A 132103-nucleotide genomic window follows, 5' to 3' on the forward strand; every position below is an offset into this window, starting at 1 on the left:
AGCTTCTCTATTTGAAGATGGTTTAGAGAAAACTTTCACTACAGTTGGTGATACAAACTTTAAAGACACTAAATGGAATGGTGTTTTTGGATCTTCCTGAGTCTTTAAAATAGGAGATTCTGATGGCGATGATGATAATGTCTCTCGAATGGCTGAAGGTGATCCTGAATACAAAGGTAGTCTTATGGAGGATCTTGAAGAAATTGGATGATTACAGCTGATTAAAGAAATTTGACTTGTGTTAGCTGACATATCACTTAAAGAGGTACGTAGTGATGATCGTTTTGTACTAGCTCCTACAGCTTGTGTTGTTGTGACGAATGGCATTTTCTTCCCCGTTGACATATTTTTAAGTCCAAAGTATGAACTTGTTATGTTAACGTTTATCGGTATTGGAGATGAGTGTGGTGTAATTGTTAACATTTTTTCAATATTTGCATCATTTCGTGATGCAATTTTACTTGATACTACATTTATTGACGTGATATCTGACTTCATTTGTACTGTATTACTTAAAGTTGATGTCAGCAATTTCATAGTATTCAACTCGGATAAGATCAAAAACGGTGCTGAGTAGGTATTTGTCGAGATACTAATTTCAGGACCTGGAGTTCAGAGAATTAAAGCTGATTTCGAGGTATCAGTGTCATAAGCATTAGATAAGACAGCTGTAGTTAATGTTGATGAAGTCTGTGTCTCTGCTTGAGATTGACTCTCACCGGAATATACTGATGAATGTGAAGATTCCGTAGATTCCGTAGTTGTCGAATTTATAGCTGGCGTTGCTGTTAAAGATGATGAAGATGCAGTTGTCGATCGCATGGTTCTACTTGTTATAGGGCTTGAAAAAATTGAACTCACGACTGGTTGGCTAAACTTGATGACTGGTGATGTAGTTGCACTTGAAGTTGCAAATGCTGAAGCAGAGGCTGTGGTTGACCTCACGGGGCTACTAAATTTAATAACTGGACTGGCCGCAGACGAAGTTCCATAAACATTGGAACCTACCAATCCACTAAATTTTAATGCTGGAATAGCTGCTGGAGCAGTCCCATAAGTCGTCGGTGCATATTTAGGTGAACTTTCATATGTAAAGCCCCCTCTATATGGCGGCAAATAAGTGGGAGCAGGAGTAGAAAGTCTAGGAGGTGGTGAAGTAATAGGAGGTAGATAAGATAGCCTAGGACGTGGTGGAGGTGGTGGTGGTGGAGGTGGAGGTGGTCGTGGTGGTGGTGGAGGAGGTGGTGGTGGTAAGTATGAAGGAGGGGGTGGAGGAGGTGGTGGCGGTGGTGGTGGAGGTGGTGGTGGTGGCGGTGGCGGTGGAGGTGGCGGTGGAGGTGGTGGTGGAGGCGGTGGCGGTGGCGGTGGAGGTGGTGGTGGAGGTGGTGGCGGTGGAGGCGGTGGAGGAGGTGGCGGTGGTGGTGGTAAGTATGAAGGTGGAGGTGGAGGTGGCGGTGGCGGTGGTGGAGGCGGAGGTGGAGGCGGTGGTGGAGGTGGTGGTGGAGGTGGTGGTGGAGGTGGAGGTGGAGGTGGCGGAGATGGATAGTTATATGTTACTGGTGGTGGTGGAGGTGGGGGTGGTGGTGGTGGAGGAGGTGGTGGTGGAGGTGGAGGAGGTGGTGGTGGTGGAGGCGGAGGTGGGGGTGGTGGAGGTGGAGGAGGTGGTGGTGGTGGAGGCGGAGGTGGGGGTGGTGGAGGTGGAGGAGATGGATAGTTATATGTTACAGGCGGAGGTGGGGGTGGTGGAGGTGGAGGAGGTGGTGGAGGTGGAGGAGATGGATAGTTATATGTTACAGGTGGTGGTGGAGGTGGAGGTGGAGGTGGAGGAGGCGAAGGAGACGGATAGTTATATGTTATCGGTGATGGTGAAGGTGGCGGTGGAGGAGGCGAAGGAGATGGATAGTTGTATGTTACTGGTGATGGAGGAGGAGGAGAAGGATAGTTATATGTTGGAGGTGGTTTTGGAGGAGGAGGTTGTGGTGGTGGTCGAGTGGGCAATTGAAATGCCACTTGTGGTCTATCGTATGAATATCCAGCATTTTGTTGCCGATATTGTGAGAAGATTTCGTATGGGCAGCAATTTATAATGACCAGTACTAGAGCCTAAAATATAGAAAAAATATTTCGTTTTATCTCTATTATGCATATAGCAATGATTTATTGATATTAATTGTTTTAAATGCGTGGAATCGATTTTGGTTCTAAAGTCATGAAGAGCTCTTTTCACTATGAAAACTCGTGGTAAAATAAATCTATTTATACATACACAAATTATACTAGTAACAGAAATTTCAGTACGGAGTTGAATAGTATTCGTAGCAAAAAAGCTGTTCTTGTGCCATTAATTGTTTTTTCTTTTTTTTGATTTTAATAAAAAGGACTCTTTGTGTGCATTAATTTTTTTTTAGACCATTTTTAATGAGTTTTGTGAATGTTGAGTACCCTCAGTTAGAGAACTTGTGAGGTATCAAGTACGGGTTTTAGGAAGCCATGTTTTTGCATGTTAAAATTTATAGTGTACAAGAACTCCCAATAAAACTTCGATGGTAACTGATGGAGCGTAGATGGAAAATCTTAGAATTACTTCACATCTTTTAAAACATTAATTGAGTGCCAGTGAGGGCCGATAGTAATGAGGAATATATGGGAAAGCTTTGCTCAGAAGGTGCCAGGGCCACTCGGTTCTGACTTATGGATGTATTAGTGTATCCGTTTGAGTGTCTCATGCTAGATATAGAATTCGTCGATAACGTGCATTGTCGAGTTTATCAACATGGTCTCCCTACACACAGTAACAGACACTTACACGGATACACTAATGCATCCATAAATTTTTTTTTTTCAATTAAATTTATTGGCCTTGTATTTTGTTACATTTGCCAGGCATCCATAAAATGATTACCGAGTGGTGCCCTCTGGATTTAGTTTTCATCGGTTGAAAATTGATGCTTTTCACAGCTATTATACAGCATACAACGGAGTGATAATTTTTGTGATTAAAAGTTGCAAAATTAATTTTACGACTAACACAAATTTTTTTTCAGTTTTCGTAATAATTTTTACTATCAATAAGTCGATCGGCTATGAGAGTATGAGCCACTTGAAAAGTAACCTATGGGTTTTTTTTATGTAAAACTGTAAAATAAACCACAATATTTGAGTATAACTCTTACTTGTTTCGAAATTTAATTAGGTATTTATAAACCACATCAGTCTACTGTTAGCCATTTTTTTTTTTTTTTTCACATTTCAGAGCTATTTCTGAGAACAATGCCGAATAGGCTCAACATCGCTGTGTTACTCTGCATGTACATACTATCTTCATTGGCATATTAAAAAACCGCCTCAGATTTAATGTGATCAATCCCGTTACATAGCAATGGGGACCTTATTTTACATGGCTTCCGAACCATCGAACCATGGTTTTCAATAACGTGCATAAGAAATTGGTTTCTCAGAGGTGCGAGCCAAGTGTATACTGATTGAGTCTCGAACTTGGGAAGCTGTGTTACCAAAGCTTCCGAGCCATATAGAACCACGACCTGAACCACTGTGCTATCGTAGCTGCTTGGCCGTATTTGAAACACTCGTTTTTTCTCGTTAGTAATTTGCCGTGACGATTTTATGTGTTCGATGAATAATTCCATGCAAAGTCTTAAATTAACAAAAGTGTATTGGAAATTTTCGAAAAGCCAAACTTTTTAAATCATTTATTATTCCTACGTGACTTAAAAGTAAGTGTATAAAATATTAAGTCTCGACATATAACAGAAAAAATTCAAGAAGCTATTTAGTGGAAAGACATGTTGCCACTCGAAGTCTGACAAAAAACACGCATAAGAATTTGCATAGCGCGGTGTATCGTTTGCTTACGTATTTATTAATATCCTTGTTCAAAATGGACAATTTGAATATATTTTTTTAAATCTTTATCTTTTGCCAACCTTCACGTGATCAAAACTTTTTAAAAAAGGTTGGTGTTGTTTTAAAGATATCTCGAAAGATATTTACTGATATGTACGATTTTGAATGACTATTCCTGTATCTTCTATGATAAAAACTTGACTCTGAAATAGCTTTATTACAAAAAAACCAATGACATAAGAAATCTCAAAAAAATTAGAAATTTTCCTGACATCCTCCGGATAAATGATTGTAAGTTTCGTAACTTTTGTAAATAAAACCTCATTTCGAGGGAACCACTTTAACTGCCATAGTTATTGGTAGCTACGCGTAATCATTTTATGAGTTATACTTTCATGGCAGATGGCAACGCACGTATTCCACAACCTTTCAATGAACGAATAAGTGGCGTATTTTCCATATCCTTTCAAACAACTATTTGATAAAAATGTTGCACACAAGAGTTGAAGCAGGTATAACAATGAACCTCAATAATTATATCTCACCAAAATCAGTGATATACAATACTAAAGTCTTAGTAACTACGCGATTAAGTAATGTCATACGTACAAAAGGCCTTTCATATACCAATGACTGCCAGGATATTTCTTTCCAAAACTCAAAAAATATATTTTTTACTTTTTTACTTGAGTAAATTCATCTAAAAGTAGTATTTAAATCCGTACCCTGTACCACACAAGTTCTCCAAGTAAGATAAAACTATCAGTAATAATACATGTGCTGTCACTTAATACGAATTTTTGTGCACTACCTCACTAATTCTTTAAGTACTCACCCATCGTACTGACAGCATAATAGCATTAGACAAACTAACCCGCAACAGAGTACTCCTCACCTTTTTATAACGAAGCGATGTAGATGACACTATACAGTCCTTATAATAAGACTCTTACAAGATCATGCTGATATTTACACATTTTTTTCTCACTCAGAATAAAGTGGTTGACATTTTTGGGAACGTTTCATTCATATTCAATTATGTTGTTAGCTCATTTAAGCGTTTAGCCATCCCCTTCATGCAGCTCGAGACGTGGAAGTGTGTCAGTAAATTATTCGTCTGTAAACTATTGGTTTGATGAACGAGTAATTATATTTCTCGTACTTCCCTCACAATTTGAACCAACAATCACGCGTTTATGTAGAAACTACGAACACGCAAGTCTGACGAAATAGTAGAGACCACGTTTTTATGAAATTTTTTGCGCAAGTTGAGCTAGTGAAAATTCAGGCACTGCGCAAGGAGTGGAGAAACAATAGCAATGTCAAGTTTAGCAGTACTAAATACTTTTTTGTGAATTCGTATGATTGGAGGAATAATGTAATGGAATTTTTCAACAAAGTTTTTCACACTGTAAAATCTAACTAAATGTGTTGTTTCCAAATTCGTTTTTGAAGTAACGAACCCATTGATAAATTTGACGATGAAAGAATTATATGAAAGGTGTCTCGTGGAACCCCTGCGCAGTATGTGATCTTCATTTCGGCAAATGTATAGTGTTGCAGCATTATAGGGGCTTCAGCAACGCACAGAGATAGGCTTGTAGTCGGTGTAAAATAGGATTTCTTATAAATTTGCGTTGTTATATTCATCTATAAATTTTTGTACAATAACGGGTAACAACTTCAATAGATACATAAAGTTTGTAACAAAATGCTTATTTTAAAATATAGTGACGTAGTACTTTACAACAAAAAAATGACTAGAGACATTGAGATTTTTATCTTGAATTTGCCAACGCAACGGCTTTTATAGATTTTAATGACATCTTTTAAAACATATTAATTTTTAATTTAACTATTGCCTTAAACTTTAAAAAAGTTTTTGAACAGTAACTAGAAGTGAATCAAACTGATTATGTTGGAAAATTGATTTATAAAATACATTTTTTTCATGACTCATGGAAATCCTCGTATACGTTGGAACTGAAGAATCTTATCACTCCGTCAGCACAAACATCACCATAGAAGAAAAGTAATGAATAAACGCATTAAAATCCAGAACAGTATTCGCATCGCCGATTCTCGTAAGCATTGCGTACACGTCAGCAACAAGGATCTCTTCGAACTCGACCACCGTAAGCATAAGTATATAATTATATTATGAAGTACAAGCATATACGTCCAAAAGACAGGCCGGCTTGGACAACAGTTTGGCCAAAGCGTCTTTTTGACTAATTGGTTTGATTCGGATACAATGGCACTCGGCGAGGACACCAAGCCGACTTTTCTCGGAAAGCCCCGTCGCATCCACACGCTTTAGCTCACATGCCTCCTATTATACGGCGCGCACAATAGCTCGGACGAAGGGAGGAAGAGTTGAACGAGCGCTTTGGAAGATCGGCGCGTTAAACGCTCGAGCGCGCGGCTCACGTCGAGCCGACACTATTAGCTGGAATCGCTCGTTCGCTTCCTGCTTCTTCCACAAGGGCTTCCTCTCCTCCTCCTCTTTTTGCGCATCACCTCGAGCTAGCACAATTAGATTTTTTGTGCCCGCGTGCATGTCATCGTCATCTTTTCCTATACACACGTACATTGTACCCCAAGAGGTAAATAAGACTCCGTTTTTTGCCCATCCCGGCACAGGAGAATGCATCATGTGTTCCTCCTTGTTGTGTCTTGGGATATATTATAAGCTTACCCGGTACAAGGTAGGAATTGGAGTCTGGGAGCTGCCTGTGATCGTTCAATCTGGTGAGGAGAGCTTTTTCTCCGCCTAATATGACCATAGGGCTTTTTAAGATGCGATGAAAGTTGGGCGCATTATATTCCACCGATTGAACGGCATTTCCTTCGAAATCAAAGGGGTGGATGAATCCGAGTTCTCTTTGTTCTCATTGTGACGGTGAAAATTCTCGAAATATTTATCAGACGGTGAGTTGGAAAATCTGTCTTGCACGTCATTTCTCTCTTTCAACTACAAAGGGGTGCACGTACGCGACCATTCGTCACTGCTTCTCTAATTTTATGGTGTAATTTATCACAAAATGCCTATTGAATGTCGGATGATTGTAAATTACTCTCTCGAGAGTTGTAAGGTCCGATGCGCATCGACCACGTCTAAACGTAAAGTGTCGGTTATTCGATAATTTTCTCCGTCTTACAGTCCATCATACAAACTGATTCCCTAATTTAATTATGGGAAAGCAATGACTAGTCGAAGGTGATCCCCTAGAGGAGGAAGATCTCATTTTCACTCCACATCGAATGAATTTTCGTAGAATCGAAACATAACGCTATAGATAATCGGGATGGCTTTCTCATTGTTCGGAAATAAATTTATGTGTGCCCGTATAGAAGAATTTCGTTGAACAAAAAAAAAGTCAAATTAAGTGCACGAATAACTCGATCAAGCTACGTACGTGATTGAATTTCATTCAAACGCCAGTTGTGTCGTATACCAAAATTGACTATTTCGTACCCACGATACCGTGAAATTGCAACCAACACGAGAATCAGAGTACAAAAAAGAAAAAAAAAATTCTTTCGGACAACGGGAGCTTCTCTCGCACCGTGAGCCAATAACAAAAGCTCCGAAGGCTCGAGGCGCACTCAACGCCGAAACTATTGTCGAAGCTGCGAAAAGGTCGTCCGAAAAATAAGACAAAGGACCAGCGGAGCCCAAGGGATAAAAAAATATGGTCGAACGGCAGTTCTCCAAAGTGGTCGGCAAAAGTTGCACAAAAAGCGGGGATGGAGCACAAGAGGAAGAAAAAAATAAGAATCTCTTTGAGCGCGCATCTTTTGCGACGGTCATTAGCGTACACACGCGTAGTGTACATGATGAGTCGTGAAAAAGACCATCCTCGCTTACTCGAACGCGCGTCCACCATATGTCCCTCGGAAGTGAAATTAGTTGCGATTAAGACTGAGCTACATCGTCCCCGCACTTTCTCGCTTACGCGTGTCAAATTATACGTCGCGTCTGCATTGCCATCCGAGTTCAGATGATGGTAAGATTGTTCCTTTCAGGCGCAATATTACGCGCTAAAGCTCAAAGTACCCACCCGTCATTGTTTCCACGGTGCGAGATTGTGCAATTTTCGCGCTTTATTTTAATACGCGTTCCGTACACGGATGCAAGCTTTCCAAGCTACCTCGTTGTTTCAATTTAGTTGTTTTCTTTTTCTCGAAAATTCAAAGTGACAGCAGTTATTCCGTATGACTGATTTTTTCAAGAGCTTCGTTGCTTATCAGTATTTTTTGGTAGTGACGACTAAGAAACGAGAACGACCGTAAAAGTGTACCACATGTAGAATTTCACTTTGGGCATTATTTTTTTCTCATACGTAACTTTGAGATAAGATTGTTACCTAAATATGTTTCGAAAATTGAAACAGTTTCAAACAAAAAGTTCAAGAGGCATCGATAAAACATGTGATGAAGAAAAGATTTTGTTTGAGTAAAAATATCTAGACTATCGAAAAAAAAAAACAAAAAAAAAAAAAAACAAGAGATGAAGAAGAAACTTTTTCTCTTTCTTAAATGGTGACACTAAACACCACAATAACTATAGGCTCGTAATTATCGACTCCCTCGATCGGTCAGTTTTGTGAGGAGGAATTTTCTTCTCCGGTTAACAATAAAATTTTTCCGACACACATTTCTCGAGCCGAAAATCCGAGGCTCGGGCAAATAAGCAAACAAACGAAGTAACATCTGTAACCTCTCAGCATATTCGTATTTTTCGAAACCTCTCCAAAGCAAGACGGAGAGAGCCCAGTTGGTGCGAAAATCCAAAGCGAGACGAACAATCACAGTTCCTCCGTAGATTAAAGGCACACAGGCGAGAAGACACCTGTGGCACGACTCGACTTTGGAAGTAAAAAGGCTCCACGGAGGGACGGGCCATTATTGTTCTCCTCACCTCCCCCGAAAAAAAAAAAAAAGAAAGAAAAAGAAAAATAAGCAAACGTCGCTTGCCTGCAACCACCGAAAATTACTGCGGGGCGGACCCCACTTCTTGTCTCTCCCTCCAAAGTGTCGTCTTCCTCCGGAGGACAAGAGAAATTCCACGACTCGGCACGTGATCGCTTCGTTTTGAGGTTTGTCGAAAGGAACAGCCGGGGAAGAAAAAAAGAGGTGGTCACGCGCGAGCTCGAAATTAGTCGTCGTGCAGTTTGCGATGGCGCAAGCGTCGGTCCACGCCTGAGGCTTCCCAGTCCTAATATCCCGGGGGCCATCAATTTGCGCAGCCAAATAAGCCTCGGGCTCCCGCAAAATCAGCGCTTACATCAGAAGCTGTGGCGACAAACCCATCCGCGGATTAAATGACAGGGCCCTGGAAAAAAAAAGAAAAAAGGGGGGGTTACTGCAAGGATAAGAAAATCACCTCGCGGCCAATTAGCGTTGCGTCACGGCAGTGCTAAAAAGTACGATAAAAGGAGCGGTAGCGCGGCCGCGCCTCGGCAGATGTCTTTCTGACATCCTCTGCTATGGTTGGACACTTCGTCGGTAACAGGGCACGGTTGGGTCTAGGAGATGGCTGGAGCGGATTAAGGAACTGGTTTTTCGGTCCGCAACAGCAGCGGGTACGGCTGAGAGGGACGAAGAGAACGCGGTAATGGAAAATCTGCCTACTAACTGATCTTGCTTAAGGGACCATTTTTTAACCATTATCTCACTTTTTTTCGTCAGGGTTGTACGGACTTCCGCTTCTCGCTGCACCAGCTGGCTGACGCGCAGGTTATAAATTTTGCGTACAAGTTACTTGAGCAATTTTTCAGAGCAAATGAAATGGGATGGTAACTATGATAGTGATGATTTTATGAGGCTTCCTCATAAATGATGTTGCAGGCTGTTGTTGTACCGGAACATTACGTGATATACTCTTTTGTTTTCAAGCTTTTTGTGGTTGATAAAATTAGTGTTTTATGCAACAGTTAATGAGAGGATGCCTCCAAGGCTGGCTTTGTTTTGTAATAATTATTTGCAGTTCTCGAGGATAGGCTCTAGCCGATATGGAAATCTGTATCATTAGAGGTATGTATTCTGATTATTACCTCAGAAATTTTCGGTTACATCGATAAAAAAGTACTAACTGAAAACAAACCTAATCGAAACAGAATCATCGACCAAGTGGAAAGAGGTATCATTGTAGTTTTGAAGTTAAACAGGTAGTATGGAGATTTTTAAGGAGTGAAAATGTTTAGTGAAAAAATATCTTGAACTCAAAGAAAGTGTTTTCAAAACTAATTTTTATTACAAGAAATATCTAAATACTATAGAATTTCCCATTGAAAATCGATAAGCCACATTTAACCACTTAAAAACAGAGATAATTTATCCATGACGATCTAATCAGCACCATACCATGCAATGACGTTTTTACTTCAAGCCACGCAGTGGATAAAGTTCCATTTCTTGCCAATCAGTCATTAAACTTTTGTCACTGTAAATGTCCAGATGACTCCTAATTTAATAAATCAAGAGCCAAATTTTACTGTATCAGTAAGTAGATATTAATTTAAAAATTATTATACCCGAATGTGTGAGACTACTTGGCATGTATTTCGTTCGAAATAAGTTTAATAAGTAAGTTTAATAAGTAAAAAAAATAGTAATAACAACTAACGCAGCCTAAATAATGCTAGATCCAACTTTAATTTCTGCCACAAATTTCCATAAGAAAGCACCAATCCCTCTCGATTTACATCTTATCCAACGGAATCTCTCACAGCGAGTGACCACAGAGCCCACGCTAAAGGGGAGCACCCGTATGGCACCTTTAAACCACCAGGCACTTGTAACAACGCGCAGTCTCGCTCTTCATCTTCTGCCCCCGTCTCTTTCTCTCTCCAGAGAGCAATAAACAGGAGCAAGAAAAGAAATTATCCCAAGTTTCAGTTCACCGTCTCTCTATGCAGGTAGCAAACAACCAACTGCTACGCCCCAGTGTTCCGTTATCCTAATGGGCCGTTCGTTCTCGTTTTTCCCTCGGTTTTTCCGGAGCATGAAGCTCATACCGAGCTGTATAATTTTTCGCTTTGGAAAAATCGCGATCGATCGACTCTTGTTAATCGAGACATTTAATTTCATCCACAATGGATGAACTCGGTTCGAGGGACCATCATCATTTCCGGGCTTTTGTAATTTTTGGAAAAAAAGGTACTTTGGAGACATCAAGAAACGTAAATGATCTTAGATGACTTGAAATAGTTTTCTTCAATCGCCAAAGACTTCAAAAGTCCCTTTTCTCCCTGACTTTGAAGGTACCGGCAGCCCCTCGACTTGGCCAGCCGTTTTGGGAGACAAAGGGGCAGCATAACACTGCGGGCCGCTCTCTGGTCTCTCTATTGCAGGGATTATTCTCACTGCTCGGCACGAGACCGATTAATTTTTACAACCCCACTTTACTCCCTCTTTATCTGACGAGGCGTATATGAATGTTACATCATGGAGATGAAACACCTGCAGCAACGGTGATTGATACATTTATAGGTACACTCCCGTATCTGCAGCGCATCGTGCAACATTCGGCACTCCGGAAACACGCCATCTTCCCTTTCCGCTAACTCGAGCGTTGGTTTAGATTCGCGCGTTAGTTATCTGCTCCACATGTGTACAGCTTGGCTATAATTGCCGGCTGCGCCCACACACATTCTCATCAGAAAACTCGCAATGCATTGGCTTTCCATTCGTATGTGGTAAGTATATACTCACAGCTACGCAAACATGTACCTACAAGTGTAGAGCACACATTCCGGGTCACAGTTCTTCCGTAACGCCGTGTCGCACTCTCGGGCTTACGGAACAATTGATTTCCCTTTTTGGAAAAACTTTGTGGGCGCCACGCGTTTGCGAAGCCACGTAAGTATTACTTGTCTCATTTTAATGGTTCTGAATTTTTCTGATGGATGTTTGTGGGATTTTAGGGAACTGTTGTCTCGTGGAACAAAAGTAAATGTTCAAAACGAAATTTGGCCGGAGTTTTTTTCCGTCAGTTGATCGTATATACTGCTGACATATTGAAGTCTTGATGAGTGGAAATTAACAATAACACGTGCTCTAACGTATTGCAAAATCACTTGTGTTGAAACCATTCGATAACAACAAGGATGTCAAGCTTCCAATTTTGCAGATGTAAAAGTTGGTTCATCGGACGGGTAGTAAGCTAACCTATCTCTTTTTGTAAGCGAGTACAATAATACCGTTACTATTGGATTTCGAGCAGTTTCCTCCGGTGGGAGGATTTCAATGTTTGCCGATTTCATACTGGCTCTAGGTGCTACTTGTCAAATAAGTATGCTTCTCCCGATTATTTTGGCAATCACTATGTCATATGATTTCACTTGCATTTAAATATTTCATACCCCGTCAAAATTATTGGTGAACCGAAATTTGCATGATCCCGGTAATAATTATAATTATTATATCAGTGGTTGTTTGTACGAAAAACGTTTGAAGCACAAAAAATTTCTAGATTGAAATTGGAGCTGTAAAAGCAAGTTTTGAGCCCAAATTATAAAAGGTAGAACTATAGCACATATCCAGATAACAGCCCTGTTCACAGGGGCACATCTCACTGTCTTCATAACCACGTACCTAATTGCGAAGCTGTGCATGTGAAAGTGGCTGCTGTAATAAATAGAACTCTGCCTGCTGACGAGCATCCAGATATGCCACCTGCTCGTATTTTATGTCGGGAACTCGGAGATTTTCTGCGAGATAATTTATATTCCACGGTAACTTTAAGCAGAAAAATTAATCTCAGTCAGCTATACACTTTTTATTGTGAACCTATGGTAATTTTTACCCTGGATTGAGAGAAAGTACAAAGTCAAACTTGGATAGCTGGAATTTGATCTGGAAAGTAAATATTTATTCCATCACACACTTTATCCAAGCTTTGGATTGGCAGTCTTGCAAAGAAACAAGTACATTTAAAGAAAACGTATTTTTCTACCGCGGGGCGTTTTTCGTGATATTTGGGTATTAATAGCGTCCTCGGTAGAAAAAAATGGCATTCACCACACAATCGCCATCCAACCCGGGCTACCCTCGGATCGCACAAAATAGTCCCAATGATAATGGTGCTTGTATGACGGAAACTACTATTTCATATTTAGTATGTAAAATACAGGTGTAAGAATCTTCAATCACCAAATCCCGTAATACGATACTTACCGAATCATCTGTTAAAAAAATCTTTAATTTCGTTTGGATCCAAGTGTGGCAGTCATAAAGAATCACTGAAACAAGCTCAGCATCTGTTGTTTTTTGCATCAGACAAAACGTTTTGGCTATATAGCATTGTGGACAGCTGTAGGTTCGAAATCAATGTAAACGGTCTTTGGTTTGAATGGCAGCTACTACTGTCTACCACACTCGCTGTACGCAAAATCATCAGAATATTTTCGTCTAGGGTAGTAAAAAAGTCAATGGCACACAGAGGTACACTATTGTGATGACCACGAACTATAAATAATCGTGGAAAAACCTTCGGGACAACTGTATGTAGATAGTGCCGTTTATCTCACTTGAAATAACTATTGCACTTTTCATTTGAATGCTACGCATCATTGCACATCACACGTCTGCTTGTTGTTCCTCTTGTAGTGTTGTTGATTAATAAATAGATAATAATACGGTCTCAATGACAGACACGAGTTTAAAAAATCGCTCAACCATAACTCGAAATATTTCCTCTTTCAGCCCCAGTACGACATTTCTCTAAAGATATTTAATGACATTGTGTCGTCTTACTCATGCGATACCAGAAATCATACCTCAATAGATTGGTTGTCGCGTAACTAAAATTTTTTTTATTAATTTATCACGTGATTGGTTAATACAGCTCATGAGGTTTGCTTGGTAGGGTTTGTGTATTTGTTACTACTGTTAGTGGCATCAAAACGTAGCAATATAATATGAAAATGTTCTGAAGCAATAATGTCCATGTATCATTATGAAATAACCAATTAGACAGAACATTGTAGTCGATATCGATATCGAAATCAAATCTCGAGTAGGATTGTCTTTTTTAATTTTATTATGTTCCTGGGATACGACGCGTAACATGTTTCTACTTTGGGCATTTTTTTCCTTTGGACGTTTACTGCGCCCTTAATATAAGAAAAATAGAGTTTGCACCTGATGTTCGCCGTGGCGACATGTATCACCAGATACGAAAACTACTATCCCAAATCGAGTATTTAAATAATACATAAGTAGATAAAATGTACGTTTGCAAAGACATGTAAAAAAAGTTGTATTATGTTGCAGTAGTAAAGTATACTCACTGAATAATGATAAAGTCACATAACAGGTCGTATGAAATTTTCAACGAACACATTGTTATTTTTTAACAAGTGAATTTTATCATTTTTATTTTATTTATTCAAACCAGAGTGCATATTAGATATACGTACAACAAAAGCAAAGCAGACTATTGCAAATGCCATTGCAGTCCTGCACTGGTACGTTTGATTACCTTCCTACAGCTGGTACAAAAATACTAATTAAAAATGTAACGCATAAAGACTAAATATTCTTACAAACCAAATTACGTCTTATTTAAATTATAAAGTCAATTACCATACATATTATTACTCTGCTAATACATGACATTATTTCTGTGACAATTTACTTATACTTCAATCATATTTACATTTTTAGAATGTGAAACAGTAGGTGTAAATGAAAGTTACGAAATTACACTTGCTCTCACGAATGTTTTCAGCTCAACTGTAGTTCTGGTTGTTGATGTATCTACAGTATGGTTTCATATCTGTTGGTAGCGTATTATTTGGAAAAAAAAAATTGGCCTCAGAAACGCGCCCTACACTCCACGTAAACAATGTTCATTGTAAAATGAAACAGTGTATCCATGCACCGCTAACCTGTCAGTTGACCTGTACATTATTTTCTTCGAAAGCGAGGAAAGAGCCGGCCGATTGGAGCTGGTTTCCATAAATTAGCGGGATCGTTAATTAGCCGCGGTTGATAAACGACGGACGCTATATCTTAATGGAAGATTAAGCCGGAGTGTGTTCCGTTGCTTCGGTAAATTAATCGTGCACCTCAAAGCGGATGCCCCAATGGCCCTCCCGGAGCTTCCAGGTACGATGTCATATACATCGGCAATTAGCACCTAACACGTGTACAAAAGCGGAATAAAAGTCGGGAATGGGCCTTTCCGTGAGCGCAGCTTTCTTTTTACAACCACGCGCTTGGGACTCCCATCGTGGAAATTCGTTTATGCGGTTGAGCCGCTCGAGAGCCCTAAAAGTAGAGCTTATCTCGTCCCCCCTGCAGCTAATTGCAAATTAAATCTTTTTATTTTAAAATAATCAACGAGTATTTATTTTTGGTCACCGGATCGGAAGTTCAATGTGTCGGTAGAAACGACTCATGCGCACGTACAAGTGCGAAGGCCAAAGTGAAATCGTTGAAGGAAAAAATAGGTGGAGGGACCGCTCCGAGCACTCCCCTTTTGCTCGCCGTAGCGTCGCACCGGTTGATTTATACCTTCGGGACAAAACAGTCGAGTTTGTAAGGTACAAATATAGATCCCGAGCCCGTAACTGCACTCGCTCGGCTCGATCCTTCCGTGGGCCGTATATATATATGTATATACACATTTATACACGCTTTGGTATATAACTATATGGAGGTACCCGCGTATGTATACTTACACACAAAGAGCTCGGCATAACAACGCGTATACCACGGCACTTCTTTGTACATATATTATATATAGGTGGATCTCAAATGCGGAGCGTCGCCAGTAGCAGGTACACCCAACGTTGCAGGTGATATGTCGTTAAGATTCAGCCGAAGTAGGAAAAACGTCGTCGAAAGAAAATAAAAAGGAACACTGCGACGTCGCGTTGTCCATGTTGAGCAGCTCGGAGGAGCGCGTGTGTATCATACGTGTAGGTGCCCGCCTACGCCCTCGAGCTCGTCTCCCGGCTCTCACCGGAAATTCGTCCAGCCAAGAGGTTTTTTTTTTCTTTTCTTATTCTCGTCATCTGTTTCTTTTCTCTCGCCGTGTATACGCGCTGTTTCCTACAGAGAGCCCATACGGTCCATTGTGCCCGTGACGTCGCGTGGCGCCGAAAAATATCACGACCATAGGCCCCCGAGACTGGGGAAGGAGGTTTGCTGCTGTGATTGTTTCGTTGTTCGGATTTCTTGGATTTTATACCTTTTTTTCAGCAGTCCAGAACAGGTAGCTCCCCCCCCCCCCATCTGCAGCGCTGAGATTTCAATCTGGGCTCAGGGCTTGGGATGAGGAGGATCTGTAATGATCTTACGTAATGGGATTGGGAAAACGGGTTTGTTGCGTTTGATGGTTTTGTGTATACACGTTTCATTGTCAAGTGTATCTCAAAGAATTTCCATGGAAACACGGATACGTTGTTTCTTTTTCTTCAAGATGTTGAGGTAGGTCAGCACTCGTGAGTTATTCCCTTCAAAATACGTTTGATTCGACGTTTAGTTATCGGTTTACTCATGTTAGCATATACATGTATATACACCTCGGCGTGAAAAAAGTTATGGAAAACATTACATTAAATTTCAACTGAATGCCAAAAGTTGGGGAAAAGTTCATTTCACGTAGATTTATGGTACAGCAAACGGTAAATACGGTGATTAGTTTTCGCATTGCAATCGACAATGCCGCCAACAGGGTATTTCCAAATTAGTGGCCCATATGCAAGACGTATAGCGTTCAAATCTTGATGTACAACTTCAGCCACGCAAGTACGACAATAGGTATTGGTACGAGCATAATTTACTTTATGACGAGAAAGCAATTAAGCTCTTGTCCGGTCCATTGTTTCGAGCTAATGATAACATCATGCTAATGGCCATGTCGAGGGGTATGGGTAAATTTAAGCTGTTGACAGGTGAAGTTGGAGTAAAGTGGGCAATGAGAAATCCCCAAAGCCACCGGTCGCGCATTACATTAGAAAGTATCCCCCAATTCTCGGAGAGCCAATAAAACTCGGGACCCGGTCATTTGAAAATCACCACCGACGGGCACAATGGCCTTTGACGAAATTCATCTCCACGTGACCTCACACGCGAGTAATTGAAAGACATTTGTAAGGCTCTCCCAAACATATTTGCAGCATAACCACTTTGGTGGATTTTAACATCCAACTCAACAAAAAAAAAACAGACGCAATCATTTGGCAGATCGAGCCAAAAAAATACACCCACTGCCGAACAAAAACATTTTTCAGGCAAGTGAATATTCATCGCTCGAGGAGGCGCACCACAAAAAATCGTGCACCCATCGATCTCGTGATTCTCCGGTCGCGCGTGTGCCCTTATACTTGGCCCGGGCTTATTTTTAGGACCAGGCCTATATTTGCGAAGCGTCTCCTCTTCCACTCTGTTTTCTCCGCCTCCCTTTTTTTTCCCCAACGAACGAAGGAAAAAGAGAATTGCGGCGGTCATTAGACACGCCTCGCGCGCACGAGCCGACGAGTGAAAACTCTTGTGCATACGTATACGGTGCGCGCAAGTGATTTCGGCTTCCCTTGGGCTGCTCCGTTTCCGCGTGGCTTCTTTTCTCCTTTTGTATACGCGGCTCGAGCGATGCTCCTTTCCGGGGGATTGCGAAAAAGGCCCCGCTCCCGAGACATTTGCGTCGACCCATTTCTGCCTTTTTCGTTTTCCTTTCCGAGTGTGAGGTGCCTTTTTTTTTTTTAATCAACGAGATGACGGGCTTTTGAAAAAGGTGACGCATGGCTTACCTCCATCTCACAGATTTAATCATTCGTGTACGTGAAATGAGTTTCAAAAATCATGTGTCGAAGAGCCGTTTGTTTTAATTGGAAAGTATACCATCTCAAGTTTGCGTTTAAGGCGCGTTGAGAGATTGTAATTGGGCTATACTTTCTCGAATACGTGCACATTCATCATTTGCCGCCATTAGACCCGGGGGTTTCTCAATTTACTACGCACATTTGCATCTTTCATCGTGAGTTTTTTTTTTTTTTTTTTTTTTTTTTTTTTTTTTTTTTTTTTTTTTTTTTTTGAGAATTTATGGACCAGAGTGAAAGAAAGCGTTTTTTGGATTTTTCACGGTTATTAATACTCCGTGTTGTGTGTTAACATCGATTCCACTGTGCTTGTGAAATATGGTACGATTGGACCACCTGTACCATAGAGCCCGAAGCTTCTATTAATCTAGAGGTGGACAAACTATACGTACAAAACTACTCGGTTGCGGTAGGCACTGAATATAAGTTCAACTACTGTGTTTTGTGATCAAGTGGTGTGGATATGTTTAAACGTATGTTTACATCTTCGTAAGTAAATCGCGAAAACAAAAAATACAGTTTTAAAGAGTTCAGTAGTGAAATCGTTAGACAAACCATTTATTTGGTATGACAATGGCCAAATTGTTGTTTTATTTACTGATACACAAGTTGCAGAGGTAAACATCGTTTTCAACCAATTTTATGGATGGTCCAACTGATTTTTTTCCCCCGTCATCTATAGCAGTTGAGGTAGTCGTTACCCAATACATATGGGTCAATCACATGTATAGGTATTTACACAATATTAAAGTTATACGTAATCGATTCACGTAAGTGATGGTCGTAAAAAAGTTGAAGAGCCACTGAAATAACGAGATGCAAAACCAAAAGATTTTTATTTGCAATATGCGGGCCGTGAAAAAATCATCTGCCAAAATTCGTTGAATATTTTCTAAAACCTAACGAGGAACATTGTTCTTATGACTAGGGGTAAATGACCCAACTACTGCGCAGGCACCAATTACTGCGCACTCGATGGTAACTGAAAATAAGAAAAACAGACTGAAAAATTTGGGTGCTTGGATATTGTAACACGTACGGACATTAATAACGTTCAATCCAGAATCATACTTTACATCATGACATTTATAATTGTTTAACTGAGTGACTCCAAACGAATCTAACCTACAAAACTTTGTAGTCGTGCGTAGTGTTTGGTGCGCAGCAATTGGGTCTAGGGCTTCAGCATGAAAACCTTATGGGAGATACCCGTGCAGTAATTGGGGGCGCAGCGACTGGTGCTAATTTTATAACCGTGCACAGTAATACCAGCAAGTGATATCAGCACTAAAACAACAATTTAAAAAAAAAAAGTTACTTATTCGAAAAATGTTTGTCGTTTTAATCGCACAAGATGCTGCAGATAAAGATTAAGTAAAACTGGTTCAATTTACATCGAAAAACATTGAGAAATGAGAAATTTAGTCCCATCAAAAATTTCAGTGCGCAGTAATTGGGTCATTTACCCCTATTATTAAAAAACTATAGATGATAGAAAACTAAAAAAATATGCACACGTTTCTTCACTTCTAGAGGTAGTTTTTAACAGTTTTTCAATCATAGCTTAATGTGCGGTGACATACGAATAATAAAAATATTGTAATGCATGGCAAAATGAAATAGAATGGATTTTTTGATGATCACATTTAACCGGTTTGAAATATTTTGTACGCATATTCCTCGTTCACAAAAACGTACACAAACTGAAGTGAATACAAAATTATCCTCAAAAGGTTGCATATGGGCGATTTGCTATCGGCCAACTCAAGTATGGCTCTTTCCAGGATCAAAAATTTGGTGCCATATCACAGGTCTCAATCAAAGTCCACGCGCCAAGACGAAGAAAATAAGCTCTGTTACACCAAGTATGATTCATACATGTGACTTGACGATACAACGACGTAGAATAAAGTTTTTCCGAAAACGCTCACCCCAAGCGTCAAAATTGTCCAAGACCTCGCCACTTGTAAACAAAATAACATCCTACATTTGAGTTTCACACGTGTAAAATTTACATTAACGCGAATATATTCGTACAATACTGTCCACCCCCAAATGATAAATCACGAAATTTCCCGCGTACTCAAAGTCGCCGAGTAAAATTTTACGATTCACGAGCGCGGTGGCAAGGATTTACGACGATTTTTCACCAAACCCAATCGGTACGGCCTACAAGGTCCATCCAAGGAAGAAAGGTCCCATTGTCAGGGGCGAGGAAAATCCCCTACACGGGCCGTGAGAGAAAAGCAAGCCCCTACCGCGTCTTCGGGAAGGAGAACCGATCCCTCCGCGAGAAGCCCTCACACCCCAAAAACATCCGAAGAGCATTTTCGGTCCTCGACCTCTCCCCGACCTTTTGTCCTCGGTCCAAATCAACTCGCGCGCTCCGAGACCACGTCTGCGCCATTAACCAGCTGCACGGGTGTACACGCATTTGTACCACATATCAATGATACAAAAGCAATTAGGGACGCTTGCGTGCATAGTTTACGTTCGGCATCGCCTGAAACTTGGAGTGTGTGTATAACTTGGCGCGCGCTTATTAAATCCTTGCTGCTCCGTGTGTCTCTCGCAAGGGCTTGGTTTGATAACAAACATCTGGATCCTGCCATTGGTCAATCAAACATTTACTGTTTTTCGTGTATCTCTTGCTTTTTTTTTTTTTTTTTTTTTTTTAATTGGTATCATTTTACGGCGTGTACTTGCAACAAAAAATAGTTAAACTATATATGTCCGTGCGTGGTCTCAAGTGGTTTTTCTTTCACTTGAGGTATAATTGACGATTGGGTATGGCTGCTTGTACAAACACGTTAATTTTACACTCGTCGATGATGTACTGCCGACAAATTGAGACAAGTCGTATTTAAAACATCCATTTGAATTGTATTTGGACACATATTCAAGAAACGCCAACAGAACGGTCATTTAACAGCGAAAAACTGAGCGAAAACCTTCAAAATAGTAAATAAAGCAACAATTTTTTTTTCATTGTTGGACGACACAATTACTTTTACGGATGGAGAGACGTGAGAAATCCTCATGGTGTATAAAATAATACCATACGTTGCCGCTGATTACTCGACCCCAGAGTAAGTATTTTTCGATACAAACGCGCCAGCACGACGAAATGCCAAAACGCGCGCTCCTCGAAGGAGCCCCGTAACCCCATATAGAAACTATCTCTCCGTCCTTGTCCAAGAGAAGCCCGGAAGTGTGGGAGCCGAGAGACAATAAACTGCAACCATCACACCTCTCGTACATATATATATGAGCATGCGCATGTACTCCTCCCCCCAGGTGGTAAATCACCCTTGAAATTCCCTACGTGCTTTGGCACAAAGCCATGCACGCAGGGAGTCCCTGCCGCGACTGCCTATATGTGTATTCATTGTGTACCCCGAAATCCTCGGTTCGTTCGCACAGCCGATCCCTCGGAAATCTCGCACCACCCCGACGTGGCAAGTGCAAGTGTTTTGTTTTCGATTCAAGGAGTTTGGGCACTCGTCGCTGCTCCAAAGTCACCTTTTAAAACCTCTTTCTCCCGCGTCGTCCGCACCAAGTGTACATATATATATGTGCACTGTACGTGATCGAAAATAAAGAGCAGTAGAGTGCGGGGGTGGGGGGGTGTATTTATTAGTGGTAAAAGGCGCGCTTATCCAATAGGACGTAAGTATGGTATTCCGAGCGAAGCACCTTACGTAACGCGCCTCCTCACGCGTGTTCATCTCGCAAGTGTATGTAGGCACGAGTGGATCTATACACATTGGTTGTATGCCATATATATATATGCCTGTAAGTGAACTTACTTTTACACGCGAGCAATGAAAATAGCTGGCGAGCAACAAGTGTAACGCGCGAGCGCTCGTGTATAACAGCGCGACTTAAGTATATACAACCCGTGCATATCAAGGACTGGCTTGGGGAGTTGTGGTGAGTGATATATAGGGCTTCGGTGGGTACAGGTATGATGTACACCCGCCAAAGGACAATAGAAACATTTTGGCCTTTTGTGTGTGTATCCGTTTGTACTTGGTGAGAGAGAGAGAGAATAGAAAGCAACTGCTGTGATGTGTGTGCTCGAAAAATATAGTGTTGAAAGGATCAGTGCGCGATCGGTATAGACGTATATACATTACGTCCATGTGCCGGGCGAGTATATACTTCGGGATCGGAGAAAGCGAGGGAGAGCTCATATTGTCGATAGGCGCGTTAACAATGCGCGCGATATGTGTATAATGGCTTATGGAGCTGTAATGTAGACGTGATCGGGTGTTACCATGCCTGAAAATTGTCTGGAAAAAAAAAATGGATAAAAAATTTTTGGCTGTTTCTTTGCGGGACTGGTAGGTAAGTGTTGCTTCTGTTTGGTGGATCACGACATCAACGAGGAAAATACAGCACTATTCTTTTTGGAACTTTTCAAAACTTTACGACACTAAACTTGTCAAGAAGTTTTCAATGGTGCTTTTTTTCTTCCTTTTTGATTTGGACGCAAACTGGAAACATGCACTGTAAAATCCAAGTGTGTTTAAATACACGTTCAAGGCGTAAAATCAAAATTTTTGTTTTTTATAAATTTGTTTTATTGTGACGTATGTTGTACATAGGTAGGTAAGTTGAATTAATTGTCCATGACACGAAAATCGAAGGGAAACGCAAAATCGTTAAATAATATAAGTTCGCAATCCAAATATAGTCAGCTGAGAAAACGACGTGTAACAGTAAGCAAGTGATTACGTGTGGACGTTATGTCATTACACAAAATGAAAATACTGACGCAAAAAGTCAAACTATATGGGTACGTTCTTCGGAGCGATAGTAAACACCAAAATATATACTTATATTGATAACGTATAGTATTATACAAATGGTAATAATTTGTTGTCTAGGCAGATATTTGTTATATTTGGCTATTAAACATTCCAGATTTCGTTTACATACATTCAGACGTTCTTCCTTTTAGCTACCTTTTCGCTTAACCATCTCAACTTGTTTTATATGCCACACATGTTTATCTTTAAAAATTAGCGTTAAATGTCTCCTCTACTCTCAACAAAGATGAAATTTCCCCATGTTCTTCGTATGATTGCTTTTGAATTGTTCTTCTTTCACTAGAGTTCTAACGTAAGATAGTATCCACGTGACAGTTAAGAAGGGTTTCAGAGTTGAATTTTTTTTCAAACACTTACTAACTTGGTCTCAAGATTATACATTGAGGCATAAGAAAATATTGGCAGAGTAGGAAAAACCATTTTTGTACTCAATGTCTACTCAACGGTACTTTTTTTCAATTGAACTATGGATACATTATTTAACAAAGTTTTTTAAACATTTCCTTATCTCTTTTAACGCATTGCCACTGCAAAAGTAGGGGAGACTGGGTACAGTTGTGGCAAAGGACGGTATTCCAGTGGTCGTATTAGTGAAACTAGAAGAAATAATAGGGGGCAGAAAGGTAAGAAAGGAATAGCATGCTTGTCTGAATATAATATGTCACTGGAAATTTTAATTCAGTTCTTTACTTGCCACAACCGTCCCCAGGTACCGGCACAACCGCCCCTGGAGTGGGGTCGGTTGTGCCATTTTTTTTTTTCTCATCGGCATAAAATTTTCGCGAACACGTTTAGAGGAAACTCATTCTATCATATCTAGCAATTTTCATCCCACTATGCAGTATACTTACTTTCGAAGTAAAGGGTGGTTCAAGTGTACCCAGTATTCCCTATATTATACGTTTGACTATCAGACCATATAATCATGAGGGATCCTTACAAATTTTGACAGAAAATGTGCAGTGCTGTATTATAAAGTTGAAAAAATTGCACGTTCAATAATTTCTTTCTTACGTATCCGAACAGAGCTGTCTTTGTATTTGCCTTAGTTCATTGTAACGTTCTGAAAAAAAATTTTTTCATCGCCAAGTTTTGCAAGAACTAATTTTTCCGATGGTTTGAAATCTTGAACCCACTCCTCTTAGAAAGTATAATAATTCCTGCGAAGAAGGCAGTCACACCCCAAAAAGTACCATCGCAAAATCATTAGGGGAAAAAGTACCATGTTTATTGTTCATCACTGCCCTTGGGCTGAGGGTACCAAACAAAAACGTAGAGATTCAAGTACTCGGTGACCTTTTTTTATCTTCAATCAGACAAAACTGTTGGGATATCATCCGCTTTTTTCTGAAAAACACAACAAAACATCATAGAGCTCAATCATTTCCCAGGAGTCAATTTTGAAAGCACATAATCTTTCTTATACCCTAAACTTTGCATTATTTGTATTACTCAAAACTTGTAGTAAATAATAATACTCCTAAAGTGAACTTTACTGTAAACCCTTGAAAAACGGACTGTATTATCGCCAAGAGTCGACAAATCATTCAAATACCCATATGACAATTAACGTAAAAAACAGAGGCACCACACCGGGGGTGAGTAGTATACGAGGGCGGGTCAGGCCAGCGCGTGGAGAAAGAAGAAAACCGCCGAGCGTCGAGAAAGAGGGGACGCTCGGCGCGGCAAACGCTTCCCGGAGAGCCGGCGCGCTAGTCTGCGCACGAGCATCGATCGAGTCGGACGCGTGTCGCGGCATCGCCTCTTGTATATTATACCTTGCGACGCTCGTATATACACACACCCTCGCTCGCTCTCGTGCACCGCCGTCGCGTTCGATTTCGCAACAACAACTGTGCTTGCAGGCTTTTTTTATACCTACATAATCATACACAACGCACAACTCGCCGTCTAATTTCAAGTGACGATCCGTGATTCGCGAGTGACGGGGTGAAAAAAAAAAAAAAAAAAAAAAAAAGAAGTGGTGCACTGCTCGGAGTAAATCACGCCCATGCTACCCTATGACACTTGGTTGTTCGTCCTGTTCCTGGTGTTGTTCGTCCTGGTGAAAATCGGAGTCGATCTCCTGAAGAACGCCAGCGGGGTGTGAGAAGCACACACAACACAGCTGTCATCCAGCCGTGGTTGTATTTATGTACACAGTATAAACATGCTCGCAGTGGTGCAGGGTGTTGTACGCGATTGTGTTGTTTCCCGTCCGGTGATGCATTGATGTGTGCTCGATCGCCGACCGAGGACTGTTTTGGCGAGTCGACGTCGAGGCTCGCGTACATGGCTTCCAGAGCCAAAGTTGTGGAGCAGCAGTCGAGGACCTGAAACAAAATCAATTGGATCACCATATCGAGACGAAAGAAGAAGACGATACGCTAGAAAAAATAAACAGGTAAGCTTACATTCGTACACCGAGGATGAATGAAACTTTTGACGCTATGTTTTCTTTCTCTCTCGTTATGACGAAGCGACGGTTTTTTAAGGTTTCGGCGGAAAAGCTAGGGTATACGTGAGTTGTCGTGTTCCGCAGTGCCGGCTCTGATGTATATATACGCACGCTATATATAATGCATAGCCCAGTGGGGCGTTATACATTTATGCGGGTGGATGAATATAAACACACCTATGCGGTACTTTTCACCTCTGAGGAATTAGTTTTTTTTTTTTTATCAACGTGGGTATAATATCTCTCTGTTGAGTTGAAAAAAAAAAAAAAAAAACGAGAACCAAACTGTTGAATCTGCCCGAGTTTGAATTTAGAAAAAAAAAAGAAAATCCTCTTCCCTTATTATTAGAATTTCTCGGGTCATCAATGAAAAAGCCGATCGATGGACGATTACGACCGACCCGCTGACTCTGCTGGAGGTGTGTATAACATACGCAGCTTTTCCCGAGCGTTTTGAATGGGAAATGGTGCAATCGAGGGCTTCTTCTCATTTTAATATCTCCTTCTCGTGCTTTTTCGACGCCTTGCCGTAAAAATTGTTGACGTTAGGGTACCCTCACCCCCCTTCGCGATTATAATTGACCAGTGCCCGTAAACGCGGACATTGATTTTCGCGTCCGCTCAACAAAGCCATTGTATATACGAGCGAGTGTACGAGTTAACGGGAGCAAATGCAGTGTTGCGTGTACTTAGTTGGGTTGAAGAACAAAAACAAAGGTTTCGGTATAATATTTATTGGACATGCAGCTGGAGAGGGAAAGGGTGCAAGAAATACAGCCGTTACCTTGGCTTCGCGGGGTGTGGTGCGTATTACATATGTACGTGTATTCGCGCGTTAAATTGAGTGTTTCTGTGTACGTGGATATATATTAGTGCGAGACTCTATTACGGTGATGATGATAATAATGATAAAACCGGTGTGCTTATATTACGTGTTTTCGGCAACGATTTCACAGAGATTGTGATCGCACGTTTGTGATAGGGTATCACTAGAAGCTTCTTCACGCCAAATACGAATTTTCAATGGTTTTGATTTTATTTTTTCTCAATACTTGTTTTTGCATCCATATAATTAATTTTCTTTACGTGTACATATGTAATGTATGCCCTGGGAATCGCTCTGTGACAGATTCTTTTATAAAGTACATTTTAATTCATAAATAAGTTTGTATTTACATGGAGATTTGCCTAAAATATTTTATTTTTTTACGATTTTTGACGGAATATTTTGTTATAAATGCTACATTTTTCTGAAAACGTTTTATCAACAAGAAAAAAAAAAAATGAAATTACAACTGTATGAAAATTATACACATACTCTGTTGCAATTTTCATGGATGAAAGAAAAACAAGAATAAATTGCGGAACCACGAAGATGAAGGTTTTATAACGTTTACTTCACACCTCGCTTCGCACAGTCCAAATTCAAAACAGTCAATGTTTAATTTCATGTTTTCCTGTAATATTACATAAATAAACAGTAATGTTTTGAGCCGATGATATAGTTATCTATCTCTTACCTATATATATTTGTTAGTGTTCGGAAAATTTTCGATTAATTTAAATTGAGTACTAATCTATACCCACAGTCATCCAAATAAAGTTGAACAAACATCCTCGGCTTTGGCAAATGCTCAGTTTGACCGTATAACAAGGTGTAATTTCTCGTTTTTTTCTCCTTTAAACAAAGGCAAAGTACCAGCGCTACACACAGATACGTCCACTCGTTTCTCGATGTTGGATAGAAAAAAAAATTTTATCACATCAGTTACCGCCACTGACTCATTTTTTCTTTTCTTTTTTTTTTTTTTATTATCAGTAAACTTGTTGCATCCATCTACTTTTCACGGGTAACCAGATAAGGACACGCGTCTATAGAGCGAGTGTCAACATGCACAAAGTGATTACCGAGGAAGAAGCGCCGATAAGAAGCGGATAATATGGTCACTGTAGGTATATAATACATTAATCGCCGGACGCACCGCCGTGACTCCCGCGAGACGAGTTGGCTGCGCTAATATGACACGTGCAACGAACGCGTACAAGTGGTACATGAGTAAATCCACAAAAAATATCCCGTTTTTGTCCCCCGTTTTTTAATAAAAATTTTTTTTTTAAGCACGTCCTCGGGATGGGGCTCATTTTGTTTGCAATGTCACGGACTGTGAGGGGAAAGTCATGTAGTTATATCGTTTTCCATAATACACATTAAAATCCACTTTTCATCATTTTTCCGTAATTTACATGAACAAATTATATTTTCGTAATACATGGTATATTTGATAATAGTAATTATACTTAAAATTGAAAAAACAAGGGTGTCACTGCGACTGAAACTCGTGTGAGCACGACTTTTCCCTCATAGTCCGTGACATTGTAAACAAAACAAGGATGTGCTTCAATAAAAATTTTTTATGAAAAAACGGAATATTTTTTGTGGATTTCCTGGTGTACTCAACTTGTCCCGTTACCGAGCGAAAATTTAAGCGGCCGTGCATACATGTATATATAACTTACGAGCGGTGCTCTATACGCATAAGCATTGAGCTTTGGAGAAGACGGGCGCATAATCTCTCATCGGTAGGCTCCACTTACGGGATACTTTTGTTGTTTTTCTTTTTTCTTTTTTTTTTTTTTTGCTAACGAGGTATGCGTCACGCCCGGATTATGGTAACTACATGCATTTATGTATAATTATGTGTATGCAAGTACGTGGTCCATACGAAAAGATGACAATGCTCCAACCGTGTATACACATACATGTATTGTATGTTAACATACTTACGTCCACTTGCACAGTAAGTGCGTGACAAGAGCGTGGGGAGTAATTGAGGACCTCAAGTGCACCCACGAGGGTGTCTTCTTTTGTGACGAGAACTGCAGCAGACAGACCAAAGAGAAAACACAAGAAAAGGAGTTGTAGTAACGAGGGAGGGGGTGGGGACGTGTGCACACAGAACCGCGGCAAACAGTGGGCGCATATACTCGCGTGCGCGAATATAATGATCAAAGTGACTCGTTAAAGTGACAATAAAAGCCGTAAGAGGGAGAACGGGAAAAACGAGTTTACCGCAGTAAATAAAAGCGAGTTGCGCGGGATGTGAAATTTCGGCGCCCCGTCCTCCCGTACATGTACCTATATAATATTATATGATAATCGTCCCTTGATGTGTGCTGCACCGGAGTTTTTTTTCCCTTCTTCTTGGACTTTTTGTTTCTTCGGGATGCTTTTGTCCTTTGACTCGTTTTTTGTTATTGTCTTTTTTTTGGGCGGTTTCTGAACAAGTTTTTCACGAATTCTTTCCGGGAGAGGAGGGATGAAAGGTCATACATAATTTGCGTGGAAATTACACTAAAGTGTAAAAGGTATTGCATGATTTTTTAAATTTTTTGGCTTTTGAGTCATTCAGTCAGGCAGATATTATGACAAAGTCGTCGTCCAATCAACTAATCACGTTGACATTATATTTTTCACTATTTACACTTTTGGTCGAGTTTCCAGTTGTATGAGGATGAATCATGAGCAAGCTCAACCGCCAGAGGGCAGCAGGAGAAGATGCTACCTAGAGATATAGATATACTATTTAAACACGCGGACTTATCGGTTTATCTATCATGGCGTCTCACGAATACACTTTCACTGTTACTTGTATGTGAGAGAGCGAGAGATTTTAAATTTAAAGGATGAATGAGCAAATTTCCAAAGAGAACTATTATGGTACTTTAAATATAAGTCAATTTAAGAAACTGCTAAAAGCAACAATGTACATAATATTTATGAATTTTTTTATAAAACAATGTAAATATCGGTAAATATACCGTATTCAAATAATGTGTCTATATATCTCTTGGTAGCAGCTTGTCCTGCTGCCCTCTGGCGGTTGAGCTTGCTCATGATTCATCCTAATACCTATCCCGCAACTCTACAACGTATAATTAAAAGCTTGACTGGTTCGGAGGAGTTTTAAAACTCTTTTTTATGAGGGCTTTCGGTGTTTTTACTGCGCTAACGACAACATTTTATAACGAAGATTCGACGATTACTCGAGCGTTTTCTTATATCACCTGTAAAATTGGTTTTTTTATTTCAGTTTTTAATTTAAATGGTACGTATATATTACATCAGTTTCCTCAGTTGTGTTTGTAAACCCAAGTTCGTTGTATGCGTCTGAAATTGATAATTGCATCTGCACAAAGAAGCTAGCAAGTAAGATCCACAGTACATTTGAAAAAGTGGGTACGTGTATCAATACGGATACAGAGGTAAAACTTACGATTTTTACCCTTTGTTGACGTATAAATCAATTTCAGGGCCACAGAGAGAGAGATAGCTGCACGCAAGTATACCTATACCATCAAAGTGTACATGAGGGTGAAAATAAAAAAATCACGTTAGGAAACGCGTAAAGGATATTTTTTAAAACGGTGTTTCGTGGAACATGCGCGCTTCTTATGCGTATAGTACATGTATATTGTACGCGTAGCCACTTTTCGCCTCGCTTTTCGCCATGCTCGCGTGACTCGTGAAAATTATTTTACGAGACTATCCTTTGATCATTTCCTAATTTAATTCCAGCGCCGAACGTACACGGGCAAATGTATTTCTTGGATTTTTAAATTAATTTACGTTTAACAAACGGTTTTTAACACTGGAACTGTACACGATTATTGTGCAGCAGAAGATCTTAAATTTTTTTTCACCTAAAAATAGTAGTAGTAATTTTTGGTAATTAATTTTACACTTAAAAATTATTACGATTTTTTTCTTCCAGAATAAATCTGAGCTAGAGTTTTTGATATTGGACTTCTTGTATCTTAAGGTATTTAAAATAAGTTTAAAAAATCGTACACTCTAAATTGCATTTTGTGTTTATTGAAAATTTCACGTTTTTTATTTCAAACAGATCTTCGCGCATACGTATACAAAAAAAAAAAAAAAAAAAAAAAAATCAAATAAAAAAACAGCAGTGTATTTAGCTGGTCGTCCGTAAATTTTTTCTCCGTTGGGTCACCATTTTAATTCAAAGGTGTGTGTACAGTCCCGCGTCCTCTGCTAACTCATAACTCGATGTAATAATTGAAGCTCGTGAACGAAAATGTAAGCGGACCTCCCGGAATCGCTGACCCTCCTTATCTCTTCGGGCCTTTATTTCTCTCTCTCTTTCTGCTTCATCCTCCCCCAATTCGGACTTTCATGATAAAAAATGCCAAGAATTTTGCAGCTTACGTGTATTACCTTTTCCAGAGGACAAAGGGTAGGTGTTGTCGGTGTCGAACTGAGAAAATCGACGTAAATGATTTCTTGTTAAAAAAATTGCTAGAATTTAGTTAATTAACAAAAAATAAATAAATCAATGAAAAATCATTGAATAACATCATTAAAACAGTCCTCTAATTTTATTCTAGAAAAATTTTTAATTAAAATGAGTAAAAAAATAAAGCCTCGCTTGGAGTGTATATATAATTCCTTCTTTATTAAAAATTTTGGCCAATATTTCGACAAACAAGACAGCCTCTTTAAAACGAACAAAAGCCGACTTAACTTTTCTCGGTTCTGAAAAGCTTGTCTAGCATGGCAGAATATTTAAAATTTTTTTAATAAGGACAGAACTGTGCATTCTAAAAAAACCTCATTTTTTACTCATTATCATTTATGAATTTCATAGAAAGTCTACTTTTTAGATAAGGTATCCTTAGCTACACAAAAAATCAGGAAGTGAGCAAAAGTTGAATGTATTTCAATGATGTATATCTCCTGACAAAAAAATAAACATAATTTTAATTTAAAGCTTCTTACAAATGGCCCCCCAAACCCACAAGTTTTATCCTCTTCCTTTAGTTACGAGGCGCTAAGGCCAAACATCGCGTTTACTCCATCTGCATCATACTTAACTTTTTCCCGAATTTCATTAAAATTGTAATCCAAATCTCATAAGACCCATAATCATGTAAAAATCACCGTGACTGATCGAAATACTTATACTCACGACGAAAGTGAAGCTCTATCGCGTATATATATATACTTGACGTTCTTCCTGAGCACCACTTCAAGGTATTGAGGACCAAAAAAAAACCAAAGGGAGGCAGAAAAAAAAAGAGTAAAAGGCACCATCAGGAGCAGATCCGAAAACCGCCCCGATAAGTCGATCTCCTTGGAAGTACCTCTCTTAATTACGATAAATCAAACGCCAGGGTCGATTTGCGTACATCAACCGAGGGTAGGGAGGGGATGGGATCGAAAACGAAATACACACACACACACACGTGAGCGCACAGGTGCGAGAATCTCGCGATTCGCCGGAGGAGGAATGCAGCGCCCTCCTCTCTCCTCCTCCTTTTTTTCGGACGAGCCACATGCAGCTCTGGCCAAGGTTTCGAGTTTTCTCTCCCTCCCCCGGAGGAGTCCTTGACGCGACAGATTTATGCAGCCCCTCTCCTTCGCGTCGCACACTCATTCGTCATAATTACACGTCCCGGTAGTTTTCGAAAGAAAGTGCCATCCATACGGGCAAAGGTAGCTTCTTCTCCGAGAAAATAAAGCGCGAGGCTGCGTATACTTGATGCTCGAGGGAAGAGTCAATGACACCTGCGCAGATTTCTCGACCCACGCTCGCGTGTGCTTGTATGCATACCTATATATACACACTGGAATTAATATCCCTTTTTAGTGAGCGTGTTTTTGGTTCCTCTCGATATTCCCCGCTTGTTTCCCCTTCCGGGAGGTATACCGTGCAAGGGGGCATTTTTCGTTGCGTCACGCGTGCCGTGCTGTACTGCCTGGTGCAGCACACGCGTAACGGGTCTTTGCGGGTGGAGAAGATGTTCATTTTTTTCCGCGAAATCGATCGCGTTGGCGGAAGAACACCGGCTGTGCGTGACTTTTGAGGGAATTTTTGTGTATTGCGCTCGTGATGACTTCTATGGGAACGATTAACGCATTTTTTATACCGATCAAGACGTTTTTGTTGAAATTGTGCCGAGAAGTTTGCTCTGCTGCATTTTGTGTTTGGACAATAGTTACGGTTTTTCTTGGCCATTCGTTATTTATTTTTCCTTTGCTTATTTTGCTCGTTTAACTACTAAATACTTTAAACAAGATTATTGGGATGAAATCCAAAAATAGTTAAAAACTTGAATCAATACAGATTCTAATCAACGAGTGAAAAATAATTGATTGTGTTGATAGGCGTTTCGAAAGAAACGGTTCACCAATTATTTGCCAACTTTTTTATTAACAATTGTTGCTAGAAGGCTACAGGGTGCAAAAGATTTTTGTCATCGATTCAACACCCTTGCAGGCGCTCATTAGTCCTTGGACAGGATGTTTTGACATCCTTTGGCCTTCGTGAATCAATTATATTACTAAAAGAGCTGGGTTGAGCATTGAAAAGCAAATTAATTTGGTTATTTTTTAAATGCTTTTTTTGTTAATTTTTGCTATGACATACTTTATTTCATTGAAATAAAGACAAAATCTGCAGTGATTTTAATTGTCAAGTCAAAATATTAAAAGTTTTACGTGTCTTAAGGATTTCACCATGCATATACAAATACTTTCTCTTAAGAAAGTAAAAATAGCTTCGGGTATAATCACCTTGACAGTATACTTGATAATACATTCTTATCAATAATTCGGTTAATATAAAATCTTACGAACATCAAAACTCTCGTTTTTAAGATCCTTATTTTGCACTGATGCACATGTAGATGCGCGAGTTCTTGTTGTTTTTACGGGAAGATGCAAATTCGGCAAATACATCATTAAATCTTTTTTGGTATCAGCTTTGATTTTAAAGATATATACGCAATGGGACTGAAAACTGACGTTAGATCCATATCGAGTAAAGAAACGCGATGATTTAGTATTTTTACTGAAAGATCAGACAAATAGCTTGACATCACATGGTTACCGTAGACAAGCTATTTTTGTTGTATTTGTTGTGTCGGAGGATTTAAAATTTATAATTCACTGGATACATTAAATCACGACTGACCGACAATTAATGGGCTCCGGGTAAACATAGTCATTTGTATGTATCTCTTTGACATCGCAATATTTTTTGTCAAGGAAAAATAGTCTTCCCTGAGGCTTCACCAACTCGATGCAACGTATAACGGGTATCCGTGAAGTGTAAATATTACCCTCTAATGTTTCGTAGAAAGTGAATTAGCTAAGATAATTGCCCGTAAAAATACCTCTACGCGCACGTGCGCTGCATTTACATCTGTGTAAATATGCTTAAACTGTGTAAGGTTTTTTTTTCCTTTGTTTATTGACTTATTGATGATGCTTCAAGTACAACCGAGTCCAACTATTCAGATGTACATTATTTTATTGAAATAAGTTGTTCAATAACACCTTTTTCTATCGGTTCTCGAGAGTCCAGTTTAAATTTGAATGATACAATTTGCATTCGTTAAAAAACTCGTTGGTTTAATTTACTGTTAATATTCGAATAACGTGGTAACATCTGCTAAAATGCTGATCCAAGATTTGTTTTTTTTTTCCTCCAAAACGGTGGTGCTCAGATACATCTGACAGGATGAAGTCCATTTATTTTTGGCAATTTTCACACGATGATTCAAGGTCGCCTGAAAGTAATAAATTCCCGAAACTTTTGCCTAACATATGTATGCGATATAACTTGTACAATGAAAGTATAACGAAAAGTTCAAACGCTACCAAACGGCAGGCTTTGCCAAAAATTCATTGCTACGATAGACATATAGTTACCCAACAGCCTCGAAGCCCTAAGAAGGTCTCGGGCAGCACGGCGAGGATTCGAGTTAAATTTAGACAGTCCCATCTCGAGGCTAGTATAAGCTTAGCCAAGTAAAATATCAAGGCTATGTACTTTTACCAAATCGATATAGAATAAAGTACATATTCATGTGTAGCTCATATGTTTCTTTTAATGATTTGTATACCTTGATGTTGAGCAAAAATTTTGGAGTCTAAATAATAAAAATGACTTTGCGAATAATTTTTCAGTACGATTATCATGTTATGAAAATTTTGTATATAATATCTATTGGAACATAGATGTATGATTCTATGTTACTAAATTAGATAGTATAATGTCCAAGTTCAACTTGTTTCTTACCATGATGCACACTAATCACTTATCTTTGAGTTAAAATATGTGGACCACTAAAATATGTAATTGAGCTATACCTTGTAAATTCGTGTTGATTGACAATATCTGCATCTTTGGAGACAAAATTACTGTTTTCTGCAATAAATTAGTTTATAAACATTATGTTTATTTTCATGTTCCGTAACTATGAGGAACTTGTTTGACGAGTAGTGTGTAATTTTACCTCATCTTCTAATTGACTTTATCCTTTTGAAATGAATCATCATTTGTATATAATTTTGTTCGATCATCAAGTTTTTAATACAATAATATAAGCTAAAATTCAACTCGTAAATACCGAAAGTAATAAAAAGCAATTTAAAAAATGCCAGATTAAAATATCAGTTAACGATAAATAAGACCGAACGAAAAGTGCCATACTCTCCTGTACGCCGATCTCTTGGCGTTCGCGTGGAAAAAAAGGACAAATTTATCGCAAAACGAAGCGGATACCATCGCCACCTACACAATAAAGTATATATGTACATCTACCAGTCCAACGGCGCGTGCGTGTTTCCAAAATAGAAATAAATCTCTCGAGCGCCGGCAAAAATGGCCGATTGTAAATTTTACCGAGTAAGCACATACATTGCGTATAGGTACAGAGCGCGTGCACTCTCGGCTTCTGTAGACGAAAAAAAAAAAAAAAAAAAGGTTTCCCGGGCTAAAAAGCCCGACATCCGGTGCTGATGCTGCCACAGCGTGGATACCGGACAAAAAGAGCCCTTAAAATAATTAGAGCCAACGACCCGATAATGATAACTAACGAGAGGAAAGAGAAAGAGAGAGAGAGAGAGGAGGGGAACGCTAACGCGTTATTCCACGGAATGCACCTTGCGGCCTGTTTGACGAGTCCTTTTGCTTGCGCGAGAGTTTCTCTTCTTCCCTCCGCTCTATGTGCGCGTGTTTGTGCCATTAAAGCGAGGAAATAGAGAGATAGAGAGAGAAAGGGTAGCAGTGATTGTAGAGCTATCGCGTGTACGCAGGATGGAAGCCGATTGCCGATAAAACGCCCGATAACGAGAGATGCGAGTCCAGCTTTTGTACTCCCCAGTTACGTGTAGGTGTAATATCGATCGTGACTTTGCAAGGGAAGACCAATATTATTCCGCGTTATTTTTGCTTTGTTTGGAAATTACGTGGGATCACCTACTATGATTAAATCTAAAAAGAATTCTCCCGTGTGCGATGATTGACATATTTTACGTTGCAGCTATCAAAAACAATTTATTATTAATAAACTGTAGCGTCAATTCAAGAATAATTATGGAGCAATAGGTTTTCATGCGAAAATTCAAAATCGCATTTTGATATGAATACAATTTTTCAAGTGGTCTTTGAAGAATAGTTTAAAGAATACTATCAGACATTTGTGCGCCATCATTTAATTATTTTACGATAACTCAGCCAATTGTAATGTAAATACTTTTTTAATATATTCGTCGCATAACACATTACTCAACTTGAATGACTTATTAATTGATTTTACTGATTGCAGCACTATCAGACCCATTCGCAACGAACTTTTGGATAATTTTTTTGAAGCTTATTGAATCTTGAGTTTATTCGTTTAAAAATTTTTTACCGCAGATCATTACCTTCGTCATACAAACGCATTGCGTTCGCTTGAGACTTGAAACAAAGGCTTATGGTAAGTTGGATACCATAATGCATATTAATTCTGTTGCAACAAAAGCGTAAGTCGAGACTCATGCATTTTCACCATTGATCCAACAAATTCTCCTACACCCGATGAGTCCATAAATTCAAGCGGAGCTACCAGAGCCATACCTTTTCTTTCTGGCGCAGTTGTAAACTGTAAGCTTCAACGATCGAGCAACACACCCGATGCACCCCTACAAAATAAGCCCTCTCCTCTCGTCCCTCGAGTGCGGAATCGCTCTATTATGGACGAAATTCGCGCGGAACCTCAAGAAGCGCGGAGAGCCCCCGGTAAATTATACGGCCGACGTGAAAATCTCTCTTTTCTCTCCAAGACAAACTCGACCGGTGTCGTACATCACATTCACGGCCTCCCGGAAAAAAATCACCACGCAGAGGCCGTCTGTTTGTGCATTATACTCATTCTTTAAAAAAAAAGAATTTCCTCGCTCGGAAAAACGCGGTGCAAACAAAGAGGAAGAAGATGAAGAAGAAACCTCTGCCGGGCGCGTGTTATTTCCCCGACTGTCCTCCGAGCTCATCTGCGGTCTGTCGGTGCGTGCAGGAGACGCGGTTGAAGGGCCTCGGGAGAAAATTACGCTCAACCCTAAAATCGTAGATCTTGCGGGAAAAACCAGTTTTTGAGCTCTCGGACGCGAAAGAGAGAGATGGGGTGGGGGAGGGGGGCAAGATGGTGCGAGGATATGACGGAGAGTCAAGGAAGAAGAAGGGAAGAGTCGCTCTTACGTCAAGTCGGGCGCGGCGGCGACGGCGGAGCTCGGTTTACGGTCTTTTTTTTTCCTCCCCTCGGCGAAAGAGACGAGAGAAAAAGCGGTTAGGTTAGCCGGCAAACTAGGAGAGGAGATAACTAGTCTCTCGGTGGATACATATATATATATATATATATATACGTTGCCCCAGCGACACGGCATTCCAGGAGAGACGGAGATCGTGCCCGTGTGCGTATACGTATCTCTCTCTTTCTCTGTTTCTTTCTTTCTTTTTTCTCTCTCGCTGTTGCTGCACGGACGCGACTGGTGTCTTTCCCCTTTGGCGTATCTCGTACTATATAGTACGGTGAGTCCATACTCTAATTTCTTTCTCTTCCTTCGACTCTTATCTCTTCTTTCTATTAACATAACGATCGTGAATTGCCTTGCAACTGTATACACAATACTATAACGGTCTATGATATTATTATATCGTATTCTTTATTTGTACCATAAAAGTATACTTAAGACAGCTATCGTCTTGATTTTTTTGCACTTGCTCTTGATATGTAACAAGTAGATCGTTTCGAATGTTCGATTTAAATTTTCAAATATTGGGTTCCAAATGCGTATTTGTGTAACCAAGTATGCATTAAGAAAAACCGTATGATATTCCGACGAGGAACTTTGAAAAAATGCGCATCAAGAACGCATTCTGATGAAAAGCGCACCAGCCCGTGTTATACCTCCGCGACACTATCGTCAAAATCTACTTTTAATCACCGATGCAGGTACACGTAAGCAGCAGCATCGGCAGTAATGCAGTTTTAATGTTGGAATCCCTCCACACTCGGAGCCAAGGAGATACCGCGTTATTAAACCCCCCTTTTCCCCCCACCTGCTCTTATCGCGCGCCTATACCAATACTAGCTCGCTATATAAGACCCGGGAGCAATTAAAACGCACTCTCTCTCTCCACGGGAACAGATTTATCGGCACGATAAAGTATACACCACACCGATTAAAACTGTCCCCCCAAGAATTTTCGGATTAGTCGAGCCCCCCTTTCCCCCCCTTCGCTACCATACCTGATGTATACTTAGACACACGTATAGCTACTTAGGAACTTGATCCATATCGCTTTACGTTCTACGAGTTTATAGTTTAAAAATGTGAAGCACATACCCGCGGACACGCATATGAACAGTTAGACGCGAGAGTCTCACTTAACGAGAAAGATGGGTAGGGGGGAGGCGGGTCGATCTACTTTTCCTAAATGTTTCCTATCCCAAGAGTATAATAGCATCTTTATGAATATGTATATGCATGTGCCACTTTATCGGTCGTAATTCGATAAACATCTATGTACACGCGTGCTCGATTTGATGTATACTCCAGCCAAGTATAACTCTTGGGTGTATATAGGTGCCTACGATAGAAAATCATAATCCCATTTTTCATACACGCGTCTAATACACATGTGTGCGTATATTACAAGTGCACATTTATGCGCGATATATAACCGGTATACGCCTCTCGTTCTTATCTACAGTCAGCTCTAATCTCGCGAGAGAGAAATAGAGCGTATACCTGTACAAGGCACTAGTCCCTCCCGTCCGACTGGTTTCGTCCTCTCTTCTTGGTCCGTCAACGAGCGAAGGGCGATTCTCGGCTCTTCTATAGTCTATTATACCCATACGCTGCCTGAGGAACTGCTCGGGATCGGTAGCCCATGCTGTACATGTATACCTACCTGGGCTTTTTTCCCTTCTCGTTCCATTCTTGGGAAGGTTCTCTCTCTCTCTCGCCAGCTTGTCGAGATTAGTTAGGGACACGACTTTTTCATGTTTGTATGCTACTATTTGTGTACTCTTTGGCATCCCTCTCCCGTTTTTATACATTTCATCTTTTTTTTCTCTATACTCTCTTTGGTTATACTATTTACTCCTTTCTTCGACTTTGATAATGCACTGACCGTCGTGACCTCCTGTTTTTGAAGGATCGACTGACTTTAGATGTTTTATCAGAACTTCAAGAATGCCTACAGCTTAGAGTGATTAAGAAAAATTTCATAAGTCATTCAAGGTCTTTCAAAGACCTTACAAGTCTCAAAAAACTTCAGACGTTTTATCATAACTTCAAGAGGGCCTATAGCGTGAGGTCATTAAAAAAGACTTTATAACTCATTCAAGGTCTTTCAAAGACTTTACAAATCTCAAAAAACTTCAGACGTTTCATCATAACTTCAAGAGTGCCTATAGCGTGAGGTCATTACAAAAGACTTTATAACTCATTCAAGGTCTTTCAAAGACTTTACAAATCTCAAAAAACTTCAGACATTTCATCATAACTTCAAGAGGGCCTATAGCGTGAGGTCATTAAAAAAGACTTTATAACTCATTCAAGGTCTTTCAAGACCTTACAAGTCTCAAAAAACTTCAGACATTTCATCATAACTTCAAGAGTGCCTATAGCGTGAGGTCATTAAAAAAGACTTCATAACTCATTCAAGGTCTTTCAAAGACTTTACAAATCTCAAAAAACTTCAGACATTTCATCATAACTTTAAGAGTGCCTATAGCGTGAGGTCATTAAAAAAGACTTTATAACTCATTCAAGGTCTTTCAAGACCTTACAAGTCTCAAAAAACTTCAGACATTTCATCATAACTTCAAGAGTGCCTATAGCGTGAGGTCATTAAAAAAGACTTCATAACTCATTCAAGGTCTTTCAAAGACTTTACAAATCTCAAAAAACTTCAGACATTTCATCATAACTTCAAGAGGGCCTGTAGCTTGAGGTCATTAAAAAAGACTTTATAACTCATTCAAGGTCTTTCAAAGACTTGACGAGTCTCAAAATACTTTAAAGGGCGTAGCCCCTCGATTCACAGTCTAGGCATTGCACACAGTCCTACATAAGATATAATGTAAGTGTGAATGCAGCCTCCACTGCCGATGAGTGCGGAGAGAGCTTAATCAGAGAAAAGGAAGTGCGATGATGCTACCTATTGAGCAGAGTCAACTTGTCGCTAGCCCCGAAACGTCCCCATATTAGTGTATATACATATATATATATACGTCAGGCTACTGTGAGCTATATACTGCAGAGTGCACTTTTGCTCCTTACTCGTGGAGCTTATTTTTCTCATGCGCGGCACGTGGGGGGACAAAAAGTCGGAGTAACGAAGCGGAGGCGTTCCGCGAAAGCTGATTCGAAACGGCTTCCGGCTCTGTTGTCGCTTTTCGAGGTAATAATCGCTCGCAGTGTCCGGTAAGGGAATTTAGTCGGAGAAATCACCTGATGACCCATCGAGTGGGCGGATGGCCGTTTCGTTGTGTGAATTTTAATTTCGTTCCATAAGTTCTTTTTTTATTTATAATATAAAACTTCTTACAAAAAAGATAATACTGACTTCTCAAAATTTTAATTGAAAGTCATTCCACCAGATCTAGCACCAAAACAACTCTATCTCCTGAACATTAATAAATTAAATATCTTGTAATACACAAAACTGGAACACGCAGAAAAAAGTATTTTGAAAAAAGACTCGCTGTTCTCTTATTTTGGACTTTTCACGCCTGAAAACACCTGTGGCGTCTAATTTCCCTCGCCTCCTGCGGGTAGACACGAGGTAGGAGCATAGGACCCAACGATTACCAAAAACCACTCAACGAACAACCACAACAGCCCATTAAACCTCAGCAAAAAAAAGAGGAAGATCAAAGAGTCGCACGTCCCCCTCCACCTGACTCCCCGTCCATACAGCTTTAATTTCCCCGTGCACCTGGCGCCTCTGTATCCTCTATACCTTGCAATAACAACCGCAGCGCGCAGCCCAAAGCTCGAAATTACAAAGACCCCTCTCGCAACAGCCTCCAAAAAAAAAAAGAAACAAAAAGTTCTAGTCCTTAGATCTCCATTATGTAGCACACATGCATCGAGAACGTGTCGAGTGTGCGGTATCGTAGACGAGCATCGTGGCCACCGACCACCATCATCATCGCCGTCGTTCGGGCCAGTAGTCCCCAAGGGAGCCGGAAGCCCCCGGGGCTGGCGGTGAGCCTGCCCTTGATTGCCCGCCGCGAAGGAAGAGAGAGAGAGAAGACGAGGCTGATGATAGTTCTCGCTGGGGGGAGCTCCCGATATTACACCGCCCAGGGGTGATGTGTTCAGCACACGCCGGGCTAGCGAAAAACACGAGGGTCCCTCTCGCGCACGGCGTCGATATTGCAGGCCCCGTGAAACAGAAGCTGTAAAATATGAAAATGGATTCCCCGGGCGGCGTTGTGTATGTATACGGTTGGTCGGTGGCTACTTCTTCTTCGTCTTCTTTACGGTGCGCGCCGCTGAAAATTACCGATCTCGTGCATCACTCGCCAAATTGGGCCCTGTCGATGTTTAGATTAGAGACGGGGCCCTTTCTCTCCCTCCGCTCTTACCGAATTTCGATGGTGCGTATACCCCCGTCCTTGGCTCTTGGGTGTGTATTGGTTGTGCAGGGATTTGTTGTTGTTTTTTTTTTTTTTTTTTTTTCGGGGGCTCATTTTGGACTTGAACCGACTCGGAAATCCATTTGCAGGGTGCGTGTATGGTCATGCGATTCAGCCTCGAAACTAATTTTCAAGCCTATGTTTTTAATCGAGATTTTTTTTTTCTTTCAAGCTGTTTTGTATTTTTTCAATTAACGCGTCCTGTGCTCAAGTGACTCCGATTCATGAGATAAGGGTTTTTTTTTCAGAAAAATAAAACCGTGTCATTTAATAACATATGCAAAGTATGTGTCTGTCTTCGTGTTAACACTCCTAATGTTAATGTGCCTCATTTAGACCAAACACGAGATATTATACATGAATACTATACTTTATTTCATACAATAATATTTAGAATTTTATTTCATGCTGATTTTTAAAAAAACAGCTATTTACTTAACTGCTTGTATTAAGAGGACAAAGAAAAATCAAACAGTAGCACTTGAGATCATTTTTGTTTTCATTTAACTAGTTTAATATACATTGTTTTTACAGTTTAATGCAGTTGAGTTTTATAAAAAGCTGCAAAGTAAACCGTGTGATATATCTCAACCAATCACACGACAAATAAAAAGGCTTCAGTCACGTGACAACAAATATACATACAACAAACAAAATTTGTTTAACGGACGTACTCGGCCATCTGTTAAATTCGAAAAATAATAAAACACAGAGATCACAGTCTCAATCGTGAGTTTACCCTCAACAACCCAAGATTTGCAATTAACATTGTTTTTTTCTCGTCGATGCTGATAACATACAAAATTTACACCACCCATTAAATGACACACTTGTAATTTTCACGTATTGCAAACAATGGTTTTCATAGTTCTGCCTTAGTACGGCCCGCAAGGAATAATGGATAAGGACGGCACTTTGAAAATTCATTACTCAGCTCCTGGCGAACGGAGCGAATTGAAATTAAGTCAAATGATGGATACTTACGCAAAAAAAAAGTCTCACCGGTTTTCTCATAACTTTGCCCCGTTGAGGAAACAACTATCACCTGAGGGTTTGAAAGCACGCAAAAAACGTGGATCACCGCAACCGGCACGCGTCGATTCCATTATTCTCACAGTGCAATGGAACTCGAAACCGGCGCACAAAAGTCCATCCCTCACGCCCGTCCCGTCGAGGAACAAAACCACCTCGCTAGTTATATAGGGGCGGAGGGTAATAACGCAAACGCAAGGGATCAAGAAAAAAAAGAGAGAGAGAGGTGGGAGCGGGAGGGGCGATTGAAAACCCGAAAAACCCGTTTTTCGGCGCAGCCCGGCGGTGCACAATGATCGGCCGGACCCCTCGGATTTCGGCCTTTGTTCGATCGTAATCGTTCGGTAACGCGAGCTCCCCCTCTCTCTTACTCGCGCATTCCAAGCTCGATTCCTCCCACAGGGCACAGTCCTTTTTTTCATACCCGCGTACAAACACACTCCACCACCACCTCGAAGCAAAGAGAAAGGGAGAGAGAGAGAGAGAAATCACACGTGCTGCGTGATAGGATGATATACAGCCACACGCGTGCATTAGGGTGTATAAATGACAGTATATTATACACGGGAAAAGGTCCCTGTGCGCCCCGAGCCAAGTTGTAGGGGGACTTGTGCAAAATTGGAGGGAGAGAGACCGGCATGCCAGATTATGTTTGTTTGGGAATCGTAAACGGCATTCCTAAGGGTCCCGGCACTTCCTGCGCGCGCTCCGTCAACCCGTCGTCCTCCAGGCAGCCTTGCCCGACGGCCGAACCCAATGACGAACGGCGACCCATGCGTTGGCAGCCCCGTAGGATATGCACTTTTATTTTTCATTTTCTTTCTTCCCTCCTCTCTCCTTGTGTACACTCGGCAGCTCGTGCAAAAGGCTTCTCCCCCTCTCTCTCTCTCACTCCCTTTTACTTGCTTAGTCGTTGCGGTGTGCGTTGAGAATATTGTAAAGGTCGATGGCACATATATACATGTATATATAAATGCACATTGAATGGAATAACAAACGGTCAAGCCGAGAGTGTGGCAGATAATATTTGTATCCCATTCGGGAGGATATAACTTTCTTTCGGTGGAATTTTTCCGTGAGAGAGGGGTGACTTAGGACCGTTCCCGCTTATTCCCGCTGTCGCGTTCCCTAATCAAGAGTGTTTATGTGGACTGGCCCGAGAGATTCGGCGTTCCGGGTAAAACGATCTTAACGAAGGTGAATTATCGTATTGAAACATTTTCTCATTCCACGGGATTCCGACCATCGATGCAAATTAATTTTTTTCCTTTTTTTTTTCGGCTGCTCGTAAAAGTGCGCGCCGTGACCTTGCGGATTCGTCTCGGTGCTCCTTTCGACGGGCCGTATACGCGCGCGAGTGAGGCAGCAAAATGCCAGAGAGCTGGGGCCGCGATGATCTTTATTATTTATGCGGATCCGAGGCTCGTTTGTTTCTCGACTCGAGTGGACGCGCCACGTCGACTCGTGGTGATTTGCAAAATCTCTACTTGCAACCACGGTATACAAAGTCAGGGTTTTCAACGAGTGTATTTTATAACCACTTGGGTTTGAGAAATTGGCATGATTTTGTTTTTCCCACAAAAATTTAATAGAGATTGCGTGGTATAAAATCTCGTTGTGCTATGACGTGTAATTTGGCGAAATAGAAAATGATGGAGAGTCGTTGTTTTCTCCTGCTACAAATGTAGATCGAAAGAGAGACGGATGCATACATACAAGTTGAACATGACAACAAAGTTTTCCCAGCATCGTTCTCGTTAATTCCCAATTGTGTACGGATGGCAATTTTAAAACATCACAATTGCACGCGAAACACCCACCTTTGTGGTAAATACACGTATAGCGACCGACGATTCAGCTTCAACTAGACGTTTAGTATGTAGTCATGGAAATTGGATGATTGTCAATTATATCTATTGAAATTAATTTCAACTCGAATCTCTCTCTTGAATCCTTGACGAATTTACATCGGTGCAGAGGGAGAGGAAAAAGTGCCAACCACTTGATCATCTCCCCGTTGACTCTGACTCGACGTTTCTCTTTTTTCCCACGGGAATGTGAACAAAAAGAAAGAGAACCTCAGAAAAAGCCATCGATGACTCGCTTGTACTCGATTGTTGGCACCCGAAGCGAAAAATAAACGCTCACGCGCCTCGAATGCACAAGTTGAAGAAGAGGTAATCTCTTTCTCTCTTTCTACCAAGCAAATGTGCCTTTAAGGATCTCGTCATCGACGCGATAAATTTCGTCCACATTCTGGCCTGTCTTGGGAATTCAATAAAAAAGACACGTCTGGTCTTGTCGTTTCGTTTGCTCGCTGCCATCGTAAATTTCGAGCTTACGATTAGCAAAGGAGGAGGATAGCTCGAAAGGATGATATTTTTGTAGAAAAAGAGTTTTTTTTTTTACTCGCACTGGATGAACATTGACTGCGAGTTTACGAGGAATTATCCACTTTAAAGCCAGAGGCGATTGTTGGGCTCGAGGTTGCATCAATCTTTACCACCCTCTTACAGCCAAACTCAATTTTATGGTTACAGCAAAGGCAGGAGTTTAGCATAAATATATTTTTTCTTCTTTTATACGTAAGAACCATTTTTTCTTTTGTATATCTTTTCATTTTGAATGACAACATAGTTTGTAATTTTTCAGAATCCTCATTCTTGAATAAGATAATACAATTGAAATGCTAAACGAGGGAAACCTACCAAGTATCATGCGATTGAGTAATTCAGGCTTTGTGGGCTGATCCTATAATCCTTGGGATTACACAGTAAGCTTATCCAGAAAGAGGTTGGGTAATCAATCAAAAGTTTAAACGTATATTACAACAAAAATTTTTTTGCAATCACGCCAACGCTCGCTTATTCATTGGAAAACGTAACAAATATTTTATCCACTCGTAGTAAACTGGAGAGACACAAGTCTTTCTTGGATACGGAATTTTACATCCGACATAAATGTCTATACTATTGATACACACGAATGTTTCTCTGGTTTTGCACGGATTTTACGGTTTAATTCCATCGTTTTTGAGATAAAAACCTGCAAAACTTATTTATCGTCAATAAATTTAAGTGCTCAAGACTACACATCGCTTTTTTATTTTCTACTCGAAGTCATCTTTACTCAGACGCTATTTACTTTTGTGAGGATTAAAAAAATTAAGTATCCGTATTATACCATATTTGCATACAATTATGTTTCTTTTATTACGTCCATAAAGTGGATTTTTCATTTACATTTTTAAGCTTTCGAACGATCGTTGTGTGTGCTGTGATAATACTTTAATCTTCTAAATCTCCTCGATTCTTGTTGCTTAAAATTGTAGTATGTTGTCATAACTGTACAAATAAGTTTGTTATCCCAAACACATATGCAAATAACTGTCAAAAGTGTAAAAGCCAATGTGAATACCCATTCTCTTTTATCAATGAAATGTTACGACTGGCGATGGACGAAACATTTCGAGCTTAGCTCTCCCTTATTGCTATGTGATGGTCGATGCGATTCGGCGAGAAATGCGAGGAAAGACAGAATCGTATAGCTCTCGACGTGAGGTGGTAAAGCACGTGGGGGGGGGGAGTTGAACCACACCAACGACTATTGCAGAAACGGGGTAAGAGCAAACGTGAGCAGATCAATTTCACCTACAATGCTCTAGCTGGCGATAGATGAGCTGCCTTGGGGGATTGGACAAGTTTTTAACTCCTCAGAAAGAGTGAAAATTTCATTGTTAGCTCCTTTAAAGGAAAATTGACACATTTCGTCAGGTTTCATCATAGCTGGGTGATCACTTTTATCTTTTCAGTGATTACGATGCAAAACCTTTGGTCATATAATTCTTCTCTTACAGATTTCCATTTCTGGCTGAAGTTGTAGCTGATTGGCAAGGACCATGTCTATATTGGTTCCATACCAATTTTATCGACGTTTAATTCACCATCTAGTATCCTTCTATCTTTCTCCCTCAACTCCCTATTTAAGCCAATTAAACATTACAGTCATTGACACCATCTAGCTTAGATAACAGTGTTGATTGCAGATGGAGTACTTTTACCACTAGTGGGTGCTTTACTTTTTATTTCTAAAACCTTTGGGAATCTCAATTGTAGTACAGAATAGGAATCCCATCAAAATATAGGCTGTTTTAGAGGATCTAACTAATACAATCCTCTCAATCAATAGCGTCTGATAATGCCTTTAGATCCGAAGATCAGACCCAACAATGTTTATTTACAGAAGAATTTCTCTGAGCAGGTGGATTTGTAGCAGATTTCCGCACCACGTCTCACGTCCTTACAAACAAATACCTACTCCAGAGCCCAAGAAGATCAGCCGCCCCAAGTGAGACTGCGTGAGTTGGAACGTACGTAAAGCAGTGCCACTGTGATGACAGTATCCGTATAACGTTACGTACATAGTGTTTAGGCCACGGAATATTAAGCCGCACTCTAATCACAGTCGTTTGAATAACTAAAAGCTACCAACCACAATCCCTCTACTTGCTACAAAAGGTCTTCTAATAGAGAATGCATTATTGATTATACCATTGTAAATGTGGAATTACAGATGGTAGAGAGAAGCATATTCTAAATGATTCTTTAACGAGATACCACTTGGTTCGAATACAACAAATTCCTTTTACGAGGGAAAACATTGAGGCAAAGATGGCTGAGTCAGCAATCATGCACGTATTCCCAATTCCCACGGATAAGCAGTTACAACGTGTTCAATGGATAATTTGTAATCGCGCGTGTAACAGTTGGTCGCGTGTGTAATCGAAACAGCCTGCGTTAATATCAATGAAATCGTTGAAAGCTCATTCGCTACTTACACGCGAGAGAATGCTCAATCAAGTCCGATCGCTCGTGGTGTTAAAAACACATGCTCTTGAGGAGAAGCAGCTATCGTGTGTACAGTACACGCGCGTAAAAGCACATTCCCCGGCCTATGCCACCGTACACACGTGCAACACATACAAATTCCCCTCTCGGAAGGCGTGTAAATCCTCGCGGAGGCTCCCTTTCCGTCGCCCCCGAGGTTCTCCTCATCCTCCTCCTCCTCCTCCGACAACAATGACATCATTCTACACAGGAGCCCAGAGAAGCAGCTACCGAAGGCTTCTCTTTTTGCCCTCCTGTCCTCGTTTTTTGCCAGTACAACCGTCGACGCGCGGTTCGGTCCTTTTTTTCCTTCTTCTTCTTCGTTGCTCTCTTGCAAAGCCTTTTGGGCCACTATACATTCGGTGTACAAAACTTAGCCCACGGACTCTCGAATGCAGCTTTGTGGTTGCGATACCAGCCGCGTGAGTGAGTCGTTGTTCGAGGGATTTGCTTACGTGCATATATGCTCGGACTTTGGCCAAGGCAACATTTATTATCGTCAGTTATGAGAGTATTATGTACAGCGATTGAGTTTTTTTTTTTCTTTTGGGGTGGGATTTTTTGCGCGAGGGCTGCTCTGTGATTAAACATATACATACGAGAGGGACTCACAGTGGACATTAATCATCTGCAAAATTTATCGCATTTGCTTATTGCCAGCTCAAAAAAAAATTTTTTTCTTCAACCCACCACAATGGAACCAAGATGGTATTGTCACATCGGTGTCTGGGTCTATTTCAATGGAATTAAACGAAAAAACAAAGTTGAAATCGTTTTTCAGACCCAGCAAGGACTCGATGGTTCAATTAATAATCAAACCATCTCGAAGCAGCGTATATAATATGCAGCTGCTATGATACGGTATAGACGTTGAAACCCAAAATAGAAATCACCGTATAATCATCTGGTGAATGTACCATACACTCACTATCTCTCATCGAGAACGGTTTATTTATCTAATCAAATGATCCCTTTATGTATAGCGTATAGCCCAATAGTAAGCAGATACGTCGCATAAGCAAGCCGTGCCTGTACCCTCCTCCTCGAATCCTAAAAATAGCATCCTCGAGAACCAACGGCAAACGAAGAGGGAAAGAATAGTGTACACCATTTAGGTTTCCCATGCGTCGAGAGCAAGTGTACCTATACTTGTGAACAAAATTCCACTCCAATCCGGGCGAAAGAAGGAGACACATCCCAAAGCTCACTCTTTATTGGGCTTCTTTCCCTGCACGCGCGCCATACCGACCAAACAAATCGGTACGGAGACTACTTCTTAATATCTGCTTCAAAGAGGGAAGCAGCAACAACAGGACACCCACCTACGCGTACTTTTGACTTGCACCACACAAACTGATTCTGGGCGTTTGTGTGTATATACGTTCAATGCAGCAACAGTACAACGCACGCGACGATCGGCACTATTATATCCGAGCCACCGCGTGCGCGAGAGAAGCCGCGCAGTGTAGCAAGCGCGCAATAACGAACATCGTCATCGTCGTCGTTCCCGTTGACGAAGAATAATACGAGAGAAGTGCTTAAATAGCAGCCTGCACCAGTGCGGTGTGTACACAAGTACACGTGTAAGGAGGAAGAGGAGATAAACTAGATCACTAAGAGACGCGAGGAGCAACCTTGGCTTTCTTGCCAAGTTCACTGCACTGGTCACCCATGTAATATATACATAGGAGCTGTGCCCAGTTGCAGAGTAACACCAGCAGGCCCAACATAGTGATGGCTCATATAGGCCGGTGTTGGCCCTCACCACTCTCCAGCCAGCGTTTTTCTTTTTTTCTTACCCTTTGCATGCTTGTGCACATATAGATGGGCGTTTCTCTCCTCTCCTGTCTCTCACTCATGTGTCTCTTCTTCCACTTCGTTTACAACACGTGCCTGGCACTCTGGCCAGATTTTGCGTACACTAACACACACGTTACAATGTACTCAAATTAGTTGTTATAAGTATACGTGGATTTATATACATAGAAAAATAAAATAAAATAAAAGAGTACGCCACAGTACTCCCCACATGGGCCGAAGCACGCGTATCTTTGTCTATCTCCGCTCTCGTCACGCGATCGCTGGTATATACTTAAAAGTCGACGGGTGTGTGTATTGTGTGTCAAACGCACTCGGTCTCGTATCAAAAATGATTTTTCAACAGCCGACGATACGTATAATATGTATACACAAACGCAGCCGAACAAGAGAGCCCTTTCGGTTATATTCCAGAGCCAAGTTGTATTTTTAACCGAAGCTCGCCTGCAAGGGTGTACTCATACACGCGCGGCTCTCCCGCGTGGGCGGCAAACACTTTTTTCCCCCTCTCTCTCGCTCAAACTTTGGCTCCTCGTCTCCGGAATCTCTCCTTCTGTATATTAATTACTGCGTGTATTAAAAGACAGGCAGCTCTCGCTCCCATTTGGCAGGGAGAGAGATGATGATGATGATACAGCCTCGGAACTTTCACTGAAACGAGTTTCGTCGCTTACAACTATTATACCCTGCCGATCTACTCTCGTGGCGTTCCTTCGCGGGAGCGCATGTTAAACAGCTTCGGATTGATTTATGCGAGGCAGGGGCTTTTCAACGCCGCGCCAGTGCTATACACCTACCGGAGGAATTTCTGATTTTTTTCCGAGCGAAAAGTGCGGTGATTTTGCAAGATTACGCGCGGAGAGTGAAAATAATTGTTTATGCTGAGTTGATTGTGCAAGGGGTCTTCCCTTCGTTACGGAGTGACTTTGTCCTTGGCTCGTGCGCACAATGGGACTATATTTGCATGATCCGTGCTTTGAGGCTTTCCCCCTTTTTCCAACGCTATTTGCACGTGTAGGTGTGGTTTCGGAAATTATGTATAGGTGCCGTGCATAAATACCAACCGTTTCTTTTACTCTTGCGATCTATACCGAGGAATGCGAGTCGCGATGGAGCGAAGGGTGTCTCTTTACCCGAGTGCGTTTTTACAATCAACTTGTTTTGTACAAAATGTTGAAGTGGTTTGGCGTTTCAGTTGTTTCGATGTTTTAACACTTGAAAAAAAAAAAAAAAAAAAAATGCGTAGTCTACGAATTGGAGTGGAAATTTTTTAAAGAAAAATTCGTTTTAAGAGTTTCTCCAATAGGTCACATGTGCTCATCTCTATAGATACGAACTTGATTTGTACATTACAAGGAAATTACCTACTTTGTACACAATGGTTGCACATGAAGTGTCAAAAAAATAACGCGTACGCCACTCGTAAGCTCAACGGATAATGGTATACTCGTGCCTGAAACATTTAACACGACAAATGTCATATCTAAAAAAAATCGAGTGAAAGGCATAGGGGTATGATAAGAAAAAAAGCACACTCGATGTTTAAAGTTTGTGATATGTAATTTTTTTAATTTTATTTTTACTCAAATGAATAAAATTATGTAGTTCTGACTCAGTAACGTACCAACTGAAATTTTGCCAGCATTTCCAGATCACGTTATACCTTTTTATGATAAAAGAAAACAACTGTCCATGTAACAGTGAAATTGTAAAAAAAAAAAAAGAAAGAAAAAAAATTTCTTTTGATACGTCAGAAGTCAAAATTAAAAAGAAAGTCTTTGCTTAAAAACTCTTAAACCGTCGAGGAAACAGTTACCTTTGCAAAAGTCACGGCAGGGGAGCGCAAAAAACGCACCAGTCCAAGATCCCAAAATCGCCTCGACCTTTTCAATGGACGTGAACGAATAACATTGAAAAAAAAACCTCTCGGCTCAGCCAAACAGTTCAAAGCACCGATATAATGACACTTGCATAATTGCCCCCTCGTGCGAGAGCAAGTTTGTATATGTGTACGAGGTGTTGCGCAAAGCTGTTAAACCTGTTCGACTCTTGCACTTGTTAATGACGTGTGTATCGAATCAAGAGAAAAAAAAAATCACTGAAAGGACCCCCCAATCTCCCCTTACTCGTCCCGAAATGGGCCAAACCTTTTCAAGCAGGCAGTGTACTCCTCTTTATTATTCATACTTTTTTTCTCGATTCATACGGTTGCAGTCGATTTTTTTTACATACCCTACGTCTCAATTGATATCTCATGAGTTGAAGTAATATTTTTTTTTCAGCTTTAATTTTTATCTGCATCCAAAATTGTAATCTAGGTTTAACAGAGAAAAAAAACATAGTTTGATGACGTGCATTGCATAATTAAAAATATGTTACAGTATTTCGTGTGAGGCTAAAATTACATTACATTACCCAAACTAAATGAAATCCTTTGAGCACGTCAGGTGAATCATGAAAAAATTATCATTCATCCTTGACAAACAAAATTTGACGGACACGGATTACGCAATCAGTCAAAACGTAGGTGGGGTATACGACTCGAATTTAAGTTTATGAATATTTTAACTTTTTTTTTAACATAACAGCGCTTTCATCTTCGTAAGTTTTTGTGTACATGGGTGAAACGAAAAAAAAAGTATATTTCAACATATTTCGACAATCCAGCTAAATGACAAAATAGAAAAACAACCCCACCTGTTTGTTCATTACCTTTTCTACACTGACCATAAAAAAAACCTTCGAAAAGTTCCACCTACTTCTTTGGAATTTCATTGATTTTTTTTCATTTAATAGAGGGGTAGTTTTGTTACATCATTGTCCATCCCCTTCAACAATACTCCGCAAGGACGAAGCTATCTCGAGGCTATACTCAAGTATATAGGTAGCAGGTGTGTTTTCTCGCGCTATTTCGAGCGTCACTGATTTCATTGCTGTAGAGTGGACCGCGTTCCTGCGGGGCTATCGTTTTATTACCCTTTACCGCCACTGCTGTGCGGGTCTTTTCCTCCTTTTTCATGCAAATTTATTATTCAAGCGGACTGCATTGCATCGACCGGTTCGCGCAGTAGCGAAATTGTATACTGGTTCCACGGTTTGTCTAAACACTGATGGCCAAAGTTAACCATCACTGGTCCACCCTAAGTTTCGAGCGAATAATTACACAGATACGTCTCAAAGATGCTGCTTGCAATATGGTGACACAACGTGAATCGCTCAAATTGTTTTTTTTCTACACCCTGGTATGTACCTATGTATCAAGCAAACAAAAAAAGAAAGGCAATTACATGAATATCCAGTTTCAATACCGGCTCCTTTTTAGTTTTGTTTGCAGATACTTTACCCTCCTTTGACACTCCGTGATGCAGAAAGGATAAAAAACTCGCTCGATTTTCGTGAACCGCAGAGGGGCTGCTATGTACCAAAAATATTTCGTACGGAAAAGTTCTTCCATAAAAATTTTTCCTAGTCTCCCCACAACTGTACACACGGGAGCAGTGCAAACGCGCGAGCCAGTCGCTCAAGCTCGTCGTACACGTATACCTATTACACGCGCCTTTTTTGCCGGGACGTACGCGTCTCGTGACACGACCATCTAAGGCCTGCCTCCGATATATGGGCTTCTAAGCTCGGAGAGACCAGAGCTCTTTCGTATTATTTCCCCGTCCGTATGTTTCGAAGCTTTTGCGCGCAAGAAAACAAGGAGACGACGATCACGACGAGTTTTTTTCCCCTCGTACTCTGAGGGAGGGAGAGCACGTGTACCCCACAACTAGATCTTACCTCCACACACGCTTGAGGGATAGCCGAGCTATGTATGTGTACCCTAAACGTATAGGTATATATGCCCAGCACCCAGCTTTTTCTCTCCGTCTATATGTAATTCTCGCGTTCCCGAGCACACCGGTGTACGAGAGCGCAGGAGCGAGAGTTCGCGGAAAGCGATTTATCGGGCCATTAGCACACGCCTCTCGCTAAGCTCGCGCGTATTGTTATATATACGTGTGTATACGCATATAAGTTAATGGCTCGGGTCGCGGCTGAGCTATAGGGCTTTGGAGGAACATTTTTGAAAGGAATGAGAAAAATTGCTGCTGTTTGAAAGTTAAAGATTCCGTATCGAACACCAAAGTACAGATATACCTACGCCTCGTGCACGTGGATGTAGGTTTATAATACGCACATTCATTAAATCCAGGGAGTGGAGTAGGGACTGTTTTTTTTATTCCGGGGCTGTTTGCGCGGCTACTCTGTACATATATGTATATACGTGTGGGCACGGGTAGCTTTGGAATCGAGTTGTTTTTATCGCATGTGTTTCCACGCGTTTCGCGAGCACGAACCTTAATCATCGCACACGTTGCTGCATCAAAATATGCTTTTGCTACAAATGCATACGTATACTATTGAAACGGTTGATATTACCCCACGTACAGCTAACACGCGTGCGCGTAAACGTGCTCTCGCGTCTTCAATTTCGGAACGGAATTTCGTTCGTGAGCTCCATACGGACAGTGCTCGGAATGGATTAATTCATCGAAATCCGATGGTTTTCACTACCATCCGTGCCAAAGATCGCATTTTATAATACTTACCCCATGCGAACTGTACATCGCTCGAGTCCCGTTTTTCACTTGCTCAGCACTGCTATACACATTTATACATATACAGTTGTTCGTTGTCATACAGATCGAGGCTTATCAACTGTTTTTAAATTTCCTCCCGATCTCTTGTTTTTTATCCCCTCCAAAGAAAAAAAAGAAAAAACGTACCCACGTTGTATTTCATTGATATTCCCCCCCGCCCACGGCTCCGAAGCGTACCACGTGTCCGTATTTGTATATGTGTATACCCCGGAATGCGCCGCGTTAAACCCAATCGAGTGTGTACACGTATAATAACGGCAGCGTTTTAAATTGCAAATCTCGGTTTCTCTCCCCGCGCGTATACCTACACCACGTGTGTATATATATATATATGTATAGCCACGGGTAACGGCCGTGTCATTCATTAAACAAACCTCTAAAGCTGTCGTTACGCGCGTCGATTCGCTCCGATTTTCACGCTCGACCGGGAAAACGTATGTTATAGATGGCAAAACCCACGGGCGACGACGGCCAATTGTTCCTGAAATTTTTACCATGTGGATAAGGAGCGAGAGACAAGGAAAAACAGATAGCTCTCGCATTCTTTTCCCCTCGCCCGGACGGGCGCGCGTTGCGGTGCTCCTGACCGCACCTGCGTACAATTGTATATACGTGTGCCCTGTCCGTCTGTCCGCTCAAAAAAAAAAAAAAAACTCCTCTCGCGTTGTTGGGTAATACGGTAGTGGTTCTAGCGCATCCGCGTATGGACTAATGCGCCGTGACCGCTCCGCACTTGTCGAGCGTATTATAATATATAATTTGTGGTGCGTCGTTGAAGGAGAGAAGAAAAAAAAGGTAATATACTTACTCCGGCCAGTGGGTACGGGGTGATGGGCGCTTTTCCGCGGGCGTGAAATTATATCCTCCTTGCGGAGGGAGGCTAAGGTGGGGAGGGGGTGACAGAAGGCCATCGAGCGAGGAAGGATGACTCGTGTGTTGTGCCACTGCCCGTTTCCCGTTGCTCGTCTCGGGTAATTTGGCACTTGCTCGCAAAGAAGACAAGGGCCCAAGCAGCAGGGGGAGGCACTCGGTTGCCTTATGCTGTCGCGGCAACATCCGATACTAAACCCTGTTTTTACGTGCTGTACATATAGAGATACTTTCGTGTGTACTCTAACCACCTATACGTGGTTGTACTCTGGATGTCACGAATACATAAAACTGGGTTGTGTTGGATATCTTTTTTCTTGGGTTGTTTTTGCCACCTTCCCAACAGTGTCGGCGAAAATTATCCTTTCAGCCAACTCATCGAGAGTTTAATTCAATTTGGACCCTTCCTCTTTCTCCGAAAATCCTCTTTGTATCCCCCTCCCACTTGGTTCATTCCATTAATATACTTATCTCTTTGCACACAAACTTTCGTATCCTGTTTGAGCTTCTTCAAGTTTAATTTTTAATACTCGTGTTGAAAAAACTCGAGCTTTTATGTCTCGTTTCTCGTTCTTACGTCACTTGTTGCGTTGGACAGTTTCTTCATCTCTCCTACTACGTTTTGTCTTTTCTTTTGTTTGCGCTTTCATGTTTTCGCAAGTATCTCCATTTCTTTTTCGCGTCTTCTTCAATTCGTTTCCCAATTTTTTTTCAGGCCCTGGAAGAGTATCTTATTTTTATTTTTATTTTTCTTATTTCCTTAAAAATATTCCTTCGATGATCGTCAATGCTACACCCAAAGTTTTCCTTATTTTATTTTTTTAATGGTTTAACTCTGTCTACCTGATTTATTTTTATTTTTTTTTTATTTTGTAGTGTACTACCACCGTACCCTTATCTCGATTATTTAAACACCGACACAATCACTTACTACACTCCGATATCCGATCGTTACGATACAAAAAAATCAACGAGAATATTATTTGATAATATTTTTTTGACGTTATTACATTTCTTTTTATTGCGTTGGTGATATTGAATTTAGACTTTATGAAAAATTATTTGGATATCCAAGTATTTACGAAGAGTAGTTGAGAATGAAACATGACTTTTGTTAGAAATATGTAGTATAATTTAATTGTAAATCAAATACAAGAATTTCTATGTAAATAACCGGATGTAAAATTTTTTTGTTCCAGGTGAGCGACTGAAAAATATGATCACTCGATTGAGACTGTCACGTCACGTAAGTTGTCCATATGTCATGGTTCTAAAATAAATTTTTCGTCACGATACCATCTAAGATCCATCACAAACGTCAATTGAAAACTCATTTGATTCCGTATGACGAATGGCCACGTTGACCAGAACACGCTTTCAAAGTAACCAGCATCTTTGCGTACAAAAAAAAATTACGCGTAAAAAACGACTTGATAATTTTTATGGAAAATTATCATCAAACGAAACACATACGAAAAAAAAATATCATACGATCGACAATGATAAAATCATAAAATACTGTAGTATACCAATGGTATAATGACCCGAGGGTCTCCACTCGTCAATCGCTGAGAAAGAGAGAGCACAAGCTTCTATGCGTGCACGCGAAGAAGAGGATCGATACACCCCGATGAATAAAACATCCAGCCGCGTCGGGACGTATTGGCCTCTCTCTCTCTCTCTCTATCCTGTCCTCGTACAACCTGCACAGCTGCTGCAGTATTACTACGACCCACGTATATTATATACTTACCTGCGCCCTGTACTGGTGCACACACTATATAACGTCTCGCGTTCACTAGGACGACGTCTTCCTACAGCAAAGCTGTGTGGGAATCACGTTCTCGATCGGGAACGAGGGTGATATTAGGAAAAAAAGGGGGAAAATGAAAGAAGAAGCCCACTCTGCGGGCGTATACGTGGAAAATTTTCTTGAAAAGCCTTGACGTATTAGGGAAAACAAATGCATTTCGGACTCAAAAAAAACGAGAGTAGTATTATCGTCTCCAGCTTAATTTGAAATGGCCCTTGGGACCTCTTTTGAAAAAAGTAGTGGCACGAGAAGTAAGACACTTTTGAGTCGATCATGCGACGGTTGTTGTTTTTTTTTCAATGGAGTACTCCGAGCAATAAGTTACCACTAAAAAAAGCCGAGCCGCGCACAAACCACTCTTCCTCGAGTAAAGAGAAAAAAAAAGTCCTTCTGAATACGTTCGAAGCTTTCGTCATCCTCTCAACACACGACCCGATATCGCGGCTGGCTTTCGCAAACACTCACCCGAGAGCTTCCACCCTTCCGATTTTTCTCCATCGATCCTTTCGCTGTGTTCCCTCGCGACTGCAGCCAGTATATGACATATACACTCTGCTGCTCTTATAAATACGCCCGTCGCTCGCGAGGACACACAATCGAGGGAAAGGATACTCGCCTCTCGTGTCGTGCACCCCCTTCCGTGGATGCAAGCATACATGCTTTATTATTTACGACCGGGAGACGATGATGTGTTGCAGCGCGCAGCCTCGATTGTGAGAAAAAATAAGCGCGGCTTCCTCGTGATCGAGGGGGTACACGTGTACCCTCGTGTAAGAGCCGGGTTCACTTTACCGGAGGGGGAATATTACGTTGCGCAATGGTTCGATGCTCTTATACACACACACATATATATATATAAATGCATTTGAGGGAGAGAAAGAGGATCGAGGCTTCAAGTGGCTCTATTAACGTTATTTAATCCCAACGCGGAAGGTGGTGCACTGGTTGTTGTTTCGGTAATTTAGCGTTGCTATGTGTGCGACTGTGTAGCTTCGAGTGGTCTCGTGTACAGCTACTCGAGTGATTAAAGTAGATTTTACCTACAATAACACCATTACGTAAGGAAAAACTCTTTTTAAATTGAAACGGGGCGAGGGATTTTTTTTTTTTTTCTTCCATCGCGCAAGTGGCCGAAAAACGTCAATTTTATTGCCCAACGACTCGATGGGCCTTCGTGTCCGGCCTCATGGAGTCACGTTGGGAGCCGCACGGACGGATATTCTCGGAGCACTGATTTTTTTCCGCGCGTATTTTTTGACGCACGCGTCAGTCACCGAACGAACACAATGGACATTCAGATGTTAAAAAAAAATTTACCACGAGCAGCCGGAGGTTCAATCATTACGTATTGATAATTGCAGGAACGACTTTTCGTTTAAGCAGTGGGTAATAATTTTCAAGTCAAATTTAAAAATCTTACGTAGAAGGTCACATGGTTATGGGAATTAAAAAGAGACATGTTCATTGTTACGTCATGTTCAAATGTAGGTATCTAAAAATAGAGCTAGGTATAGCATGTCCGAGAGTTAAGATACCATTACTTGACAAAACTCGGAGTAATGTTTACAGGTCCTTTAATATGAAAACACGTGGGGAACAAGAGAGACATTTCATAAGTTTGATCTCAATACATCATATACGACGGATCAGAACTGCAAAGTTTCAAAAATAGTTTGTTGGCGGTAATAATGTCGTAGATTATTTTTGATGTGTCTTTTATAAACAAAAGGATATTTCTTAATCTAAAATTATAACAAGTGGTTTATTATGCAATAGTAGTTTGAAATTGTAATAACCAGTTTGCATCGTATTAGCGTACAATGCTGAGTTTGCTAACAATTTTTGCAATCCATCATGTGCTCGCGCATACGTGAAGGAAGTGTGCAACTGGATTGTCCTAGATAGGATTTTTTAAGTGATTACAATGTTATATAGCCTGGTGAATCAATTTTTTAAACAAAATCCTTCGATCAGTTATTCAAAACCCTTAATCTACCTTTGTCTTTTAGTGCCGTACCAACCGAGAGATCCTGGCGGAGTATGTAATGAATTTTCCATCAATGTTTATGATAACTAGATCTTCAACTAAAAGAAGTAGAATTGCTTTAAAAAACTGTAAATTATCTACACAAGGAAAAAAGAGATTTTGATATTTATAGGCACCAAGCGTGCTTGCTCAGAAGGCGAAAAATTACTTGTTTATTAATTTTCAAAAAAATCTGAGCCAACAATGCACGTATTATTTTATGATCCCCACAAAATCAGCAGGAAAAGAACATATATGTCTTGGATTTGTAAAGACACATCACTTCATTTCCGAGTATAAGTCATTCTAATATCAAATTGTATACAAGATTCTGCAACTAATACGATTTTTTCAGAAATGAAGTCATCAATCTTGTGATTTTACTTTTGCTCCTGAATTTAGGATACTCAAATTATAACATCACCAATTTTCATGTAACGTCAGCACTTGGTTAAAAAAACAGCGAAGCCCCCACCTTAAACCTATAATTCAATATTGAAATGATTTTAATTTTTAACGTTACCGAGAACCAACGCGAATATCCAAAACATTAATTGATAATGTATCGATTGGATGATAATTAGCTTGTAAAAAAAGGTACTCTCGGAGGATGAGAAACCTCATCCAGAGACAGTCTATCCGTCCGCCATCATTCGTGTCAACTCGTTTCTCATTTCCCGGTGCCTTCACGCGAGTAAAAGTTATATACGCTCTCGTTTTGTTATAATCTTGAGCGCACGAAACGACTTCCCTCAACCTCAATCCTGTGCACTCCACATCGCACACAATACAAACCGTGCGCTTTTCGCGAGACATGAATTCAATTAGCTTTAATTAACAATCCCCATGTACTTATTGTGCACGCATCCAGAATCCAGAGCGCAGGAGTATCCCTAACTCATCTCGATGCGTCTGCCTTTGGAAGACAATGGGCTTTCCAGACTGTCGCCGTCGTCTATCCCCCCTTCCGTGCAAGTACGACAAGAAGCAATAAAAAAAAAGAAGAAGAATACTAAATGTCCTCGTGTGTACCTATTACTCTCAACCTACCGTCTACACCCACAGTCTCACAAAAAGCGACTCTCGTCTCACCGACGCGCAGTCAAAATGAGCCAACACGAAATCGCGTTGTCAGACAAGTGTATAAGCAAGCACAGCATTTCATTGTTATTACACGTGTTGGCAATGGCGCGAAACTAGAGCGCAGAGTGAGAGGTGTACCGCTCAAATGGGAAGACCTTTAAAAGACACACCACGTGATGTGCTCCAATCGCCGTTCCTTTTAAGCTCCGACTATTGTAAATTTATACAAAGCGTCATCGAAGCGCGATGCAGGGGCGCATTGACCCTTGCGCTATGTGCAATAGAGCGCTGACGTTGATGGCAACAACTGCAATGCAGCGTGTATATATATATATAGCGGCGAAAGATTGATCGGAGTAATTCGAATTACTTCATCGGCCGACGCTTCCATTCTCGGTGAGCAGAACGCGTCGCCGTTGTCATCGTGCAGCGCCTCTTTACAATACAGTCTCTCTCTCCTGTGTGTATGTGACATGTACGAGCTTCCTGACGCTCAATATGTATATATGATGTTATTTATGGGGTTCGGAGGGAAGCCTTTGTATATTATATACAGAGTCGTGTGCGGTAATTAGATAAGCAGCGGAGGTGGAAGTGGAGGTTGGAGTGTGTGTATTAATGTGTCTTACAACTATATATTATTATTGAGACGTTCACCTAATTGGCGTGTGATGCTGATTACAAAAGGTGAAATTTGACTGGCATCGGTTGTGCTTTGTGTTACACATCGACGGGTAACTCTCCTGTCTTCCTCACGTTGGATGCAAATGTGGTGCACATCGTGTACTTAGCAATCGTACGGTGCAAATTTAACGTGTCGGTGTGTTGAGTTACGATAGCATTGGAACGCGACTCTAGTTTGCTGAAGTGCCATTGGTTAAGGGGGTTAGAGCGATATACTAATTTCTTATGATCTTCAAAAAATTATGTGTTTGTTTTCATTGTGTCAACAATATATTAAAATTTCAGGAACCGTAGCGTCACAGTTTTTGAAAAAAGAAATAGTAAAGTTAGGATCTTATGCACATGCTCTTATGAGAACGTCGTCGCGAAACTTACATTTTCACCAATATCTCGGAAAATATTTTTACAAATCTTTCAAAAAAGTAGTATCTTATTGTAAATGAGAGTTATAATAACATACCGAAATTTGAGGAAGCCTACCGTCACAGTTTGAGAAAAACTTCTATTAAAAGTTTGAAAAAAAACGCCATTGGTATAATTACACACAGCAGACAAGAGATAAGACATTGCGCATGGATCCAATTTTGAAGTATGAATTTTTTTATTATCTCACTTTTTAGTAATCTTTTGCTGTACGATATGGGATAACTCGAATGATTCATCAGGAATAATGATAAAAAAAACACTAATGTTTAATTTAATCCAATTTTTTTGAAGCTGATTGTACCGCTTTTACTAAATCTGCTATAAAGTCTCAGTTTGAAATATAAGACAATTTTGATGGTTGGGCCGACGATTGCAATCAACAATGAGCTTATATCGCGACGTTGAAAGTTACATTATTTCCAAATGCACCAGCACAGGCGAGGAGGAAGAGACGTAAACGTTCCCGTAAAGATCCAAAGGCCAGTTTATTCGTGGGGGCCGCCAATGCAAACACGAGCGCGAAACGACACGTGTTCAAAAGTCACGTTTTCTCTAAAAATACGTATACGCACATAGCGCGAAATCGTCGTAAGTGAGCGAAAAAAGTCGAGGGTGCAATAAGTGTGCGCAGCCGAGAAAAGAATATCAAAGGGACGCGGAGAGGGCAAATAACAGGGAGAAGCGAAACGAGCCGAGGAGACGACAGGGAGGAAGTGACGAGGAGAAAAAGACGAGTGCGGGAGAGGCTAATGGGGCGAGAGTATATCCGAGGAGCGCGTGGAGGCAAAGTAATGTGTTTTTCGCGACGCGAGTTGCGATGGATGGTATTTGGATCGAAGGAGCTTTCGAGGAGGTTTCAATGCTCTTGATTGTATTTTTTGTTCGCCCGCTGTAGCCAATATCGCGCGATTATGGAGGCTATATGGAGAATCAGAGCGAGCGATTTTCTGATCCGCGACGAGGATGCTGGTTATCTTTCGCGAGATGTGCGTTTGCAGAGACAGTCGGCGTCGTTGTTTGGGACGTACGCGGTGATGCGGAGGAGCGTTGCCTGACTTGGTCTCTGAAACCATTTGGCTGTTGTGCACATTTTTTTTTTTTTTTTTTTTTTCTATTAGTTCACTTGTGTAAAGCTAATTGCAAGAATGTAACAAAAATTGACTTTTGGTACGTGGCCTTTGTCGCATCCATACCAAAAAAGTATTGCACATACCTGTTTTGTAATGGTATCTCAATGAAATACTTTTTCGTGTGATTAATTTATTCATTTATTTATTAGAAATAGCCATTTTTCATACCATTTATTAATGATGGTAAACTTTATTACGAGACATGTTAATTGATACGCCCAGATTTTTTATTAACTTAATTCAAACCTCTTAACGTACAAATCACTAATTTAAAATTTGGTCTAGCCTTTCATGAGATCTTGTAATTTTGTATCTCGTAAAAGAAAAGTATATTTACCCAATCTGCCTTTTACTACTTAACAGAAAACTAGAAGTACTTATACAGCAGTTAATTATTTCAAAAACATATAAGTATTATTCATGTTTCTTTGAGCAGAATTAAGTTAAAGACAAATAAATTTTCCGTAATGAAAAGAACAAATTGACCATCTCCATACATCTTTTTACAAAAGCATGTTCCTCTCCACCTCCGTCAGTCGATACAACGTAAGTACTCTCTAGTTTATTGGGATGAAGTAAAAACAGAAAACTATAATAGCCAATAGCCGCGCTCATGAAATAATATAAATTTTACGCGTAAAATGTACGTGGCTTGCAAAACACGCACCGGGCAAAGTAAGGCTTTTCTCAAAAAAACGAGCGATTCGAGTATGCTTAAATATATTAAAATAATTAATTCCAGCGATCGAGTACGTAGGGTACAACACTCGTGCGCAAATATATCACGCTCGATCGCGCGCTGGAAAAACAATTTCATTTTTTTTTCTTGTTCTCGCAACATAACTAACTAGTTCGCGCTCGCAATTATCATAAATAAGATTACCCTGATTAAGGATCGAGGCTGCCGCGTCGAGAACCAGTTGGCTCTTGGCAAACGTTGTGCGCATACGCATTTATGGTTTTGTGGATGGAAAACTCGAGGGGGTCAAGAAAAAGTATATACACACACGGTAAACATGAAGAAAAAGTATATTATACAGACATAGTATATATGATTTTTACTCTGCGCGTGTGCATATATATATATATATATATATATATATATATATATATATACGTGATGACAACATGAGGTAAATTTTTCATCACCTCGCGTTTGTATGCATTATAGTTTCAAACGAGTTTGTATATACCTATAACCCATGCACAGCGTGTGTGTATTACGTACAGTATATCAGTAATCCGATACATGAGGAAGCAGACGACGGCATGTGTCATACGAGGCTCCTCTTTTGTGTTTTTTTTTTCCATCCCTTTAATTTTTTTTTTTTTTGTCTTCTTCTCTCTATAAGAAAACTATAGCATGTACAATGCAACAGGTTGTCTATGGATCCGTGTAAGGTAGTACGCAACACATAATACCCTATACGCTCCAAAGAAAAACATCTCTTCTTACTCGCGTGGAAATTAATTAAAATTTTTTGTGTATGAATAAGTTGTTGCATCTAACTTGATGGTCCTTTTTTTTTAACAAATTGTTTAAATAAATCTTGTATATATACATTATATACCTTATTCACTGGTGTGGCCACGATATCATACACATTAATTGATCAATACGGCCGTGAAGGACATTAGTACGGACGTAGAGATGCATGTAAATGTACGTGGGCGCATTGATTGACTACGAGTTTTTTTGCTATATGTGTATGCATGCAGGGTGAAACAAGCTCCTTTTTCCGTTTTATGGTAATTGTCAATGAGCGTTTCGAAATTCAGTGGTTCGTGCAGGAGAAGGCCGATTTTTACGTTCGACATTACTGAGATTTACTCGGATTTACTGTATAATCTCTAAGTAAAACCTTTGTTTAATCTATTATCAAGAGCATTCATCGGTAGTTGGTGTTATGATCTGCGATTTTGAATTAAAAAAAAAAATTAACATTAAGAAATATACTTGGTATTATGGAGCATGACTATTTATTGACTTTTCAATTACATTAAATCATTATTTCTCTGTCCTGCTGATAGCCTTTTCAGGATTAAAAACTATGTAGGTGCCAAGACAACATGTTACATGGACACTAGTTATGTATAATTTTTTAAAACTCTTACGTACGCACATGGTATACATGTACATCAAAATAGTTTGTTTTGCATACATCATGATTTTGTGCTTCCGTACTATCCACGAATGGCAAGGATACTCCTCTATCACATAATAAATTTGCAACTGAAGCTGTTACCTCGTCTGATTATCGTAAAAGACCCCTCAAAACTCTCCCTCCGTTTTTCTTCCACCCTCTAGCTCGCACAGGCACTATAAATGGACAAAAAAATGCTCTCCCCCGCAAGCACACAAGTAAGTCTACGGTTAAGGGTTGGCGTACGAGAGGGTAACACACGCGTGCGAATTTTTCAAGTCCCCCCTCACCTCTCAAGTAGTAATGTTAGTAAACCAGAGGAAAGAGAAGCTGGGGAGAGAAACAAGAACGGCAATAAGTAGTTCGAGGAAACGACCGGAAGCCAGGAGAGCGGGGCAAAAGAAGTGGGCTGCTGCCGCAAGTGTATATCAAAGTACCCATACGTCGGAAAGAGAGGGAGCTTGCCTCGGAAGCAGATATATATATAGGAGAGCGCGATGGAGAAAAAAGGAGCAGGGAGACTTGCCAAACGAGCAGGTATACGTATATATATATACGCACGAGAGTGAGAGAGAGAGAGACGGTACAACAGGTGCGTGTATATCCTTGCCCCTCCCCTTCATCTCCTTGTTGTTATTCCCGCTCGATCCCTTTACCCCTCTTCTCGCTCCCTTCGCGCTTATTCACATGTATAAATACATACATACCCGTAGGATCACTTGGGTCGGGTGTCCTTATTCTCTCGCGCGCGGGGCAAAAACTTAATCGCCCGCTTCCTTCGTCCCTGATGCGTGTATGTGCCATATGTATACCTGCGCGCATGTATATGACGTATACGAAAAAGAAAAAAGAAAATATCTGCCACCGAGGGACAATTGCTATACGCTGTTTATCGAGGAAATGAGCTCGTCGATAATGAGAAAACGACGGACTTGTACATTTCGAGAGCAGATCATCAGTCCGGGATCGTCGATTTTCGAGATGGACTTTGGATGATGGCAATGGGCTGGCTTTCATAGCGAGAAATCCGGTTGCAGGGAAAAGTCTCGCTCATGTCTGAGCCTAATATGAGAGTGACGCGGAGTTATTGGTGTCGACGCACCTCTCTCTCTTTGACGATGAGCTATATACATCGAGCTCAGTCGAAAATTAAAGCTTATCACATGAGTTTATACAGTGCACAATATTTACTCTCTCGTCAAATCCAAGGCGCGCTTACAGTTTAATGGCCCACATTGATGATGAATTATTTGCGTGGAAAATCATCGTGGCGTGGTACTATTACAACCGATTCAAATTCACCGACGATATAGTTTCCAAAAGGATATGTCACCGAGCTCAAATTATTCCTCTCCAGTGTGTTTCCTTGTAAACGGAGTACCTACATTTATATATAGGTAGTCTAGTCTCATTACGTTTTCAGAAAACCACACCAAGATGTTACACCCGTGAAGGCGAAGAAAAAGTATTGCAGGGTCCAATGCGTACCCCCCCGAGTTCGAGGTAATTTAATGGACAACATCCTGAAAAGCGTATATAATATACTAACGCCTCGGCGCAAGATTTAACAAACAATTCATCTTCGTGTGCTGATGAGATTATTTTTGAAAGCCTCTCCTGTAGACACTCGCGCTACGTATAACGCAGTCGTGTATATAATCTAGTGCGTGTCAAGTGGAAGGCAACTCCCCACAAGCGCCAAAGCGTATGTATACAAGCGCGAAACTCGCCTTCCGCCAACGATTCGCGCTCCATTTCCGGAAAACGACGCGTATACAGGATGGCTGCGCGGCTCATCCTCTCACGGGAAACGTACTGATGTACAGGGGGGCGCTCCTGTATCCCGGGGACAGTAGATGGTGGGCAAAGTCTGACTTTAAACCAACACCCTCGGGTCCCTTTCCCCTTAAAGTTTTGGGGGGGGGGGTGCACGTGCCCGTACAAATAATACATCTGCATACTACGAGGGGGAGTGATGACGGCATCCTCGAAAAGCTCGTTGCCGGAGCTTTTCCTCGTTGTAGTACGGCAGCACGCGTGTTTGGTGGTTTTGGATACACGCTTGGCTTTGCGTGAGGGAGGGTGGCCACGCGCCAGTGTCATCACCCGCGCGTATCCGCTCGCTTACGTTGGTCCCTCGTTTCCGTTACGCGGGAGAGGGAGGCTCGATTTCCGGGAGCCCGAGCTTTTCTCGTTATCTCACACGCGTGCAAGCTAGGGTTGTTTGTCAAGCTCCCTTTTGTCGAGGGCGACACTGGGCGGTGGGTTGGGGAGATCGAGCGGCGAGGAAATTCAGCCTTTTCCGGGTTGACGGGTCGGGTAATTGGACTTTGCACGCGCCTCTTCCTTTTTCGTGCACGTGGATAAATGGATTGCCCTTCCTTCTGGGACTCTTTTTTTCTTATTACTACTTTTTTTTTTGTTAGTGGTCGGATCAGAGTGGGCCGATTCGACGGTGTGTCTTTTATGAAGGTTTACGGTCTTCTGCGTCCACAACTTGTTATTTTTGTCTGTCTGACGGTAAAGGTCTTGCGGCACAAGTAAGATTTGAGAAATAAAATCAGTTTAATTATGTTTACAATCAAACAGACTACACTCGCTTTGATTGGATGACTTATAACTTCTTACTCATTCCGACTTCTGGCTTTCATAACTCAAAATCCAGAACGAAGACCCCGCCAAAAATGATACACATTGTTTATCATTACATAAACAATGTATAACAATTTTAATATCAGAGAAAAAACGAAGGGGCGGGTAAGTTTTCGACGATTTTCCACTATACGCGTATATCGAAAACGGCCAAAGTGCTACTTCTGAATTTCACAACTCGAAATCCAGAACAAAGGCCCCACCAAAAATAAAACACATTGTTTATTATTACATAAACAATGTATAAAAATTTTTTATCCAAAAAAAGGAATGGGCTGGGTTTACGACAAGGAATTCACGTTTTACGTTTAGCCCGCTCACAGCCATAATTCTACTTCTTAAGTAAAGCTTTTAATCCACGATGTACTTATGAATCCTCTGTTAGTTCTAATAACTGTTACTTCAATATTTAGAAAGGGACTCTCTTTATAATTGTTGGATGTTACGGAATTTTCTGTTGGTACATTTATTCATAATAATAATCTGAATGCATTAAATTATTTGTTTTATTTTAATTTATTTTTTTATTTAATATACGTTACAATCATTATTTAATGCATGTGACAATAATGTCCTGTACTTATGTTAGGTAATCCTATGAGGCCATGATGTCTGATATACGTAGGTGGCGGTCCTTGTAGGGAGTATGAAGTTGTAGGCTCACAGTACAACTACTGTATGTTCTACAATAGTTGAGAAAATGTTTTGGTTACGTTTTACAGTAATGTTAATGTATTGAATACGCAAAAAAAAACTTACATTCATTGGAACATGGCATTGCTTGCCCTACTGCCACTGTTTCTAGGGCTTTCATAGTGATATGGTCGATAAGTATTTTCATTGAAATGACGATTATTCCTCCGATCACCCTTTAGAGCATGTAACAGATAGACGATAAGTACATAATTTTTTCAATTACATGAATTCAAACTACTCAAAAACTATAGACCATTACACTCATTTAAGAGTGTAACATTTTTCACAAATCCCAAAATTTTGAGTCTTAGCGGTCACCTCTACATGAAAAAAATGTAAATAAACTGTAAAGAATAGTTCAAAAAAAGAAAAGTAAAATAAAAAATAATTATTTATTTAAATTATTATACACCACAACTTAGATAAATGTTATTGTTTGATCACAATCCGTGGAACAGTAAGAAATAAAAATTTTGACTTGTACGTAGGCCGGCCGCGCCGTTGATACATATGTTTCCGCACTTGTACCGTGTGTATATAGAGAGTTGTGTGTACGACGTGACTGTACGAGTGGTGCTTTATGGTGTATGCACAACGCCCAACGCAGAGTTGCAGCCCACCGCCATTTCGCTCTTCGCTGCCTCTGTCGTTTTTCTATAGTCCTGTGATGCTTGATAGTCCCATGCTTCTTTGCATTTTTTATCAAAAGTGAGTATCATATTTAATACTCTATCTCACATGAGCGACTGTAATACTTGTTCTGGTTAGCGTCTATTCATCAAACAATTTCATACAAATAATTCTATACTTAATAATTTTTGAAGCAGTGCATGCTATCTGTTTTTTTCAACAAAAGTCTCGTGGGTGCTATATCTCGATATCAGTGCACTTTAATTTTATAGTGAGGCTATTGATGTTCATTCCTGTGATGTTGATTTTGACGTTTCTATCCAATGCACGTCACAAAATTAACAGCGCTGACACGAAATTTTTTATATTACATCTAAATTGAAGGGCACTAATGATAATTAAACCCTTCTCGGCTGCGATAATTTTAATAAAGTTCTGCGCAAAATTGTAGCATTTAATAGTATGGGAGTACAAGAGATATCTTTTCCGTACACCTCTCTCGCTTACTCTTATAGGCTTGAACGGATCCGTTTTGCGCATTCTGTGCTCCTTGTAGTCACGCCTTCGGGCCACCTCCACATGTAAAAAATGTAAATAAACTGTAAAGAATAGTTCTAAAAGAGAAAAGTATAATAAGAAATAATTATTTATTTAAATTATTATACACCACAACTTGGATAAATATTATTGTATGATCACAACCCGTGGAACAGTAAGAAATAAAAATTTTGACTTGCACGTAGGGACCACATAGACCACACAAAAATAGTCCCATCTTCATTCTGACTATTAAAACGTCAATATTATGTTTCTAATTATGTGTTGGATGATAGAAGGATAATTAATACTAACTTTCAGTATGGACAGTACCCTAATCTATAAGTTAGCAAACTGTAGGCCATTATACCTATTCTACTTAGACAATTCTCAAAGCATTCTAGAATACATCATACCAAGTTGTTGAGGCCTTAATCTGGAGCAAAAAATTAACCCTACAGTACCCTCTGAGATGACAATGAAAAGAAGTTCGAGTGCAGTTACCATAATGGAGTCATAACTTTATGCACATAATGTTTAAAAATCTTTGACGTATCCTATAGATCAGTAAGAAATCAATAATTGCAGTCCGTGGAAGGGTCTGACAAAATAAATAACTTGTGTTATATTCATTGGAGAGATGGAAGATTCATCTTTGGCTCCAGAATACAGGCTTCAACAACTTGGTATGATGTATACTCTGGAATGTTTTAAGAATTTTCCAAGTATAATTGGGTTTAATGGCCTACAGTTTGATATCTTAAAGATCAGGATACTGTCCAGGCTGACAGTTAGTATTAATTATCTTTCTATCATTCTACACATAATTAGAAACAGAATATTGACGTTTTAATAGTCAGAATGAAAGTGCAAATATTTTTGGTCTACGCGGTCCCTACATGCATGTCAAAATTTGTATGTCTGACTTTTCTACGGGTAGTGGTCAAATACTAACATTTATCCAAGTTGTGGTGTACAATAATTTGAATGAATAATTTTTTTTTTTTATACTTATCTCTTTTTTTTTTTTTACTATTCTTTACAGTTCATTTACATTTTTTTCATGTGGAGGTGACCGCCAAAACTCATAATTGACTTTTTTTCTCATGTAACTATAACACATATAATGTTTTGTTGTTTAATATTATTTAGATGAACTTGGTCAGTTGTATTGAAGTTAAGAAAGGTGAAAATAATGTATACTAATGACATCCGGAATTTAAAAAATTTTTTAACTGACCTTTCTTTGAGACAATACGTTTTTCAGAGCCTCTAGTTGATTGTCGGCACACTTCTTCTGATCTTTTAACTGATAAAATTCAACTTTGCACCTGGTTATAAGTTTCTTTTTTTATTTCTAGTTCATCTATCGCTTTCGCCAATTCTTCTAAAAAATAAATATATTTTGTTTTCATTAAAATTTATTTATTACAAAGAATACGTAAGAGTTAATGATTTTTACCTCGGCATATTTAAAGCTGGTTTGACAAACTGTCGATTTTAGTTTTTGCCTGACTCAGCTCCTTACCCTGTTCTGTCAAAAAATTTAAAGTTGCAATAAATTAAAAAAAAAATTTCACGGAGGTTTATTTTACCGTAAAGATACAAACAAAATATGGTACCTACCCTCGTTATTACCCATCACCTTGCTGCCCGTCATTGTGCTGCAACATGATTTGAGTATTGTTATGCTGTTTTGTTTGTATAAGGGGGATTGCAGGGCAAGGGAATACTTGACACGATTACTACATCTGCGTAATATCAAAGACTGCGGTTATTTACGTGATGAATAGGATCTTGCTCCATAAAATCTTATAAGCGGCAATTATAGTCCCATAAAGAGAGGTTATTGTCGAATGTCAAAAAAACAGTACGGCGTCTGCATGAGCAATATTTATGATGCACGCGTAAGACCGTGGCCAAAAGCCTCAGTTATACATAGAGCGGACATTATCCACGGAAAATTACAACGGAACTATTCAAACCCACGAAAGTAAGAGAGAATTGAATTGAATTGAATTTATTGTTTTAAAGAGCTAAGAGCTACAGCACTTGATAGCTCGGCTTACTACATGATTATTGCTATCAACAGATGTTGCCGCAGGTAACTGCAAAATATGTATACACATATTTCAGTTCGAGAGGATTTAAAATTATGTTATATCAATGAAACTTACAAATAAAACTAACAAATAAAATAACAATATCTAAAGAAGTGATAAATGTAAGAGCAATACTGTAAATGTAAGTAATATATATATATATATATATATATATATATATATATATATATATATATATATATATATATATATTTATACATATAAGTAGTAAAACTGGTTAAAATGTCAGCAAAGAACAGTTAATAAAACACAAATGTAAATATACATCGCAGTAGAATTCACTCGATCACAGACACAGCACAAATTATCACCATAACTGACGACGGGATACAGCCGCTTGTAGTGTTCATGTAGCAGGAACTCCGCCAGTCTTCCCCTGAAGCAAGGCCTCGTCGAGAGCCCACGCAAGTCACCTGGCAAGCGATTCCACAGCCGGGTAACAGTAATATGAAAGGAATCCATGTAAATGTCTGTTCTTGCCTACGGGACAATTAGTTCCGAGGGATCCGCTCTCCTTGACCCCGCAGCATCGCGTGGTCGGAAGATGAACTTCTTAGCCAAATACAATGGCTCGCCAGATGCCAAAATGGAATTGAGCAGGTGGATGCAGAGAGAGAGAGAGGGAGAGAGAGAGAGAGAGAGAGATCAGCTGGTTTAATTAGTTTTCTGCACACCTCTCTCTTTCTTTTATACATAAGTAGAGTAGTTCCACTGCAATATTGTATGAAACCGTGGCCCGAAGGCGTGACTACAAGGAGCACAGAATGCGTAAAACGGATCCGTTCAAGCCTATAAGAGTGAGCGAAAGAGGTGTACGGAAAAGATATCTCTTTTACTTCCATACTATTAAATGCTACAGTTTTGCGCAGAACTTTATTTAAATTATCGCAGCCAAGAAGGGTTAAATTATCAACAGTGCCCTTCAGTTTAGATGTAATATAAAAAATTTCGTGTCAGCGCTATTAATTTTGTGACGTGCATTGAATAGAAACGTGGAAATCAACATCACAGGAATGAACATCAATAGCCTCACTATACAATTAAAATGCACTGATACCGAGATATAGCACCCACGAGACTTTTGTTGAAAAAAACCAATAGCATGCACTGCGTCAAAAATTATTAAGTATAGAATTATTCGTATAAAATTGTTTGATGAATAGACGCTAAACAGAACAAGTATTACAGTCGCTCATGTGAGATAGAGTATTAAATATGATACTTACTTTTGATAAAAAATGCAAAGAAGCATGGGGCTATCAAGTATCACAGGACTATAGAAAAACGACAGAGGCAGCGAAGAGCGAAATGACGGTGGGCTGCAACTCTGCGTTGGGCGTTGTGCACACACCATAGAGCATCACTCATACAGTCACGTCGTACACACAAATCTCTAAATACACACGGTACAAGTGCGGAAACACGTGTATCAACGGCGCTACCGGCCTACGTACTAGTCAAAATTTTTATTTCTTACTGTTCCACGGGTTGTGATCCAACAATAACATTTATCCAAGTTGTAGTGTACAATAATTTAGATAAATAATTATTTTTTACTATACTTTTCTCTTTTTGAAGTATTCTTTAGAGTTTATTTACATTTTTTTCATGTGGAGGTGACTGCCAAAACTCATAATTGACTTTTTTTCTCATGCAACTATTACACATATAATTTTTTGTTGTTTAATATTATTTGGATGAACTTGGTCAGTTGTATTGAAGTTAAGAAAGGTGGAAATAATGTATACTAATGAAATTCAGAATTTAAAAAATTTTTTAACTGACCTGTCTTTGAGACAATACTTTTTTCAGAACCTCTAGTTGATTGTCGGCACACTTCTTCTGTTCGTTTAACTGATAAAATTTCATCTTTGGCTCCAGAATACAGGCTTCAACAACTTGGTATGATGTATACTCTAGAATGTCTTAAGAATTTTCCAAGTATGAATGGGTTTAATGGCCTACAGTTTGATATCTTAAAGTTCAGGATACTGTCCAGGCTGACAGTTAGTATTAATTATCTTTCTATCATTTTACACATAATTAGAAACAGAATATTGACGTTTCAATAGTCAGAATGAAAGTGGAAATATTTTTGGTCTACGCGGTCCCTACATGCATGTCAAAATTTGTATGTCTGACTCTTCTACGGGTAGTGGTCAAATAATAACATTTATCCAAGTTGTGGTGTACAATAATTTGAATGAATAATTTTTTTTTTTTTATACTTATCTCTTTTTTTTTTTACTATTCTTTAGAGTTCATTTACATTTTTTTCAAGTGGAGGTGACCGCCAAAACTCATAATTGACTTTTTTTCTCATGTAACTATAACACATATAATTTTTTGTTGTTTAATATTATTTAGATGAACTTGGTCAGTTGTATTGAAGTTAAGAAAGGTGAAAATAATGTATACTAATGAAATCCAGAATTTAAAAAATTTTTTAACTGACCTTTCTTTGAGACAATACGTCTTTCAGAGCCTCTAGTTGATTGTCGGCACACTTCTTCTGTTCTTTTAACTTATTAAATTCCACTTTGCGCCTGGTTATGAGTTTTTTTTTTTTTTTCTAGTTCATCTATCGCTTTCGCCAATTCTTCTAAGAAATAAATATATTTCGTTATAATTATAATTTATTAATTACAAAGAATACGTAAGAGTTCATGATTTTTACCTTGGCATAATTTAAGCTGGTTTGACAAACTGTCGATTTTAGTTTTCGCCTTACTCAGCTTCTTACCCTGTTCTGTCAAAAAATTTAAAGTTGCAATAAATAAAAAAAAATTTCACGGAGGTTTATTTTACCGTAAAGATACAAACAAAATATGGTACCTACCCTCGTTATTACCCATCACCTCGCTGCCCGTCATTGTGCTGCAACATGATTTGAGTATTGTTATGCTGTTTTGTTCGTATTAGGGGGACTGCAGGGCAAGGGAATACTTGACACGATTACTACATCTGCGTAATATCAAAGACTGCGGTTATTTACGTGATGAATAGGATCTTGCTCCATAAAATCTTATAAGCGGCAATTATAGTTCCATAAAGAGAGGTTATTGTCAAATGTCAAAAAAACAGTACGGCGTCTGCATGGGCAATATTTATGATGCACGCGTAAGACCGTGGCCAAACGCCTCGGTTATACATAGAGCGGTCGTTATCCACGGAAAATCACAAGGGATCTGTTTAAACCCACGAAAGTGAGAGAGAGTTTTTAGAGTGTTTAGAATTTATTATGCCTTGGGGAAGATCCCCATCTGGCCAAAATTGAGTTACATGGTTGTAGGCAAACTTAAAATCTATGGCTTACGAACTAGATTAAGAAAAGTAGTTTAAACTACGTACGATACAGTAATTTATTGCTATGGAAAAACTAGTAAAGTACTATATGGCTAAATGTTAACAATAGATGGGCTGATTTACGACCAAAAGAGAAAATAGAAAAGGAGGGCTATGTGTATAGTTGAGATGGCAAAGGAGCGCTGATGAGATGAGGTAAAGAAGACTGTGGATAAGACGAGTGAGAGTGAGATGCAGAGAGAACATGAAGGTGCTAGTAGGATATGAAAATGACGCGTGACATTGTTAGTGAATATAAGGCTCGATGACGCCTGGCGAGGTGGAGCTGAAATGACTGGGTGAACAGGGAGAATGGAGGACAATTGGCAGAGTTTGCAGAGTAAAGAGATATAGGGTGACGGCAACTAAAAGATAAGATGAAGAGTGATAAGATTTTTTAAACTCCACTTACTCCAGCCACTCCACTCACAGGTCCGCCCGCACTGCTAGGAAACCCCTACATGGGGCCATCATTGGTGGGCTGTGCTATGCCCTCGCGCTCTGCGCGCTCGTTCCACTCGTTCCAGTCTCGCTGAAGTAGGATTTCGTGAAGCATGGATTTGAAGGATTGATAGGTGTAATAGGCGAGGTTGATGGGGGCGAGAGAGTTTATGAATGAGAACTGCGGTTGGTGGGATGAGGTGATGCTAGTCATGGGCGCGGTTGGGGGGTCTGTGGCGAAAGGCGAGCCAGGTCATCCTCTGAGAGAATGGGTATAAGGTCAGCAGTTCGATTTGGTCGCAGAAAGACCTGTAAGTCTCGGACTACTGGAGGCAGGTACTTGAAACGACGCTGTGCCTTTCTGGCTTTAAGTAGAAGCTGGTGCAGAGCCGTCGGCCAAAGCGGGCGGCAAAAGATGGCGTTGTTACCGCCCACTCCAAACAGGTCCTGGGCTTTTACGTTCCTTAGACGGTACGACTGGGAGACCACCAGGTCACGGACCCAAGCGGTAGCGAATTCAGCTATTAACGATAGCGGCTGGTTAAATCCAGTCGCCGTCGGGGCGATGGCACTGGTGGCTGCGGTGGTTGTGGCTTTCCCAGTCCATGGCCGTATCCGGACAATAAGGTTGGCGCAGTCATGCAGACCGATGGCAGCAAGTTTCTTGGTCACAAGTGGGCGATATTGTTCGGGCGGGGGCGGGGGAAGACCAATGAAGCGAATCTCCATCGGATCTGTCACTGTAAGCCTAATTTAAAGGGCACTGAGGCGTGAGTCATGATTTCCCAGCCTGGTCATGAGTTTGCAGTTGTTGTCTGTATAGATATTGAAAAAACTGCTAAACCAGTCCAGGGTGTCCCGCCGTAACTGATTCGATGCAGATGCAGAGAGTGATGAAGCATTAGTTGAAGTGATGGGCATTTGTGTGATGTTAGATGAGCGGGCGTCTGAGGTGAGAAATAAATCGCGATGGGTCGGAGGGCTGGAAAAATGAATGGTCTTGGGTGCTTTCGAGGTTTGAGATAATAGAGGGGAGGGAGGCGAGATACGTTGTTTGGTTGCTGAGGTTGGGAATATGGATCTTGTTGTGGGGGTGGTGGAGTCCGAGGCTATAGAGGAAGTGATGGGTATGTCTGCTATTGCCTGGGAGTATGAGACGCGTAAAAATTGTTGGGAGATCCAGCAGCTTGGACGCTTGTCGTGCGTGGGGCTGCCGGAAAATGGTGGGAGGAGACAACCCAACCTCCAAACGTCTACGTTGCAGATTCGGGCTCACTGTGGCTCAAATAATGAATAATGGCATCTAGTTTTCACTCAAATTGTCGCTCGAGCCGACCAGTAAGCGAATCTGCAACGAAAGCAATAAAGCGGACGGCAGTAAAAAGTGAAAAGCACTGACCTGTGAGAGCACATGAAAGACGCGTGTAGTCGCAACTCACCTGTCAGAGAGAGAGGGAGAGAGAGAGAGAGATCAGCTGGTTTAATTACTTTTCTGCACACCTCTTTCTTTCTTTTATACATAAGTAGAGTAGTTCCACTGCAATATTGTATAAAACCGTGGCCCGATGGCGTGACTACAAGGAGCACAGAATGCGCAAAACGGATCCGTTCAAGCCTATGTTATACTGTCTTGTTTGTATAAGGATGATTGTAGAGCAATGGAATACTTGACACGATTACATCTGCGTAATATCAAAGACTGCGGTTATTTACGTGATGAATAGGATCTTTCTCTATAAAATCTTATAAGCGGCAATTATAGTTTCATAAAGAGAGGTTATTGTCAAATGTCAAAAAAACAGTACGGTATCTGCATGGGCAATTTTTATGATGCACGCGTAATACCGTGGCCAAAAGCCTCGGTTATACATAAAGCGGACGTTATCCACGGAAAATCACAATGGAACTATTTAAACCCACGAAAGTGAGAGATAGATAGATAGATAGATAGATAGATGCCTTTATTTATACTCATGTACAAAAGATAATTACCACGCTTGTTTTGTGTGGCAAGTGTAACAACAATATAATATATAACAATACAATAAATTAAACGCAAAACAATACAAATGGTCACAAATTTTTCTGGCAAAATATCTCAGTCAGGTTTCTTCGCTTATCACAGGGTGTCAACTTAATTCTAATTACATGGAATACTGGTGCGGTATGCAGTCTATAGTAATATCTTACAATGCAGCGGCGTATGTTTTAGTACAAAGATAATGATAATAATAATAATATAATACTTGTGGGCTAGACTTATCTATGAGTCAAGTTATAAAATACAATAAAAATTCAATAGTAAAGTCAAGAAAGTAAAGATATGTAAAAAAAAAAAAAAAAAAAAAAAAAAAATCATAGCAATAGATATAGCAGATATATAATAATAGCAGAGAGAGAGAGAGACAATTCAGCTGTTTTAATTACTTTTCGGCACAGCTCTCTCTTTCTTTTATACATAAGTAAAGTAGTTCCACTGCAATATTGTATGAAACCGTGGCCTGAGGGCGTGACTACAAAGAGCACAGAATGCGCTGAACGGATACATTCAAGCCTATGTTATGCTGTTTTGTTTGTATTAGGGGGATTGCAGGGCGAGGGAATACTTTACACGATTACTACATCTGCGTAATATCAAAGACTGCGGTTATTTACGTGATTAATAGGATCTTGCTCCATAAAATCTTTTAAGCGGCAATTATAGTTCTATAAAGAGAGGTTATTGTCAAATGTTAAAAAAACAGTACGGTGTCTGCATGGGCAATTTTTATGATGCACGCGTTATACCGTGGCCAAAAGCCTCGGTTATACATAGAGCGGACGTTATCCACGGAAAATCACAATGGAACTATTCAAAACCACGAAAGTGAGAGAGAGAGAGAGAGAGAGAGAGAGAGAGAGAGAGAGATCAGCCAGTTTAATTATTTTTCTGTACACCTCTCTCTTTCTTTTATACATAAGTAGAGTAGTTCCACTGCAATATTGTATGAAACCGTGGCCCGAGGGCGTGACTACACGGAGCACAGAATGCGTAAAACGGATCCGTTCAAGCCTATAAGAGTGAGCAAGAGAGGTGTACGGAAAAGATATCTCTTGTACTCCCATACTATTAAATGCTACAGTTTTGCGCAGAACTTTATTAAAATTATCGCAGCCGAGAAGGGTTTAATTATTATTAGTGCCCTTCAATTAAGATGTAATATAAAAAATTTTGTGTCAGCGCTGTTAATTTTGATGACGTGCATTAGATAGAAATGTGGAAATTAACATCACAGGAATGAACATCAATAGCCTCACTATACAATTAAAGTGCACTGATATCGAGATATAGCACTCACGAGACTTGTTGAAAAAAACAGATAGCATGCACTGCTTCAACAATTATCAAGTATAGAATTATTCGTATGAAATTGTTTGATGAATAGACGCTAACCAGAACAAGTATTACAGTCGCTTATGTGGGATATAAAATTAAATATGATACTTACTTTCGATAAAAAATGCAAAGAAGCATGGGACTATCAAGCATCACAGGAGTATAGAAGAACGACAGAGGCAGCGAAGAGCGAAATGGCGGTGGGCTGCAACTCTGCGTTGGGCGTTGTGCATACACCATAAAGCACCACTCGTACAGTCACGTCGTACACACAACTCTCTATATACACACGGTACAAGTGCGGAAACATATGTATCAACGGCGCGGCCGGCCTACGTACAAGTCAAAATTTTTATTTCTTACTGTTCCACGGATTGTGATCAAACAATAACATTTATCTAAGTTGTGGTGTATAATAATTTAAATAAATAATTATTTTTTATTTTACTTTTCTTTTTTTGAACTATTCTTTACAGTTTATTTACATTTTTTTCATGTAGAGGTGACCGCTAAGACTCAAAATTTTGGGATTTGTGAAAAATGTTACACTCTTAAATGAGTGTAATGGTCTATAGTTTTTGAGTAGTTTGAATTCATGTAATTGAAAAAATTATGTACTTATCGTCTATCTGTTACATGCTCTAAAGGGTGATCGGAGGAATAATCGTCATTTCAATGAAAATACTTATCGACCATATCACTATGAAAGCCCTAGAAACAGTGGCAGTAGGGCAAGCAATGCCATGTTCCAATGAATGTAAGTTTTTTTTTGCGTATTCAATACATTAACATTACTGTAAAACGTAACCAAAACATTTTCTCAACTATTGTAGAACATGCAGCAGTTGTACTGTAAGCCTTTAACTTTATACTCCCTACAAGGACTGCCACCTATAGGTATATAATAAATTTAATTGCAATTACTTTAAGTATGAAAGTAATTTTATTGTTTAGTACGTTATATAGAGCACTTTTAACTTACTCATACGAATTTGTTCTGGAAATTTCATGGTGAATAACGTAAAAAGCAATTTTTGCAGGTTTTACATACTCTAATTTATTTCTGTCTCGCAAGAGTTGTCTGTTTAAAGGTTTTTCTTTAAAATTATAATTTTTTAGTAAAAAGAGGCCACCTATGGCATTCTCAAGAATGTTTTTCATGTAATTTGTTGATGGGACAGCAGAATCTAAAAAAAAAAATAAAATTTCTCATGATTATAACGTAATATTAAAAAATTATACATTTAAGAAATGCAAAACATGAAAGAAAACTTATTAATTCAAACATTACAAAATTCGAATTTATAATTGTACACTTTTCAAAAAAAAAAATTAATATTTTGTTGTTTTTAAATAATTCCAAAATTATACTACTTGCATAGTGGTAGTTTTGAATAATTTATCTACTGTTAAATGTTAATCATATTTAATAATGCATCCTTTAAGAAAAGTTCAAATCCAAAGTTTATCTTGAAATCCTGCTGCGAATAATCTTTTTTAGTTACAATTATAATTGGAATTTCTGGTTCTATTGAAGGTAAGCAGCTAAAATTTTGTTTGGTTCTTTAATCTTATGAAAAATACTAAATATCAAATTTGAGCTCTGCAGCTGTTAGAGAAGTTGAGATATGAAGTATCGGTGAATACCAACGATAAGGCCAATTACTGTTGAACTAAAAATGCTTTTTATCAATCATTGTACACAGCCTGCAAGTAGTGTTTTTAGCACTTTAAACACTCCATGAAACAAAATCACTCATCGGGTCAATAATTAGCCTAATCGGTGATTTTTACTCATATTTCATGTGTGAGTTTCTGTAACTGCTAGAGTGCTCAAATCAAATACGTATTTTTGGTTCACAAAATTACAGAGCTAAACAAAAATTCAGCTGCTTTCCTCTGATAGAACGAAAAATTCAAAGTATTAGTGGATATAAATGAAAAAGATTGTTTGCAGCAAAATTTGAAAATAAATCTTGAATTTAGACCTTTTTGAAAGCTTGCCATAAAATACGATCAACATTAAACAAAGTATTAATCCTTTACTTCTATCTTAAAAGTGGTAGAAAATAAAAATTCTTCTTTTAAAAGTATAAGTCACTGCCATACAAAAACTTTTGGTATTTACAGCAGTTCCACTCCCCTTCCCACTCAAGATTTGGGTCAACGAAGACTGGGAATCATCAAGTAAAATAGTCTTTGAATTAGAGACCGTTGCATTAGTTACATCATATTTTTGTGTGATCGACTTATGAGAATTTATCCTTTGTAAATCACGAAATTCAGAATCTAGAATACACAAATCGAGGTAAATAAACAATAGTACATTACGCACCTAGTGAGAGAGGTTAAGAACGTCGCAGATTTCACGTGAATAAATGCCAGAGGCGAAGCCGAGGGCGGATAACGTGAAATCTAGGACATTTCTTAACCCCCGAACGTGGTGCGTATACGATTTTACGTCTCCTGGTGCTTGGGAGCACCAGTGACGTAAAACATGTAATATACACATTAACTTGTGGAATTTCAATAGTTGAAATTTACCTGACAAATCATAGCTTCCCAACACATAGACGTCTTTGTCCTGTTCTGTTGATTGTACTGAAGTATTACTGTTGGGAGGATCTTGAAAAAAATTACTTATATAGTACCTTTTTGAAAAAATTTTCTTCATTCAGTATTACAAGGCAATGCATTTGTATGGATATTTTCTAATTTACTTTAAGTTATCTTCAGTTCACTGGCAAATTACCATGGAATCATCATGTTTATTCAAGAGATACTCAAATTTATAAATAAAAGTAAACTATTTTGAATAGATAATGTGAATAAATATTAAATAAAAGGATAAAAAAAATTTAACCGAGAAGATTTAATGAGCTGTTGGTCAAAGATTCCATGACATGTGATGGATTTTCTTGGAAGGCTTGGATTGAAGTATACATACTATTAGATTCACATGCTATATAAAAAAGAACCATGAATCATCGTTTATGCAATATTTTATGTAAGTACATCCAAACACAAACATGAGTGTAACATGACAGACTAAATTTCAGTTACACATAACAAAAAACTAGGTTATATTTTCTCAAGACAATTACACATGTAATACTAAACTTATTTGCCATAAAAATTTATATAAATTAAAAAGTTGTGAATACTATTAACAAAATAACATAACTATACATAATTAAATCATATTTACCACAAGAATACTCTTAAAACTCTATATACATTGCAAAAGAGACGTACTTTAAAGTCAAAGCCGAGCTGTCATATCTATACATATACTGGCTCTTACTATCCTTCTCACTCCTCACATATATAAATATACTTTAATGACGCAACGACGAAACGCAAGAGGGCATTGGAAAAAAAACCAATGCCTCCATGGAATTGTCCCTCGGCTGCAGTGCATGCGTTTGGAGCATCGACTGCTGTGTCTTTAGGCTATAGCTAACAGGCGAACGCACCACACGGTCCTATGCGTTTCATCCCTGGTTATAGTCCACGCACGCGGAACATTGACTACCATGGGTGTGGACTGTAGCTTACACGTGAGCGTACCTTACGGTTTCACGAGTTCGTTCCCTGGATACATTTCATGTGGACCGAGCTTTAACCCCAGGCTGTTGGAGCGTAGGCTTGATGCATGCAACGCTAATGCCCTCTTACCGCGGACCATTTGCACATGTACCATGAGAAACACGCATGACTTTTCCCTCCGTATACGTATATCAGACATCATGGCCTCATAGGAGTACCTAACATGAGTACAGGACATTATTGTCACATGCAATAAATAATGATTGTAACGTATATTCAATAAAAAATAAAATAAAATAAAACAAATAATTTAATGCATTCAACTTATTATTATGAATAAATGTACCAACAGAAAATTCCGTAACATCCAACAATTATAAAGAGAGTCCCTTTCTAAATATTGAAGTAACAGTTATTAGAACTAACAGAGGATTCATAAGTACATCGTGGATTAAAAGCTCTACTTAAGAAGTAGAATTATGGCTGTGAGCGGGCTAAACGTAAAACGCGAATTCCTTGTCGTAAACCCAGCCCATTCCTTTTTTTGGATATAAAAATTTTTATACATTGTTTATGTAATAATAAACAATGTGTATCATTTTTGGCGGGGCCTTCTTTCTGGATTTTGAGTTATGAAATTCAGAAGTAGCACTTTGGCCGTTTTCGATATACGCGTATAGTGGAAAATCGTCGAAAACTTACCTGCCCCTTCGTTTTTTCTCTGATATTAAAATTGTTATACATTGTTTATGTAATAATAAACAATGTGTATCATTTTTGGTGGGGCCTTCGTTCTGGATTTTGAGTTGTGAAAGCCAGAAGTTGGAATGAGTAGGAAGTTAGCAGAGGCACATGTATGATATTTTTAGGTTTGGGTATAATTATGGAAAATTATCATTTTCACGACTCATATATATCATTGGCAGTCTCTTATGCTACTCCTAGTTGTTCCTTAACATCTTAGCTTTGTTTTGAAGTGATTAATTTAGTTATCAATTTCGTTCCCGGCACGTTCCGAACTTCAGTGTCATTGATTAAACATACAACTAATTGTATGTGGAATGTCAGTTTACACAAAACTGCGTATAGTGAGTGTAAAAAATGATTACTGTGAGGTTTCCTTAGCTTTAAAATTTTTTTTGTTTTTTTTTTTTTAATATTTCAAAGAAATAATCCAAGTTAAATATGAATCTGTGCCAGTGGCAATGCATAAGCTTTGAATCGTCTGCCCTAATGTTCTCTCACCCATTTAATTCCAGTCTGATGCACACGAGTTAAAAATAAAAAAAAGTCAATCATCGAACGTAACGAAAAAAGCAACGTTTTTAAAGTTTTGTTACCATCATGCACGCGTTTCCGGGATTATAACTCACCTCAAAAGCACCCGGCGTGCGACGCTTTCAGAACACCCCCGATACAGACGCAAGAGAGGAGGAAACATTGGACAAAAGCACGAAAGCTTCCCGGAAAAGTCACAGCGCTGCGGCGACCTGATTGCCACAAAACAGCCTCGTAAAAACGCAAAGCACTCGCTCGCGTTTCTGATTTGTATACCATATGCTAACACAACAACTGTTTTTAGGTCTATGAACAGCTGTCCTTTGTGCTACACCGACTATCTATGTGTAAAACCTGGGGGGGGGGTGGTTCTATATTTTCCCGAGATTTTCCTTTGTCTCCTACGTGATACATACTCTGATACTTCCTCCGTTCGTGCTTTTTTTCTAAAGTCTAGCATTTTTCAAACTCACGGAGCATTGCTGTACCTGTCGTAGGGTTTCGCGAACGCGAGCTGAATCCAAATGTGCTTAGTAAGCGGTGCAATATATATATATATATTTTTTTTTTTCAGAAAGTGAAACGACGCCGTTTGGCGTAGAGGCATATCAGAGCTTGCGCTCCAGTTGGTGACGGGAAATATACTGGAAGCGACGCTTTTTGCGTGCAAACGTTTTCGCATTGAAATTTTTATAATTTATGGAACACGTATACGTATCTGGGTTGCTTTTCGTCAATGCGACTTTAAATGCGTTTGATGTCACGTGTTGTAAGCTGCTTTTGATTGATGCATTGCAGTTGTTGACATCCCCTGACACTTTAACCCTGCAAATAATTACGAATTAAGTAATTTTTTTATGCATAAGTGATAAGCGTATAGAAAAAAATATGAAAAAATAATATGATACTGACGCAATTTAGGTGCACTTTTCATTGAGTAATGAGTATCTATGTATCATTTTTTCGTGGATGAGCGAATAAAGTAAGTTTATTGTGATCACAGGTCGTTTCGTGTGTGCATTGAAGAATAATTTTTATAAATTATTTTTATTACGAGCTTTCTATACTGTTTGGCTGGAATATTAAATTTGTGATGCTTTGAAAGTCATTGAGCGTCTCAAGAGTATTTTTACGTAAAGGAGACAGATTTTCTTTAACTCCGTCACTTGTAAGATTTCCCACATATAGCTTGCACGTGCACGGAAAAATGTACACGTACGCGCGTAGATATGAATATGCAGCTTGCGCAACTGTACGTCCTTTATTAGTTCCACTAAGAAAATCAACTCTACGCTATTACATTAAAATGTATACTTACGTATTATAAATACAAATACGGAAATGTACGTAAACTTTGCCTAACTTTTTTCGATTTTGAGGAATATTTGTGTTTACCCCTAAATTAACATCCTCAATTTATATAAAGTACGCATTACGTGTTTCTGAAAGTTTAAATACAAAATGAACGTACTATTTTTTTTTTTAATTTAATAAGGTTAACAAAGTAGTTTTTTAATCTTTGCGTAATCAGATTAAGTATCTGCGCATCTGAAATAATTCACGTCGAAACTGTTAACTATAAGACGTTCATTTGCGCAAGTAAAAGCCAATTTTATTGTAATACTTACCGTATAAAAAGGAGTTTCTGTTTATCAAACATTATAAAATGTTGAAGGAAAAAAATTTTTAATTAACCTAATAAAGAAAAATTGTACACATAATTAACTTTTGTAATGTTTTGTCTGTTTCAGGTGAGCAAAGATTCGAAACCACCTCTTCCACGTTAGCGTAAGTCCATTTTAATACCAAACAATTGGGGGTGCCATTTTCAAAAAGTTAATTTTCATCCTTCAATTAGTTTCAAAATATTTTACTTGAAAAAAAAAAAAAAAAAAAAAAAAAAAAAGTAACCCCAATTAATTTTACAAAGGCGATTCACTAAAAGATTTTGTCCACTCTCGTCTCCTTTTTTTGTCAAAACGCCATTAAGCACGAATGCTCTCGAAACTCATAATCAATCGGAATCCCATCGTACTCGCTCTTCCGTAATTCCAAAGGGGCGTATGCTCCTCTCCAACCAGAATCCAATAAATCCAATAGAGCTCCGATCTCCCCCTTTGAGAGAGAAAAAGAAGGAATGAAACCTCCACACTCTTTCAGGGAGCATTGATCCCTCACAATAGCCATACAGTATACGCAGGTCGGAGTGCTCGCCTCCTTCCCCCCTTGTTTTTCTCCTCAATTTTTCTCATTTACCCTCACGGGTATACTATAGGTACGTGCACACATTATCCCATGTTTTTTTGAGATTCACTCTCGGGCTGAGGAAAAAGTGTATAAGTAGATCAGCTACGCACCTGCCGCTGTTATACTAATCTTGAACGGCATGTGTCATCGCGCATACGAGTGCGCCTATGACGGGGTCAGTGCACGGGAGGATGGAAAGAGAGACGGCGATGACGTTGACCCCCGCTGCTGTTGCCACTCGTACGTTCTCTCCTTTTTTTTATAGAGACGGAAAAATTGTATCGTCACAGTCATCTCTCTCGCCTGTTTGTCTCAACCCGTGTATATATATCTCGCGCATCTCCTACATATATATATGTATATCCGTACTTGATACACTTGACTGGACGAGGATTAATGCGGTCGTGCTCGTTGAAGCTTTTTTCGTTGGGCCCCTTTCATCTCGTCCCATTTGGTTTTTTCGAGAACACAGAGAGGTAGGGACTCTTATTAATAAGCGGGCCCTCGCTTTGGGCGACGAGTAGATGTGACTCTTCACTTTTCTTCTTTATATTTACACCTATATACCGAGTGACAAGTACTTCCGGCGCTCGAGCTTTTATTGACTTGTATATTTATGTGTAACGGGCTGTTTCGTAATTGCACTGCTATAGACCGAAATAGTTCAAGGGGAAGACGTGTGTTTTGAGGTTTGGTTGTTGATGCGGCTTTTTATAGGTGCATCGTATGGGGATATGGTTATAAAAAAAAAAAAGACATCTTCCTTGGATGTGCTCAATTGATGTTTCCATTGTCTCTTATACTTACGTGCTTTTATAAATTTTCGTACCTAAATTTTATCCAAAATGTAACAAATTTTTGTTTAGTGATATACTTCGGTACAAACCTCAAAAGTTAGAATAACAAAATATGATCAAGATTGTTCCTGTGGATTTGTAGCAGTAGCTGCGTTATGTACCTTATTTGTACAAGATGTTGCATGAAATTCGAAAAAGAGGATTATACGTGACGCGACAGAAGTCAAATTTTGAGGAAACGATTGTGGAAATAAATTTTTTCCTCGTACAACTAAGACTTTGTTCAATCGTCAACACACGTTTTCGGGGGGAATTTTCTTGAAAAAATCTCGTTCATTTTAGGTTCACAATAGTTATCTCCGATACTCCCTCAGAGTCACGTTGAAGATAAAAATCTCCCTTCCAACGGAGCACCTCAAAAAACCTTATTCTATGTCAGAAAATTCCTGACTTGAATTTTTTTTTTTCCGCGGAATCGCTTCACGTGCCCAACGACGCTCTGGAAACCCACCGCGGCTTATCTCAATAAACTCGAGCTCCTTTTATGCATTTACGTAACTCTCGCGTGTACACCTCACGCTCCCCACTCCACGTGCATCCCCTTTGACTGCAACTATCTCACATGTACATATACCACCGAAGCCAAAGATCTCGGGCAAAAAGCTCCACTCGCACGCTCCAAAATAATAAATAATTATCAACAGCTTTCACTTTCACCTGCGCTATATTGTCTACCCCCCCCCCCCCCCCGCGAAATCCCAAGGATCTACAACAGAGACGCACGCAAAAACGATCGGTTTCAAACAATTAGCCGTACAGCATAAATCATATCCGCCGGTTTCCCAACCACACCGAAAATTCCCACAGTAAGGTGCACGCGTGAGCTGTTTCTATCATCTCGTCCGGCGCTCTCCCAATAGCCTCAAATTTCCCTTTCTCTCCTCCGAGTCACCGGGGACCAATTGTTCGCGTCACGTTCCGAGGTCGGTGCCTCGAGACGAGCAAGAGCCCCTTTTTCTTTCTTTTTAATTTCCTTTTTTTTTTTTTCCAAAGCATGCTTTTTTCTTCTTCCTCTCCTTATCGCGTACGTACTTGTGTATACACGTGTACCGCAAACAGGTATACTCGCTCACTGCGAGGAGAGGAGGCTGCCGATCGAGTGAAAGTACGTTATAATGCGCGCCCCGTGTGTATACACACCGAGGCAGGAGAAGCCTTTTGGTTGCGCAATCTTCTATACGCGGAGAGAACGAACAGGTGTGTATCATAATGTGTAACGTCGCTCTCTTGTACATGCACCCGTGTAGTGGCGTATACATAGTTTACCTGCAACCTCTCTTTTGTCGTGCATACACATATATACCCCTTTGCGTTTGTTAAATGGTGTACAAGTGCTGCGATCACCTTCGTTCTGGTGTACGTGTTTGCCGCTGTTATCTCGCAGGGTGTCACTCACTTTTTCGTTGTTTTCTTTCTCTTTCTTTCCTTTTTTTTTCCTCTGAAAACGCATTCGACAAGATTTGCTTAGCGATAGCTTTCCTTTTGGTACCGAGGCTAAATTTTGAAAGCCGCGCGCTGTGGCTCGTCAGCGTGACATAAGGGTTTTTGGGTTATGAAAAAATGGTAATGAGTCTCGTTGGGCAACGATTACAATCGACCGTACGGTGTACTTTCGTCAACAACATGTGCTTCGGCACGAGTGTGTTTATTATACAATAGTTACGGTGTTTTGCAGGAGATACACCTGTAATTTAAAATACGTGATGCTGTCTCAGTCAAACCGAAGCATCTTTGTTGACCTTTAGTGTGCCAAGACATTGAGGGCTTGTCCAGACCGTAGTGAGCAGTAATCCCAAAGTGGGTCAAAAGGGCCATTTTGCCATCGCGTACCTACATTGATGAGAATGGGGATAAAAGCGCGATTTTTCAAAAAGAGACGCTATATATGCCAGTATACCCATGTTTTTCCATGCACATGTATTGTAGGCATTAATCGTGAAAACCCGTGCGATGCCTTCGACGCGACATAAATCATCCACGGCACGCCAGGAGCGAGAAAGAGAAAAAGATGCTCCGCACGTGTTGCGCGTATACGAGCCTTACAGCCTCGGCTCGTGTATACATATAGGAAGTATGTATATGCGCTAGACTCATTGTAATTGCATAAAACTCCGATGCAGGGGAATCGCGAAGGTTAACGGTGGATCTATGTGGAAACAGCCCCCATCACCGGTGAATAAGCCAATAGATTGTTTAAAGAAAACCATTAATGTTTACCTTGATGGTCTTTTTACATGAAATTCTAATGGCTCTATTGACGATAACGAGCTTTTGCGTTGCTTGCGGAATCAAACGTTTGGTTTGGTTTCTTTTTTCAATCGAGTTATCTGAACATATACGTGCAGCATGGAGTTTTACTACGCTACAAAGAAAAATAATCCGAAAACCCGTACGCCCTGGAAAAGCAAGCAACGTCCATTAAAGCAAATCATGCAGGTATGACACAATTTAACGTCGCTCGAGCAATCTATACTGAGCACACGATCGTAGCATGAAAACAACAAAAAAAAAGGCTCGACTCGTTTATTGCCCACACACAACTCCCGGGAGCGATTGATTTACAATCTTCTCGGATATTATTACATGTCTTACCATGTACATTCATGTAACACATATATGTACGCATCAAAGTGCAATGGCTTTATTACGCGCACCTCGTTTTTGCGATACATTTGTATTTAAAAATAAAAGCTCATCTCGATAGTAACTCCATTGCAGCTGTGCGTATATTCTTTTGGTGTACAGTTATAATCGAAGCGAAAGCTATACCCAACAAAGTCATAAACGCACATGTGTGAGTGTACGCGCATTTATTGAAGTAAAAAGGTGGAAAGCCATCAGTCACGAGCAGGATATGCAGTGTGTGTACAACGTGTTGTTCGATTAAATATCCCCCTCGGTTGCGGAGCCACTATCGTAATTTGCGCGAGACGATTTAGTCGCGTCTAATTTGTGGTGTGTGTGTGCGAGCAAACAAAAATATACACGCGCACGTGTTGCGATTTTTTTTTAGTACAGGTGTGAGTGAGGTTTACGTGCGGCGCGTGTTGGTCGTATAATTGCGGGGATTGCTGTTACGTGCTTCTGATGCTTATTACACGTGAATAAAAGTGCCATTTTTGAGACTTGTTTCGACATATATTTTAGAGAATAATTAGAGCTAGATTTTGTTTTTATTTTTTTTTTTTTTTTTTATATATTATAGTGCTCTACGTCCGGCTCCTTTTTAATAAGGGCACTACTATGGGCACTTAGCACTTGGGAGAAGGAAGGGAAGAGGGATGGGAGGCCTCCCATCACTGGGAGGGGGGTCGGGGGAATTAGGCAAATTTGCTGCGAGAAGGTCGCCTAAACCCTCCTCGAGGAGCATTGCGTGGTGAAAAAGCACATGTGAAAGACACAGAGGTACTTTGCCCGTAAAAGTCGCACTGGCCGGGAATTGAACCACGGTCTCCCGCGTGCCAATCCACGACCTAGCCGACCGAGCCACCGCGCGCTCTTAGATTTTGTTTTTAAATTAAGTGATTGAAAGGTAATTTCGAAAGAAAAGTTTTTTTTCTTTTCAAAAAACTCATTGGCAATGAAATGGAAACGCATGAGTCAATGTTTTACTTAATCCCGAGGAGTTATTTGATCATCCAGATAAAGCAAATGACTTTATTAACTAGTAAAACAGCTTTACCCTTAGGATTTACGCTATCCAAGTAAGAGCAACTACTCAAAAGTCATCGAAAATCATTAAAAATCATAAAAAAACTTTAAAGTCTATCGAAGTAATCTAATATTTCATCTAAAGTTATGGTAAAGGTCGTGAAATCATTGAAAGTCCTTTAAAGTTGTCAGCAATCATTAGAAGGCATTCTTAACTTTTCCAATATCTCCTCCTTTTTCTTCCTCATCGAGTTACAAAGCCACTCTTTTAGTTTATTCCGGAAGCTGCCAAGAATGTCCAAAAATGGCACTCTTTGAGATACATTTATTTCGTATACACCAAAAAGACCTAACGTACCATATCTCTTTTTGAAATGGAATTTACTGGAACATTGTATACAACGCGCATGGTAAATCTCGACGTTAATGCCACACAAACACGCGCACGATAATACCTACACAATACACCAGTCGATTGCGTAAAAATTGATGTAAAGATAGCATAATAGGTACGCAGATTCCATGGAAATATGGGCGCTACAAGTATGAGTATACTCACAGGTGCGAGTGAAAGGAGTAGCGATTGTTATTTGCGATTACCGATATGTAATAGCCACCGTGGCCGTTTACGTGATGAATTAACGAGCAGGAAGAGCAACTCCCGCTGGCGGTTTCAATAACGCGCTTTACCATGCATATCTGATCGGGCGCTAGCTGTTGCCTTTTTTTTATCCGCCTACCGTTGGGCGTACGTATATTTTTACAATCTGTTTACGTATACGTTTATGTAAAAAAACAACCGGGAAATCACTTTTCCGTAGTTGAATCGAAGGTCTATTTTTTTTTTAAATTCTAGTACACATGTTTGTAAATGACAGGCATTTACTTTGCCAAGGGTATCAATTAACGTTGAGGCGAGCGCACTTTTTTTTTTCCCGCCCAATTTATATATAAGTAAATCCAAGTTGTACGAGTACCGCCCGGGTGATGATAACGGACAGCTGGTGCTGGTTGGTTTCGTAACGCTTTTTCATCGCAACGATTTTTTTTTCTCTTGGCACGTAAAAGTGCAGCTGATTTCAAAATCCATGGCCGTGGATGCACCGTCTGACGCGTGGGTGCGCAAGAGTTGCAACCGCGTCTGGAGAATCAAAAAAACCAAAAACTGAAGAAAAAAACCAAATAGAACGTAGGCAGGGCACTCGTGGTTTCTGTGTCTCTGTTCGATGTTCGTGACGATGGCACACAAGGTTTGGAAAAACGTTACTTCGAAAACTTAATATCGATTCCAGAAAAAAAAAGGTTTTTTTGAAGTTATGTACCATCATTAGGACATATGTTCAAAATTTCAGCTGTTTTTTTGTGACTAAAAACCACACTTTTGGATTCATTTCGCAAATGGTGGACAAACGTGATGTAACCTGTCGAACAATAACTTCTTAAGTGAGGAGTTCAGCTAATCTACAATAATAATGGTACCTCATTTAAATTATTTAAAATAATAGTTAAATTACTGTTAAATGCATCAGTTCCCTTTATTAAGGGTTATTAGCAACCAAAATGATACCACCATATAAACGATCTCAAATTAACAACATGAAAATAATTTCAAAAGGAAATTTTTAGTCACAAAAAGCAGCTAACACTTTGAAGTTATTTTGAATTTTTTTTGAAATCTGCGCGCTTTCATCGTAAGCACACATAAAAAATACGTCGACACAAAATTTCAATCCATTTGTCCCGCAGCCTTTACACGACGATCTCTTGGACCGACCTCGAAACCTCCATCTCCCCATTATGTATGGAACGCGTACGTGTGTACTTTCGACATTCGTCTGGCACTTTTTTTACGGTCATGTAAAAGTTTTCATACAAATAATTGCATTTCACTTATGTACGCCAACTCTCGATCGTTTTTAACGTGCGTGGGAAAACTCGTTTCTCTTTTTACGGAAAAGTACACGTTTTTTTGCCGTTTCTTCCCTATCCATGCGACAGAGGAAAAAAGAATATCGTTGGGAGTCTCCGTTTGTGGTGAATTTCGTGAAATGCAATAATTACCATAATAATAGACGTTTGGAACTCATGCGCGTACTGTTGATTGTCTAGTGAGAGTCACGACGCGACTCTTTTCGGGCGATTGTTTTTATAAATATATTGTAACAACACACACGCTTATTGTACTCTCTGAATAGGAGACGTACGGACCTGCACATAACGGCACGAAAAGAATGTTTGCATGCAATTATAAATATCCGTAGTAATGTTATTTCTACGTCTAATTGAAAATTTATGCAGTCCTGTATAAATTTCCTTTGTTGTAAATTGCCTTTTACTAACAAAGTTTAAAATTTTTTAGCCATTTTTACTGTTATTTGAATCAAATTTAGACAGAGTGTACTAAGAATACCCTCAAATTAAAGTCACACCGTATTTTCCAGAAGCAAGAATTCTATTACGTTGCATTTACAACATATGCTCGAAATGTAATTCCTGATAATGCATTAAATCTTAATACATATAGTTCTTACATATAGTGTAAGTGTTCGGTGAAATTCCTTCAAATAACATTAACACAAGGAATCAAAATAAATTGCATCGATATGGTGAATTCCTGTTAATCAATTTACACGTTTATCATTCTCTTGTAGTTAGAATAATTATAATCCACTAAAATGTACCGGAAGCGGATGATTCGTCAATAAAGTCCCAATAAACTGTGAAAAATCATTGAAGAAGAGAATCCCGCATCGTCACGCAATCGTCCGTCGAAACGCGTGAATGAGCCAATTTGTCACCGCAAAATCGGCTTTTCTTATCCCATCACAGTCATACACACCGCCATCCTCCGACCCTCTACCCTCTACTCATCGTGCATTATATGCATATGGCCACCACGTTATACATATACACATAAAATCAGCCATTTATCCAAGCAGAACACATCCCGTGCATCATCGCCATTGCGCTTTCGTCGCGGCTCATCAAACACCACTCGTATATACTGTAGCTCACGCAAGAGACAAAGGGACTTTTCCACTCGATGTGCAAACGTGCGCATTGTACAACCAGAGCGGCTCTTATTCGCGGCCGATCGGCTGCACCTGCTGCCGTAGCTCGCACTTTTTTCCTCTCGATTTTTTATCGCTGGCTCTCGGTCACGTGATTTATGCTAATACCCCACTGGCAGCGCATTAGCCATGCGGTTGTCGTGTGCATTTAATACCGTATATACGAACCATACACCTGTATGCCGCGGGATGCTATACTGCCTTATACAATATGGCCAATGGTCGGTGCATTCTCGTTTTTTTTTAAGGTTCGCGCGTACTCCCTTTGGGGATGACTGACGGCGGGCACGTAAGCATATATACATCCTAGGTTGTCGAAAGTAGTGCCCTTATTAAAGGAGCCGGACGTAGAGCACTATAATATATGTATAAGAAAAAAAAAAAAAAGTGCCCCGTTGGGATGGGACAGAGGTTGAGAATCATCAGCGGATCCGAAAGCGCGGCTTTGGTCGCCTCGACGGTCTCTAAGTGGGTACTTCACTTTTTTCGGCCACAATAACAGGGAGATTGATTTCAACGCGTTGGAGAAGATGACGAGTTGTTATACGAATGTTCATGCGGTCGCTTGGAACAATTGCACGCTTTGATCGCGATTTGCGCGGGGATTAACAATACTTCGAAAATTTATGTACAGTTATTTCGCGTGGGGTTATTTGGTTACGCTGCGTTTTGCTCGTTTCAAGTGTGTGCCTTTCGTACCCTTGATCGTTGGTTGTCGATGGAGGACGATTATTGTAGAACAATGACTGTACTCGCTGAGGAATTTGGCGGAGTGAAACAATCAACCTTGAGATTTTGTCGTATTAATTGTAAGTAGGTATTGGTACACTGTTACTTAGTTACGACCAAATGCCATTCAAGGCGTTACGAGCACGTTTATGGCTCTCTGTATTTTAATTGTATTTTGCAAGCGTTCGGAATAAAGTTTTATCAAACCGGTGGAACTTTCATGCTGGTAGGGCGAAAGAAAATAATTTTGATGCCTCAATCGTAACCTCTTTTTGAGTATGGGTTAATTGAAGTAAGAATTTTATGTATTAGAAGACGTTCTAATTATGTTGCATCGACAATCTTCCCAAAATAGTTTGCCATTGTAAATTGGATAGCATAGACAGACCAAGGTGCTCGATGGTTGAGTGGTTCCAGAGTGCAGCCTGATAAGATTAACGTGCATGGGGCCATTCCTGGGAAAACCACTTGAGATTATTTCGGTTTAAGTTGGGTGGGAAAAGTACGTAAGTGGCCGGGAAACACATATCGTTACCGTTGCATTAGCTCACAACACGTTTCAACAATTGTCATGAAAGTCCGCAGTGATGAATTTGTTAAAGATTTATCAAAATGTATACCTAACCCAAGCACGCGTTGAGATGCGTATTATCTCATTAGGAAGGGGCACATTTTTTACGCAAAACTTGTAGCAGCAAATGAATAAGGACAATATTGTTACTTGTAGGTACAACACTTTTTACTACAAAAATGGCAATGTACCATAATGCCATTCACTCCAGTGGCCTGACCCCCTCTCAGCGAGTCTATCATCATCGAAATAGAGCTAAAGTAACGTAAGCGCGTATAGTGAGCGACGATACCTTTATTGGATTATTCTTGTAGGATTATACATTATCACCCGAGATGTTTGGGATGTACAGTAAATGCAGAAGTTGTCCGACCAAAAAAGGGCTCCGTTAATCCTGTATCTGTCGATGTTTACACAAGTTTTATATGCGATACGTTTACGGAATCAGGCCCGTGATATAACATTGTTTCGCGTAGTGCAAAATATAAATTTCAAAGTACGTAACACCAAGAAAAGTTAGTAAAAATTCTTAAAAAAAAAAAAAAAGAAAGAAAGGGTAAAAAGCCAGACGTACGATTGGAAGATTTTCGCATTCAAGTTTCGGGGTCTCTTTAACTGACGTATAAGTTAAACGGAAAAAATTATTTTACATCGCAAAATGATACAATACAAGTACAACATGTCATAAAATTTCATGTCGATTGTAAACCTTTTCTTACAATTACGTTATTTTGTAGCAAAAAAAAAAAAAAAAAAAAAAAAAAAAAAAAGTAAATAAAAACACTCCATAGCCTATACGCAACGCCCTCGTTAAGTTTTTTTGTTCCTCTTCCCTCCATTAAAAAAATTCGAGCCCAGCGACTCGCACGAGCGAAGGCCTCGATTAAAAGTAAATCGCCCTTCACCCAAAAACTTACGCAAAGCGCCGCAATACACGCCACTTACATACAGGCTTACATACGGCAAATGCATACACGCAACGGCGCGCATGAAAAATCAATCAGAGGCATCCTCGGTGGCAAGCTACATACATGTACGTATACCTTGTACAAAGAAAATAGAGAACTCGTCCTGTGTATAATTAAAAGCAAAGCGAGAAAAATCGAGTCTCGTGCAACGAAAAGAAGAACGTTGGATGTGGTACGTATTGTATACTTACGTGCACATCTACCCGCTCTCACACTAAGTGGTCAAGTTTTTCTTTCTCTCTCTGTCCCGTGTATATAATAAACCCGCAGGGGCCCTATCCTCTAAGTGTAGTAACACACTCCTGACACCAGGCCAACACAGTCAATTTCGACCAATCAGAGAGCTCCTTTAGCTGTGTATTGGCTATGTCGCCTGCCAACACGTTTGGAGGATAGGGCCCCAGGCGCTCATCTATATAAGTATACAAAACACTGCATAAGGGAGCAAGAGGCAACACCGGACGCGCTCATTCGTAGCGATGTAGCTGTGAGTACTTACATGTACAACTCATTCACTTATGTGTACGTGTAATAGAACCGCTTGCCGTGGATATTGGAATACAGATGGGATGAGTCATCAGAGATACACGCACGCACGTAGGTATATATATATTTATATACCCCAACGTAAGTATACGCGCGAGCGTTAATTGACGGGCCGATGACTCTTGTGAGTTCAACGAGAGCAACGCGTATGGTATATGTATAGATGAAAGGAAAATCTGTCGGATCGCGGTATGAAGAAAAATTGAGTACATTGGCGACGAAAAAAAAACTTGAGTATTAGGTATATGGTTGCGAGCCGATGAATCATCTGAAAATCAGATCGCGCGCATTGATACGGTTGAATTACGATAACGCGATACGAGATTTGTAGGATATCGTTATGCAAAGTTGAGAAATCTCGTTAAGGAGTAACGATAATCACCTGGCAGTGTTAATCGCGTATTTTTTTTATTTTCTTTTTTTATTTCCTTTCTTACAGCCATATGTTTTACCACATTATTGAAACCGCAGATGATAAAAAAAAAAAAAAAAAAAGTTGTGAAACTTGAGCGAACGAGTTGGAAAGTTAAGTGCAGAAGTATATATAATGCGTAACGACGACAGCCAACGATTTTTCTTGGAACGTTTGGAACGACGTCGGGGCATTTGAATAGTGCGCGCGCGTCGGTTAGATTTTTCGTTGAAACAAACGTCGAACAATTAGAAAAGTCAAAAAACATCCAGACACCTCGTTCGCGGGTTTCGCAACTTTCTCAATGTACCTTAGGCGGTCTCGGCTATACAGTATATAACGAACGGCTATTAAAAAATTACACGCCGTTAATAGTAAATTTTACAACCGTAATTCGACGTGAAAGCGTTATTATATATATTTAGATACGAAAAAAAGAACAGAGTTTTACCTGTTCTATACGTAAGACTCTTGGCTACGCGTGTATTATACGTACGGGGAGAGAAATAGAGATGAATATCGGATTGTTAATAATAGGAAATGAAAGCCATTAGAGGGCCGCCGGCGCATGTGATGCTTTTCTCTCGTTTCCTCTGCGCGCGCGCGTGTGCGTGGCGCTATTTACTTTAATTCGAACGGCTCGTCTTGTAATATGAATTCTTTTTATTTATTTTTTTTTTTCCATGTTCTTGTACGTCCGCGTTGCTCCGTATAGCTGTGTATAATTGGATTGAAAACGAAAATCGACTCCTGGTAATGTTAGAGCCGGCAGAGCCGGTTTCTCGTCGACTCCTTCATGATCCAGAGATGCTTTTCGAGACTTTGTTCTCGATCACTTGTGCCGGCTTTTTTCTTAAGCTCAGTTTTTTTCCATTCCCATCCAGTTTCTTTGTAGTTTTTGATGCAAGATAATTGTTGCACAAACATAATAATTACCCGCGCATTACGTAATGGCTTTAGAAAACTTGTTTTCAGCTCGTATACACTATGAATCAATCCAAGCGTGATATTCCCTGTTCTCGATTCTGCTGGCCGTGTGGGTCCGATTGTCGTGGCTTGACTCATAGCCTTAACCTCCAATTACTCGATTTTGTCGCCACTTTATTTAACGAGTCTGCAAGATGTATTTTATTTTTTAAGGCTCGGTTGAAAAGATGGGAGCATCAAGTGCTGTTAGCTATAATTTTTGGTTACGACAGTGACAGGCGGTGTGTAAGCATGTGCAAAAATTATATTACATCATACTTTTTCGGTTTCTTCAAAAAATATTGTTAATATTTCCTTAGCTTCGTGAAGTTCTCAAAAATTTAGATTGAAGATAAAAACTCCTCAGCCCTGTCTATAGAATCATACATATTTCGAACGTATATTCACCCTTGAAGGCGTAAAAAATTTGTGTCAGCTTTGCAGGGAAAACAGTTTAATTTAACAAAACTAGTTGAACGATGGATAAGCCAGCGGCTTTGTTGTTTTCAAAACGCTCATTAAATCATTACTTCCATAGCATATTAAACAAGTAGCAATTCCAACGACGCGCTACGAAGGTGTTATTTTCACACACTTGAATTTGCACTGATGTGCCTGCACCCGTTGGTTAATTAAGCCACAGGTTCATTATAATCGTCACCCAAATCCCAGCATACTCGGGTACGAAAGAGTATACACACACACATACCAAAGTCCACTTACGTATGGACTAAGTAGATACATTCGAGTGCTGTTTCAAACAACAGCTCTCGATTTCTCTCTGCCATTGTCTACCCACGGCACAGAGCAACAACAGCACAAAGATTCCCAGATCGGAGAGTATATAGTCGAGCCGCAGGATCCCTCTCTTCTCACCCCATTACTCGCAACGAGCTAATTCGCCGCAATTTTCGGAATCGTGATTGCAATTAAGTCCCTGATGCGCGTCTGTATGAAATGAAAAAAACAAAAACACAACCGGAATCTAACAAACAAACACGGACGCATCAATTTCCACCTATACGCTCGAACTTGAGGTCTCACTCGATGGGTGGGCGCCTTCGGACAACTCTCCCGGAGAGTTCACCTTTCCCATGGCGCGCCAGCACGTACACACTTTTTTGGGGGGGCTCTCTGGTTTCCCATCCGTGCACACCCACCTCTTTCTCCCTCGCGCCGTCTCCTCCTGCCCCTCAACCTGTATATACACACGAGACTCCCACAGCCTCCGAAGCGAAAGCGACAGGTGTTTTGCCCCTCACGAAAATCAACGAGGGCACGATCGATTACCCCTCCCGGCTGCACCTCTTTCTCGCGCCGAATAATCGGAGATCGGGGCGCTTGCACGTTTGTGCACTGGTACACGAACATTTTCGGGAGGGTCTCTAATTGGGGGAAGAGGGGGGACTCTTGCTCGTGCATCGTAAAAGTGTTGCAGCGCTCCCGATACCCAAGATCGCTTTTTGTGCACCGCGTGCATGGAATCGAATTCCAGAAATACGACGGATAGAGGAGTAATCCCGTACCCTTAGACTATATAATATACTCCCTTATTCACGGAATCATTGCGTTATCTCGTCCACAACAATGTGCAGCGTCGGATGCAACCGCGTATATTCTCGTGTTCCTAGAAATTATTGTCAACACGTATACCCAAGTATATCAAAGACGCTTGTTCTCGGAAGGTCACGCGTATACTCTATTCATGCACCGCGTAAATGGACACTAATAGCTTCATCCTGTCCAGGGATTTTTCGCGTGGGAATTGAGGCCTTCAACCCGGGGAGAAGGGATAACGAACCTCGAAGGAGCTGTCACCGCAAAAGAAAAAAAAAACAAAAAAAACATCGGCCTCTTTGCCCCGGAATATAATACCAAATTGGCTGGTAGTATACAATATCGAAAGCCGCAGCGCGTCGTCGTTCCTGGCGCGCTTCCGCAAAACAATTTGCCCTCCCGTACCCGGTACCGCGAGCCTTCAAAGCCAACCTCGTATACTGTTAAGAAAGACACAAAAAACAACAAAAAAAAAAAAAAAAAAAACGAAATTCCCGGGTCCAATCAACCGATGCGGCGCGGGAGAAAAAAACAAGACAACATAACCAACGAGCGGTGTCCGATGGGTTTTCAGGTCCGGAATGTTCAAGCGGTTGACGACTAAGGCCAGGCGCCACAGCGCCGAGGACGCGGGGGTGCTGCCGAACCCTCTGACACTGGACGAGCCGCCGGGGGGCCGCAGGAGCTCCGAGGTCACTTTGGGCTACTCGTCGAGGGCCAGGTTGGCGCGGAAGAGCTGCGGAGATGCCTACTCGCCCCTGCGCCCGGCTAAGGAAGAGCCCGAGGGGGAGGCTGATGCCAAGAGCTCGGACTACAGGCTCGTCACCGCCGTGCCGGCCTACATCGTCGAGCACGAGCCTGAGAAGCAGAAAGGTGGGTGTTTTTACTCCAACATTCCTTTAGGCAGTTTTTTTTTTTTTTAATGTAATTGTATAGTGCATTAGTTTTTGGAAACCTACGATATGCATTTTCACTTAGGCTTTCGTACCTAAAGTGCACCCAGTAGTATACATACTAAGCAAATCCCAATTGATGCATGGTTGTACTCGTAAAAATGTCCATCTCTGTCGCGCTGACTGTTTTTGAGCGAAAATGGCATCAAAAAATCATACTCGGTTTTAATGGAGTATGAGAGATAATACGAATCTCTCTACCCGTCCGGAAGAAGGGCAAGAGTGTATTAACCATGGTTTATTTGCGATACCATATTTTGGCGAAGAGTACAATCAGCATCGTTGCAGTCAAGTTTTTTACAGACAACCCACGTTTACACTCAAGTTTGGTAAAACAACAATACCTTTTTACCTACATGATCATCAAAAGTATATTGGGTTTTCTGATAAAGTTTTTGCTATAGCGATAGCCCAGATTATTAATTTACTCACCATTCATTTACTAAACATAAGTGTGCAAAATTGATTGTACTGACTCTCGATAGTTAAGAAAAAATCAAGTTTTCACAAGTACCTTCATTTGCTTGGATGTCTCAAGAAATTGCACTTCGGGCACGACATTGAAATTACAACGCCCAAGTGATTATGTAGGGCTTGTATGACGTCGCAAGTATAAAATCGATCGTTTTGGGGCATAGGTTGACGATAAATTTCAAACGAGAGATGAGCCAATCTCATGTGGGTCGAATGAGGAACTGAACCAACAAGGGATAAATATGAAATAACAAATAACTAAAAAATTCTCGAAACAATTATTTTCAAAGCACTCCGTGAGTATAAATACAAGTAACTAATTGGGACTGATTATATTTTCCCGACAAAACCTCAAACGTTGTAAGTATCAACAAGTTTGCCTGTATATGTTGCACAACTCTGTATACTCGTATAATATAATATATACAGGATGCATCAATTGCAGGACAATAACTGTCGTAAAAGAAAAATAGAGACGAGACTCGGACGCGCCGTTACACATGTAACGAGTTGGCTAAGGCGGTCCGTGTAGTCTACAAACCTATGCACGCCTTGATACCTCCGCTAATCGCGTGGCCGTTACATTAAATCGTCTTGCACGTGGAAGTTTTCCGCGTTTCGTTTTCCCTCCACCAAACCATCACGCCTTTGTATTTATGTTTGTTTCTTTTTTTGTTTTTTTTTTTTCCTTCGCACGAGGAGGAGTAGGTACCGCTCGGCGCGCTTTCGTCCCCAATATACTTACTATAGCTGCAGTTCCGCGATTTCGAGCCGGTCTCGTTATGCTTTGTTTACATTGCGCCGATACAAAGCCCTTGCTCTCTTAAAATACACTCGACGTGCGGTGCAGCTTCGCGTTTCGTGTTTTGGTATCGTATATTTTAATGCTTCGTTTTGTTTTTATCCGACGCTCGAGTGCGAGTGAAAGGCGCCCCGCGGACTTGGATTTAATGGTATTATATATACTCGTAATAAAAATTCGAGCTGAATTTTAAACCTCGATGAAAAAAATGCTCGTTGCGATTACATCGCTCATCGGGCCTTTTTTTTGTTTTTTTTTTTATTTTTGTTTGGCGTGAAAACTTTTAATAATCCCAAGAGGGTCGGTGTTGCAAGAGCCGCGTATTATGCGACCTTCGAGAATGCGTTGTACACTTTTTTTACCACGTGTACAAGTAATTGCGTATTTTTCCAATGCTATGGTCTTTTTTTGCCCTAAATGGGGATCCAAGATCGCCGCGCGAGCTGCAGCCGTGGTAAGACGTACAGTGGCAACCCGGCGATGCTGCGACGGGGGATAGAAGAAAATAAGCTTATAATAATTATCATCGCGTCGGCGAGTTCGAGTGACCCACATAGTCACGCGTCATTGAAAGCCTTACCTATCGGCGGTACGTTTCTTTGGCCGAACGAGAGACGAGTATGTATAAGGGGACGTGCGTGCAGTGAAAGAAAAAAAAAAATTAAAAAAAAAAAAATAGCAACAAGAGAGCGTCGTCTCTGTCGTATGGCAACAGTGTACTTACTTTAGTGACTACTGACACCATTACCGAAGCATCTCAGCTTTTGTGATTACGCTCAGCCACGCGAGTGCCATAAATATTTTTATAAGTATGTATACCAATATTGGACGCAATCTTACTCCTTTACGTACCGGTTTGACATTTTCAGATGTTACCAAATATGATATTTTTCTCAAATTTATCTTATGCCTATATTTATATCTGAATTGTAACTTGTTTCAAAGTAATTTGCTACGAAACTGTATTCCATACTACGGAAAGAGGGGGGTGCACATGACACTCGTTTTTTTTCAAGTTCATCCGGATGTACTCAGCTGTCGAACCTTTTATTTCAATACGACGGTGATACAGTTACTCTTAGAAATTTCTTTTATTTGTAAAATGCATGGCAATATTGTTAGTAAGAATTGCAACAGTCACTAAAATAGTTGGTGCACCAACTATTTAATGTAGCTTTACCAAACTAAGCACTTTTTAACTAAAATAATCAATGTTGATCTCGACTTTCATAGTCGGGCTGTAGAATGCAAAACTTGGCCGTCACAGATTTAACGGGTTTACGAGTGGAAATGTTTTACTCTCTACAGCCTTTTTATATAAATCGTTGAAGACAACAAATTCTTCAGATCAATAGAATGGACGATACAGTTTTTTATTGAGACATTTATCAACACTACTGTAGTGCAACTTTATAAGAAAACGATAGTTACAACTATCGACACTTGGAATGTGTAATTCAAATGATATGTTATTTTTAAAAATACAATAATTCGATTTTATTCGTAACAAACCACCACCCTCCACAGAGAGAAAAAATAATAAAAATTACTGTGTAGAAGCTGTTTATTAACTGTTTGCACAATAAAATTTACTGCCCAGAATAGTGAATGTTAGGTTGGCGAAAGTAGAAAGTCCCCAGAAATCAGAATGACATCGGATTACCAATCTAGGACAGCAATTTTTACTTATTTTGTTCTCTCAGTGTAGTCTTAAGGGAGGTTTAAAAGGGCGATTGTTCTACGTATTCGTGCTTTGTGAGAAAAGAATCGTGTTCATATATAGATGTACTAAAAATGTCCATTTAAGATAGAATTGATTTAGATTATTAGCCATCCCCCTTTGTTCGTTATGAAACTTAGTATCTAGCCCAATTGCAGTACGTTAACTCAGGTGTAGACGTCAAGCAAGTAAACCGAATGTTTGTTGCGTTCTTTCATTGTCCTTTTGAACCACAGCTCCAAGAATCGTGAATAGCTAAAAAAAGATTGTTGGAATTACAATGTCCCAGTATAAAGTCGATCGAAAAAGATATAGTCTCACGTTTAGATTAGTCCTACAAATTAGTTTGATAATCTCCCTCTCTCTCAATGAGTATACGAGTAAGGATAAACACAAAAAAAAAAAAAAAAAAAAGAAAAAACCACCAGATAAATCGTTGTAGTCTAACTAAATGCGCCTGGTGTGCTTCGCAGGCCTGGGAGTCTGGGGACTGCGGCGGATGAGCAAAAAGATCGACTCGTTCCGTCGGTCCAGCTCACGGGAGGCTATCGGTACGATCCCCGAGCGCCCGGACAGCTGCTCCAAAACCCCCGAAGCCAACAACCGCGATGACAGCAACAAGCCCTCAACACCCAACGGCACCTCGGACAAGAAGCCCACGGCCTTCGAGCGGAGGTTCTTCCAAAACAGCAGCGCCACGAGCACGAGGTCGCCCTCACCCTTCAAGTCCTTCTTCATCCGCATGGGCTCGACAGGGATGCTCAACTCGTCGTCGTCGTCGTCATCGAGCAAGGGCAGGCGCTCCTCGCAGACGAACCTCGAGGACAAGCTCCTGCACGAGCGCGGCTCCGACAAGGAGAACCTCTTCAGGAGCTGCAGCACCAGCCAGCTCAACACCAGTCCTACGTATGTCAAGGGTGACGACCCGTCCGAGGGTATAGACCTGCGGATGCTGGGAGCCAGGAGCGAGCACGGCAAGAAGACGGTCTCGTGCGACAACCTCAGTGGCCGGCACCCAGTGGAAGATGAGGACGTCTTCGAGGAGCAGCCAAGGACCCCCAGTGCCACCGGTGTCCGGACCTTTGCACCGTACGACTACGCGGAACCCGGTGGTAATGGTGGGGCTGTCAGGACGGACTTTATGAGGAAGTCGAGTAGCTGCGACTTCAAGGAGGCCAAGAAAAACAGCTTCCCGTACGCCTTCCTAAGGTCCAGGCTCTCGGTCCTCCCAGAGGAGAGGAACAGCAACGGCAGCGGCGGTGGTTGCGGCCCAACCAACAAACAGGACGACCACCGATTGTTCAAGACGGCCTCGGAGGAGCACTTCCCGGCAATGAAGATCGAGGAGACGTTCGAGGGGACGACGACCCTGGATAGACGGCGGACGTCCAAGAGGAACGGCTACGGGAGCAGGGACTACTCGCTGCGGTACGGGCTCCAGGATCACGTGGGCTCAAGGTCGGCCAGGAACTCGTACTCGAACGACGAGTACGCGAGGGACCACGAGTTTGCCCAACGCTACGAGCCCAAAGACAGCAGGTACTTTAGCAGTAGCAGCACCAGCCTGCAGATCCTCGAGGACGGCTACCACAGGAACTCGGTGTCCCTGCCTTACCAACAGCCGGACAGTATGACGGAGCTGCGAGGTACAGCGGTGGTGGCAGCCACGGTGGTGGCCGAGTCAACGACGTCGGTGAACTTAGATCTGAGCTACGAGTCGACGGGCTCGTCGATGCTCAGGAGCAACCACCAGCGAAGGAATTCGGTGCCGAGCAACGCCGAGCAGCGCTTGTCCTCGCACTACGTCAGCTCTAACGAGTCGGGGTACGACAGCGACGGCCCGCGAGGCGAGTCCGCGGCCTCGGAGAGCCTCAAGTGCACCGACAGCTCCGACACGAGTAGCGTCGTCGACTCGGAAATCGAGATCAAGCCGATGCGCAGCTCGACGCCCAGCGAGTACAACCACCACCACCACCAGGAGGCGCTGCGGGAGCCCAAGGAGTTGCAGACCACCGACGGTGTCAAGCATTCGTATCTGATGGAGGAGCGGACTTCGGACGGTTGCAGTATCGCCGACGCCCTCAGGTGGCACCAGAGCTCGTCGGGGCGGCTGCTGCCCAGCATCCACCAGAGCAACTCATCGAGCTCGCCGTCCATCTCGCCCTCGTCGTCCTCCATCTCCTCCTCTTCGTCCTCCGATTTGGCGAAGGTGACGGACACGCTCGCGATCCAGACGACCGCGCACAGGGTCAGGCTGCAGCAGGACAAAACGAGGTTCCTCACCGACATTATCCGGCCGGCCAAGCGGGTGCGCCGGTGCCGGCTGATACAGCTCAACAGGGTCGAGCCGCACGAAGGCTTGGGCATCAGGTTGGCGCAACAGCGGCTCGGTGAGCTGCGTTACGTCGTCGTTCAGCTGGAGAGTGACGGTATCGCGCACAGGTGAGTGGCTTGTTTTCAACTATTTCACTTTGAGAACCTGTTTCTGTTTTTCACGCTAACTTCCCAAGCGGAAATGATTTTGTTTAAAAAGTTGGTAATAATTATTTTTTAAAATCAGAAGTTAATATAATGACATAGTAAGAGTTTTTAATGTCTAGATTTGAGACAAGTACTAAGGCTTACTATTTACAATTGTTTGTTACCAGTTATTATTAAAACTTTTTGATACCTATTATTGGTTATTATTTTTTTTGTTCGTGAAATCAAACGGTACAACCATGCCCGAAAAAATTGTTATTTTTTATTATTATTATTATTTTTTTTTTCCCATCCGATATGAAGTATATAACAATAAAAATAATCTATTACTAACAATTATTAAGAGCTATTAGTATTTGACAAATCTTAAAAGTCAAGTATTTAAAAGTGATTATTAATCATAAAAGTTGTTTCTAGTTGCTACTTTTTTCGATGTTTCTATAGTGATATTCATGACGAAAAAAAAGAAATAATAAAAAATAATTACTAATAACAACACTCATTAAACTTAATTATAGTCTCAAATCTGGACTTTGTAAAATATTATTATTAATTACTTAATTACAAAAAAATTGTCCGCTTGGGTTTAATGCCATTTTTGCGTGGGTTTGAAAAATTACATTGGCCAGGTTATTGGTACCAGTATAATCAGAGTTCACACTGTTTATGATTCGTACATGTCATGTCGAAGATTGTTCTATTTTTACAAAACGGATTACAGTAGTCTTGATTAACATTTTAAAAACAACTAAATCGATGCTTCTTCAACTATTTCGCCAAACTCGTTGAACTAAATAATTTTTTTTCTTTAAAGATTGATAATAGAAGTTAGTAGAGAGTAAAATATTTCTGTCACTAACTTTACGCACTTGTAAATATGTTAATTAATCACTTGGTACACCATAGATTTGTTTGTTCTTCAAATTCTCATCAACACAGCTGTAATGTATTTTATAAAAAACAATAATGTTCACTACAAACTTTAAACGTGTACTTTAACACTTGGATTGACAGTGCGACGATAGATTGACCTTTAATCGTTCAAAATCTATGAGATTTTCAATGCTCTATAAAACTCGATTCGAGCAAAATTAAAACAAAAAACAACTTTTTGGACAATCGCGAAGTTAGATGTACACAACTTGAGTAAAAAAAAAGTTACACGAATATCACCCACGTAGATGGACATACAATTAAATCCGAGCTTGTATTGTACGAAGAAAGAACAAAAAAAAAAAGGGGGGAATAATCCCTCAATTTTCTTTTCCCTTGCGAAAAAAAGGGACGGCAGGCTCAGGCTAGGCGACGAGATCGTCGAAGTCGAGGGCAAGGACCTGCGCACCCTCAGCAGCCTCGAGGAGGTCCAGGAGTTTCTGCGCTCCTGCGAGGGCATGAGAATCCGTCTGAAAAGCGCGTACGAGGAAACGGTACCGCAGATCTACCTCGACAGCGCGGAAGTCGCGCCAGCGCTGGACGACTACCTCGAGCGAAATCTCACCGACTCGGAACCCCCGAAACCCACCCAACAACCGATCGCCGATCCCGCGAAAGGCCAGACCAAGCGACCCGACTTTCTCGCCCTGGACACGGTGATCGCGGTGCCCGGCGATGGTAGTCTCCAACACCAGCAGCAGCAGTACCAGTACACGACGAGGCACACGGCGAGGTTCGTCAAGGGCTTAGGGAAGCCGAGCTTGGGTTTCAGCGTCGTGGGAGGCAGGGATACCCCACGCGGCGAGATGGGCATCTTCGTCAAGAGGGTCTTCCCCGGGGGCCAGGCTGACGTTTCCGAGGCTCTGTTTCAAGGTACGTTACCGATAATTGAATTTCATTCTGTGTCCTCTTATCGCTCCTTTGACAATGGAAAAGTAGACCGATCGTTTCTGAGGCGTGCAATCCAGAGAACCCGATATCGGTGGGTTGTGGCGTAACGAATCTTTTTTTTTCCAACGCTTCGAATAAACGGGGGAGCGGTCAAGCGGATAGATATACAATCACGGAAGAGCAAAGGAGCGTTTCCTTATGGCACGTGGGGATGCCAATTTTACTTCACATTACTATTTTTAACCTCACTGGTAACACCTTGAATATTTATTTATTTATTATTATTCCTTTGTCAAGTTATTCGGGATCACAAAAAGATTTTAAAAAGTCATTAAAAAGTCATTGCATGACTTAAATGTCTCCCAATGACTAAAAGTCTTGCAAAGTCACGAAATGACTTTAGAATTTTTTTCAAAATTTTGAAGTCTGTAGCCGTTGCAATGTAAAAAGCACAATTTAAAAGCACTAGCACTTAATGTAGGTATTATCGATTACAAAAATAATATGCAAAAGGTGGAAAAAGCAATGCGTATCGAGCGAGTCCTGGAATACTATTTTACAAGCGAGTCTCAGTCTCGCGCTAGAAGAACCGGGGGCGTAAATAGTTTGTAGCAATTTACGTAGACAGCTTGAACATTAATTTGCAGTAGCGACAAACTTGAGACTGTTGGACAAAAAAAATAAAATAATAATAACGTACACAAAAGTAACTTGTATTGAATGAAATTTTGATCCCCAAACAAGCCGTGAAAGAGTCAAATTAAAATCGGCAAATAAGTATACCCTTGCTGGGTGTCACTTGACAAAAAATGCCCAAATGAACAAAAAACAGAAACACTACAACACCCATTGTAATTTTAAGGCGACGTCGTTGGCGCGAATACTTAAAATTTCAGTACTTTACGAGAGCACGTCCACCCACTTGGGCTGTTGCCGGCGTGTCGAGAATTCATTTGGCATTGTACACCCCATACAGCTCAGGACGCGCATACCATGCCCATACTACACAGATATAGACGTGGTACTTATAGATAGTGTATATATATATATATATATGTACATGCACGTGTATTCCGACATGTGTCGAATTTGTAATATCCTTCTCTGCGCGTACTTATACGACTCCTGAATTCTCGATCGAGACTCACAAGTACCCCGTAGAGTTTTCAAATGAGCACGGGGTGCACCTGTGAGTACACGTATAGGATGTAAGCACGTAGACACGGGTGCCGTGGCGCCGTTATCAATTCTCATCATCCTCGCGTATACCGGGTATATGTTGCCGAATCTCTCGGCTTCTTTTGAAGTTGGGCGCTGGGTTAACATTCGAATGAACCGAGTTTCGTTTTAGTTTAGTCAAGTTGGTGCTGGTATCGTTGGACTAGGGATTTTCCGTTGAATCGTAAACGTACCGTTAAGGAAACCAATTTATTTGCTCGCATATCTTTTCGGGAGATTTTTTGCTTAAAAGAAAAAATCTCGTGCACCTTGAAGTGTCCATACCATAAAAAGCACTAATCCTGTCTTCTCCGCTCGCTTGTCTATTTTTTTCGTAGGGATATTATAATAACATCAACCCCTGACGATAAAAAGTGTAGCTAATCCACGTATACACGCTTCAGATATACACGATCTGCGTATCGAATGATATTTATTTTTTCGAAAAAAGTCTCTATCTGTTCGATCGTGTGTGCCGCATCCTAACTCGCGGTTTCCCAGAAAATGTCGAAAGAGAGAAAAATAAAGGAAAAATTTCGCTCACCGCGACACCTGGATAGGAGAAAATTTTGCGGTCGTTGCGCGCAAACGCAACTAGATCGGTTAGACAGGCCACATGCGTGAAACATCAAGCGAATCTCGTCTAGCCACTTGATACGGCGATTCATCGATACGTGGATCTCACGTTCATAAGTCATACAACTTTCTTTTTTTTACATCTCGCTACATTTGACTCCGATTGCTCGAAGATGATACGCACCGCACTTTTTTTTCAATGGTTTGACGCCTGTGTTTTGCCCCTAACGGTATTTTCTGGCACACTCTGCTGTCGATTTGGTTGCGGCTATTGCAGGCGCGCGCTGTTTAGCTTGGGATGCTCATTTGCCTGCAGCCGGCACGTGACTTGTCCAGAGTGTTTTTTTTTTTTCTGCCACTTTTCCAACCCAATAACGGTGGTACAGGTTAGATTTATCTTGAGCGTTTTTAAATCTTCTTCGCTCGGTTTACGCTGATTTACCCGAGGTGACAACTTAGTTTGATCCGATCTGCTTGTCGAGTTGGAATTGATTTTTCCCCACCAAGTGATTGATTACTGAGATTTAATCATATATTGGCAAATCAAAGTAACATAACGCGATGTTGACCTAACCTAGCTTTTTCTAATGTAAAGTAGTTGACAAGTGAGAAAATCACATCGTTGTAGGTTATACCATCTAATTCAAATTGTTTCTACAAAGAGTCTCGGGTACACTTTGGTGTGCCAATAACGTCATAGGGATGTTCGCATGAGTTTTCTTATGGGTTACGAAAATAGGTGGGTGTAAGCAAAACTGAAGATGTACTCGTGCTTCTGTTTGAGGCCATCATCACAGCAAAATCCTACAAAATAATAGCTTTCGAATACAACAAAGTCCCATTGGTGTAAGGCTTTAGAAAACTCATCACCAAGTAAATACTTTCTAAGCCGTAAAACACGTGGGATGAAAAAAAATGCCAAACCAAATATATCTGCAGATACAGCCGAATGCAATAAAATCTGCAGTAAATAAACTGCAAATCCGCGCGTAGCTAATCTCATTGACACTCGACCGCTAATTACACAATTGTACACGAGTATATGCATCTGTGTTTATGTAAACAATGCCAGAAGGGAAAAAAGAGTCCCGTCACTTTGTGGGTTAAAAACGTGCGTTGAGTAAAATACGGTGAAATTTAGGTTGACGGGTCGACTATACCTGTACTTACCGGCACACAGTGCGGTGACACGAAAAAACTTTGAATGCGCGCGCGCACTTCTTCAACGGCGATTTCTATTATTAGAATGCGCCGGCGGAGCAGCGATGGGATATAGTTCCGGCCAGATTTGGGAATTCTCTAGGACCCAACCTCTCTGACGTGGGAAATCACTAGATCAAAAAAAAATTAGTACCGAAGGTGACGCGCGAGATTCAAATAAGGTCCAATAACACAAGCATCCATCACCTGATGACCCGGGGCGCTCACTGGCCACTCTTTTAAATAAATAATTATTAATAACACCAGCGCCTATCACCTTTTGACCCGGGGCACTTACTGGCCACTCTTTTAAATAAACAATTATTAATAAATAACACAAGCGCCTATCACCTGATGACCCGGGGCGCTTACTGGCCACTTTTTTAAATAAATAATTATTAATAAATAACACAAGCGCCTATCACCTATTGACCCAGGGCGCCTACTAGCCACTCTTTTAAATAAATAATTATTAATAACACCAGCGCCCATCACCCAATGACCCGGGGCGCTTACTGGCAACTCTGTTAAATAAATTACTATTAGTAAATAACACAAGCGCCTATCACCTGATGACCCGGGGCGCTTACTGGCCACTCTGTTAAATAAATAATTATTGATAACACAAGCACCTATCACCTTTTGACCCGGGGCGCTTACTGGCAACTCTGTTAAATAAATTATTATTAGTAAATAACACAAGCGCCTGTCACCTGATGACCCACGGCGCTTACTAGCCACTCTTTTAAATAAATAATTATTAATAACACAAGCGCCTATCACCTAATAACCCGAGGCGCTTACTGGCCACTCTTTTAAATAAATAATTATTAATAACACAAGCGCTTATCACCTAAATACCCGGGGCGCTTACTGGCCACTCTGTTAAATAATCAATTAATAATAACACAAGCGCCTATCACCTAATGACCCGGGGCGCTTACTAGCTACTATTGAATAATAAATTATCAAGTAATTACAAGAGCGCCAATTAAAAATATCTTTGTCGTACTAGATAGGCAATCAAAATTGTGATATAATTAATGTGTTATCGATCAACTTTTTATCATTTAATAGTGTTGCAAACAAGTGTCCTGGATCCTCAGGAAGAAGGTGCTTGACATACTTATGAATAATTATTTATTTACTAGATTTGCAATTAGCGCCCCAGGTAATACGGTGATAGGCGCTTGTGTTATTTATTAATAATTATTTATTTAACAGTTTTGCCAGGAAGCGCCCTGGGTCATCAGGTGATAGGCGCTTGTGTTATTTATTAATAATTATTTATTTAACAGAGTGGCCAGTAAGCGCCCCGGGTCATTAGGTGATAGGCGCTTGTGTTATTAATAATTATTTATTTAAAAGAGTGGCCAGTGAGCGCCCCGGGTCATCAGTTGATAGGCGCTTGTGTTATTAATAATTATTTATTTAAAAGAGTGGCCAGTAAGCGCCCCGGGTCATCAGGTGATAGGCGCTGGTGTTATTAATAATTATTTATTTAAAAGAGTGGCCAGTGAGCGCCCCGGGTCATCAGGTGATAGGCGCTGGTGTTATTAATAATTATTTATTTAAAAGAGTGGCCAGTGAGCGCCCCGGGTCATTAGGTGATAGGCGCTTGTGTTATTATTAATTGATTATTTAACAGAGTGGCCAGTAAGCGCCCCGGGTATTCAGGTGATAAGCGCTTGTGTTATTAATAATTATTTATTTAAAAGAGTGGCCAGTAAGCGCCCCGGGTCATCAGGTGATAGGCGCTGGTGTTATTAATAATTATTTATTTAAAAGAGTGGCTAGTAGGCGCCCTGGGTCAATAGGTGATAGGCGCTTGTGTTATTTATTAATAATTATTTATTTAAAAGAGTGGCCAGTAAGCGCCCCGAGTCATCAGGTGATAGGCGCTTGTGTTATTTACTAATAATAATTTATTTAACAGAGTTGCCAGTAAGCGCCCCGGGTCAAAAGGTGATAGGCGCTGGTGTTATCAATAATTATTTATTTAAAAGAGTGGCCAGTGAGCGCCCCGGGTCATCAGGTGATGGATGCTTGTGTTATTGGACCTTATTTGAATCTCGCGCGTCACCTTTGGTACTAATTTTTTTTTGATCTAGTGATTTCCCACGTCAGAGAGGTTGGGTCCTAGAGAATTCCCAAATCTGGCCGGAACTATATCCCATCGCTGCGGCGGAGAGCAGCGACTTTTTACCGGCCCGGCTTTCTTTAATAGACGATGACCTACTTGGTTTCCTTCCCATCTTTCGATGCCCGACGACGGATTGACAAGTTGTCAATCCGACGTTCACGAATCTTACTTAGAGATTATTCCTTTTTTTTTTAATTTCAGGTGACGAGATATTGAGTTTTAATGGAAAAGCACTTATGGGCTGCACGCACCAGGAGGTCATCGAATTGTTCAAGTCCGTTCGCGAGGGATCGATTGAACTTGAACTCGCTAGAAGGCATAGGTAATTTCTCTTATTTAATTCATTGTTTATAATTAAATGAATAGTTGACGAAATAGTGATAAAATTATCAAATACTGCTCTTACTGTATTAAAATCAGTATTTGGTAGTGATGACATAGAGCTTTGATATCTAATGACGGGTATTTTAAATATCTGTTGCGTTAAATATGTTCCCTTCATGAGAACAAGGAAAATCTGCGAATAAATCCAAGTCATGAGGAGCCTATTGTTTTAAAAGGCATTGGAAATTTACATTATAAATATATTGTAGCATTATGTTGCTAATGAAAGGATTTTCTTTGTTAAGTTAAGATCTTGCCAATACATTGTTAAATGGAATACATCAGTCATTACTGAGATTGTATTGATGAAGCAGAAAAAAAAATCAACAAACATGAGTAACATAATTTTTGGATCAGTTCGAGTTCCTCGAACTTATGGAATGATTTATAAAATTTAAATGAAAAATATTTTTCTCCCTTGACTTTTAACAGACATGTTGAATATTGTTTTTTATGTAGTCGCATCAAGAAAATGTCATTTCTTTTAAATTTTTCATCACTTGTACTGATTGAAACGTTCGTTTGCTCTTCCATAGGTACCAGACGCCATTGAAAACAGCACCGTACTAAAAACAAGGCCAAATCAACAACGAAGACAAAGAAACATACTGCCATCTGTGCCTGCTTCGGTATAGCATATAGAATCGACATGATGAAAAAAAAGTTGTAGAAAAAACCGCCTCAACGACTGCTGGCGATTTGCGAAAGCCCTCTCAAGAACTCTTTAGATTCTAGTCTCCGTTTTCTTCATTTTTCAATTTTCAATTTTCAATTTTTTATCTTGCATACACGGACACACGCGCGTAACTTAAATACCTTCACAAACGCCCGCACATCACTTCATTTTCAGTATAGTACTATATTTGTATATTTTTATATATATTATATAAATATGTATAATTTATTTATCATTTTTATTGGTATTTTTTAAAATACGTGAAATATTATTGACCTTAAGATTAAAAAAGTATTGTATCGTTTTTCTCATAATTACGTCATTCGTAGAAATATGATGTATCGAAGTATCGAAGAAAGTTTGCAATTCGCTCTGTTGATTTTGATTTGCTAAGCGAACAACAATTATTTTGTATGTAATTATATTTTAAAGTGCCTCTTTGACAAACTTGTAGACGAAAAAATTATTTATGTAAAATAAAATGTTAATTGACTGTTTCGATTGAGCGTATATAGAGATTTTAACGTAGAAGATTTATATTTAAGCAATAAGTATTTAGCATTTATTAAATCAATATCGTTTATCAAATAATGCATAATTGTTACATGAATTATTGTAAAATAAAATTGTTTATAATAGTTGCAAGCATTTAACATGTGGTACAATATCATTGAATAACCTTATTTGTTGTTTAATAATTTTATTGAAAACAAAAATGTATGCACCATTTGCCAAGAGTAAATTTTTATGATACAATTAAGCAATGTAAAATTTAAAGTTTAACACGTTGGAGAATATGTCAAGATGTTTTGTATCCAATAAAAAATTTAAAATTGAATTACAGAAGTACCAGAAATAATAATGATGATGATAGTAATAATAATAATAATAATAATAATAATAATAACAACAATAATAATAAGAATAATAATAATAATAATAAATGGCTTATTCTCAAGTAAAATTACTCCTTAAATTTAAATTTTTTGGGTACGGCTGCTTTTTGGATAAACAATCTTTTCATCTCCACTGGTAACTGACATACAGTGAAAAATTTTGGGATTTTTAAAAATAGCATACAAAAAGTATAACACTTGAATGTAAAAAGACATCCAAGCTTATTTGTTGATTGAGGAACGACCGAAGAGGAATATCAATTTAGAAAAATTTTTTTTTTCATGATATATTGTTGTAGGAGCGAGACTTAACCAAAAAGCAAAGAAATCACATGTCATATTCATTAAAATACCAACGTGAGTAACAATTTTAAAAAAATAAGCCACTGCTATGTATAATATTATCAGGTAGATTGAATATTAACAACAAAATTGTGCCTTTCTAAATTAAAAACCAACTTGAAAATCAAACGAAAAGATATCAAATCAACGTTGCTGTAGAATTTTTCAGCTATTTTTTCAAAAGCCTAACTACTGCTCGCAAAGTAGTTTTTCTTTTCTCGTGACTCTCAAGCTTACGAGCATTAAACTAATGTAAGAAAAAAATATCAATTAACTTCCTAAATTTGATGTACACTTTAGTGACTTTTCATTTGTTCCAAATTTTATTTTGGAATATTACTTTACGACATTGTAATGCTACTTGAGTGTACATTAAATAAAGTTATTTTATAACCTGACATGGATAAAAAGTGTTTACATAACTATCTTAGTTTACTATTGTACTGTTACTATTGGTAAAATACAATTAATTTTTCATCGTAGTTTTAAAGAAGTAATTTTTTTTTTTCCACACGAAAAACGCTTCCACATCTTGGCCTGAGGAATGGTAAAAACAATAAGTACACAAACTACAGAGAAAAAGGTAAAACACTTTTGACTTCCTAAATGAGTAATGTATAACTACTCCAAGTAAGAATCAACGCAGCTTACACCGTATACTTATCACTAGAATCCAGAAGAAGTAGTGAGTAATATCGACCAAATAAGAAATATGGAGCAACTTATATTAATACATCAAAAAGCCGTGACATTTTGGGTAATGTCTTCTACTACCTCAATTTCATGATATTCGCTAACTTTCTGCAGCTACGAAAGTATGGTGCTCATTATGAATGTAGATACACTTTAAATTACATTAGTATCAATAAAAAAAAGCATCTCTATTTCATCAAGAATCTCTTATCTCAATAATAGTCTAAATTAAGTGTAATTGAATCTTGATCTGCATAAAGAAAAAGTTGTTTCTTCAAAGGTTTAACGCTCGATATTTTTATACGCTCAAAAGCTTTTATTGAACTTCATAAATATGTATTGATACATATTTATGTGCACAAATTTTGTAATCAATATTTCAACCACTTCCACTGAAGCTATCGTGATGAAATTTGGTGAAATTTGCAGGAGCTGGTGCTTGACTTAGCCGTCTACGACGGAACGTCCCTTTCGCATGCGAATTCTAATGCAGATTGATTTGGAGGGGATAAGAAAATCGATCAAGTGCCTATGGTGGCTAAAATATTGTTAGCTCTTGGAAAACTGAAGCCTGAGTTCTATGTACGATTAACTTTTTTGCCTATGGATCTTAAATTTAGCATTATTATGACTTATTACATGCGTACAAGTTGTAGAACGAGATATAAGAAATCTATATAACTGCAAGGGGCTGCGCTTCAAGCTATAGGCACTCTTTCAGTTCTGATAAAACGATCGAAATCTTTTTGAGACTTATGAAGTCTTTTTTAATGATTTGAAGTCTTCTTTGATGACTTTAAGCTATATGCACTCTTGAAGTCCTGATAAAACATTTGAAGTCTTTGAAAGACTTATTAAGTCATTGAATGATGACTTCAAGAGTGCGCAGCCCCTGTATTTGATAAAAGTATTTGTAATAATAGTAATTTTATGAGTGATTACGATACATTATGATGTAGTAAAATAAATAAAATTACACGCTGCATTTTCTTTATTGTCTACTGAGCAAGTACATTACATATCAACTTAAAGTCCTGCAGGAATTTTTGTTGACGTTAGGATTTTAGCGAAATGAGTTATGCAAGTTTTCCCTACTTCATATACAGAGCTACATGATTTTTCCTAGAGCTCACCCTCACCCCGTTTGGGACCATTAGAGGTCTCTGGGAGTAATTTACACAGCGAACGGGGACTTCAGAGCAGAGTAGTGCCCATCTCTGGCCATCAATAATTAAAATTCATCCGCGGCATCCTAAGGTATGACTAATTTTTATATGATATTTATAAAAAAGGAACAATATAACGTATATAAATAATTCAAAACAGAAAAAAATTATGCTCTACGAAAACGAATCTTTTTAGATATAAAATTACAATGTTTTCGATGTATTTACTCAAATTATAAAAAATACACTGTTTTTGTGCATCGCAAAATAGTAATAACCTTATTAGATATGAAACCTTAAATTTTTTACCAAACTGTCACACGAATGAGAAAAAAAAGTTTAAGCCTTGGAAAATAGAAATCTGTTTACTTTATAAATAAAATAGATAAAGAAAAAATGTATTATTGTTAAATATATTATGTATTTTTTTAATAAAAAAACAACAGAAATCAGAATAAGGTATGAGCATGACTCAATACGTAAAACAAGTTTCTTAAAATTCAAAAAACCGTAGTAATCACCTAAATAAGGTGTGGATTAATAATTTTCTTTCCAAACTACTAAATATGCACAAGAGAAAAAATAATGTTTAAGGTCTAGATTATTGAAATCAATCGACTAATTCTTGAAATATGACTGATGACACTCACACCCACACATACCCACAAATATTTTTTTAAAAGACAATGTATTTTTTATCAATAGTAAAAAATAATTCAACATATGTTGTTAAGAAAGCTTGATTTTTTTTTCCCACATAAATCTTTTTACTTTAGAAAGCTAAAAAGAAGAACATTTTGATATGATAGTATATTTTTCTTTTATTATAAAAGTTCAGATATTGTGGGCCTTAACATATAACATAATTTAGTTGCAGATAGCGCCAGATCAACATAACAAAAAATATAAAACGTTCGGCTGATTCAACATGTGATATTCATCATTGTGTTCAGCTTCAACATAACCAATTTTTTTTTGTTAAGTAAAAATAAAAAAGACATCTTAGGACAGGAAAGATTTGATTATTTTATTGTACATCGCTTTCATTCCACATGTTATCTTTACAAATTATTATTTGATATTAAATAAGTAGATATCTGATACAAAACTATTATGCATGATATATCAAATCTTATATTCGTTTGACAAAAATGTTTATATATTTTATAATGAAATGATGATTTTCGTCGTTACTACACTGATAAACATCATGCTATCGTACGTGACAATGGAATGAAAAAAACGTGCTAAACAAGTACGCTGATGAATGTCATCAAAATTTAATTTAAAAAATGATTTGCTTATTACTAAAGGAATGATAAACTATATGTACTTTTTATAGTAAAATAGTTATACATACGATTTTTTTTTACTGACTTAATTTCTGCATCTTTAGTTTTTGCTGAGCGAAAATATTTGTATAAACCAAATAATATACACAATATCATCAAGCGTGTAAATAAACAGATACTTTCAACATAATACGTCAATCATACCATTTAAAAAATTGTGTAGACTATAACTAAAAGTTGAATAATAAGTTAAAATTTTGTATGCACAATACGTATGCTCATGTAGGTTTAAAAAGCCCTTTTTAGGATGAAATTTCAATTTTTAATGAGCGTTTTCAACAACACAAGTCTGATTACAAAAGTTATTTTGATTTATTAATTTTCATGGGCACTTCAACTTTAAGGCAATATTAGAAATTTTGTATGAAATAATAGTAGAGTACTTATAAAATAGTTGTAAAATACAAGAGATGGTTTTTTTTGTTAGAAATTTCTGCTTATTTTAAAATCAACCGCAAATGACAAAACAATGGCTCTCGAAAATCGTCCCAAGCAATCATTCTTACTTTTCGTCCGAACTATATACAATGCCATTTATTTTAGTACTGATGTTTTGTTGTTCGGACCAAAATAGAATGCTGATCGCGCATATGATTCGTAAGTTGCCCATTTTTAACAAAAGTGAGCAAGCACTCGGAGCAGTGATGGGCGTGCACGCAACCAAGGTGCCTTGTGAAATTGTCCCTCTCGGCGAAGGTTTGCAAGCACTCGCCGCAACTGTACGGCTTATTGCCCGTGTGGATGCGCGCGTGCCGCGTGAGGTGGCTATTGTTCGTGAAAACCTTCGAACACACCTCGCAGACGTAGGACTTGCACGGCTGGTGTGGGCTAGCGTGGGTGCGCTCGTGCAGTATCAGGCTGACTTTGTGATCGTAAGCTCTAGTACACATCGAACATCGGTGGGGCTTAAGATTCCCACTCGTGTGCCACCGCTTGTGTCTGGTCAAACCGCTACTGTCTCTGAATCTTTGCTCACAAAGGCTGCACTCGTAAGGCATCTCGCCTGTATGAATCCTCTCGTGGAATACAAGACCGTTCTTACTACTGAAGGAACTTGGACATACTTTGCAACCGAAGGGCTTTTCGCCAGAGTGGATGCGTCCGTGTCGCGTAAGGTGGGCCTTTTGTCCGAAGGCTCGTTGGCAAACTTTGCAGCCGTAGGACTTTTGACTATTGTGGATCCCCTCGTGAATGGTGAGGTTGCACTTTTGATTGAAGCTTTTCGAGCATACGTTGCATTTGTATGGCTTTTCCCCAGTGTGGACGCGTTGGTGCGTCTTCAAAGCGGAGTTTGATCGATAAATGTTTCCGCACACGTCACAAAGATAATACTTGTTGCTGTCAGTCATATTCGTACTAAAAATTGATGTGGAAGTTGTACAACCGTGCGGCTTCGCTTTGGTTGGTAGAGCGTAATTGTCGTGATTGATGATGAACGTAAAAATGTTTCCGCTGCAAATGGGTGATGAGGGCAGTTTGTTTCATAATATGTTTTCCTGTTTAACATAGAAAAGAATGTTAACTACGTTAGTAAGAACTTTTTTGCCTCGTTGTTCGTGTTTATTTTAAGTCAAATGTTGCAATAAAATACATATACGAAACGAATGATCATAACTTTTGTTAACATAAAATTTAAATTCTTGTCATTGTGCATCATTCCCCTCTCAATTATAAATTTTCTCTCAAAGTATTATTGCATTAAATTCTTTTTTTAAAACTAAGTATTGCCATATACTTCAAAGGAATCCAAAGTTTTAGTTTACAATTGTTTTTTTTCTACGTCTCTCAAGCTTTGTAAAGGTAAAAATATTGTATATGCACTATTTTTTATGAAATTTTTAATTGTTAAATTTTATTGCGAAAAGAAAATTTTAATAAAATGTTCATAAAATTGTTATAATAGAGAAACAAAAAACTACGACTTGTTAGGTTCATTAATTAAAACAATTACGAAAAAAATGTATTGCTATTCGAAATACAACGTCTACTTCTGACGATGAGAGAAATATCGCGAGGACAATTAGGTATTCCATGTGCTCGTAGTCGTGTGTATTTATATATATTACACATACATATACGTACAGTGATAAATAAAAAAATCCATTATAGTAATTTATCGAATCACTTCCATTGTATCTTTCATTTATTTATGATTCATATTGCGGCCTCTAAGATAATAGCGTCATTGAATTAAATTTAAAAAAATTTCTTTATCATACAATTAAGATTAGTTTTGATTAGCTGCATACGCAGCAGGTAAACAAAAGAAATTACTTACAGGTAACAAAATTTATCGAAACAACTAGCATACTTTGATGCAAGTAATGTGAGTAATTTCAACTTACTTTTGTGTAAATTCTGTAAAACTTTCTTCAATTTGTGTAGCCTACACGTTTTAATACGTAGTTTATTATTTTCAACTTAGGGCGTTTTTGAGACGTTTACTGCGCCTTTAGTAGGAAAATAGAAACTACACCTGATACGCATCTAACCAGGACAAAGCACAACGGATCTTTCGGGCCGGTGCTTGCCCTGGTAACAGCAGAGGAGCCAGATCAACTTTTTACAACTCAGGCGCTCACTTTAGAGTGTTCTGATAACCTAATATGTGTATGGATACATTATAATTAAATCCAAAAAAACACCTCGAATCTGTCCCTCATTTTTTGATAAAATTTTTTCGTAGGGCACACCCTTGAGACGGGGTTTATTTTACACGTAATGTCATATATTATAAGGGGAAAATCGTGAATATGAGTTTCAGTCAAGGTGACACACTTTTTTTTATTTGAATGCTTAACTATTATATCTAGGTACATAATTTTTTGACGTGAACTACAGAAAACGATGTCACATCGTCTGAAACTCTTGTTCATGACTCTTCCGACTCAGTACATGATATTGCAAGTAAAGAGGCCCAATTTTAAGGGTGTGCCTCCAAAAAAAATATTTTATAAAAAATGGGAGACATATTCGGGATATTTTTCGTAGACTCACATATACGTATACATAATAATTATGTGCTCGAAAGCTCTGAAGTGAGCGTATTTTGTGAAAATTTTATTTTTTCTCATCGCTGCCTGGGTACATGCACCACTAGGTTCGAAAACTGCTATTTTACGCTCCTAAAGTAAACACATTGCTTTTTAAGTACATAATCAAGAAATTATACTTTTAAACTTGTAAACGCGTATTAAAGTGAGTAAAAAGTTTTGCTAATAAATTGCACATTTTAATGGGTTGAAAATACAGACACATATTTATGGTTAAAAAAAACACTCTTGGATATACATAGTGTATATTATTAAAAACGTCACACATCCTTTGAAGTAAATGTTTTTATTAAAATAGTACATTACGCACCTATGCCGGAAAAGTAATGAAAGTCTCAGATCTTCTGCACAGCGAAGTGTTCGCTTTTTCCAGACTGCTGGCATGAACATTACACTTATAACTGTCCGTCAAATAAAGTTGTCTGTATGAGTGAATACTAGAAGCTGAGTTTGCTGTAAGCAGTAACACCACAACTCTACGAGTTAAGTGACGCTGATTAGATTAGGTTAGAAATAATCGATGTTTGGTAGGAAATTAAATTCAAACTAATATCTAATCTATACTCAATATCACTGTAAAAGTTTTTCGGTTCATTGCAATTTTACGAATATGCATGCACATATATTATGTGCACATTAATTTTTCAGCAAGACCCAGGCTGCAAGCTCGACGCGTACTTTGTTCGTTTTTGATTTATTTTGAAAAACTTGCTATTTATTTCAAAATAGTTGTAACTTAAATTCGGGAACTGATAATAGGGTAAACGTATCCATTACCGTATAGTTTTGCACCGACTTTTTTTTGTATATTTTACTGCATCATTGTTTACTGTCAAATATTGATTTTAAAACGTTTAAAATCGTTGTTTAGGGTTCCTTGCACGTAAGAAAATTTTTTTTTTACCATACTATCGTACCAAAATAATTTTATAATCAATGATTTAAAAATCGTGCTCCTAATTACCGTTCAGCTGATCCTATTACCGCACCCGATCTACCGTACGTGTCTATTACCGTACACCAATTACCGCTTGATGACAATTACTTTACTTTACTTTACTTTACTTTACTTTACTTTATATATTTTTACTTTACTTAACTTGAATCTCGTCTTAACACCGATTCCAAAATTCAGATGTTCAAAAATTTTAAAATTCAAAGCTTCAAAAAATTAAAAAATGGTAAAAATTCCATATACTTAAATATTCAAAATTAAATAATTCAGAACTTACGACTAATTACTGTTCATTATCACAAAATTCCAAACTTATATAACACTTATTTAGGCACTTATTAAAATAATCGAAATCTTCTTTAAGTCCATTAAATCCTGACTAAATTTTGTCAACACTCTTTTCATTAGCCTCTGCATAACTGACTTAAGGAGGCTTGGGCGATTTTGAATTAAATGCTGGCTAGGTCTGAAATTCAGAGATTATATAGATAAAGTTTGCTAGATTTTTTTAGGAAAACAAAATAGGTAGGTCAACACATTTATTTTCGAGAAAATCGCTTGTGAAAATTCGTCATTTTAACACGCAACCTTACGGAACCCGAAATTTAATAGACTACCGTACCGCAATAAAAAGCTGTGGGCCCACACATTAAATTGGTACATGTACTTGAAAGTATAGAGAATCTATTATTTAAAAAAAAGAATAGGATCAACACGTTAAATTTTGAGAAAATAGCGAGGAAAACATCGAACATGAGAATTGTTTTGTTCAGGTACTGTAAGTGCGCATGCGCTGTACATTCATAAACGACATAAACATACAAGCATGAAAATTTAAGCTTTATCGTGGCAGGGCCGTCATCTTTACACAAGGTACCTTGGGAAAACTAATAAATTTTTTAATATCGATTTTCCGAATGACTTTTCCGCGTTTTATTGCTATTTTGTTCACACATGTGTATAATCAAAATGATTATAAAAAAAATTTTACAAAGAATCATTTTTATGACAAGTACCCCACAGGGGCCCCTCAATAGATACGACACCAAACGCCCAAGCCTCCTTAAGCTCCACTGGCTTTACCACTTTTTCCTCACGCACTTAGCCACTTCCTACCACTTCAGACTTCATTTCCACTCTCTTCTATCGTGTATACCTCTGTTACTCCCTTTAGGATACCTTCCATCACTGGTCCTACATATATTGTCCTGTTTAGCCTGCTGCCACTGTCTTCCTTTCTGTCCTCTCTTCTCACTCCTTGCTTTCCCTGCTCCTCTCTCTTTGGACGAGCTTTTTCCGTTTGTCTCCCGGTTATTCCTTCGAGCTTTCCTTTTCCACTCCTTGCTTCTTGCATCTTCACTATCTCCTTGATATCTTTCTCCACCTTAGTGATTGATACAAGGAGAAGGCCACGGAGCCTATAGACCAAAATACGTCGTCTTCCTTTTGATCAAATTTCGTTTCCTTGACAACCAAACATTGAGTTGCTTGTTTTTTGAGTTTCCTTTTTCGACAGGCGAGCATCAGAATTCTTCTTGTACGAAAACGAGCACACTGAGAGAAGGACTGATTAGTAATTAACTTCATAATTGTACTTTGATAGTAAACAAATCCTTCTTTTTTTTTTTTTTTTTTTTTTATATTATAGTGCTCTACGTCCGGCTCCTTTTTAATAAGGGCACTACTATGGGCACTTAGCACTTTGGAGAAGGAAGGGAAGAGGGATGGGAGGCCCCCCATTACTGGGAGGGGGGTAGGGGGAAATTAGGCAATTATGCTACGAGAAGGTCGCCTAAACCCTCCTCGAGGAGCATTGCGTGGTGAAAAAGCACATGTGAAAGACACAGAGGTACTTGCCCGAAAAAGTCGCACTGGCCGGGAACTGAACCACGGTCTCCCGCGTGCCAATCCCCGACCTAGCCGACCGAGCCACCGCGCGCTCACAAATCCTTCTCTTAGTACAACAACTAAAACTTTTTTGCATCAAATCCGTCGAAAAATAAAGATTTTGTTCGCAAATATTTTCTAAGTTTAGTTTCTTCGAGGTAGAAGCAAAGGGTATTATTGCGTTTTTTTTTTTTAGTGGTTAACTTTAAACGTTTATTTAAGGAATTCAGTTCGTCAAATCGTTGTAATTTTTTTTTTTTTCTAATATAATTGGACTCAAAAACTACTAAACTCCGCTTTTATAAGTAAATAAAGTCATGATTATTGATTTAAAGAGAGATTTAAATACTCAGTTGTCAATGCTGGTATTATTGCGGGCCCTTATGTATTATTGTGGTCAATTTCAATGCTAAATCAACCGGGTATCTGCAATAATACCATCATAGGAAGAAAAGGTTACGTGTGCACTAGTTGCTGCAGACGTGATACTTTGTTACACAAATGTAAAGTTTTTAAACTGAAACCCAATTAATTAGATACTCTACAACTTAATTTATTGATTTCAAGTGTTTACTCACCGCAACTCATCATCTCATTTTAAATACGGGCATTTTCGAGAGTTCCGCAATAACTGAAGCAACCGCAAGAATACCCCTCCATTTACCTCTAGTTCTTACTCTATACCAAATTAACTATGCTGTGATCAAGATGCTTATGTGAGTCACAATGTATTACAATATTTTTTTTTTATTTTACAAAAAAAAGACTTATAATTTCAAAAATATTTGAATTAAAAAGTTTAATGTGCCAAGAACAATGGGACAAATTTCAATTTAATAGAAACATGTTTTAGGTCAAATAGTAAAGGAAATATGGTACAACTTGAGAAAGAGTAACTGCGAAATAACTCTTAAACTTAAGCATGAGGGAATATCGGCCTAGAAGGTAGAACTCCCAAAAAAAAGCGCTACTCATTAGCCTGCACTTATAGAACTCCTTTTATCTGTCAACAAGGAAAAAAAATCACCGAGGTTAGGAAGATTATGGTGTTGGCTTTTGTTCCATAAGAACATAAATGAACTTTTATTTAAAAAAAAAAAACCTGTACCTCTTTGTATTCAGTAGTTTAATGTGTTATTTATAGTTAAATAAAATATATGTTCCTCACCTGAATATTTAAATTGCATCATGGCTTGTCACCAAGAACTTGTTGTCGTCAGGTGCATTGACATTAATTTGACCCTGTGCTTGAGCATGTATATATTTCTATCTTTTGAAATGATCTAAACTAACGCCCTATTACACGCACACACTTACTTATACAAACACCCATTAGACTCGTGCCCCAATACCCAAACCCAACACCCCGGCGCACACGACCCTTTTAAAACACCCGTGGGATCCATCTTCGAACACCCAGAGACACGAGCTGATTTTTAAACGTCTTAAAGTTTGATGAACTCAATATAAGTACTTATCTCTGTAAAATACTTTTACATATGCATACAATTGAATTTGAATTTTCAAATTGTACGAAGGTACAGTGCATTGCAGTTCTATCATTAGAAGTCAATGTTATAGGTTAAACTATTTGAAAACTTATTCTCTCAAAATATAATCTCAAGAACCTGCAGAAGTAATTTGGAATTTAGTGTATCTTCGCGTATATTTTAAATTATATCGACTCGGAAGGTGAAAAGTGACGGGTTAAAATATAGCTGTTACGTACATTGATATGAGTGCGAGGGCGATGTTTACTTTTCATTTAGTGCCTCAGAATTATTATTGCACGACGTTTTGATAAGAGCCCGTAATTCTATTCATAAGATTACTATTATAAAATTCTTTTTTCCGCACTCAGGTGGTTTTGGGAGGCTGGTACTTCCTCGGGCGAAAAAGCAGTTTTCCGGAACTCGTTCGAAAAGTCTCCTTTACGAACCTCGTTACGTCCCTCGCCTTCGGCTCGGGCTGCAAACCTCTCGGTTCGCTAACAGAGACTTTTCAAACTCGTAGGAAAACTACTATTTCGCAATAGTGTGCGGAAAATCGGTGTTTCCCGCACTGATATTAGTGTGGAAAATCGATGTTCCCAAATAGTGTGCGGCAGAGGTGTGCGGCAAAGGTTTTTCCGCACAGTATGCGGAAAAGGTGTGCGGCAAAGGTTTTTGCCGCTCAGTGTGTGGAAAAGGTTTTGCCGCACACCGGAAAAAAATTTGCTACACACTGGAAATCTTTTTAATAACACTCCAAAATTTTCTCGAAAAACAGTTTGATGATATTTTGAATAGCTTTTTGAATATTGTACCAGCGATCTTTATTACCAACACGCAATAAGCACTAAATAACATCTCGGATGATAAGTAGTGAACTCTATACGTGTTTATATACAACTAATATAACCTTCATTGGTGTAAATTTCATCTCTCAACTGCCACAACATTCGATTTTTGATCGTTGCTACATTGCTTCTTAGTTAAGTTACAGAGTTGGTAACCGTCGATTTAGAGGCCGGGCTGGTCGTGGTCGTGGTCGTGGTCGTGGTCGTGGCCGTGGTCGTGGCTGTGGTGGCCGTGGTGGTCTTAATGGTCGTGACAACAATGGTGCAGATAATGGCGTTGGTAATGGTCAAAACCGGTATGATATCCTCGAGGTGGAAGAACATGCTTTAGTTGATGAACTACCAGTAAGACAATGGCAAAACGATGATAATCCTCAACACCCTAGAGCAAATCGTCCAGTTATTGCTGCAGGACGTCAACGTATATTAGCTGTTGTAGATTCAAGTGAAGATAGTGGTATGAATTAACTTAATGATACGTAAACTAATTTTCATAATAAACTTGTTATTTGCATAAGGTAAAAGCTGGCATGAAATAATATGTGCACCAGTTTCAATACTATAAATAACATTATATTAATACTACACAAACGTCCCCCTTTCATATTATTGACGCACCAAACCAAATTGTGTGAAACGGGGGTAACAGCCCGGGGATCTTAGGCCCCGGTTACATAGAGAGCGTCACGCGTACCGTGTAACCATTTGAGCCCATAAGAGTGAGAGAGGCTCCCGTATTTTACCTACCTCTCACTAGGTAGGTTACGCGGTCCGCGTTACGCTCTCAATGTGCCCGCGGCCTTAGCGGATCGCAGGGGTGGTAGGAAGTGTGAAATAGTCACGTGAAATAACTAAAATAGAGGAGCATCTGTAATAAATTTTATAATTATCATTGCCACCGTAATATTTACGACAGTGCGACAGCAATGACTTATTAGTGTCAATATTTTTTTATCAATTAATGTATGTTGAACCTTTATAGCTAACAGTGATGACGAATACAATGAGGAAGACGAAAATCCTGTGTTTCTTGAACAGCAAAACACTTTGAGGCGGAGGCGCACTGTACCAATCATCGCCTCTAGCGATGAGGAAGAAAGTCGTAAGTTGGCTGAAGGTTTCTTAATCATGATTTAGTATACCGTTTTGTAAATAGATTAATATCTTCTTTTGAATCACATTAAGGGAGTAGTGATGAAGCTAACAATGTTGAGGACCCACAAAACTTTTTTGATGGTTTTATGGAGCAGCAGAATGATTATTGGCAACCACGCGCGGGAGCTATTAACGATTTTGAATCTCGTTTAGAAGTCGAAACACATCCTCTAGCTACCATTCCCTCTATCGAGGAGGATGACAATCGTAAGTCAAATTGTAACTACACTATCACTTTAATTTGCACTGAGTACGACAAAAACTTTTTTTTTTGTATTTGATTTTTTTGTAATGACAAAAAATAGCAAAAACAAGTGTATCAAAACTTAGTAAACGATTACTACCATATACAAATTACAATGTTTAACTATTTAAAAAGTAACTGCCGAGTGATAAAACGTTGTTTTGTAAAGTACAAGGTGCACGGTACCGTCGAACTCCTGTTTGTAAGAAAATATCATGTAATTAATATGTCCATTAAGAAAATGTCTAATTAATAAAAATAGCTAACGCTTCTTAGACCCACCAACTTGTACTCAAGGGTGTGGACGTATTATTGAGAAAAAATTTTACAATAATAATTCAAATCAAAATGTTTTTTCCAGAGAATGATAAGTCAATGTCATGGATGGATTTGTCAGAAATGGAAGACATGGTTGAAGAGACGAACTATATTATAAGTCCCGAATCAGTAAGAACAAATGCAATGATTCACGATCTTCTTAACAGCCAATTCCTCTTGTCATTTCAAGAGCAACCTCAAAATGGCGATTCTGAGGTACATGAGCAGCAACAGTCAACAAATCAGAGTGAATCACAATCTTCAGATAATAGTACGTAAACACGTATAGTTATCGTCGAAACACTATTTCAACTAAAGTCATTTAAATTGTTAATAATCGTTTTGATTTGCAGATTTAAATCAGTTACGGAGCAATAAAAAAAAGAGGAGGAGAAGTGGCAAATCAGGAAGTAAGTTTCTCTGTAATAAAGTTAAATAGTTAGTAAAATGCTGATTCTTTGAAAAATTTCGTGTAAAGTCAAAAGTGTATTATTACAATAAAACAATTTTTTTTCTGTAAGATTTTGCACGTGCGAAAATGAACTTGAAATATCTCTTAACTGTAAAAAAGTTAGTTATTCATGTAATAAAAATAGTTGTGTAAAAGGCGTTTAAAAAGTAGAATATAACATCCATCCAGTAATTAAACAACACGAAATAATTAGCTTAATAAAGCTCTAGTAAGCTAATCATAAATAATGATCATTGATAAAATGTTATTTCTAATTTTTAGTGATTTTGTTGTCCATAAGTTCGAAAAGCCTGTACTTTAAATTATGCATCCTCGCTAACGATTATTGATACCTCAGTATGGTTGTCGCACTACATAATTAAAATTATTATTCGTTCTTTCTAGGATGTGTTTGCTGTTATGCGAAGAGGCATATCCTCATAATAAGACCTTGTAAACATCGTGCTTGCCAGAAGTGTCTCAACACTTTATACACTCTGAGGAAACAAAGTGGAATGACGTGCCCTATGTGTCGAACGCAGATATCAACTTGGTTGCCACCCCACATGATGCCAGATTTAAAGTAATAATTTTAGTAAAAAAGACAGTAAATATTAAAACTTAATCCAATTGAATAATTACTTTTTTTTTAGTGCGCCAGTGCCAACTGCTAACGCAGTTGCTATTAATTAAGAAATCGTCAAGAAGGGTATAAGAGAGAGAAAAAAAAAAAAAAAAAAAACCTGCAGATCGGTAACCTGTATAATAGAAGTGTGATGTAAAAAATTATAAATAATAGATATTTTTAAAATTACAATTAATAATGCTGCTGTAAGAGAATTTTGGTGTTATTGGTATTTAACATTATAAATAAATATTATTATCGTATTTTTCTACTTTTTATTTCCTTTCCAGTAAAATAATAATATACTGTTTCGTAATTCGGCTTAATAACCGTACTACCAGTGCTGTTCTGGTGGCTAAAAATGCAACTATTCGCTCCATGCACAAACGGCAAAAATTAGAATTTCGATACCCAAATCCCATTTAAAATACACGTATTCACCGACTCTAGCGCCAACATGATGGATTTGGCGCTGGTGTCGGTGATTACATGTATTTTAAATGGGATTTTGGTATCGAAGTTCTAATTTTTGCCGTTTTTGCACTGAGTAGATAACCTGTTACATTTGTATCGTTTTCAAATTATCACGAGCTTTATGGTAATTGCAGTGTAGTCTGTATTGTGTATTGTCTACATTATAAATTATTTACTTTGATTTATTAATTTGTTCGTTGTGTTTGAGCAATTAAAAAGTAATACAGGCTGATCTTAAATGATTCCAAAGCCTGCCGAAATTTCAAAACAAAGAGAATGGAACAGGTTATAGTTCCATTGTATAAGTAGAATGGAACAGTAATTGATTAATTTAACCAGTTAGAAACGTAGCACGTTTTATGTGCATGGATTATTCGACCTGTAGACTGTAAAGTATTATCAATAATACGAACGGGAACCCTTGACTTAATAATGTTTCTATTTTAAAAATTAATCCAAAAACTAACCAAAATTTCCATACGTTATAATACTTTTTATCTGCTAAAAAAAAAAAAAAAAAGAGTTGGGGTCACACATCTCATTGATATGGTAAAACCAATGTAAACTCTAAGAAAAGGTTTATGTTGTGGTATAAAGTGATAATTGTCAACATGTATTGTTTATTAATGTTTTTCCGAGGCTGAAAAACGGTTATTACTACTCATGAGAAAATAAAATATATTTTCGCTAATGTTTTTTACAGACTCATCCGTATATTCATGTTCTACATTGTGTATAACAATGGTGCAATTGTACACAGTTCTAAAAATCTGTGCTGAACTGAGCTCCCCATTCTACACTTAATCGTTTACATACCAGTTATGTGTAGAATCAATTAAACCATCTACACACCTTTTCAAACTACCGTGCAGAATCACCTGGACTATTCTACACATTCTAAAATACTCGTGTAGAACTACATGCATGGTTCAACACTTGTGTAGATCTTGTATAAGTTTCAACACACGCCAAATTGGTTGTGCCGAACAATTTTGTGTTGAAAATTCATGTGTTCAATTGTATTGGACCTCTGTGAAGAATTTTCCGGTGCAGAACTGACCCCCTCTCGTTAAAAAGCAATTGGACACTTACCTATATGTGATTTGTATATTGCTCTGTACTGTAAAATTAAAGTGTTGTTTTAAACAAAAAGATGAGTGACAGTGAAAGTAATGATGTCCCAGATGACATCTTAGTATCCGCAAATAATGCTATTCAAGAAATTACACCTGCGAAATCAAAAGCCCGCTACGAAATGAATTATCGAGCCTTTTGAGTCTGGCAGGAACAGAATAACACCAAGTCGTTTGAAGAATCTGTTTTGCTGGCGTATTTTAGTAATCTTGTTAAAACTCAAAAACCCTTAACTTTGTGGTCAAAGCACTCGATATTAAAAACTATGCTCAAAGTTAATCATGACGTTGATATGAAAAAATACACTAAGCTGAGAGTTAATTTAAGGTAGGACCGTAAAATAATACATTCACACGCACACACACGAACACGCACGTATCAATAAATCCACAAGAAGTAGTCCAAACTTGTGCCGTGTTAAAAAAAAAAAACTTTTTTCGCAGCACACCATCGAGATAGGGCTAATTTTTTTTATGATGTCACGTACCCATGTTTACAATTTTTTCTCTGCAGTACATGACGTTAGCAACAAAGTGGGATCTATCTTGAGGTTGTGCCTCAAAAAAAATTTTTATTCATAATTGCGGAACAAATTCGGAAATATTTTTTGTGGAATTACTTATACATTATTTATTTATTTAAGATACAGTTTTTTTTCCTTAAAAAGTTTCAGTTTAAGAAAGAAATACACTGAAAATTACTGTGATAACATCAATATTAAAAAAAAAACCCAGATCGTAAGGTACTTATCTGTGATGAATGTCTACAACTTAAGCTCCAGTGGGAGGAGTTGAGAGGTAGTTGGTATAGTTCAATTGATAGATAAGAACGCACTGAATCCAGTGGTGTCTTTATATACCACTCTAACCATGAAAAGTTTTGAGATATTTACTCTCAAAGTTCGCACATTGTACACAATCTTTTATTAAGCAACATAGATACATTTTAATTTCCTAACCATAATGTGGGAGTTACATATCAAGATGGTAACCGTTTTCTAAAAAAAAGTTTCAGCTTTCAGATGGTACCTTGCAAAATATAGGTAACTCTGGTAAAATTCGACAATTCCGTCAAGTATTCATCAAGTCATTGTAATCTACTTTTTTTAGCATAACAGTCTTACTAATATATAAAGCAAAGTCGCTGAAACCGTTGTAATCACTAACCGCGAAATCTACTGAACCGATTTTGCTGAAATTTTACATACTGATTCTTCATGATTCCGAGATGGTTTTCCTATAGTTTTTTTCTTGAAAAAGTTAATAACAATAGCGATAAATAAGCTCAAAGTTTTGCTAAAATAAAGTAGCTTTGCGCCTTAGTTCAGTAGGATCCGCTAGGTGGCGTCGAGGAAAAATTGGAGCCCCCCGTAACCAAACATAGTGAAGAGTGGTTATAAGAAACTCCATCGAGTAGACAACCTCAGATCCCCGAAATAAACGAGTGCTACGGAAAAACAGGCGTTTGGAACGTCAACGTCTCCATTGGAGTACCAGGAAACGTTTCTAGCCAGAGCACAACCTGCTCCAGCACTTCAGAGCTTTGTGACCGTTCAACCATCTGACCTGGTGCCGTCGGAGAATTGTCTACTTCATATGAGAGCCAGGGAAGCCAGCCCTGAAGAATACGGGAAGTCCGGCCTCTTTAGTGATCGTCCCAACGGCATATCTATACAGAGAAGGTATTCTCCGGGCCCACTAACCTGACTACCGATGAATGGTTGGTTATCCGGGGAACGACCTGAAGACGAGATATTCTTTGGTCAGTGGCGTACTTCCTTTTCTATACGGTCTCCGTACACAGAGACTCAAAGGATAAGCGCCAAGCTACCTGCAGATGGCTGTTCATCATCAAGAATAATAATAAGGAATAGCTACAAGTTTCACCACCGGCCCTTTTCAGGGCCATTATAAGTATTTACGTTCCCTACTTAACCATCAATCTCATCGGTACTTTTAACGGCCACCTAAGTTAAAATTACCTTGCCAACAAATACATTTTTACTACGATTTCCGAAGATGATTCGTCAATTTAAAGACTATGTAAAGCCGGCCACTATTAAACCAAGTCAGTCGTTCACTGGCAGATCTCACGAGCAGAGTTGTTCGTAGCAAGACTGAAAACCCCGGTGACTGACAACCCTATATTACCCTCTCAACTTTAAGCATTCAACCAGGAATCACCAATCCTATCCAAGGTCTGCGCTGGGAGAACCTTACAGCTATGAAGAAAAAATAATTAACGTAAGTCAATGGGACAGTTACCAACGGGCAAGCATCACGAACCAACCTTTCCACTTTAGATCACCAAAACAAATGAGTCTAAAAAAAAGGTGTTTTAGACACCATCTTTGACGTTATACCAGGAGACGTTGGAAAAGAGCACTACAACTAGCCCCAAAGCTTCAAACCCTGAGGTATCTGGGCAGTCACGTTTGCTGGAAACTTCAGTCAAGAAAGACTTCACTTAAGAAGCTCACTGGTCCTTTTCAGGTTCATCGGACGTCGAACTACCTTGCCAAAAAATATATTACAACCAAATAAAGTTGAAAAAAATAGCCTTTAGGGCTCACAAGAATCTCAACTATGCCAAAAGTCACAAGAAGTCAAATTAGAAGGAAAACTTCAAATGCATCTTATGAATACAATTTTAGGCGTCCAGAAAATGACGAAATAATTAATTAAGTGAGAGATCAGCTTTTCACTATAACCCTCATAGTAATCTCTTGAATCTTTCAGATTTTTAAATAGGTAGAATATGTATTTGTATTTTTGTTGCGATAAATAATGTAGAGATTAAGCTCCAGGACTTTTTA

General features: G+C 39.4%; 1 protein-coding gene across 1 annotated transcript; it reads left to right on the top strand.

Moving 5' to 3' along the window:
• Positions 1 to 24264: 24264 nt before the first annotated feature.
• LOC106641544 (uncharacterized) lies at positions 24265 to 112778 on the top strand. Its single transcript, XM_014356003.2, has 6 exons — positions 24265 to 24938; positions 98329 to 98627; positions 102177 to 104145; positions 105467 to 105990; positions 111347 to 111467; positions 112066 to 112778. Exons 2-6 carry the CDS (start codon positions 98336 to 98338, stop codon positions 112097 to 112099), a joined length of 2940 nt encoding a protein of 979 aa, XP_014211489.2. The 5' UTR covers positions 24265 to 24938; positions 98329 to 98335; the 3' UTR covers positions 112100 to 112778.
• Positions 112779 to 132103: the final 19325 nt, after the last annotated feature.

Source organism: Copidosoma floridanum, unplaced genomic scaffold, assembly GCF_036245765.1.
Source record: "Copidosoma floridanum isolate Cflo_tuat_1 unplaced genomic scaffold, Cflo_Japanese_pri ptg000040l, whole genome shotgun sequence".
NCBI classification, from domain to species: Eukaryota; Metazoa; Arthropoda; class Insecta; order Hymenoptera; family Encyrtidae; genus Copidosoma; species Copidosoma floridanum.

What these genes read in the sequence shown, in the direction of transcription:
- LOC106641544 (XM_014356003.2), top strand. Translation starts at nt 98,336, where the DNA reads ATGTTCAAGCGGTTGACGACTAAGGCCAGGCGCCACAGCGCCGAGGAC. An exon ending in TTCCGAGGCTCTGTTTCAAG is followed by an intron (nt 105,991 to 111,346) that starts GTACGTTACCGA and finishes TTTTAATTTCAG; the next exon opens with GTGACGAGATATTGAGTTTT. An exon ending in GAACTCGCTAGAAGGCATAG is followed by an intron (nt 111,468 to 112,065) that starts GTAATTTCTCTT and finishes GCTCTTCCATAG; the next exon opens with GTACCAGACGCCATTGAAAA.